The following is a 142,973-nucleotide window of genomic DNA, read 5'->3' on the forward strand; positions in this document are numbered from 1 at the left end:
CACACGTGTGCACTACACCCATGCACAGGCAGTCAGTGTTACAGTGTGGCACTAATCACACTCTGCGCACACACACACACACACACACACAGCAGTGGCACTCAGCAGGCTAAGGCTGCAGTGCTGCAGAGATGACCCAAACTCAAGTCCAGGCTGGCATGGTGCCCCCGTGTTTTGGCCTTCTTCTTTTTGTCTTCTCCTTGTGCTCATGCCACAAAACAATTTTAGCTGTTGACCGAGTGTGAAAGGATGCCAACCTGATTGTTGCCACAGGTCATTCAAGTCAAGGTGGCACAGAAGCAGAAGGGCTTTTGAGGGTATCTCTGGCAGCAGATGGGCTCCATAGAGGGTGATGGCAGTGCCCAGTCATGTTACAGACAGCACCATGGGCACAAGCCGTCTAGCTTTGGGTGTCAGGGCAGGTCCAGCCTTGAAGACAGGGAGGAGGAAGTCACGTGACTGCCCCACGGGTGGCATTTCAAGGGTTGGAAGTGACTGGACCTCATTAGGCAAGGTGCCAGCTGTGACTTTGGTGACACACACACTGTGACAGTCGTGCCATTCCTGCAGTGTCCAGTATGGTCAGGTGCCAGCTGTCCACTTTCTCAAGGCCCCGTGATTGGATCAACAGCAGTGGTCACCTCGCTCCCTCCACTTCACTGCCACTCAACTTCAAAACTGCCAGCCTTCCAGTGGGCAGCAGAGACCCCCAGCCCGCTGTGGTCACCCAGGCTGTGAAGTCCTTCCATTTTCTGAAGCCTCTTATTCCTCTGGAGTGTCACTGACACCTGCAGCTGTCCTGGCAGCACTGGGCACAACGAAGGAGGCAGCCCTCCCCAATGGGCCATCTTTTCACCTTTGGGAAGGAGGAGCCTTGTGCCCCACTCCTCCGTGCCCTTTGCCAAGGCTGAGACAGGAGGCACCACAGGGTGCTCCTCAGTGCCAGCTTAAAGACCACGTGCCATCCATTGTGACGTGCGGGGGGCTCTGCTTCTACTCGGCCGCCGTAACTCAAAGGCAAAGCGGCAAGTTGCTGACGCGTCCAGAAGCGCGTTTTCCGGTAAAAGGTTGAAGTCTTTAAGCGGCCTCCGCGGCTCACGGCCATCGCTCATCTTTAAATGGCACATCGATTGTGGCTCAGGACTTAAAAAGCTGTTTACTTTACTTCCCATCAGCGTATAAAGCGCCCCCCGAACCCCCCCCCAGGGCCCGTAATTGTCGGAGAAGACTTCCCATCAGCCTCGAGCGGGCGGAGGTCGCGCGTCCTGACGGCTCAAAGTGCTTTGCCATTAAATATTCATGGCGTCTTCATCGGCCGCGGCAGAGTGAGTAGCGATTAGTGACAGCGGGGACAGGCGACGAGCCCGGGGATGTATTGCAGAGACCCCCACCTCGGACCCCAACGCCTTCACCGGAGGTATTAAAATGGAACAGGAGGGGGCGCCAGAGCAACGGGGAAAAGTTCATCAAAGCCGCGGTAGGTAAGAGTGTGCAAGGCGCTATACTGGAAATGGAGAAAAGAAAGAAAGAAAGAAAGCCCCGCCGCCATAGTGAGGCCTCCATTAAGGGTCTTCAGCTCCTCCTGTCTTCTTCTTGTTGTCTGGCTCTTCCAGTAGGTGGCGCTGAAGTGGTCATTGAGCTGGCATGACTCGTACGCCAGCGGCCTCTCTGGGATGGCAGCTCTCTGAGCTGGCTCTTGAACCCTTGTCTTCCATTACCTCCTGCCCTTCGTGCTCTCTTGCCTTGCCAGTCAGATGCTTGTTCTTCCTCCCATCCTTCCCACTATCCCTCCTTCAGAGAGTCACTGGGATCAGACTGGTTTTCACCCCCCAAACTATTTCTTGGTGAAGTGGGGGCTCCCCTTTCTGCTCCTGCACCCTGGCCTGAGCCCTGATCTAAAGGCCTCTTTTGCAGCCTGGGTCACTTAACACAGCCACACGGTCCCACCATCCTATCAGGTGGCAGTGGCAGTGCCAGGCCCGCCCCCACATCCTCAGAGCTGATCCCACTCCTGGTGGCTTGAGATCAGGTGCTGCTCCCTGTTGGTCAGGAGTCGCTCGAACCTGCTGCCCACCTACTGTGGCTGGACGCCTGCCCCCTAGTGTCCTGACAAAGCCTTGCATGCCTCCATCTAGGGGGTCCCTCTGTCTTGTTTGTGTGAACGGTAAAACAAGCCGAGACCACCGGCTGCTTAGGACTTCACATATCGATTTGTAACCTGAGCCCACCGCTTCACTCCGTTGCTCAGACCTTCTTGAAGCTCCTTCTTGTTCGGTTCTGCCCAGATTGGAGGGCCACCTTTTTAAGAGTTGTGCCCATGTCTGCCACCGCTGAGCTCCAACATCAGTGGACTCCCAGAGTTTCCCTCCAACCCTCCAGGGTCACCTGACCAGAAGTTTTGATGGACCTCACTGGACGAGGTTAACCAAGGACGTGACCTCACTGGGTGACACCTCTCCCTGAGCTTCACGTCCTTCTCTGTGAGAAAGAAGAACAAGCGCCGTGGCATCTGACGTCCCCTTCTCGTGCCCCATACTCTGTGTTACGAGCCGTGACAGTGGGCACCTGTTGTAACCTCAGTGTCACTAACTTCATACTGCAGTGGCCCTCTGGTGACTTCTAGGGACACAGATGTAACAAACTATCTGGGAATGGGGGCTCAGTTCAAATCAAAGGAAGACAGGCAATGGAGCCCCCCAGTAGCTAATGCCCTGGTATATAAGATACAAGGCTGTCACTGAAGTCACTTCAACTGGCTGCTGTGACATTTTATGTGAAGACAAGTGTCATCGTAATGCCAGCAGGGCTCAGGTGCTTGGTCACCTGTCCACAGCTGTAACTAAGGGTGACTGTCACCAAATCAGACCAACACTAGTGACCACCGTCCTCCGAGGTCAGAGTCCTGGTGCCACTGAAGCAGCATGGCTCCATCTACTGGTCAAAAGTGGCACCGAGTGGGCAAACTCCACAGGAAGACACAGAGGGCCTAATGGGCATGAGTAGAAATGAAGAGTAATTAGTGGGGTCTTCATCCATGGTTGGAAGGATTGTCCAGATGGTGGTCATTCAAGTTCTCACTGGACGCCGGTAGACCACCCCTGAGATGTTGTGGTCAGTTTGTCCCGCACTTGACTGCCACTCAGCAGGCGGTAGCTCGGTGTACCAGCTTTGGCTCCTGGGATGGCTTGATATGAGGGTGGTGAGGCGGCTAAAGCCCACCCTCGCAATCAACATGTGATTGAGGTGCCAGTCACACACTCGATGACTTTCCTTATCGACTCGACTTCACCGGGGCTGTCGGGACCCCAGTTTACCTCAAATGTCGGAGGGGCTGATCTTTGGGACGTGTGAGAGACGGCCAATGCTGGAAGGAGAAGCCCCTCAAACTGACTCCGGCCCCCCAATTGCGTCTTCCTTTCCAGCTCATCTCGACTTTGTGTATGATTGCTCAGAGCCCCCCGAGTCGGCTCTGGAGACCACCAGGTAATGGCTGTTAATATTTTTCCTGCTAATTTCTCATCTCATTAATCGCCGGGCTTCACTCTCGGCTCACAGACAGAAATGAAGAAAACGCACGAAATTAAAATTTGCAACAACAACAACCAAAAAAAAAAAACCAGCAAAATCGCGTCAGCAGACCCTCATAAACGGAGGGGAGCGAGAAGGAGAAACGGGCTTCGGTTCAATTAGAATTAATTGGTGCTGAGCAGAATAAGCCACCCCGAGGCGCCGCGGAAATGCCAGTTGATCGCCTAATGAGGACTCGACGGCGGAACGCAAAGCAAAGCGGGATATTAAAACGTGTGTGAAAAGAAAGAAAGAAAGAAAGAAAGAAAGAAAGAAAGAAAGAAAATAATAAATAGGAATCATAAAAGTAAAGCGGCCGGAATCGCCGCCTGTGCACCGATGCCTGAGGTTAGAGAAACTCATTAAAACGAGCCGCCTGCATTAACGGGGCGAGTCGGTTTGTGTTAAACGTATAGAAATTAAAACGAAAAGCAATTAACGCGTAATCGCCGATTGTTCAACTCTTTAATTGAGCGCAATTAGTGGGACTGCATGGCCGGTGAGCCGTCGGTGACCAGCACCACATTAGCGCCATTCATCACCGCCGCTTAACTTTCAATTAGTGCGCCACGAGGACACGACACGTCCCGCAATACTCGGCCAAATCCGCTTGGAGTCCCCCCGACACCCCAGGCACTCATCCGTCACAGCCCCGCGCTGCCGTGACAGGCGACAAGAAAAAAAATGAAATTAAATCCACAGAGAAGGGCACTCGGGCGGGCACCTCCGTTAAGAAGAAACCAATAAAGGAGAAGAAAAACGGCGCACCGGGCGACACACCGGACAGGTCACCGCCTCAACCGGTCTGTCTGAGTGTCCTCATCGAGCGGGCACAAGTTAAACTGTGAGAGTGAGCAAGAAGTCGGGAGCAGGCAGGAAAGGCTCTGAGAGTGCAGTCTATAATGCGTTTCATAGCTTTAGATGTGCAGTATGTATCTATTATATAGCGCCTTTCACAGCAGCCGCTCTGTTATATAGCGCCTTTATATGTCGCTATCCATTATACATGTCTGTCTTTCCTATTATGTCTCTCTTGCCTATCTATCTGCTATATAGTGCCTTTCATACTGTAGCTATTCATTATATATAGTGTCTTTCTATCTCTTAATCTATCCACGCATGTGCTATGTAGCGCCCTTCTATCTGTGTCTTTCCTGACTGTGTACAGTATGTGCTATATAGTGCCTTTCACAACTCTCTATTTATTGCACTGCACGCCCCCATCTCTCACCTGACCGTTTCGTGTTTCACTCCAAGGGGTCGCGCACTACTCGACACAGCCCCGGCCTCTCCCGGGCGACACTTTGCTGTCGCGCAGTTCGGCTCACCGATGCGAGCGCTGGACTCGGAGTTTCTCGCGTTCTTTGTCGTCTGAGACGGGCGCAGGTGGCAGTAGACTGGCATATGGGGGCACTATCGACATACCAGGAGCACAGGCGGATTAGACCGACCTGTTCTGTCTCGGTTTGCCCTAAGATGCCTTCCAGAGCCCCTCGATTGCTTCGGAGCCCGAGCGCTGGCTCTTCAGCGAGGGGACATTCTGGAAGGCCGAGGCATTAAGGCGCTATAAAGGGCTTTGGCTTTGCTTGTGCCCTCCTTTCGTCCCCCAATACGGTATTCAGCGTATTGATAACAACGGTGAGGTAGAAGTGCAGCCGACCACCACCCTTCGCCTCATCGCAGGTCGCGTTTCGTCACACTTGACCAGTCTCACTGGTTCGCCGGAATCTGGCGGGTTTTTTTGGGGTGGTCCATTAGTGGCCCCCTGATTTATTTGTCTTTGCTGGTCCTCTGTGTGGATTCCCATGGGGTCTTCGCCGTCGAGGGACTCACTATATGACAAGATACCGCGTGACGTTGTGCTCTGCGCTCTCCGTCTTAACTGTCCGGGACACCGCAGATGAACAGACCCCTCGGGTGACCTGCTTAGGGGGGCACCCCGGGAAGGCCGCCGTGAGGCTGAAGTCGCTTTCTTCTGCTTTGTGGAGCCGCTCGGACGCCATGCGGCACGCGCACCTCTTACGGGGTATATGGAGAGATCAGGCGACCACCAGTCTTTATGTAATATGCTGCCGTTTACTGTCACAGATTGCAGTGTCCTTTACAAAACACCCGAGGACACACACACACACACACACACACACACACACCTTACAGAGTCCGGACCTGCCATGCCGAGACGTCAAGATGTCCTCCTCGAAGGGGGTCACTTAGCCTCTGCACTTCATGACTCCGGTGGTCCTGGGTCGTGCTGGGTCCTAATTCTGGGATTCCGCACCCTTTATTTATTTTGGGTGCCCCTTCCCACCCGGCCCAGACTGGCCCCGCGTACGTGTGTGAGTGTGCCCTCCGTTGACCTGGCGTCCCGTCCCGTCCCGACCGGTCTTGTTTTGGCCTCGCACACGACCCTGCACTGGACTAGTAAGTTAAGTACAGGAGCGAATGTGTGGACACTGAGGCCTGTCACTTCGTGTCACCTTCGCTCTTGTCGCGTTGAGCGCGGCAGGACTGCGCCATTCGCTCTGACGCTCGCCTGCCTTTGTAAAAGAAGCGCGTGATTGTGGCGCCATCTGCCGGTGAACGGCCGCACTGGCACAGCTGGCGCGAGCGACGAGGACCACTAAGAGGACATGGAGGTGGGGAGAAGCTCAGGGTGGGCCATTGGGACTCTGCCAGGGTATCTCGGTGCGACCTCCGGGGTTTAAGGGGCGGGGGGGGATAGTTCGATTCTAGGAAGCCTCATTCCTGCAGCTTCTTCACAGTTAGGGGGACACGACCCCTGACTCAGGGTCGCCATCATCATCTCCCCCTTCTGTATCTTCATCATAGTCTTCGTCGTCTTCTATCTGGAGGAGGCTGGAGATCCTGCTGCTGATGATGGTCTTCATCACTGGACGGGAAGGACCTGCGTGAGAGTAAGAAATCACTGAGTAAATAAAGAGAATGTCAAGCAGGAGGCGTTACTGCACTTGGCATCTGTGCCAACGAGTCCACATGGGTTTGTCGGGTGAAGGAAAGGCACTGGCTCTCCGTCTAAGGCAGGACAGCCAAGGTGAGGGCAGAGTGGGCAAAGCGGGCTCACAAATGAATCTGACAATGGGCATCCTGCGGCTGGCAGACTGCTTGAGGTCCTCACTTTGAAGTGTTCTTGAATTCAGAGTCGGTGCCCATAACTCCTCTGGAGGCCTTGAGTGAAGATCTACTGCGCCTTCACAAAGTCTTCAGCTGCCATCACTTTTGTCACATTTTGTTTTGCTGCCACCTTGAGGTAAAATTCTTTCAGTTTATTTTTTCCTTCCTCAAAGGACACTCGACGCCCCCCAAAGCAAATGCAGGAGTTAAGGAATTTTTACAAATGCATTCAAGATGGACACCTGAATCTCACACCGACACGGGTGGTCCGAGCCTTTGCATAGTGTCCCACTTTACTGATAATGTTGAGGTGTTGGGCATCTGCCTGTGGTCACTTCAGTCAAGAGAAGGTCCACAGGTGAGCAGAGACCAGGCCATGATGTCCAAGGAATTGCCTGCAGAACTGAGACCAGGGGAGGGCTGCCACTTTGACGAGGCCCAAGGGGACGGTGGTCTCCAGCCTTCTCACACAGAAACACTTTGGAACAACCACAGCCTTCCTAGAGGTGGTCAGACTAAGCAAAGGCCCTCAAACTCCAGAGAACCTGTGAGGAGATGACAGAAACTTCCAGAAGGACACCAGAGGCCCCCTCTCAGCACAAGACACACAGAAGCTTACATGGACGACCCTCAGCTCTGGTGTGATGAAGCTGAGATTGAGATGTCACTTGTGAGCGTCACTTTGGGAGCAGACCAGGTGCCCCCGATCACCTGCGCCAACCCAGTTAAACGGTGGTGGCACAGACAGACCAGAGCAAAGTCCAGAGACCACCTGAATGAGGAGCTGCTCAGAACACCCTGGACCTCAGACAAGACAGGAGTGGCTTGGGGACAGTGCTGTGACCATCCTGGGTGGCCCAAATCCACAGCTCTGGAGAGGCCTGGCAGCAGCCGTCCATCCCGACGGGGCTTGAGAGGGTCTGCAGGCGGGTGAAGCCGTCCAGTAACTCCCAGGCCGAGTGAAGCCTCAGGGTACTTGGCACGGTGGGAGTTGCCAGGCTGTCGTTTGGAATACTTTTGCCCAAATCCCTCGACTTGTGTTGCTTGGTGAGAGAAAAGACGAAGAGAAACGAAGTGTGTGACCCAGCGAAGGGGAGGAACATGGGTTGTGCTGGGGGTCTGGGACAAGCCCCCAAAAGTGAAACACGTGCTGGTGTTGTAGACCCCACTGCATCCATTGCTGGGTTCACAAGGCTGGCAGGGTGGAAAGGCAGTGGTCTCTAGGGGACTTGGGTGCCAATTAGGGGCCCACATCAGGGGACAAGCCTTTCAGAGGAGCCCCCCGAGGATGTGGTGTGAGTGTGGTCAGTAGTGACCGGTGATGGACAGTGGTGCCATCTGGAGGGCAGCGTAGCCAGTGCAGCCTGTGAGTTTCCGTATATGACTTTTAAACTGTGGAATTTCAAAGAGTATGCAAAATGCTGCCAGCTGATTAGGGGGTCCCACCACCGCCTGGCACTGGGCGAGCACTGAAATCTTACTCTGGTACTGTGGCATGGAGGAAGTTCTTACATAGGACAGCAGACAAATGGCATCAAACACGGATACACACACACAAGCATCAAGCAGAGGGTCCGATTTCTGTCACACACACACTCTGAGATGGTGAGATGGTCAAGCTGTAGACCTCCAGGCCCCCAGGACAGCCAATCAGATTGCACATTTATGTCATGTGGTTTGTAACGTGGGAAGTCACAGCAGCAGCCAGTAGAACTGTGGTGGTCCGTCACAAGTAGCATCGGCAGTAGCGTCCCAATCAACTGCACACATCCCAGGATGTTTAGTGTCTTTTTGGGTGACGCGTCCGTCACATGTGTGTGCTGTGCCCCCGCCCGATTGGCCACCTTACCTCTTCTGTGCGGCCACAGGGGGCGCCACCTGCAGACGGAGGGCCCATGCAGCGCCTGACCTCCTCGTTCTCATTTCTGACAAAGACGTCATTAAGTGGAACTTAAAACAATCAAAACGTTGGCGTTTCGTAGAACAAAATTCTTTGTGATTGGTGGGGTTTAGGGGCATAGGACCCCCACAAATGTGAAAATCCACAAATACGTCTTGGGCCCACATGCACATTCCAAGTTTATTACACTAAACCTAAAAGTAGCGAGAAACGCGAGATCAGCACTCCAGCGAATCACGTGTTGGGTGGGGGGGTGGCGTGGGCTGCACGTAGCTCAGAGGGTCTTCAGCCAAGTGTAACTCTTCACAATGGAATGTCTTGTAATAAACGTGTTATGGTGGTAAACGACAAAAATGGTTTCAGTTACAAAAGAAATGCAACAAGTCGCTAAGCACAAAACGATAAACCCACCAGCGTCACAGATGGCCCCCCTAAACGGCCCCCATATGTGAAGAGCTGTAGTTGTTGTGACACATATGTCATCCAGCTGAGACCAAATGACACGAACCCACGGGCTCAGGACAAGAACACAAATCCGGAGGAAACCGGAATCCGAAGGGTGGGATTGTAATCCGATTGTGCAGTGAAGCATTGACACAAAAGACACCAGCGATGGGCATCCTGCCACCTCCGGTGGGTCACTGTTACAGATGGCACCCCATGATGCCATACTCCCGGGGCTGCTGGGATTTGCAGTCCATTTTATTATTGAAGACAAACCCGCAAACAGGCACAGCTGCGAATCGTAAGCCCACCAATCGCACGGGCCCACCTGAACATTTAGGATTTCTGTGTTTATGCTGATATGGCCCCCCATAGAGGATGAAACGCCCCCAGTTTCGGAGACCACTGACCTCCTGACAGAACTGCTTTAGCCCCCAAATGGCCTTTTTGGCATTCCTGCCCTGCTCCATAACTGCTGGAGATGCAGCGCCACTCAGGGGCAGGGTGGCAGACTGCTTGGTGCCCTCCTGCTGAACTGACCAGTGAATGGGGGGGTCACCCTATATGATGCTGGTCAGAAGTACGAGGCCAACTGCTTTTTGATTGCGTATTCATTTGGGATGCCACCTGAGATAACTGACAGCATTTATTCCTCAGGACCAGGCTAAGAGACCACCAGAGGTGCCCCTGATTACCTTTGGGGATTTCGCAGGATGCCCATGTCTACTTTTTTCCTGGGACTGAGCTGATTTTTCTTAAGTGGTCCACTAAGGTTCTGCTACATTCTAAAGGGACTTGAGGCTCACACAGCAGGTGACCGTCACCCTTGTATCAAAGGCTGCTTTCATTCTGTTTCACCCACCCTGCCACTTTGGCCCCTCACCACCCTGTGTGCCCCAGGGAGCCACCAGCATGAAGTCCTCCATGAAGATGGCAACCACACAGTCGACCGTGAAAGTCTGGCACCCTGATGGACAACTGGAAGCTTAAAAAATTTACCAGCCAAAGTGGCTGCCATGCTGGCCGAGCAGTGCAGAGGGGCCTGTGGTGCCATGTGACTGCACTGTGACATGGGCCTCCAAACTAATGACAGCAATAAGGCTGGCACTGTTAACCTACAGAAGGAGCCGCTGGGGTGCAAAACTGCAAACTCCTAACACCAGCCACCCTGACCAGGTAAGAGTCACCTGAGCTGGAGTCGAGCCCATTGACTTCAGGTTAGTTTGTGGTCCTCCTTTAGCAGCCCCCAGAATGAATCCCACGCCATCGTCCTCACCTCCATCGATGACTTGCAGCTCTGCTGAAGCAAAGCTCTCACCGTAAGCATTTCGAGTGTAGCAGATGTAGACCCCTTCATCGGACTTCTTGACGGAGTGGATCTGCAGCCAGCTGGTAATCCCATGGCGCCGAGGACCGCCACGGACCTGCAGGGAGGGCACAGGAAGTCAATGGCTTAAGGCCGGACCCCCAAATGATGAAGGAATGGAGAAAGATCATTGATCTTCTACCTGCACGGACACGTTCACATCGTCTCCAGGGAGGAACGTCTCTTTCCCCTTCCTCTTCCAGTCCAGGTGGGCCACGGGGTAGGCTGTGACCTCGCAGCCGAACGTGACGTCACCTCCTGCCTGCATCTGGAGGTCTCTGGGTGGACGAGAGATCTGAGGAGCTGTGTGGAGGAAAATGGAGATGCGAGGACGCTACCAAGCTGACTTGCCATTGAAAGTGCCAGTGTGTCCCTTAAGTGCTGATTGTGGCCTTTGACCCATGGCCTGTGACGTCTCCCTGATAGCCAGCTGATCTGCCCGGCCTCAGACTAACCTACTGTATGGTCTGGGTGGTAGTGGGGGTGGCACCCCAAGTGTGCTTTGCATGTTAAAGTGTGCCATGAAATGGAATTTCACAAAAGGCAGAATGAGCCAAAAACGAGTTGGGGGGCAGGCGAGAATCCCACCTGCTCTGCCCAGACGTCCAGAGCACCTGTTGGCTTCCACTGGACCAGACTCCAAAAATGGCAGAAATGGCGTCAGTCTCAAGGTGTGAAAGGAGAGCCCACGAGGTCAGCCCTGGAATTGGATCTACCAGGAAAGCAAACAATTTCATCTCAGAAATGTCACAAGCAAAAAGTCCCCAAAAACAGCCCAGTCATCGGGGTCCCTGAAAGAAAACCACAACCAATCAACAAAGCAGAAAATCCAACTGAAAAAAACACCAAACGACCAGAACTAAGAGAGGGCGGGCACGGGGGAAGTGACATCAGCGTGGGCCCGCCTTCCCAGACTCCGCCCACAAACTACGATTAAAGTCACACATGAAGTGAACTGACAAAGGACAAAGGACGACTTGAACAAAGACACAAACACAACAATAAAACATGAAAACACTGCAGAGCCAAGTGGGGGGCTGATCGGCCGTTGGGGGTCCTCCTTACATTTAAACCGTCCTTTGATCGGCCAAACAGCGGCGACCAGCTTTGAGGATGTGGCTGCCATGCCAGACTCCCCTGAGCAAAGTCCACAGAGACATGGGCAGAACGGGCAGCCGCTTCACAGGCAACACCCAACCACGAGATTTAAACTCAGGGCACCCCAGTGCCCACCGTGCCACCGGGCTGCACTCTTGAGTCTATTTACTGCTGTGAACACCAGGAACACTGCGGGCACAAAGGTAGATGGGCAGCCCTGGCATGGGAACCGAAAGGTGGGGTGCACTCCTCATTGACTTCTCTGACCACTTTATTATTGGGGAGGCAAGTCTTAGGGGGCAGGATTGCACTGGGGGTCTGCACCACAACCCACCTCGGTGGGCAGGTTGTCTTCTGTGCGCCACTCTTTCGTGGACTTGGTGGTTCCATCCGTGTTTGCCCTGCTGGCCATATTGTTTCTTTTGTATGGTGAATTTGGGCTCCTCGTGTTTGTGCATGTTGGCATCTGGGGTGGGGGCACTGGCACCCGGGGTACCCCCAGTGTTGTCTTGTGCCCTTTGGCCTTTTCTCAGCCTACTGCTGTGTCATATTAAGGAATGTGCTGCTGTTTCATTTATCGCCCTTGTCTATGTCACCTCATTGTCCCGTCTGCTGAGCCCCCTAGGGGGGCGTGGCCAGGTGACTCTACAGCTGTGTTCATGCCCCCAGGCCTGCCCTGGCATTCCCTTCTGGATTTGCTCTTTGATTCTCACAGGGATGTTTGGATTCAGACCAGGAGAAACATTGAAAGGTCAGAGGTCAACCATCCCATCCCCAAAACCCAAACGAGACTCAAAATGACAGGCGTAAGTCACAACCAGGAAAGGCCTTGGGTTCTGGATCCGCAAACTCGGATAAGGAAGTGCTTTATGTCATGACCTCTGAGGACACGCCCCTAACAACGTGGGAGGCTGCCCTAGCAACCGCAAGACAAAATGGCAGCAGACTTATGGTGTTGTTTACGGTGCTATGCCGGTGCCCTGTGGTGTAGCTGGCGCGCCATCCCCGCTCCTCGCTCCTTCTTTACTTTAGTTCTTTTTATTACTGACAGTGTCTTTGCTCTTTTCTCACCTTTACCTTTCTCTCTGTCTATTAATTATGCTAATTTCTTCCAGTCTGTGCTGAGGGGCGGGGCCTAAGGGTGCTGCAGGTGCGCGGCAAACATGGTGGCCATTAGCATCCCCGTTTAAAAGCCCATTGGTGTCTCCCTAACGATACCCATCTGCCTAGCTGGCACTGCCCTCAGCCCATTTCACAGCACGGTGCGCCAACCCCAGACGATTGCACCTGTGTCAGCCTTACCAGTTGCACATGGCCCCTGGCGCTGGAGATGAAGAAGACCAGAGACGTCTCTGTGGATGGCCTCCCGCAGCTGGCATTCATTCTGGTAGGTTCGGTTGTTGGAGCCGCACACCACGTGGCTTGAGCTGCAGACACACTGGGGCTCAGCGGACTGCGTGGGGGTCTTCCTCCGACACTCCAAGCCCTCCCCGCAGCGCCCGTAGAACTTCTGAGAGCCGTCGGGGTCGCACATCTGCCCCTCCACATTTGCGCACTCTTCGCAGCAGCCGCAGTCATCGAGCACCGTGCCCGCTGGGCAGCTAGGGGGTGTCGGGGGACACCGATCGGGCCTGCAGGGTCCACAGAGGTTTCCCTCCTTCATGAGCCTCAGCCAGCCGCGATGGTAGAAACCTGGAGCACATCGAGAAGGTGCCAAGAAGAGGACGATGTGGCTGAGTGCCAGCAAGCTCCGAGGCCCAAGCAGTGATGCCATCCTCCTGTAGCCGACTGCTTTGGTGCCGCAGTCTGATTCCTGGTTGGGGGCTTGCAGTTCAGAAGACGAGCATTCAGCCCACGATAAAGAGCTTCTCGGTTTTGAAGCCCAGATATGCCGCTGATTTGGTGCCCCCTTTGTCTCCGCCCCTCAGTCCCACCTCCTGGTGCTGTCGGCTCAGTGCGGGTTTAGGGAGAAAGAGACATTGGAGTTGAGCATTGGCCAGTGTGACTGATGGCCCTTCCCTCCACTTCTGCCCACAGGCTCCGCCTGGCACACCTCTCTTGGCATCAGCTTTGCAAAGCTGGCACTCTGTGTGAAAAACAGTGGGCCTCTCCAGAAATGCCACTCGTTCTGAGGTCGCGTGACCTCTGCAAGGCACCAACAGGCTCTTCATCAGGGCATCTCCTCATCAGTGGCGCCTTTGACGGCGTATGAGGAAGACGAGACATTCCTCACCGTCCTGCCAGGAGGACTTTGTGTTTACTCAACGGCTCTGCAAAGCCCACTTGTTGATTGCGTCGGGGGGGAGCTTCAGACCTGGAAGGGAAGATGAGCCTCTGCTGGCCCAAATGGGGGTCTCTGAAGAAATTTACAAGAAGGCAGCCCATCCGCCCGACCGGGTCTCCTTTTAAAGAGACGATGGCGACGGGCTGCTTAGGTGCCAATGACCAGAGGCTTGAGGGGGGCCGTCCAATGTCACAGCAGTGCCAGATTCAGCCCACCCATGAAACGTCTCACCACGTGTGTGTGGATCCTCAGATGGGCAACTTGGGCTCGGAATGACCGGTTTGAGGTCCGCTCCTCCTTGTCGTCTCTTTTGGAATGTGAGCGAGGGTCTTTTGGAAGGTCATCTCGGGTTGGCACTGGGGTCCACTCTTATCTTTGTCCTTATCTGCTTGTCTGGTGGTCTCACAAGTGATGCTGTGTCTCCTTTTTAGGCGGGGCCTCCCTGCTGAGCCCGCCCCCTGGCTCCTTATACCGAGTGCGCCAGCTCAGGAGTTGAGATCCCTCAGCGACGGTTGGACTTGTTTGTGAGCTGCGCTTGTTGGGGGGATTTCCTGGTTTTTGATGATTTTAGGGTCCGTTTGCCCCCTTTGGGTTTGGGTTTTTTTGCTCTTTTGTGTTTTTCTCTTCCAGGACATTTTTGATTTATGGATATTCTTTGTTGTGCCTCCAGTGCATGATCCGGAGGTTAACAGAGGGGCCTTCGCTTATTTTAGACATTTATGGTGGTCTCCCTTTCTGGGCCTGCTCCAGCTGCCTTGATAGTTAAAATGGCTGAAGTTAAAATGGCATCTGCTGGACAGTCCAGGTGGGTCGATGGTCAGGGTCTCTTGTGGTGCCGTGACCTGTGACACTGCTGAAGGTGGCAGGGTGACAGCAACAGGCCTGTGACAAGACCAGAAGAGGAGGAGCAGCAGCTGCTCTTCATCAGGGCACCTTCTTCCTGGCCTGCTCGCCAGTTTGTACTTTGGCACCACAGAAGCCTGTAGGGTAAAGCAGAGACCCCCCTGGTGGCCGGTGGTCTCGCTCTCTGCTCAGCCTTTCGATGTTCCAGCTGTTCTGTGTTTTGGCTCTTTAGGCCATCTTTGTTTTCCGCTTTTGGTTTTATTTTACAGGGATTTGGGTTTTTCCCGCCTTGTAGTCCCACATCATTCTGCTTTGTCCCTGTCTTCATGTCACAGAACTCGGAGCACAACACAATAACAGCAAGCGATCCCTCAGCAGAGTGAGGCCGGGGACACATTTAAGGACAAAACTGTGGTGCCACATTAATGTCACAGTGTCAGGTATTGTCAGCTGTAAATGCTAAATAAATAAAGACAAAGAAAGAAGAGGCCACCAGCAGAGTCAGTCCGGGGCCCTCGTCTCGGCCCTTGCAGGAGGTGCTGTCCCCGTCATTGCTGTGCCCATCGTCTCTGTGCCCATCATCTGCGAGTTTCAGACCTCATGAGCTTCTCTGTCAGGGCACGAGGTTGGATTTGCGAGCCTTGCTGGGCTTTTGAAATTTTATGGTGTCCATGCCATCTGTCCCCCCCAACCCCTCCCTTTTTTGTGTCATGCTGCCCCCCACTGGTGCCCATCAGGGTGTTTGTGTTCTCTTTGATTCATATGACTGGTTGACTATAATGGAGTGCCATCTTCCACTTATTTATCAAGACTGCGCTACTGGGGCCAGCTCAAGAGGTGTGTGCCAAGTAGGCACTCACTTCCTGGAGAATAATGGGCCATCGTGGGCATGACACGGCCCCCAGCCCCTGACCACACATTCACTTCTCCTCCAAAACGATTTGCCTGGAAATCCTGGGACTGTAAACGGGTGTGAACGTCTACCATTGTGAAAATCAACTGGCGCCCACTAGTGGCCACTCTGGACCAAGACAAGCTAACCACTAAAAGAAAGGGAGGAAGAGCAAACAGTAAATGGGGCCTGAGAGACGCGGGTACAGTCTGTGCTTCATCACTCGCCCAGCGCCAGCCCCTCCTCTTCTCCAACCCTGTTAACCCTGCAGAAACCCAGTGCTGAAATTCCAGAGTGCCACCCAGTGGCCGCCAGTGAAACTACAAGCCCATGCCCTCCTTATGAATGAAGGGGAGACCCCCGATTAGATCTGCTGGAGCGGCGCTCTTAGGGGGCAGCATAGTGTGGCCTGCGGGTGCACTTTTTCAGCTCAAGAGCACCTCATGCTGGGCACGAAATACAATGGGGTGCTTATATAATTCATGTGCCACTGTGAAAAAGTAATCACCCCCCACCCCACCCCACAGTCAGTCTAGGGCCAGCTGTTTGTATGTTGATTTGGCAGTCACATGGCAGGAGGGTCTTTAATCATATTCTAGCATTGTGCCATTTCCAGTCTGCCCGCTTATTGTTATTGTCTCGTGTCTCGAAGGCAAGAGGAACTGTCCTGTAGGGGGCAGCATAACGCAGCTGTGGACGGCATAGTGGACTGTGCGGTGGTCTTGAACTGGCGAGAGCTGAGGACATAGAGGGGTAGGGTGTGCTGACCCGCTGCGCCATCTGCCAGCCGCCACTCCTCGCACTGCGCCAACACCGACATACAGGAAGGAGACGCCCACAAGTCTGGAGTTTTGTCAAAAGTTTACTAGCAAATCACTTTGTACAGAGGAAAAAGAAATCGAGATCCAGAGATCCGAATCGATGCCAAGAGGCGGCGATGAGTGTGGGACACGATGGTGGCACTCATCTGAATTCTCTGTGGGCTCAGTGTGGACGGTCATGGCTTGGACTCCTGGACGTTGCGCCCGACTCGCGCCACACCTCCGCTCTCCTGTCCTCGGGGTCACAGTGTTCGAGTCGTTTTTGTTTTTTTGTTTGTTCACAGAAGCTGAATGGCTCATTCCTGGGACAGAACACAAGACTTGCACAGAGACACAAGCGGGCGGACGGACATCGCCGGAGACGTTCGCGTTTGGGTGGTCCGAGCACACCGAACGGCTCGCGCCTCAGCTGGACGTCCATATTAAACAGCAACAAGAGACGGGACCCCACGAAACACGCAGAATGAATCAAGTGACACAAACCGACGACAGATCACACGGGAGCTGGGCAGTGGGCGGGGCCTGGCTTTTGAGGGCACTCCCCCTCGGGGGCATCTGAGCCAGGCGTCAACAAGGACGAAAATACGGTGGCAGCCGGCGGGGGATTAACCGAGCTTTATAGTGCCTTTCCCTGCATGCGTACTTGAGCCAAAATGCACCGAGGGACTCACACGAGGTGACACTGCGAGGGCCAGTGACTGGGTGACATCATATGTGAGCCTGTCATGCAGGGGCGGCTAGTCTCTTATATTTCTACAATGCCACCACCGGTAGGGGACGTGACTCACATGGTGGCCACTGAACTGGCAGCCGATGACTCGCCCAAGCTGCCTAAGAGTGTTGTGACCGAGGGGGACAGGGCTCCAAGGATGGTGACATCACAGGTGCCCTGCTAATGCAAATGGATTGGGTCGACACTTAGTGTTTGGAACAGACTGGCACCCTGAACCAGAGTCAAGATTGGCATCAGCACCCTGCAACCTTGAGCTGGGTAGGCCAGACTTAAAATGGAAAGGCTGGGCAGGCATTTTGGGTGGCATGTTTGCTGCCAAGGTATTCTGTCCTGTGGCCTGGCACCCATTCTGCCTACCTGGGCGTGGGTGGAGGTCTCAGTTGAAAGGCCTGGCACATCTTAAAAGAGAAGGGTGAGAGCCTTTGTGGCATCCCTCCAGCTCACCCCGACCGCTGCCCAACATCCGGCACAATAAAAACAACAGCATGCGTATAAGAACAAAGAAAGGGGGGCGGGGGTGCAGGGCACGCTCCCCGTTGGCACTCCCACCCCGTCTGGATCTCTTCCACCTCCGCACTCCTCCACTGAGCAGATTCCCTCCAACCCTCCAGCCGGCTCAAGTTCCCCCCGGGCTTTACAATGGGAACACTCAGGGTGACGGGGTGTAGACCCTAAACTTGGGGTCCTGGCCGGCGGGCTGCGTTGTGAAGCCCCCCTAAATGACATTCTCAAAGAGCTGAAGAGACTGCATGATGTTGTCATCCTGTCAAGAGAAAGAGAAGAAGACAGAGAGGTGACACGGTGGCCCTAACAGATGAGGGGGGCGTCTTAGGGTCCGCAGCGTTAGCCGCCCACTCACTTCCTGACAGGACACGATGAACTCATCTAACGTGACCACTCCATCTTTGTTCTTGTCCATTTTCTGTGAAAAGAAGAAGAAACAGGTGACAGTCAGACGCAGGTGCCCACCCAATGGCCACCTCGCTGCCCAGATGGACGTCTCCTGACCTGGAAGAAGGCGTCCACGTGCTGCCGGGGGGCTTCATCTTTCAGTACCGGGTAGGTGTATTTGCCCATCATGTCATAAATGGCCCTGACGATGTCGGTCATCTCCTGTTACAAAACAGCATGAATGTGTGAGCCTGAATGTGCCTGCCACCTCTTCAGGGGGCACCCCCAATGGCGACTTTACCTCTTTGTTGATGTAGCCATCTTTGTTGAGATCGTAGAGGTTGAATGTCCACCTCAGCTTCTCTCTGATGGAGCCCCTCAGCAGGATGGACAGCGCCATGACAAAATCCTGTGTGACAGGGAATGGCTACAGTGAATGTCTCTCTGCCCGCTGCCACCCACTTCTGTAGCACAGACACAAACGCATGGCCTGGGTCTCTGAAGTCCGCCCAGACCCCTCCCTCACTGACTGCCACACCCACACATCTCCAAACCACACCCTCTGTCTCCTCACATTTCAGAGCTATGCAAACCACACCCACTATACCCTAGCCCCGCCCTATTGGCATCTGTCTTTGCAGCAGTCAGCGCTCCATTAACTCTTTCCTGTCCACTTTGGAAGTCATGACAACACGTTTTGTGCTGAGGGCGTGTGAATGGCACTGTAAGGGCGGGGCAAATGTCAAATTAGACCTAAGAGGAGAGCCAATCAGAGAGCTGGGAGAAGAAAAGAAACTTTGGAAATGGAAACTGCACATCCGTCTGTCCAGTCCAAAATGCAGGGTCCTTTCGGGCTCAGGAACCCCCTCACTGACTCCGAGTACACATTTTAATATTAGAAATCGCCTTCGATGGGCTTTGTGGGCTGAAATTCCCACTCATCTTTAGGGGCGCTCCTTTTATTTCAGTTGCTTTACCCCCCGAGTTGCTGTGCCAGTGAGTGGCAAATCAGCCCACGACCCCCCCTGACAGTCAATCGCGGAGGACAGACACTTCTGAAACGAGGGACCCAAAGCCCTCACCGTGGACATTTTGGATTCAGTCAAACAACTGGAATAGCAAACCACGGAAACGTCCGGAATGCAGAAACTTGAACGCTAAGTCGACACGAGCGTCTGTGGTGGCAGAGAAGCACACGCGTGTCACCGCCATCTGGGGGTCCTGTGCGGCGGGGCTTTGGTTTGCTGATATTTAGGACATTCCCTTCCGCTGAGTAATTGTCTGAATAAGACTGGCACTGGGACCCTGATTATCACCAGGTGCTTCGCAGGCGGCAACCTGAGGCAGATGTTGGACCCTTTGTGCCCACCCTGATGGGTCTGGAGGAGCTGGCAGAAGGATCGTTAGTGGCACAGGGGTCAGTGCTGCATGAGCTTCAAATCTCACCATGTCCTGTGAGGAGCCAAAGAACAGCCCCTTTAAGGCAGGCTGAACTTGGCATGCGGGGGCCTGGCATTCCATCCATGCCTGCTGCCTGCCTGGTGCACCATTATCCTGCTTAGGGGGTCCCGAGAGCTCCCCTCAGCACCACTCATTTGACTTTTACAGCGCAGACTCACACACACATGCCCTCCATCCTGTTGCCCCCCCACACGTCACACACATGCCCTCCATCCTGTTGCCCCCCACCCCCACACACACATTCTGTTTTTTCGTTCCCCCGATGGCTCAAAGTAACCGCCTGGCCCCCTCAATGCCCCCGTCTTCGGACTCACAGACCAGTTGGGCAGAGAAGAGGTTAACGTTGGCAAGAAGGGGACACTGAAGACAAACGACGCTCCTTGAAATGAAGAGTAACGAGGACGGCGGCGTGCCGTAGCCAGGGGGGGCTCACCTCAAATTTGACGGAGCCGTTCTGGCCCGAGTCGAAGGCGTTGAAGAGGTAATGTGCGTACGTGCTGGCATCTGTAATGCAAAGAGCGACACCGTCAGGTGGTCCCAAACTGGGAACAAGTGAGCCCCACCAGTGCTGCACTCACCTCCATGTGGAAAGAACTGTGCATAGATCTGCTTGAAGGTCTCCTCGTTGACCAGTCCGCTGGGACACTCCTGCCAGGAGATCAAAGACAAGAAAGAGCCAGTGAGGTGCCAGCGAGCGAGGTGGGCACACATGGACAATGGAGGATGGCAGGGGCCACAGGGGGACACTGATGGCGATGAGGTGACGCTCAGACAGTGACACGTTTACGTTTTTGAATCCACGGTACAAGATCTGCAGCTCCCGCTTGGTGAAATTCGTCTGGGCCTCCAGCTGCTCCAAGCCCTCTGGCCGGTGACAGACCACCGTCATCTCCAGCTCATCCTCGGGTTTATCTGTAATGGCAGGAGGGAGACGGGAGGGGAGGTTAGTCAGTCGAGTCACTCGAGAAAGGGATAAAGGAAAGAGTGGCACAACACGACCCGAGTAAGAATAAAGGGGCAGCCAGTGGTGGCGCTTAACTGGACACATTCGGGGGTCCACGAGTCCATCTGTCCAGTTATGGGGGCCAATACCACAGCTCATTCTCACCAAATCAGGGCTGCCAGCTTGAGGGGTTTTGAGTGACAGGCCCGCTGCTCTGTTTTGTCATTTTTTATTCTTCTGCCAAAGTGTCAAGACTGTGGACATCTGAGGCCATGCCCCTGGCAACCGGGCTTCTAAAATGGAGACTGGCATAGAAACCAAGGGGCTTTTAGAAAGTACCCAACATCGGAAGTGAATTGTGTGAACCATCGAGATGAGCAAAACACTCGAAAACAACAACGAAAGGAGGACATCGAGGGCAGGGGACCTTGAGAGAGCCACAAAGCCGAGCCTGTGGGTCCAGAACCAGGACAGCTGTCCACTGGGAGTGACCAGCAATTTAAGGGACGTCACCCAAGGAGGGCACCGCACAGCCACTTACGCTTCAGATGAAGAGCAGTGGCCCCGGCCCTAACTCAGCAGGCGCTCGGTGCCTTTGGAGACACTCACAAGCAACTGAAGGTGCCATTTTGGACCACATTTCAGCAGATTCTAAGTGACACAAACGGCTGTGCGGCCCCCCAACTCAACCCTCTCATCATCTTCTTTGTTGACCTCAATGCCAACACACAATCGTCGGGTTCATAGTAAGATGGTAAAAACGAGTGCTCGAAGATGAGTTTGTTTTGTTATCCTTTATTACATAAGTCTTCATCACCAGCCTTCATCAATGGGACTGCCATGGCATCACCACCATTACGTGACTAGCTGTACATCTCTGACATGGAAATGCCCATGGACTGAACGGGCACAAGTGGCAACGCCAAGGTAATGTAAAATAATAAAGAAATAATACAGCAAAGGAACAAAGCAACATCTCTGGCATCCTGGCAGCCACTTACCTGGCATCTGACTAATAGGCATGCCATTTGAGGCATGCTGGGTAATATGCAAATGTGCTTCTTCCATCCATATAACAGCATTCATCAGTGGCAGTGATGGTTCCTGGGATTGGAAAGTGCATTTTGCAGTAGGTGGGCCCAGTGTGATGAGGCCACACCCAAACAACGCCCCACCCACCGGTACGGTGCCACCTCTGGCCACGCCCACAGTGTCAGGCTTCACCAGTATTCTTCAGTTGCAATGATGGCTCCTGTGATTGGCCCAATGAAGCACACTTCGAAGTGGGTGGGTCCAGAGTACAGGTGCCCCCCCTTGCGCCACGCCCACCCTCTTTCCTCCTTTGCACGTACTCTGCCTTGTTCAGCTCATTGGGACGTTGACCTCGGTGCCCCCATGTCTCACTTCACTTTCTCCATTTTCTTGATCTGTCTTCATCCCCTAATTCAGGTCTCATCCTCCTCCTCAGTTCTGCAGTCCCTCCTCAGCCTCACCCTGCTCTTCATCTGCCAGCCTCGCTCAGCTGCCTCTGTTTGCTCTTCTCTGTCTATGTGTATGAAAGGCTCTATATTTTTAAAAGTCAGATAGAGCAGCATGAAAGGCGCTATATCATATTAAGAAGGTGGGTGGCTGCCATTCAATAATGTTGAGAATGAAAGGCGCTATATAAACCGCCGATGACCCCAGTGACATTTGTGTCATACTGGTCATTATTTAAAGCTCCACACAAATCAACCAGTTAAAGGAAATCCGGTTTGAATACAGAAAGGCGCTATATACTGTGAAGATTCCAAGAAGAAGAAGAACGAAGGCGCCAGGCACTTGTAAAATCGAACCTCATTCCGAATGAGATGCACAATATAAACTGGCAATGAGCGTCACATGTCGGACTCTGCTAGTCGCTATATAAGGCTGCATAGAAATTAAATTGCTGTTTTTGACCACAGGCAAAATGAAATAATGCTGAATGTGAAAAGGCGCTATATAAAAAGAAAAGGAATCAACGGGCTGACATTTTAACACGAGGAACTGCTCAAGAGCCGAGGCTGTAAATCCAAAGTATGTCTGTAAGTAAAGTGACCTGAAGATGGCGCCATCCCCTGACCTGCTTGATGTTTGCACCGCTAGGAATGTGTGATGTTGTGAAAGGCGCTATACAACACAAAGGACACGTCGCTTGACGCTGTACCCCAGAGCTCAGAGCCAATCAGTGGCCTGTCACCAGCTTCCTCTGCTCCAGTTCATCCACTAGGTGGCAGCACACGCAGGCACTGGCCTACCACAGGAAGGTGAGATTTGAACCTCAGCAGCCGGGTGTCATGGCTGGCCATTCCTGTGCCTCTCCTGCCCTTCTCTCACAAGTGGCATGGTGGCTGGCGCCACGCCTTTGAGTTCTTTAATTGTGCAGGGTTGGGAATAATCAGACACTGGCAAAGGGTGGGCATCTGCAGGACACGACTGGACTAGAGGACACTGACTCTCCAAGTGTGCCATGGGTACCAGAGTGAAGGGCACATGTGATCAGGGTCAAATGTCCAAGGTGGAGCCCTAGTTCTGCAACACATCAAGGCGCTATATACTCTGGTAGCCAATAGACTTCAAGAGGCTGGACCACCCTGATTCGGTAAGCAAGAGAGGTGAGCCTCAAAGGGTCAGTGGCCTGGACACTGTGCAGCATCTACTGGTGGACATGGGATTGAAGTTTGGTCACTGACTAGATGGACAGAGGTGCCATCATTGACGGGCACAATGAAGTGAGGGCAATGACTGGATGGTCTAAAATAGGGTCATTGACTTGATGGACCGAGATGTGGCCACTGACTAAAAAGGACTTTGACTGGATGGAGTGTGTGATGGCCATTCCCTGGCTGGGCAGAGCTGTGGTCACTGACTGGGCACATTGAGCTGCAGTCACTGACTGGGCACACTAGGCTGCAGTCACTGACTGGCACACTGAGCTACGGTCACAGGCTGGGCACACTGAGCAATGGTCACTGACTGGGCACACAAATTTCTTTTGTCACCTGCATTTCCTCTCCATGATTTTCTTTTCCGTTTTTTGTCTCCCAGATGACCAGAATTCCCATTTTTCTCCATCTTTTCCTCGCCTGGGCTGATCGATGGCAGAAAATCCCAGTGAAAGCCGTTAAGGCCCCATTTGGCCAGGCAGTCCCAGGCGATGCGCTCCAGTTGTTTAATGCCATTGTGACAGCTGGGCAGAGCTGCCAACAGGGAGTCCATCCTCGCCAGCTGGGATTCACCTGAGCGGCACACGTCTGCCTCATTAGCAGCGCTTAACCTGCATGGCTGCCATGAACTCTGAACCACTGCCACCATGAATTCTGGGATGTAAAAAGTGAAGGGTACTATACATGACCCCTTGGGCAGTGCCCACTTAAGAAAGGTCCCCCCTGAACTGAAGCTTCCATAGGGATCACCTCAGCCAGGCGCCTGATCAGCCATCATGTCCTATGAGGCCTGTAATCAACATCTCACCTGTGGGACCCAACACACAAGTCTGCCCTCTGTACCTGAACTGTGGGCACATCACTGCCCACAGAAAACAGCATGTTCTCAAAATGCAAGAAGTGCACACATGACAGGTGTGATCATGAAAGATGAAGTGACACATCTGAAGGCTGATGGTCGCTCCTCCTAAAGAACACCTGGAGGACAGGTGCTCATCGTGTATCAAGAAAAACGAGAGACCTGTGGTGAGTGCCCACCTCAGGTACACTTCTCACCTGAACGAGCAGACATCCACTGGAGGTCTGCACAAGACTGTAGAAGATCTCACCTCCAGGACAGGTGTGCAGTCCTCCTGACCCACCTGCCCACCACCACTCAGACAACGCCACTCGTGTGGCACTGAGACAATGTCAGCAGATTAGGTACTCAGCCTCCAATCAGCTGACCCAAACAAGACGCTCATGTGACTTGTCACACACCTGCAAGGACAAAGAACACCTGTAGTGCAGGTTCGGGGGGCTCACCTGGGAAAACACAAAATGTCTGGGGGCACAGCTTTAGGGCAAACCCCAAACTCACCTTTGAGACAGCACACCTGCACACAGGTACACACCTGGAATGCACCCTAAGCCCGCCTACAATCTGGACATGTGTGGGGGTTATCAAACACACCTGAGGGTCAGGTGCCCCGTTATGTAGAACACACCTGGGGGACAGGTGCCCACTATCTAGAACACACCTCGGGGACATGTGCCCGTTATATACAACACACCTGGGGGACAAGTACCCGTTATGTAGAACACACCTGGGGGACAGGCGCCCATTATATACAACACACCTGGGGACAGGTGCCCATTATATACAACACACCTGGGGGACAGGTGCCCGTTATATAGAACACACCTGGGGGACAGGTGCCCATTATATACAATACACCCGGGGCACAGGTGCCCGTTATATACAACACACTTAGGGGACAGGTGGCCATTATATACAACACACCTGGGGGACAGGTGCCCGTTATATACAACACACCTGAGGGACAAGTACCCATTATGTAGAACACACCTGGGGACAGGTGCCCATTATATACAATACACCCGGGGCACAGGTGCCCACTACATACAACACACCTGGGGGGCAGGTGCCCATTATATACAACACACGTGGGGGACAGGTGCCCATTACATAGAACACACCAGCTGGACAGGTATCTCCTGTCTAAAGCACGCCTACAGGTGACGTCCTTTGTGTCCTTAAAGCGCCCCTGCACAGCTGCTTCTTACCTTCCTCACCCAGTGCCATGTACTCTACTGGCCTGACCTGAGGCATATGCCCTTTTCCTCACCCACTGGACATGCACACCCACCATGACAGGACAGTCCCTCGCGGTCGGTCACCTTGCACACACCCCACTGTCCCGCCGATGTGCACCCAGGAGGCCTGTTGGACGGGTACTCACTGTCTGCGAGGTCGAGGAGTCCAAGAAAGTGCAGCAGTTTGAGGGTAGAGCAGAGCACCACCACAATGCCAAGCGTCTGGAGCCCCTCAGACTCTCCTTCCTTCCACATGTTTCTTATCGTCGTCTCCCTGGCTGTTTCGTACTCCTCAAGTTCTCGTCCCCTTGGAGCTCCTCCTCCTCCTCTTCATCTCCGTCCCTCCTGCGGACCCTCTTGCTCGCTCACTCGCTTGCTCTCTCTCTCTCTCTCTCTCTGCCAGTTTTCCAAATCCCAGACGGCTTTAGCACTTCCAGCTGGATTCCCTTTTTTATTTTTTCCTTTTCTTTCCAGCCCCCCTGTGACTCATTTACGCCAGGTTGGCATTTCTGGAAGTGGCGATGACTTTTTGTAAAATCAGGCATATTGGCATTGAGAGGGCACTGTGTGTCAGCGTTTCTCTCGGGGGAAGGTGGGATGCTTCTCCAGTGCCCCTCCCCCACCACGGACACAGTGTCCAGCCTGGCTTGCTGTGCCACGTTTGTCCCAGTTATGAATGCCAAGCCGTGAAGAGATCTGCAGGTGACTGAGTGCAAGGCCTGAGGTGCTTTTATATAGTGCCTTTCATAGTAGGTGAGACCACCAGTCGAACCAGTGCAGACAAGCATATCGATCCTGGGTGCTCTTCATTCCATGCCAGCCATGTGGATTCCAGCAGATGGACACACCTGTATAGCGTCTTTCTCTAGTGACCCCGACACAAAGCTGTGTGATAAGCTCAGGTCACCAGACTCACTCAGGGGGAGCCAAGCATTTCTGATGTTATATAGCGCCTTACTCTAGTGACCTTGATGCCAAGGTAGGCACAATACCAGATGACCTGACTCACTCAGAGCCATGCCTATGGGGTCAGTGGTGGGCACTGAATGCGCAGTACCCTTCTGATTTTATGTAGCACCTTTCTGCGGTGACCCTGATACCAAGGGTCCGTCAGGCTACACAGATTGTTAGTGGTGGGCACACCTTGCACCACCAGGGGGCACTAACGGTGACTCGTTGATATTCTCCCCTGGCCCTGGCAGATTATGGAGACTGTCCTGAAGATGAGCAGACTGAAGTTCATGGGGATGCCAGCCACCCCTCAACCCCCTGGTGGGTTTTCTTCACGTTCACTTTGACCAACGGCCACTTTAGGGCTCCATTTTTCATTGCTGACTCAGCTAAACCACCAACCTTGCGTGATGTTGTGCCACCTGTGACCTCCCTGCTGGCAGCAGCGCTCATCTTCGCACACACGCACACGTCACCTGGCCTGCTTGCACACTAACTGGGTGGCTCACATGTCTGAGACCCGCCTTACAATTTGGAAGCCATCCAATGAGCATCGGGTGTGTTAGAAGGCACCGCCTACCAGCCAAGTCATCAGTGTCCAAGGGGTAGAGGCCCCTCCCACCACAACAGTGACCCGCTCAGGTTTATGTCATTTGGAGTGGCTCTGGGGGTGGAGCACCAAACAAAAGGAGGGACAGACAGTTGGCTGGATGACGGAGAAGTTGGCTTTGAGTCATTTGTGGCCGGCCACGCTACGGCGATTTTCGTGATTGAACACACGTTAAAGAGAAATCACCCGGACAAATCTGTGCACACATCGTCCCATTAACGTGGGCACAGTGCCAGCTGTCAAGGCAGCACAAGTTGGCACATTAAGACTTTGTGACGTGGGGACCTGGGGAGTTGCAGACAGCTGAGGCAGCAGCGTGACACGTACATGGCGGGCATTGGTTTGAGCCAGTGGCTAAATGTCCCCTCATAGTCCAGCCTGGCCTGTGGCACCACAAACAAGAGGGTTCTGACAGTCTGCCTATGCAAACACGTCATCGGCGTTGATGCCAGGGTTCAAAAGTGAGGGAGCTTGTGGGTGGGGTCAATCGTTGTCTCTGATTTGCCCTTTGAACCTTCAGTTTGACATCTACTGTTTACCGATGAGTGACAACTGCCCACCTCATTGGCTCGAAGTGATGGGCAGGTGGCATCGCCTTTGGCCCCATCACCACATTGACAGCCACTGTCACATGACACCATGATATCCACAGTGGAATCTGAAGGGCAGACCGACGAGAGGGCAGGGTGGGGTGGACAACGACAGAGTCAGGACCCGAATGATCAGGGACACTTATGTAGCGCCCTTCACAAAGTGACAAGTTCAGCGGAGTGCGCCCCCTAGTGGCTTAAAAGGCACTGAACTGCTAAATTCAACTCAAGGTGGTGCTGAGTTGAGACCGAGCGCTGATGGGTACCTAGCAAAGAGCCATCCTGGATGGGATGGGATGCCAGTCCAGCACAGGGCACAACCACACTGAGTCAGTTTCGAGTCACCAGTCAACCTAACACACATGTCAGTGGGACGTGACAGGAAATCCAAACTCCACAGAGACACACGGAGAACATGGGCTACAATCTGAACTGAGGACCCTGGAGCTGTGCCACTGTGCCACCATGCCTCCCCTTCTTCTACCTACCCATTCAATGATCTGCTAAATCCAATTCAGCGAAACTAAGTATCATCCCGGACAGCATCTGTCACAAGGCAGGAGCCAACCCGGGACTGGTGCCAGTCCACCAGAGGACAGACTACTGGCCTCTCTGCTGCCCCCAGCACTAATGAACCCCGCATATCAAAAGAGAAATTACGAGGGGGCCAGCCACAAAAAGGAAGTCCACTTCCAAACTAGACCAGCCCACGCCGGACCCCCAAAACACAACCCAAGTTTCCTATCTCACTTCCTGTGCCACCTTGACCTCAACTGGCCGTCGAGCCTCCCAAGCTCAGCCTCACTGGGGTTCTGGTGGCATCGGCCTGTAAACCTATCATCTGTGCAGTAGGGGGCGCCTGTTGTAGCACCATGGACACTAGCACACAGTGGCCTCTAGTGGACTCTGGTGGAACTGCAACTCTATATCTTAAGTGGGTGCACTGGGCAACTTCTTGGTCCAGGTTGTCTGGCGTGTTCTGCCAACTGCTGGCTCTTCTCACTGTTTGTGGTCATCGCCACAGCTGTAGTGGATTACCCGTAGGGCGTACTTTGGTGCCCGCCCTGAATAGGACGCTGGTGTACTGCATGACACACACCCACACTCACTCTTTACGTAGCCATGCATATCAAAGAGAGCCAAATCATATGCCAGTGGCATCGGGCACACAGCAGGAAGCCACTCATGACTGAGGACATTGACACACACACACACGCCGTGACGTGGGAGCGTTGAACGAAAAACACAAAAGCGGGTCAACATGCCAATTCCACACACCACTGGGGATCCACGTGCTGTGAAATCGTCACGCTACAAGATGTGCCAGCCTCTTTATGGGGGTCACTCTGAATAGCAGTGAAATGTGGCAGATAAAAGAGCAGACGACTAGGTCCAATATCAGTGTCACTTGTCATGTACGGTATGTTTACCACTGGGCACATGTGAGGACACAGTCGCATGCCAAGGGCACAGGATGGGCAGCGGCCATTCATTCTAACCAAGTGACTGTTCACTGAAATCGATGCGCTCAGCTGCTTGTCATTTAGGGATCAACTGCATCTCCCCCAGCACACGTGTCCCTGCAGTGTCACCTGAGTCACCACTTGGCCTGAGAATAGGCAGCATGGATGAAGAAGAATGTGGATTTTAGAATATGGAAGTGGGCAAAAAATGTGAACACCACATTTAGGTTGAGTGCCCACAGACTAAAGCCTCAGTGTATGCCATCAAAGTCCCAGGATGGTGGCACACAAGAGGATGAGATGCCTCATGGCCCCGGAGAGGGATGGGCACAAGGGGCAGTGATGATGATGAGCTCCTTGTCTGATGTGGGAAGCAGTGGGGCAGCATGCCAGGACCTCCCAGGTGCCATCCACTCACCCATGGAGCGCCACGCTCTCTGTAGACGTCGCAGTGCACCTGCCAGGAGAAACTCAGCGCAACGGCTGGAAAAAGTAGGACACTGGCAAAGACGCAGTGGGAAACGGAGTTGAGGCGGACCACCAGATCACAGGGGAATCAATTAAAAGAGACTAGGATGGGCAAGTTGGCACAGGGGTGAAAGAGGGGAAATGGACCACCGTGGCAAGGAGACCGTGGAGGGTGAATGAAAGTCATTTGTACCCAGGAGGTGAGGGTTCAAAGGGGCACAGGCCAGCAGCCTGGAGTCATGGAGGTGGCTAAGGGTGACATAAAGATGAGGGATAAGAGGGCACAAGGTGTGTACTTGAGAGGGCACCAAAGGTGTCACATGGCATGAAAGATGTGACTGACAGTGGAATGCACAGGTGACACTGAGCGACCGAGTATGTCATAGGAGACAAAGGCGCTATATGATTAGGGGGACGTCACGACAAGGCTAATGGCAGTCATTTAGCATCACAGTGCGAGTGGCACACATGGTGAAGTCTGAGGCGGCCGGGCCGAGACGCCATGGAGGGACAACAGAGACGTGAGAGACCACCAATCTCCAGTTCACAACGCCCTTCTGCTTTTTGAGGATTTTCTGGCATTGCGCCTCACGTCGGACATAAAAACTAAAAAGCAGCGGCGGTGGCAGCGGTGTCCTCAAAGGAGGCCTGGCAGAGCCACAGCCATGGCGCCCACTCATTAGTGCGGCGGCTCAGCATCCTGGCATGAAACAAAGAGGCAGGCAAATGTCAGCGGGGTGAGCGAGCCAATTACTGACGGACCCCTGTTTGTCACCACTAGTCCCCAAGAGAGAACAAACAGATTGGCAAACGAGCCGACCGGACGCCATTAAAGGGTCTCGCAGGGGCACCCCGGGCATCCTGGCCAGCTATGCCATGAGGAATACCTCAGGTGTGTGCATGAGAGTTACAACGTGACTTGGGGTCTGAACACCTCGCACACATCACGCCTCACCGGACCACCACCGTCACCTTAATGAGTCGGGCGACATCTCTGCCACTCTGATATGGACGCCGTGTCCTGTGGGGTGTGCAGTTGACTTTATGTTTATAACCCCCACCATCATGGTGGCACAGGGTAACCAGCACCCACCCCAGGGCGCCAGCGAGCGTCTTACTACCAGCCCGGAATGATGATGGCTCATCACCTGCAGGACAAGTAAGGTGAGGGTTGGCTAGGGTGCCAGTCTGCTGGCTGGCATAGGCAGGAAAGATCTACGGGGAGATGAACGCTGGCAACGGAGACAAGCGTTGGGAACTTGGAATGTTACCTGTGGTGGGGAAGGAGCCTGAACTGCTGGGGGAGGTGAAAGTGCCAGCTAGATACATTTGGTGCCACCTCCACACATGGCACATGCTCTGGCATCTCAATCAGGGTGGTCTCTCCACTACTCTGGAGTACCAATGGGGGGGGGTGTGGTGGTGGTCACAAGTGGATCCCTCTGAGTGTTGTGTGTGCCGTCGGGAGCATTCGGCCTTCTCAGAGAAGGTGGGTGGGCCGCCTGAACGGGACCCTGGGGGGCCGTGACTGGGAGGGACCTGAACCAGAAGGGCTCTTGGATTTCTGCACTCGTCACACCGGGGGGCTCAGGCTGTAGGTGGACCGACAGACATCCTGAGGGGCTGTCAACTAAGCCCCACTTGGTGGCGAGTGGGGGGACCTCACTGGGTGGCCAGGGTCTCCTGTTCATGAGGAGTTCAAGTCCCACCTCGGAGGGTAACGTTAGGGTTGTCCCAAGTGCAGCGAGTTTGGGCACATTGGGTCTGAATGGACGATGCTTTTAAGGCCGTGCGTCTTCATCTTCTGTTTTACCTACGGAGCGGGCAGAGGGGTCAAAGAAAGGGGTGACGTCATTAGGGTGTGTGACCAGGGGTCCAGGGGCTCAGCCATCATGTGTTCCGTTTTGTTTCTTTTAACTTTCTGAAGATTTAATGGCATGACAGTCCAACGTGAAGGCTGCCTGATATGGCGGTGAATGCGCTGGCACGCCGTTAAATGCCCAGGTGCCACTGTTACTGTGACTGGTGTCGATGCCACGGCCTTTCCTTAGGATGAGTGAATATTCCTGATAATCCTGGCAGTGGCCGCTGCTCTGCTGTGTGCCGACAATTTGGGATTCCTGGTGGCGTTCCCTGTGGCTGATGGCTCGTCGTCACCTCACGCGGGCCGCTGCACCTGTGTCCGCTTCTCTTCCTTAACTCATCCTGGTGGTCCGGAGAGGCGGCTCACAGATGCACCACCACGGACCCTGGCTGGGCTTGTGCGGCGTCTCCTCCATGATTGGCACTTTAAATCAGCTCTCTGAGGGTGAAGGTGGAGGTACAGAATTCTGCACTTTGATTTGTCCCTTAACCAGTTTTCCATTTAAGGGCCATTGTGAACGTTGGACCCCTTGGAAGAGGGCGAGGCGCACCCTAACCGAAGAAGAACATCAGTGGGTGTCCAGCAGTGGAAATCTGGGCACCTCAGCCCAGTCTCAGCGTCCTTTAGATCGGCCATCAAAGCCTTCAATGATCTGCGGTGGGTTGGCACCCTGCCCGGGATTGGTTCCTGCCTTATGCCCTGTGTTGGCTGGGTTTGGCTCCAGCAGACCCCCGTGACCCTGTGTTCAGATTCAGCAGGTTGGACAATGGATGGATGACGACCTTCCATCACTTTGGAGTGGCTGCTCCACCATTCCCAGTCGTGGCCTGAGCTCTTCCAGTGGTGGTCCGCTTATTATTCCCGTCATTTATTAATGACGTCTAAACTCAATTTCGCTTTCCGTAGCCACGTTTTAGTATGACCCTTTAGAAACTCGGATTCACGTCCCTGAGCTCCACTTTACTCCGACTTTCCAGGGTGGAGTTTTCAGCTCCTGATCCAAGTCCTGAGCAGTTGCCTGTGATATCTGAATGAACACGGACCCCCCAAACTGCCCATGACATTGGGACTCCTCTTTAGAGACTTTGACGTCCTGCCTGCCTACTAATGCGTCGCGGACTGACAGAGGGACAGACAGAGAGACGGATGGACAGACGGAGACAGACTGTTTCTTTGACATCTTTGAGCTCCGGCTGAGCTCCAGAAAGAGACCCCCGTCCTGCCTTGAACCCGGTGCCGCCCGGACGCTCCCCAACAGGACTTTACAACAAAGAGGGTGACTGAGAAAACAAGAAAGGGGGGCAGCTGGACACAGAAGAGGTGGTTCACCCCAGTGGTCCCGATGATGGCGTCCACCACATCTATGATGTGACTCAGTGCGATTGCAGTCTGGTGTGTGTGTGAAAGGCGCTATATAAGATGCCATGTGGCACTTTGAGTGCATGTACCCTCCAGCTGTCCACCTTCTTTAGTGACCACGATGGCAGCGGCTCATTCAGATGTCCTACTTTTGGTGGGGCCCAGGGGATTGGGGACGGGGCTGCAGCAGCCTGGCATGTCAGTTTCTCCTTGAAGGGTCTGCCATGAAATTCAGATTTAATAAGAAAAAGGCTGGCGGTGACAGGAGGGGCACAAAAAGAGGAGCCATGGACGAGGAATGACGTCGAGAAGCCCCGCTGTCATGGGGGTCAGAGGGCGTGAGGGGGAGTCTGAGGGACAGGCCACTGAGCCACAAAGTCGAAGCAGGGGGACCAGAGGCGTTGAGGGGTGGGGCCTGAGTACTAGGTGACAATGACAGCAGCTAGTGCTTTGGATTTTCTTAGCGGGGTCTTCTAAGCGCTTCATTCATCTTCGTCTTGCCTGCTGGCTCCATTTATAAATAAAACTTCATAACCTACCAAGTGTGACACGTGGGCCTCCTAGGGGCTCAAACTGCGCCGCTCATCCCACCTTGAGGCTCCACAAACAGCAGTGTGGCCGACTTACACAAACTCATCAGAGTCAAGGACCTTGTGGAACCTGTCAGAGCGGTGGTGGTCCAGCAGAGCAGGTCCTCTGACATCCTCACCCACAGACACAAGGACCAAGTGTGGATGTCCATCTAAGGGGCTTGCTGCTCCACTCCTTCACATCTGTGGAAACAGACACTGCCCATGGTGCCCGTTACACCTTCCCTGGTCTCCTGCCAACGTCCAAACACACAGTCCCGGGCATGAACCCACATACCACAGGGTACTCACATGAATGATGCCACTAAGAAAGCCTGGCATCTCATGTGCTACCTGAAAGATGCCCTTTGAGTCACAGGAGCTGCCTTGTGCTAAGGTATGAAAAAGTGAAAACCCGTGATGGCCACAGGGACATCCAGCGCCTGGCAGGACAACCTGGAAGGAACAGAAGGAACAAAAACTGGAGCACAACCGGAAGAAATGAAGGCCAAAGGAAAGAACCAAAACAGGCCGACCCCAACTTGAGGTGAACCCTTGGACAGCAGTCTGAAGGGGGCTCAGGAGTTCCCACTTTAGGTGCCACTTTACTGTACTAATCTAGTAATCTCTGTGTTAGGAGCGGGCAGTGCCAACTATAAGGTGCTATACTACAATGTAAACATCTAGTGGTGTGACCAGCAGTAGCAACGTAACATACGTAGACATAGCGTGGATTGATGAGGTTCCTAATCTGAGGGTTGACACTGAAAGTGCAGGACCTCACTGAGATGGTCATAGAGTCTGATCCAATAGACAGATAGATAGAGTGAAAGGCGCTATATAATAGATAGATAGATAGAGAGATAGGAAAGGCGCTATATAATAGATAGACAGATAGATAGAGTGAAAGGCGCTATATAATAGATAGATAGATAGATAGATAGATAGATAGATAGATAGATAGATAGATAGATAGAGTGAAAGGTGCTATATAATAGATAGATAGATAGATAGATAGATAGATAGATAGATAGATAGATAGATAGATAGATAGTGTGAAAGGCGCTATATAATAGATAGATAGATAGATAGATAGGAAAGGTGCTATATAATAGATAGACAGATAGATAGAGTGAAAGGCGCTATATAATAGATAGATAGATAGATAGATAGATAGATAGATAGATAGATAGATAGATAGATAGATAGATAGATAGATAGATAGATAGATAGATAGACAGATAGTGTGAAAGGCGCTATATAATAGATAGATAGATAGATAGATAGACAAACAACTGGGGGCCGCGCTGTGTGTTGGCCGAAGGTGTAAAATCTCAGAAGACCCTCGTCACCAGGCAGCAGGACCCTGGAGAGGACGGCCACTCGGTGCACAGCCCAGACTAACCATCTGTTCTCCAGGGCCTTTCAATTTGCTAAGCAGCAGTGGAGAGCTGGAGATGTGGGGTCTGCACAAGGCCTGGGTGGGACACCATTCTGTCGCAGGCCACACTCACAGACACCTGTCCAGTTTACGGTTACTCTAAAGCTGAAGTCAACTCAGACAATATGGAAGGAAAAGCAGCAGCCCTAGAGAAACTCCACATGGACACAGGGAGAACATGCAGACTTTATCCAAGCCGGCTAGCAGTCTTTGCAGCACTTAACACTGTCCCACCCTGTCACTGGGGACAGAAGTGGGCACTGCCCACTCAGGTGTACTCAGTTTTGGACTAAAGGATTTTTTTGAATATTTTCACTAAACGCAGTGGTGCTTTGTGACGGATCAGTGGACCCCCAGTTCACTCCAAAACTGCACGTGTAAGAGCTCAGTTTTTCCAGTTCATTCCAGCTCCGTCCATTTTTGGGCGTGTGCCCGAGGGTATTCTGGCATTCTGTCCAGTCAGTCATGACTTCAGAACAAAGGGCTCCGGTTCTCCACAACCTTGAAAACAGGGTCCGGTAAACGAAAGAACGAATGAATAAATGAATGGAGGACGAGTACCGCAGACGGAGCGCCGACAGAGCCGCATCCCTCCATTACATGAAGCGTTGAGAAGGACAATTCGCTCCGAGTCAGAGATTAATGAGGGGCTCTAAGCAGTCACGGGCGAAAGCCGCGCTTATCAGCGTCACTCCGTCATTCGGATATGTCACCTGAGCCGCAGTATCGAAGCGGTGAGCCCCACAGCCCCGCAAGTCTGCGACAGAGGCACACAAAGCAACGAATCACACGACCGGCAGATGGCAGTGCGACACTTCGCAGGAAACCCTTTCTTAGGAGGCGTGGCCTCGGACGGGCGGAAGGCGAAGACGAAGACGAAGGATGGAGAGCCAATGAAGGACGTCACAAGGCAGGAGCCACGGGAGCGCGCCCGAGTAGCAGGGCCCCTGTGCGCGAGCGCGCGCTTTGTTTTTTCCGGTGGTTTGAACGAAAGGACAGCGACCACCGGTCCGAGCCGAGAGAGCCGGCGTGTCTGTCTGTCTGTCTGTCTGTCTCACTGTGCGTCAGTCGGTGGCTCCGATTCCGCCTTCTCTGTCTTCTCGTAACCCCCGCTGCGCTCGTGTCTGTCCGTCTGTCTGTCTGTCGTTCAAGTGCAGTTCACTTCGACCATCTGAGAACAATAAAGACCACCATAACACTCAGTCGATGGGCCAGAAGAGCAGACGAGGAGCAGAAAGAAGGGTCGGGCAACGCACACGAAAGCCACCGCAAGGGGCAACGGACGAGCCTTGGGGGTGGCGGGGGTCCTCACCGCGAAACGCGTGTGAACGAGAAGTCCCTAAGAAGGGGCTCGGAAGGCGCGCATCTGTACCCTCCGGTGGCTCGGGTCCTGCCGCGGCCCCCAAAAAAAAAAAATGTTCTGCCATGGCCGCCGAGATTAAACGAATCCGAAATGAACACGCGGAACGTTTAGTTAAGGTAATCACTCGGCGGCTGACATGTGCCATCATCGTCATCCTCCTCATCATCGTCATCCTCCTCATCATCGTCACCGTCACCTGATCCAGCAGACGGACAGCAGCAGCCGTTAAACGGAACTCAAGTGCGACACGCCACGTGTTTTATAACCGAAGTGTTTTTTCCATGACGACACCATCTTTGAATTCGTTTTTATCCAACCGTCCGTCCATCTTCTTCACCCTTCAAAGTGAAACTGAATCCTGTCGGGCCCCCAAAAGATCAATAATGGGGGCTGCAGATGCTCATGAGTGGCCGACGGTGATTTGCGCAGTTCTGATGGGCCCCTGATGTTAACATGAGGACAACAGAGGATCAGGTCAGGTGGTCCTGAAGTGTCAAAGTCGTGCGCTGCACACTGAAGATGTCCCATCATCATCATCATCATCATTAGTATTCATCATGGCAGACGGACTTGCAACATCTGACAGGTCTAATTGGCTCCATTTCTCAACAACAGGAGGCCAGGTGGGTGAAGTGACCTGCTCAGGGTCTCGCTGCAGGGTCCGCAGTGGGATTTGAGCCCCCAATCAAATCCGAGGCCTTCACCACCTCGCCGGCCTTTTCAAAGCACAAAGGTCTGCCCGGAATGTGAGACAAGGGTTCAAGGCAGGAAAAAAGCCCTCACAGAAAGGTGGGCAGAGCCGCGGGGGGCAGCTGGAGCCAAACCCATCAACCGCCAGGTGGGGAGGAGGACGGGGGGGCCAGCCAGCCCACCACAGGACACACACACACACACATCAGGGGCCCGTCCACCTCCAACTCCACACCCCCAGATGGAGACAGTCGGAGAGGAAACAGTGTGCCCTGCTATGGATGGGCATACCCAGTGGGCTCTTTAATGAACCCCTGCAGGTTGTTTTGTTTTTTTACTTCTCGTTAGCCTTGGCTCTCTGCCAGGACTCGACTTTTGTGACACGTTGATTTACGTCACATCAGGGTGTCTTCTGTGTCATTCATTTTTATTCTTTATTATGATCTTGTATGCCGTTTGTTCTTCTTTATTCTCATCTCGTTTTAATTTGGTTTTCTTTACTTGTAACGTTTTCTTTGACTTTGAGCTCCATCCCGTGTTCTGCTTATGCAGCCCATGCCATTGTCATTGTCACCGTTGTCATCATTGGCACGTCATCTCTTTCTCCTGTCCCCAATGTTTCAAAGTCACCACAGTCACAGAAGAAACAAACAGACGGGGCTCAAATTCCACCACCTGCGTCGTCTTTTGTCCCCTTCTTGTCATGTGAGGTACCAAAGTGGCACTTTGCTGGGTTGTGGAGTCCGTGTTGGCACCTGAGAATCATTGCTTTCTGGTGAAGTTGGCCCTTCAGGGTTTGAATAGCCGAAGCAGAAACGTGTGAGGTATGGTGGGCTAGCTGGCAGGACATGGCAGGATGAGGACACTTGAAGTGACCGGTGGGACGTCCTTTTAAAATCAGGAGCCCACCGGGACTCCCCAAATCTGTCATCTTCTCTTCACATGCATTTATGGGGTCCTGAATGCCTTTAAAACGGTGGTCTCCAAGTGGCATCAATGTGAGGGGCCGAGTGGCACCTTGACGTTCAGGAGTGTGGTGACACCAGAGCTGCTATGGCTTTGTGTTTTATATTCTTTTGTTACCGGTGTGTCACCTTTTGTTGACGCTGGCATTCCCTTTGTGACGGACTGTGACTCCAGTGACCCCGGCTGCAGGAAGTGGGCTCTGGAGTGGCAGCGACGACCCAGGTGGGTGTCCTTCGGTTTGTCCAGATGTCAGTTAAAAGCCTGCCATGGCGCTTTACGAGGCTCATGAAGACAAATGAACTTCAAAGAGGTGTGGGACCCCCAGACCTCCCCCCGCTTGTCCCTGCGTGCCTGTTTCCACTCCTCACCGCCTTGGGTGGGGCGGGCGAGTATTGGTCCACCTGGGCACCTTTCGACTGAGCTGTGCCCTGACGTGGGGGTCTCTCTGAGGCTGCAGGTGTTTGGACTCCCCCAATAATGAAGAGGCCCTTACTTTCCAGTTCATGGAGGTCTGCCTGTCTAAGCTGGTGGTCTTCTTCAAAGCAATTTGAACACTCGGGTGGCTGCTGCCCCTCTGGAGCCTCTCCAGACACAAACCCGCTGCAGCGTTGATGCCAGTCCATCACAGGGCACACACACTCGACCATCCATCATGTTCTGACCTGTTCAGTGCTGGGCCGTGGGCACACTAACTCATGGCTGGCGCGTGTGCCCAGTTCTGTGTCCATAGTGTGGGGAGGGAGAAGAAGCCCATTTGGGCACTGGGAGAACATTCAAACTACTCGCATCCAAAGGTGGAGCTGTGAGGTGGCATCAGCACCAACTAGTGTGCCACATGTACTCTGTGTGTTCTGCAATTCTCTAAAATATCCACCCTGTCGTCATGACCCGCTTGTCCAGGGCAGGGGCACAGGAGCCGACCCGAGAGAGCACCGGGTGCAAGGCAGGAGCAGCACGCCTCAAGCAGGCAGATGACGTCATGGTGGAGGACTTTGGACCCTGAGACTGTGGGTTCAGATGCCACTATTGACACCGTGTGACCACGAGGACGTCACTTCACCTACCTGCGTTTCAGTGGAAGAACACAAAAGAAAAGAAATGGAAGCGAATGATAAAATGAGGATGAGGACGACAGCCAAATAAGACGTATGGCACAGCACCGGACAGGGCGGGCACCAGTCCATGGCAACCATCCATCTTAAGAATGTGGAGGGAAATCCACCTGGACACGGGGAGCACATGCAAAGACCACGCAGGGGGGAGCGGCGCTGCCAGTGTGCCACCTTTGCCCTTCAGTGTGCCAACTCAATGGAGAGCACAAAGCGACCTGAGCATGCGGGTTAAACGTTTAGTGTCGAGGGCCGAAAGCCGCACTGCGCAGATGGCGGAAATCAAAGCGCACGCCACTGGTGACCAGAAGACGACAAAAAAGTGAAAGTGAATGTCAAACGGGTTGGGGCGAAAAGCGGCAGCCACAGGGGGGCGCCCCAGGACCACACGTCGCCTCTATGAGGTCAGAGACGTGTCCAGTGTCACTGAGGGGCAGACGTGGTGGTGACAGACACGGGGACATTCAGAATGACAAAACGTCACGGTCATAATGAGGTCCTTGGAGGGTCCGGGATGGTCAAAGGCCAGTTAGAAAGGGGTGACCAACGGGAGAAGGGGGGGGGGTTTGCCGTCGGGGGAGATCGGGTCCCAGGATTATCAGGACAACGCGCTCCGTCCGACAGGACAGCGGAGCACACCGCGCACTGAATCCATGGCCACCCGAGTGGTCGCCCACCGACATGAAATCCCAGCGTCAGCAATCAGGAAATTGAAAAGAGAAGGGGGCTCGTCTGGAAGGGGGGATCGGGGGGCGCAGGACGGCTGCAGAGGGGAGACCGCGCTCGATCTCCGGTGACATTCGCTTCTCGCCAATCGTTTCTATTGAAGCGTGTTGTCATGGCAACGGAGAGCAGCGAGAGAAACGGAGAAGAAATGAAAAGAAAGAAAAAAGGGAGAAGGACAGAGAGCGCGAAGAAGAAGACGATGGGGACAGAGGGACAGAAGAAGAAAAGAAACAGCAAGCAAGAAAGAGAGAAAGACGACGGGAAAGAGCGAGAAAGAGGAAGAGAAGGGCGCGAGAGCCAAAGCGCTAAGCTCCTCCCTCTCGTCATCTCTTCCGCCCTCCGCTGGCGATGTGCGAGCGCGTGAGCGCAGGTGTGTGACACCCCCAACCCCCCTCCACGCCCCCACTCCGTGTCCCCGTCGCTTATGCCGCACGGTCACTTTATCCGGATGTGCTGCCAACGCACTGGAAATGGCCTGAAAGGCGCTATATGCAACCTTAACAGCTACGCGGCTGCGCCCCCTCGCTGACGTCAGAGGCTGACGTATTAGAGCGAGGCGGCTCCGGCTCTCTACCGCTGGAAGGCGCTATATCTCTCGTTTCGAGAGCTCGAATGACGGACTGGCCGTCCGGAATGGTGGGCTCTTCTCGTCTAAGTGTTTCTGCCACACAGCCCTGGCAGTTTAGAGTACATATCTGGGGACAGCAGGGTTTGGTGACACCTCCTGGGTTCAAACCTTTCTGTGTGCACTGCGCTTGTTCTCACTTTTCCGGAGATGCCCACTCTGCCCCGAGACGTGCTGGTCCATCACATGAAGGTGCCCAGGTCCTGTCCAGGAGAGGCTCCAGCCCCAAGGTGACCCTGTAACTGGCTGAAGTGGGACCAGAAGATGGGCAGCCAGGTGGATTTGCAGGTCTCCTTGGATTAGCCATTGCAAAGCCCTCAGGAGGTCGTCTCATTTTGCCCCCCTCAGCCAGTGCCTGTGTTTCTTGGCCTGGCACAGATACTCCTACGCTGGCCCAAAGTGAGGTGTGTAAAATGAGAGTGTCATGTGGAGGGCAGTCAGTGACAAAGGCTGGCTGCCACCAGGGGTAACTTCAGACTTACATGCTACTGGCAGTGCCCAATTTCAGCCGTGACCCCCATGACACTGAGGTGTGACCCCATAACAGTCCAAGATGGCATGAGGGTGGGCAGTGCGTGTGGCAGCAGGCCCATGAGGCCCAGTCCCCAGGACCAGAAGGGGACACCAGAAGCCTTCTGTGCTCCAGTTTGTCACATCCAATGGACTCAAACTGCTCATATTATGGGGACACATGTCTTCGGGAAGGGACAATGTGACATGTGGACAGGCTGCCAGCTTCACAAACTGAGGGAGACTCACGGCTGATAAAAACTGACATGAAGTGTGGCCCAGTGGCCAAGGCGCCGGACTGTACACCACAACCCCCGGCCCCTCTGGTGGCTTTCGCCTGTCATTGGTCACGAGTGGACTTGTTGTGACAGTGCCACAGTCCTGGCCTCGGCCACTTCACTTTCAAAGGTGTAGAACCAAGGCCACTAGGTCACAGTTTGACATTTCAAGTGACACTCTTTAAGATTTCTAAAACACATCAGGCAGTGGCATCTGTCACGAGCTTATAGGGTGACACCCAGACACATGTCACACGTACAGACAGGAAGAAAAACACAGCGTGTGATGATGAGGATGATGATGACACCACCAGCAAAGGGACGCTTCAAGGAAGGTGGTGGGCCGTGAAGAGGAGCTGAGGAAAGAGCAAGAGGAGGAAGAGGAAGAAAAAGAGAGGAGGTAGAGAGGTGTGAGGAGGAGGAGAAGAAGGTGAAGAAATTAAAGGGCAGCAGGAAGGGTAGGAAGTTAGAGGAGAGAAAGAAAGATGAGGAAGAGGAAGAAGAGAAATTAGATCAACAGGGGGAGGGAGGAAGAGGAAAAGCAAAACCAGCAGACAAAGATGGCAAAAGGTGGGAAAGGAAGAGCAGGGAGAGGAAGAAGGGGAACAAACCAAACAAGAAGGCGGAAAAGGAAAAGTGGTAGCAACAGGAAAAGGAGACGACGAGCAATTAGTGGGACGAACTGCAGGGGGAGCAGGATGGATGCTATGGCAGGAGGAAGAGGAGAAGAGGTGGAGCAGGCGGAGGAGTACAAAAATGGAGGAACAGAAAAACAAGAAGAACGAGGAGATACGAAAGAGATGAAGGGCAGAGGATTGCATTATGGGGAGGAAGAACAGGATCAGGAGACAAGAGGGGCAGAAACAGCGGCACGCACGACGGCAGGAGAAGTAGGAGAAGAAAGAGGAAGAAGAGGAGATGGCCAAATGAACAGTGAGCGTCACTGGCACGAGGACCAGGGTGGCACACCAGGGCTCAGCTACAGGTAAGGTGGACCCTCGCATGTCTCTCAGCCCCGTGACCCTGCCCGGGATGATGGGGGGATAGCTCGAGGACAATGGGGCCCTCTAGTGGCCCCTTAAGTCACTGCATCCCTACACAGGTCCCAAACCGGTAACGCCGTGGTGAGCACATGGGCACGTCCAGATATTCTCCTCGCTCTTCTCTCCCGTTCCCGCTCCTGGGTGGGGTCCACTCCTTTGTCTCCTCGCTATCCGCTGTCCCAGGACGTTGGCATTACAAACGCTCCTCCTTCGCCGCCAGCCTGGTCGATTAACATTTGGAGCCTGCCAAACGCACGGCCATCAATCGTCTCCGGCTGTCAGCGCAAACGGCCCGAGATTTCCTGCCATTTGTCCTCCTCCGAGCGGGACGGCCATAAAGCAAAGCCCGGCGCTTTAATAAGCTCATCAAATCGAAGGAGAACAACAATAAATCCCCGTTAATTACCTGCGCGCGCCATCAGCCGCCTTGTTAGTTGAATTCCTGCCCAATTTATTCCTCTTACGGCTCCCGGGAGACTGGCTTTGTGCACGTGCCAAGCACACGGCCTGTGCCCGGTAAGTGCCAACTGCGTGCCAGTCCACCAATGGCAGGTGCCCACGCTGCTGCCAGTGCTCCCCATAATCCACTAACAGGCACTCCGACATCCGGGTGGGACTCTGAGGAAGTCGCCAAAGGTACCCCAAGGCCATGTGTTAAACCGAGTGGCTCAGTACCCCCTGAGGTGCCCCCTCGAGGGAGGCAGGGGTTCGATAGCCAGTGGCCACCAGCAGTCACCGGATGAGGTGGACAGCAGAATTGACTTTTTGTCATTCGCAAGATAAAGATCAGCACCCCGGGGCCATTGGTGTGACCAGCTGGTTGGCCACAAGTCAGTTGGTCTTCACCAAGTGGGCATCAGAAACACGAAAGAGCAGCAAAACCCAGCGAGAAGAAAACTCCCACCAAAGTGGAATGAAGTTCATCATAAATAAGATGGCACCAACCGGCCTATCATAATATAGCGTCTTTTGTAGAGAATGCCACCCAAAGTGACTGCCCTGGGCAGGCTTATATCAATGCCAAAGCTGACCAGTCTGATGGGCACTGGACAAGAAAACTCAGCTCACCTCTAGGTGACAGGCTGGCAGATGAACGGGAGAATTTAGGGGGCAGTGAAGACACAAATGACCAAGTGCAGTGCCACGTTTGGTGTAGCAGTGGCAGTGCCAGTCTGCACTGGGGCGTGAAAGACAGGTGAGGACAGACGGGTGGACCAAACAGCTGGGACTTGAGAGAAAGGCCACCATCCAACATGACAATGAAGTCACATGGAGACGAGGAGGACTGGGCTGAGACCAGTCGAGATTGGGGTGGGCAGGACAGCGGGTGACCCCGCTCTGTGAGTGGACAAACACCAGTGACAAGTGGACTATGAAAAGTGAGTGCGCCCTGTGCTTGACTGCCAGCTTGACGTGCCAGTTCTCTTTCATTTGATGCCACTTCTGTCTAATGAGGCATCACAGCTGAGTCTCTGTGGCTGGTAAGGATGGCATCTACATGTACCTTGGTGGGTCAGAGGTATCGGGCAGCAGTGTCCAGCAAGCTCAATTCTACTGACCAGGGTTCTGGCCCAAGACGGCGCACCCCTCAGATCTTCTCAGCCTAAAGATGTGTGCCAGCCATCGACTGGCAGTGTTTGATCCAAGGACCAGTTATTGTAAACTTAAAGACCACCCAAGTCTGATCCCCCTACCTGCCCAGGATAAGGTTGGCACCACTCCCACTTCTGCTTGCACCCCCTTCCTGCACCCTGGGGTGGCACACACAGTGTGCTCAGGGATTGGGTACAAACACAGTGCCCGGGGCCTCAAGCGGATCACAATGTCTGCCAGCGCACTGCAGAAGACAACCTGCTGCCACGGCAACAAGAGGCAGCGCAGGATGGGAAGGATGGCAAGATGAAGATGGCAAAGAAACAAAGGGCGCCAGCCATCTTGGTGCCAAGTCAAGTTGTTGGCGTGGTGTGGGTCAGTAATGAGATGAGCACAGAGCTAAGTGAGGAACAGCCACAGGGGGAACCTGGGCACAAAAGGGCATTCATAAGGGCAGAAAGAGGACACGACAAAATGGGTGCATACAGGAAGGGTAAGAGGGCACAAAAGGAGAGAGGGCAGAAATAAATGTGTTCTAATGAGGGATGAGAGGGCACAGTGTGGGCATCAACAAGTAAGAAAGAAAATAATAACAAACACAAAAAATAGCGAGGCAGCAGTGAGAAATGAGGATGAAAGAGAAAAACAGGAAGGAGGGGCAAAGAAGAGGGCATGTGGGCATAGAGCAGGAATACAGCAGGCATTAATGAGTGGGGAAGAAGACAACAACATGCCATGGAGAGAAGGGTAAGTACAAGAGAGAGATGGTGAAGAGTAACAATGAGAGGTGATAATCATAAGGAACAAAACGGCCTGAAGAAGGGTAAGCGGGCACCGAAAGGACACTAACGAGTGAGCAGCTAACACAGAGGGTGGCAAGGAGGACACGAAAACAAGAGGATGTAAAGAGAAAGCTGTGCAAAGCAGCAAGAACGAGGCCTGCCAGTGCCATGCCAGTGCCATGTCACAGACGAGTCTTCACCAAGGAGGGCTGCCTGGCACCGCCGCCACTGTCGACTGTAAACACAAGAGCTGTGAACAGCGGGTTTAGCGCAGCCATAATGTTTATTTAACACTTTCTCACTTCAGCTGAGGAACATGCTGAGAGACGCCACCGCTTAGAGCCTCAGCGAAACGTGGGCAGCGCCAGTCAGAGTCGAGGGGGTTAGTAGGCTGCTAGGGCATCGTGGGGGGTGGGGAGACTGGTCACTTTGCTACCAAACTGCATAAGGAATGCCACCCTCAAGTCACAGAGAGCACAGCTGCTGTCGGAGCAGCTCAACATCAGACGCCCACGGGCCCCGGGGGCACACCGACCGATAGCATGCCAAGCAGATGTCACAACCAGCAGAAACATGAGCAGCGGGCGCATGAGAAAGTGAGAGGAGAAAGAGGACCAAAAACTCAAAGGCATCAATGACCCGAGGTTAGGAGTGCAACACGAATCGGCCACACGAGGCCCACGGCGCGAGACTGAGGACCCCGGGGTCACAGCCAGCCAGTTTGGAGACGAGACCGTGCAGCCTGACAGGGACAGTGACACATAAGAATGGCCATTCACCCGTACCTAAACCCACCGAGACCTGGGGGTGAAGTGGTGATTCACACTGCGGCCACAGGAGACATGGCAGAAGATGCCAGGGGTGCAAGTGTCTGTCCGCTTCCTCTGCCAGGCCGAAGTCACCAACCCAGGAAAAGACCTTTAAAAGGACCCCCTTCAGCTCCAGGAGGCACCTACACGAAGACCCTGAGCTCTGTGCCTTTGTCAAAATCTTAGAGGGTCTACTGCCGGGGTCTTCCCCTCACATTGAGCCTTCCTTGTGTTCATTTGATGCCAACCCCAGCAGGATGTGGGCTGTATCTGCACGTTAGCAGTTCTCCTACAGTCTACAGAGGACCTACTGGCTCAGTGTCCCTGCAGTGCCACAGTCTGGCATTTATGCCACTGGACACAAATAATGAAGATAAGTCTCACACACCCTCGGGCACTCGCATCAATGCTAAGAAATGTGGGCAGACCAGATGGCAGTGGAATGCCAACCTCTTAACCTCACAAAACATGTACAGCCCATTAGTGGCTCCTTTGCGTGGTCTGCAGGACAAACGAGGATGAAACGTCACCAATGTGTGGGAGGGGCTTCAAATGTAATGGGAGGGGCTTCAAAGAGAGCAGCATCAGCTGGAGTTGGCCGGGCTTAAGCAGCTGCTGGGAGGGACCTCAACAAGAGAGGGAGGGGCACCAAGCTAGTGGTGGGTGGGGCCTTACACCTAGAAGGCTTTGTCAGAACAGGTTGCCCACCTGAAGCTTAGCACATTCAGGCCCAGCCAGTACTTGGGTGGGAGACCAACTAGGAAAAGCTTGGGTTGATGCTGGAAGAGGTGGTGGTGAGACCAGCAGGGGGCGCTTACCCTGCAGTTTGTGAGGAACCCGGGGCTATAAAATGGCGCCATCCCTCGTATGGCCCTTACTCTCCATGGTCATTAAAGATCCCCTTGGCATCCTTTGAAAAGAGTTGGGTGCACACCACACATTGCCCACCACAGCCTGGTCATTTTGGTCTCTTGCTGGCTGTCTCCCTCACCACTTTACCAGCTAATAACTAAGGTGTGGTGCGCTTACTGACACAAAATGGCTGCCATTGCAACATCCAGGTGGGTGCTGTGGCTTGGTGGTGGCTCCTCCCTGGAGTGGGAGGAGCTTCATTACTGGGGAAGGGTCATCCTGAGTAGGATGGGCTTATTCAGGTGGTGGGAGGGGTTTTTGGTGAAGAGTGAGTAGGAGGAGCCTATTATATAGAAGGCTCTGTGATGTGGGCAGGATTTAACTTGAGTGGGAGGAGCTTAATCAGGCAGACTGAGTGGCTGTGGTGTCGTCGGTGAGAGGTTTCAGCTTGTTGAGGAAGGTAAGGCGCTATAATCACATCTGTGCTTCCAGTACCTGCGTGTAAAGTGTGGGGAAGACCACAGGAGAGACACCCCCCCCCAGCACTGCAATATCAAGTTTAAAGCCCACGTGTTACTGCCCGCCCGCCCGCTCTCTAGTGGTCAGTTTATCTGCTTCTCATCCACTGAAACTTGCCAAACACCTCAGTCGCGCCTAGCGTGGTCCATGCTTCACACTCAGCCCTTCGCCTGGCACCTGCTGCCGATTACACCTTTACACTCTTGGCCTGCAATCAAAATAAGCGTGGGCTTGTGTACAGCTGGACATCAGTGTAGGGGTCTCCACAGTGCCACCTACTGGTCGAGCCACGCATTCCAGGGTCTCCAAATAAAAAGAATAATTCCAAAGGGCACAGGAACTCTCATAGCCTGCCATTGGTGATGCCCACTTGGTGAGTCAGATGGTCTCTGGAATTGGTGAGACTCTAATGAGATGTGAATGACAAGCCAGAATGCCAAGGCAGACCCTCAAAATAGCTGCACCCACCATGTTCCTGGACTGCTGACCACCACTCCGCTTTTTGCAAATGGTTGCCCTCAGAGACACTCAGTGTGTGCCTACCGAAGGCCTTGGCTCACTTGGCACTGTTGTGCTTCTCCTGTCTGGCGCCAAGGCAAGCTTGTGATCCTGACTCACGTTTGTTAATTTGAGGTGCTGCCAGCTGCACTCTGAGCTGAGATAAGATGGGGGAGGGCAAGGGGTGGCACTGAAGGACGACCCCCTGCCATCACCCACTCGGATAATTCTGGCACTGACTCACTACACTAACGAGCAGCGCTGGAGGATTTTGATGGATGACTAACACCCACCAGAAAGGGCAGCCTCTAGGGGGTGGGTGAGGGGCATCTGGGAAAGGGCTGCCCACTGGGCACTTAGTGTTGGACACGGAAGATGGAGTGTCACTTGACCAGTGCAGGCCCAAAACAATCAGGAAGTCCGGACGGGTCGAGGCCTCGATGACTAAGGTGGAGGGGAGGGGGGGCACCTGTGACAAGGACATGGTAGTCCTCTTAAGTTCATCTCGTTAGAAGGTGGGTGACCCGATGATCTTTGGGCCACGGGGATGAGGTGACCAATGAGACAGCGCCCCCTAGTGGCCACTAAGAGCCACCACAGCCCCACCTGAGCTACAGGCAGGTGTCCTTACTGAGATGACTGACTGGACTCGACCGATGCTGGCAGGTGACTTGTGACGAGCAGACAGTAAGGTCAGTGACAGACGTACCAAGGTCCCCTCTGCAGATGAAAGTCCTGTAGTGTCCAAGCCAGGGTCTCAAAACACGCGTGTCCATCTGGTCTGTCAAACGTCTCCGGGACCGACCTGGCAGTCTCAGTGTCACCCAGTCAACACGTAGGCTTTGTGACAGGTGACTTGTGGTATTTAAAGGACTCCAAACTCTAATGGACTTTGTGGCCATTTTGTGAGGACCACATGGCTTTGGTTCTTGTAGACCGATATAGAGCCTTTAGCTGAATGATGTCCTGTGGACACTAATGGGGGCTCAGTTCAGCGCCACAATGCCAGTCCCACAGGGCAGAATGCTCAAGGCCCAGGGGAGCGACGTGCGAGAGGACAGTGGGACCTCAGCTCGCCGGACAAGCAGACGGCCACGTCGACAGGCGGCCCGCCCGGGGCTGAGCGATGAGGGCTGCCGAGCTCTTTGCAGGCTGAACACATCGCTAATAAAATGAGCGCGAAGGCGCCAAGCTGTAAGATGCTGTGAGCACAATTTACAGAAGCTGGAGGCGTCTCGAAATCAATTTGCTGACTCGGTGACGTTCTCCTTCGACTTGTTGACAGCCGCAGCCATGCGTCAGCAGTGAGCCCAGAGTTGGCACAATACCGACCCGGGCACTGCCGGGGGTGCACTGGAGGGGCACAATGTGGGCATATGAGCATGCTAATTTACAAAGGGGTTCAGTGCCAGTACCTAGCTGGCAGTATTCAGAAGGCTCCCAAACACCTGTTCACTTACACCACGTGAAGTCGAGTCACTGGCACAGTGTGCCACAGACTCATAGGTCACTCTGAGCTGTCTGAGGACTGTCCCCAGCCAGGGCCACTGAGAGAACTAGCCATGCATGGAGCAGAGCTGTGCACCTCCTACGAGTGCCACTTTGACAGAGAGGATCGATCCCGTGCCAGTCTTGAGCAGATCAAGTCAAGATGATCAAGCACAGCTCACAGGACTTATGCCAACCAGTCATTGATCTGCTGCCCAGATCTACAGCGAGCTGACACCACACACCATGGTTCGAGAAGAGCCAAAGTGCCAACACCCCACTGCACTTTCAAGCAAAATGCCAGACGGAGCGCAGCTGTGGTGGATCAGTCTGACAACCCACATTCAGCCCCAGTGATTCAATGCCACCCTCCATTCACCCAGTGAATACCAGTCTGACACAAGAAGCAGCAGGTGGCTCTGTGCCACACTCCCCATTGTCAGTCAGGCTCCCTCTGCTTCCCAAACGCTGCCCATGCACAATAAACGAGTACCAAGTTGTCCGAAACAACAGGTGGACCGTGCCAGGCAAACGCGCAGGTGGACTCCACATCGACATTCACGATGAAAAGCAACATGATGGCAGCAGCCACAGGTGGGAGCCATGCCGCGCTCTGCAGAGTGCCAAGGTGCCAACCCAGAGGTGCCCGGCGCAGCGCTAGAATCGGCGCGAAAACAACAGGTGGGCGCTCCTCTGTCCCCAAACCAAAGAGATCCCCAGCCGGCCGGCGCTTACCTTTGGACGGCCTCCTCTGCTTGGTCTGCATCGATAAGGAGGCCACCACCGCCCCCATGGCTGCACCTGCTCAGGTGTGCTCCGGCCCCGCCTCCCGCCTGCACCGCGCGGGCTCTGCTGCTCGGACGCGGGTGTCTGCCCCCGCTGCTCCGCGGCTCTCTCGTGCTGTCCGCCCTCTCGCGCTCCTTCCTCTATGGCAGCATGGCCGGGGCTGCGTGCACAAACAAAGCCGCCGCGTCCACCGCGCTCCGCGTCTCCCCCCGCCTCGCACCCAGACGGCGCAGCCTGCGCATACTAAAAACGCAACGGGCAACGTGCGCTCCGCGAGCCGCCGCCGGTGCTGCAGAGAGAGAGAGAGAGAGAGAGAGAGAGAGAGAGAGAGAGCGGGGCCGCGGGAGCGCGCGAGCAGGCGAGTGTGTGCTCTGAATGACTAAAGAGGCGAGTGTTGTGTGTGTGTGTGTGTGTGTGTGTTATATGTGTATGATATGTAAGATGTGCGTGCGTGCGTGTGTGTGTGCGCGCATCCGCCCGCCTGTGTGACAGATGTGTGTGTGTGCGCGCGCATCCGCCCGCCTGTGTGCGCGCACGTGTCTCATCCGTGTCAGAGGCGGCGGCGGCGTCGGCGCCCTGAGGTCTCGACTTCTTATCGCGTCACTTCACGTTGGCCGATTAACCGGCCTTACGCCACTCCTTCTCGACTTCAAGGGGCTGGAGCCCACCGGGACAGAATGCCAGACACACCTTACATGCCCCTGTAACTCTTCTAGGGGCTGTTGAAGCAGAGGAGCATGGTGGCCCAGCAGTTGGTGCGGCGGCCTCACATCTCCTGAGGAGTGTGCCCTTCACTGAACTGCCAGCCATTCAAGGTCCTCAAAGCTGCCAGGACAAGCCCTGGCACCTCATAACTCTGAGCTGGATGAGAGGACCATGGAAGGCAATGACTGGTGCAACTCCAGCTGGAAAAGGAACTCGGGTCCAAGGGCTCCTGGGGTGCCTTCTGCGAGGACTGTGCCACTCAGCCCCACTTTATGCTGCCAAGTTACAGCCACGCACCCGGAGCTTCAGACAATGAGAGACAAATACACAACGGCACAGAGCAGGCTGACACCCCGGCTTCCCTCCCAGTGGCTTTTAATACCCATTAAAAATGAAAGGCTGACCTGATGGACTTACTGGGGTGCAGGGGCACAGGATGCAGACCCCATGCATGGCACCTATTCACCTGTACTGATCTATCAGGGTTCAGCTGGCACGACCCCATCCAGGATGTGAACTCGGATCTCGTGCTCCCCACAGCAGCCCCTTTGTCATTTGAGCCAAAGGCGCGCTCCTGGGGACCAGCTGGCCATGACAGTCCCATCTCACATTATTCTCTGTCCAAGATGTGAACCCAGGACCCTGGACTCTGAACAGCTCGAGGTCCCCTGTTGTCACTCGGCCCGCCCCCCTCTGTTCTAGCAAGTCACCGTGGTAAACAGAGATGGGCCAACCCCTCGAGCAGACGGGGCGCAGTGGGCTCATGGAAGTCTGGGGAAAGACCCTCAAAGTGAACTCATAGAAGCCAACACAATGCTGGTCAAGGGGAGACCCTAAAATCAGGCATTTGATGGAGTGAACACTGGGCACTCGAGAAGACTGGAGACCCCTGGACTAAGACCATCGATCACAGAAATGAACGGTGTTGAGCTCTCCAGCTGAGCCACGCTCAGAATGAGGGACATCCAGAAACGCCAAGGCACCCAAACAACAGAGGACTGGTAAAGTTCAGCTGGACCCCAAAACAAGCCAATGGTGCCAATTAGGAGGCCTCATTGGGTGTCACCATGATGCACCCTCATGTGCTGCATGACATAGTGTGCCAGTCATATAAGGCAGCTCAGACCTCACACACCACCAGAGGCCAGCTGGGGTGCCTACTGCATCTGGACACTCCTGAGACATCAAGGGGTGAGGCCTACGGTGACTGGCATCCACCGAGGCTTTAGACCAAAGGAGGAGGACCTGATTTGGCTTGTAATTCAAATAATAAAATAAAAAACTACCCATAAAAGAAATGTGCTGGCACACCTTCCAGTCTCAGCACCTACCAGTGCCAATGCTGCCAGTGTGCCACAGACACAACAGCCTGCATTCATATCTTAGGGGTCTTCATTGAAGTGTCAAAAGTCGTGTGGTCACCAGAATCATGTGGGATCTGAGGAAAGAGGAACCCACCTTGCTGGTCCAAGAGGTGGGCAGCCACAGGCACCCAGCCTCAGGCAGTCTGAAGGTTCAGTCACATGGTGCCTCATTTAATGGGCACCTAAAGATGGGCAGTCGGTCGCTGCTGTCCGCACAACGAGCCCTGTGCCTTGTCAGAGCCACTCGTGGCCCGTTGCTCACCCAGACCACCTCGACTTTGTGGCCCTGCCTGGTCCGAGGTCACGCCTGCACATACGAAGGTCTTCTGCTGACCATGTGGACACACTGGACTCCCCTCCAAACTGCCGTGTCTCACCTCTGGTGAGGATGGTCCTCACTGCCTTGAACTCATGTGCCCACCAGAGTGAAGACCCCACTGGTGACTATAAATAAGCTCAGCCCTCCTCACCATGCCCAGAGGCTGCCCGGGTGGAGCACTCCCACAACACGCTGCCTCCTGGCCTATCTCCATCCTGTTTAACACAGGTGGCACCACAGGTGGCACCACAGTTGGCACCACCTGAATCTGCTAGTCCACCTGCCACATCCATAAAACGTGTAACCTTCAGCTCTCTCCATCTGCGATGCACTTCAGTCACCCACAAAACCAGGTGAGGTTGCCCACCATGAGGAATAAGACAACTGAGCATGTCCAGCTTGTCATGGCTAGGTGTTAGAATCTGAAATGTGGAGATGAAGCTGGCACTTGTGGCCACCTGGCACATCATATTATGAGCTGTCATGTGGCACAGAGCTCCTTGTGAAAGGCACTATATGACCTGGAGATTACACAGGTGACTCAGCTGTGACAGAGTGGCACTATATAACAATGACTACACACGATGCCCCCAAAGAGCTGCCCTCCTCTCCTCTACTCTAGACCTCACTCCGCGTGGGCAGCAGCGCCCCCTGTAGTCTCGTTGATGGCATGAGTGTAAAGTAACAGCTGGCGTCCACCTCGGCCAACGTGTCATCGTCGATAAATAAGTGAAAATACCCCCAACCCAATTAAATGCCCACCCGTGTCCACCTCAGGGACAGACTAGTGCCCATGTAGGCAGAAGGGACTGACCTCGTCCTGCTTGGAGTCATGTGGACCCCAACAGAATCCCCCTCATTGCTGCCTGCCCGCCCACCCGGCCTTACGTTTTAAATAAATCAAAAGTGAATCACAAGCAGTCAGCAGAAGGGGCACCTGGGATGGGGGGCAGAAGACCACAAGCTGATCTTGTGGGTTAGGGTGGGCAGCAGGCACTGCAGGGGGGCCTGCAAACTGTGAGAGATGACTCCTGTATATAGCGCCTTTCAGCATACCCAACACACTCCCCAGGCAGACTTGGTCAGTGGTGGGCAACCTGCTTCCCTGCACTTTGTAGGCCAGTAGCTTAGCCACGTGGCCACACTGGGTGGGTGGATGGACAGGGACTGTGACGGTCACTTTGTCTTTACTGTATTAAGAGGCATGTCACAAACACGGGGATCCTAAACCCCTGTATAAAGTGGCCATTTTCTCACTGTCCATATCTTGCCAAATCCCAATTCTCCCCCCAGTGTGAAGCCATCTGAGACTGGCACACCAGTAGGTGACAGTGGCCCCCATGCTCTTGGTGGCTTATCAGTGCTGTCACCTGCTGGCCTTGTGGAGGCTCTCGACTTTTTCCGTTTGTCACACATTCCCAGACTTTGCGTCTAAAGGAAGCACAAAAGCTGAGCGCCTCAATTGGGGGAGCCGCTGAACTGGCCACCTCGGGGGCTACAATCCTGTGCCATGACCCCCAGGACACAACGCTGATGTGACTGTTAAAGTGCTCAGTGGTCCTGGGCTGTTTTGATCCTGGGTTCCAGAGGTGAACAACACAAAACCAAAGGGGGTGTCACTGGGACTCGCCTCGCCATGCCATCCGGGTGACAGCAGGGGCAATGGCATCACCCACACCAGTCTAGTGATTGGACTGGTGCCCCCCTCAAGGGTGGCAACTGCCTTTACCACTGTCACTAGGACAATAGAAGGTGACAAACTGGGTGGATGCCCTGCTTGCAAATAAATCCCTCAGGCTTTGTGAGGATGAGGATGATGATGATGATGAGGAGGAGGAGGATGAGATTGGCTGTCTACAGACTGCAGGGTCTCTGCGTGTCGCTCCTTCCTTCTGTTATTTTTGGGCTGCTTGGCACCCGTCTGGCGGCCCACAGGGTTAACGTCCCGCTGATGGTGGTTGGCAGCGTCGCTCTGTGATGCCTGATTAAGACACAAATCACATGGCGCCTGATAAGCTTATTAGCGAGGCTCTCGATGCCGGATATCTGCCTGCGGCCCCTCGCTGTCTGCACACATCATTTCAAAATGACCTGATGGAGGACAAGCAGAGCAGGCGGGGTGGCGAACAGAAGAACCCTGTGACCACAGCGCCCCCTTCTGTGGTGGCCTAACCTGTCAGAGTCGGGGTAGGACAGCCATGTCCAGCTGGTGCCCATGCTCTCCAGCTGCTTCTCAATTAGGGTGTGCCCGCGGCTCCGCTTACTCCAGAGCCCAATCGGGACGAGGACGGGCAGTTCAGACCAACATGTCGTCTTCTCCTCATTTCTCCAGAATAACGGAAGGTCCCCCAAAGTCCAGAAGATCAGGGAAGCGCATTGAAGTGAATTTGAGCTTTTGAATTGAAGACAGGGCTCCTGACCAATGAGTGGCGGGAGGTTCAACACTCCAACGCATTTGAATGCGTGCCACACTGGTGCCCTGCTCTGAAGTTTTTATTTAACAAAATGTATTCAAAAACAGCAGGAGAAAGGGACGAAGTGACTGCCACCTGCGTTATGCCACAGAGACACCTGGCATTTCTTCCTGGACATTTCACTGAGGTTTGCTGTTCTTCAGCTTTGACCCCTGCTGACCCCACTGAAACCCTTTGTATGAAGATGTTGTTACCGCCGTCTTCCATGAGCGCAGGATGAGTGGCGTTGGGTGACGGACTCCATTAGGTCCTTCCTGTTTGGTGGCTCGTCTGTGGAGTTTCTGTAGGGCTGAATATGGAGACCCAAACTGCACCCAGGACTCCAGATGAGGCCTCACCAGTGTGTTATAAAGCTGGGCAGAACACCCGGTGACTTGTACCCCACACGTCAAGGCGCTATATAACCGGACATTCTGTAGGCCTACTTAATGCGACCTCCATTTGCTCTAAAGGGCCAACCTACTCAGTTGCTCTCCGTGGTCCTGAATCGGCCCAGCTGCCCTCCTCAGGACTTTCTCCTGTGCTGCTTTGTCCTTTTCGTAATATGGAGACCCGCAGGACTCCAGCCGAGGCCTCACCAGTGTGTTTTAAAGCTTCAGCAGAACCTCCTTGGACTTGCACCGCACACATCAAGGCGCTATATAACCTGACATCCTTCAATCGGCCCTCATAACCGAACCCCTGCCATCCTGAATCGGCCCAGTTGCTCTTCAGTGGACTTTCTCCTGTGCTGCTTTGTCTTTCTCGTAAGCCTCACCAGTGGCCATCGTGTCACACGCCGTAGGGAGGATGAGAGCTGCCCACGTCTTATGGGTGGCATCTGCCCATGTCACAATGTCATCCTTTTCGAGATCAGAGGACGTTTTGTCTTTTAAAATGATTTATTAACGTTTATTATGACATTGTGCTGCCACGTTCCTTTCATGGCTTTGTTTGATTTTCTACTGGCACTTGCTGCCACGCATTTGTCACATGTTGTTGTGATTAAGGGGCCGGTTTCTTTATCCAAGGCCACTTTGCACATTTGGCACACCACAGGTTTTGTTTTATTTCTTGGAGCCCAGGCAGGTGAAGCGAGTCGCTCAGGGTTTGAACCCACAAGTCCAGAGTCGTATCTGTGGTGCCACACGATGTCATTATCTGGTGACCGGTGCTGGTTGGGTTTTGTTCAGGGGGTCAGTGACACGGCTGAGACACTGAAAGGCGTCTGAGACCATCAGTCGGATCTTGTCTTTGGGTTTTGTGGCGGTGCCACCTTTCACCTGCCCATGGACCAAACTCCCATGCCCAGCCCTCCCACTCCTTGAGTTTGCCCTGAACCACTCAGTTTGTCACTGTCCAAATGGATGGTGACAGCTCCGCCATGACTCCCCGCTTGTAGTTTCAGTTTTCAGGTCCTCGCCTTTATTAACATCGCATTTCGTGTCTGCCCACTGCTGTGTGCTATCCATGCCCGTCTGTGATGGTTCAGCTTGTTCTGCCCTTCCTGCCAGTTCAGTGCCACCTCGCTGATGGTAATCTTGTCCGATCATTTTGGGACATTGTCCCTGCTGGACAGCACTTTCAATGCCACCTGTTTATTTTAAAGTTCCACTCCCCATAACCGTTTACCAGTGTTTGCCCCCCTGTGCCCACACTGTGCCCTGAGTTGCCATATCTCTTGGTTTGAGCACAAGCAGCGATGAGCACAGCAATTCACACAAAATCAATGGAAGAAATCTTAAAGAAAAGGAAGAAATTCACAAAATTCCACTGAAGTTCCTGGCGTTGACACAAGAAGAAGCCCCTCGGCTCCTGTCCTGAAGTGTCCCCCGTATTAATTCTGGGGGTCTGCCTGTCATTTACTGTTTAAATAAAGAGACTCCTGTCACGTGTTGGTTCTGGTGGTCCGATGCCCACTTTGCCACTTGGAGATCAGAGAGCTCCACAGCGCCACCTGCCCATATGCCCTCAACCTTCTCTGTAGGAATCAGAGAAAAGGAAAGGGTGGTTGCTAGGTAACGGGGGCAGGGGGGCAGGTTCCCATGTGGTGCGCGGTCACATGATAAAAATCTGGTGTCAGCGAGGGGCCGAAATAGAAGTGACATGGTCACCTGCCTGTGCCACACACTGGCAAACACCAAGTGAGAAGGAGGTGGTCTTTAAAACCCCAAGGACCCCCTTTCAGTGCGTTTCGAGTTTGCAAAGCTGTAAGCGCATTGAACCCTGGCTGATTCACTCACCACCAATCAGAGGCCTCCGATGTGAACGCATCACAATCCAGTTTTAGTTACATCCGATTGGCCCGTCTGAACCCACGCTCACCGTCCCTCCTGCCCATCTTTGCCCAAACCGCTTCATCCATGAATTTCCTCATCATGCCTGTTAAGCCAGCCTGGTCCCCCTTGATAGACGTCAAGGCTCTGCGATTGTCCTGAGTGCCCCCCTTAGCACTTGACAGACCACCCTGCATTCACTGTGTTAGAACTTAGCGGTGGATTCGACCAAACGTCAGGACGCTCCCACATTTTCTTCTGCTGCATAACGAAATGCCGAGTCCTAATGACCCACCGTCACTCCACCAGTTGACCATCCAAACTCTTGGAAAAGGAAAGTGTGGAAGTCACGTTCCCCCCTCAGATTCAGGTGGACGTGACCACAGGCTTGACCACTAGGGGGCTGCAGTGACCACCTGATCACATGATCACACAGACAAACACTGGGCTTGTCTTCACACCTCAGTCAGGTGAGCCCCTGAAGTACCAGCCTTGAGGGTTACGGTCAGGTGCCATCACCACTGGACAGGGCCGGAGACCCCGAGAGTGCCAAGTAAAGGAAGGGGAGCCTGGCGTGGCGGTGGCGCCATCGGACTTCAAGGCAGAAGCTCCCCAGTTTAGTCCTGAGGTTCACTCACTGAGTCACTTAATCTGGTGAGTGAAATTAAAGAGCAAACAAAAACCAAAGGGGTGCCAGCTTGGCATGCCATGGCACCCACTTCATGCCACCCATTCATCCAATGCCACCTCTTGTTGTTCCTCACCCTTTGCCCTTTTCTTTGCAGTGCACAACCACCTCTTACAGGCAATGGAGGCTGTATGTTATATAGCGCCTTTCATGCAGCACAACAATAAGGTTCTTGACAACAACACAACATTAAATGTCACAAAATCAAAACTGCTGGTGGCCGTCACTAACATGGTGAGGTCACCCAGTGAGCTCAGCATGTGATGGCTGAAGAGCCACCACTTTTATGTGACATTTTCATAAAAGACGCAGGAATTCGACTCACATTTGAGCACCTCATTGGTGGATTAAAGAAGCAACGTGGGCACTGGAGACACCACGTCCACACACCTGCCATTCCCAGTCCTCTGTGCCCAGTAAAGATCATGCTGAGCCTGTGCCAGGACACACACACACACAGAGAAAGCTGGGCACCTAAAGACCCATGGGTGGACTGGATGAGAAAATGCAAATGTCCCCCTGACCACAACCAAGCCTGAACCCTGGTGACAAATGGACCAACAACACTGCAAAGCCCCTCTGACTCCTCCTCGCCATCCAGGGTGCTGTCATCACAGCATGTCCCAGCGTGTCACCAGGCCACACTCCCAAACAGGAACTTAGAAAGACCCCGTCTTTCTCAGAGGTAAGAAATGGCAGCAGGGGGTGTGGCTTATGCAAATGAGGTGACCTCTCACACTTTAGACTGCTAGTGGACTGAGCAGTAGCCACGCCCCCTCGAGACAGAGAAGGCGCTATACAAGACGCACAGTGAGAGAGACACGAGAGGTGCTAAATACCAGATAGGCCGAGTGAAAGGCACTATATAAATACAGAAGACACTCCACTCCTCTTCACAGACTTTCTGGGTGCCATTGTCTCACCATGCTTGAGCCGTGAATCCCTTTGTGACTTGATTGATTGATTGACTGATTGATTGATTGATTGATTGATTGATTGACTGATTGATTGATTGATTGATTGATTGGATCTTTATTTGTCCTCAGGGGAGAATGGAGCTTTTTACAGAAGCCAGTCAATCAATCAATCAATCAATCAGCCAATCAATTAATAAAATTATGTCATAACAAACAACACACACACCAAGAAGGCTAAGGATAAGGGGGGCAGCCAGTCAGGCGCTATTAAGGCGTCTCCGAGACTCCCGGTGGGCCGAGTGCCCACTGTGTGCGTCCCAAGTCGGCTCCTGTCCAGAGCGTCCCCTCCGGTGGTCTGTGAAGCTCATGGATGGAGTTCCTAAGGATCGTCACTTTGTCGGTGGGCTCTGTGTGGATTCTGGCCCCTCGCTTTCTGCCCACTTCATGGTGTTGGTGATTTCATTTCAAGCTGATAAATCTGCCGTTCCTGCCCATCAATCTACACCCAGCAACCCACATGTGACCAGAAAGGTTTGTAAATTGTAAAAAGATTCCAAGCCTTAGTGGTGGCCCCCCAAATTGTGCTCTGGTGTCCCCGCCTTGAGATGTTTCTAAAAAATCGACTGGACGTCATTAAGAGGTCCACAATTCCCACAGCCGGGCAGAGCCACAGGCCAAGTCATGAAGTCCACGGGACTCTCTGCGGACCTCCACGATCAGACTGTGGAGCAGCCAACAGCAGGGCTGGGGGGTTCAAAAAAGTCTGATGCTTTGACTGTCCCAGGAGCTCAGTGGCCTCAAGAATTGTGGAACGAAAGAAGTTTGGAGCCACCAGGACACTTCCTAGAGGTGGCCATCCAGCCAAACCGAGTGAACTGGAAAGAAGGGCGGGAGGAGACAAGACCCCAATGGTCGCTCTAACAGAGCTCCATCAATCAGGCACTTCTAGTGGAGTGGCCAGACAGAAGCCCCTCTTGACCGCAGACTGAAGGACTCTGAGAGGGTCTGACGGGTTAGGGTTAGGGTTAGACTCCGAGAAGAACTCCTGAAGACAACACACCGCCTTGGCGAAGGACAGCATCAGGCTTGGGTACAGGGAGAAGAGGACAAGCGCAGCCAAACACTGACAGGTCCGTGAAGAAGAGTGGCTTCAGGACAAGGGGCCCAAGCAAAGCCCACCCTTGACTCACCTGTGGAGAGACCTGAAGATGGCAGCTCACAGGCGCTTCCCACCCAATCTAATGGGGCCTGAGAGGAAGAACGGGATGAGCTGTCCGAATACAGGGCTGCAAAGCTTGTAGAAACGCAGCCAAGAAGAGCCAAGAATATGGAACTGCAGTTAAGGGGGCTTCAGCAAAGTGCCAGATGAAGGGTCTCAGGACCTCATGATTCTGATTTGTCATAAATCTGCAAACCCATCTGGTGAAAGTTAAGTCTTCACTTTGTCATTACTGACTGTGGGTTGGTGAGCAGGGGTCTCCATTTCAGATCAGAAGTGTGAAGAAAGGGGGGACGTCCTGAGCCCACCACAGGCACAGTAGGGTGGGAGAAGCTGAGGTGTGAGCTGCAGCAGTCTGGTGTGGTGGGGTTCTGCTGGCACTTTTGGCACAGTGACACTGTAATTTTTTTTTTTCATGGTCAATTCCTTCAAGTGTCATTTTCTCCAACTTCTCAGTATGCCACAGTTCTTGACGTGAGGGTCTCTGTCACCAACACCGGTCTGAGAACATTAGAACAACGCGGACGAGAAGAGACCATTCGGCCCACCAAAGTTCACCTCTCCTGTCCACCTCATTCTTCTAAAATAACATCGAGTTGAGTCTCTTGCCCTACAGTCCTGCTGTCCAGCACACTACGTGGTCACTCAGTCTACATGTCTGTGTCCCCCCCTCTCGTGGTCTTGATGACCTCATTTAAAGTCACCGTCTCCATCCACTGGACTTATTCACTTCATCATCTTATACACTTCAGTCAAGTCTCCTCTTTATCTCCTGTGAAGGCTCAGCTCTTTGAATCTTCATAACTCATCCCCTGTAGCCCTCAATCAGTCGAGTCATCTTCTCTGGACCTTCTGTGGTGCTGCTGTGTCTTTATGGAGACCACAACTGCACCCAGGACCCCAGATGAGGTCTCACCAGAGTATTATAAAGCCTGAGCAGAACCTCCACACGTCAAGGCGCTATATAACCGGACAGTCTGTTAACCTTCTTAATGGCTTCTCAACACTGTCTGTCAGTTGATGGCGTCAATTCCTCTACGACTTCTAACTCCTTCTCACAGGGTGGACTTTCGATTTTCAGACGTCCCTCACATTTTGACTTCCTGTGTGTCATTCTTTACATTAACTGACATTAAATTTAATCGTCCACAAATCTGCCTGAGCCTGTCTGCTGTCCAAGTCCCTCTGTGACGATTTAACAGATTCCCTGTGATCTGCCAATCCACCTATCTTGGTATCATCTGCCGACTTCACCAGCTTGTTCCTTATATTCCTATCTAAATCATTTCTAGATATTAAAAAGAGCAGCGGCCCCCTCACTGCCCCCTGCTGGTCACCACTCTTAACGTCACCCAATTCTGATTGGTTCCTCACACCATCACCCTTCCTGTGTCTGAGCCAATCGACACTCCATACCCTGAACTCTCACTTCTTTAAGTTTGATGCCCACCCTCTCAGATGGCACCTCATCATATCCTTTCTGAAAGTCCACATCACTAATCTCATCTCCTTTTGTTTCCTCCTCATAGAATTCCAGCCTGTTAGTAAAACTCGACCTCCCTCGTCTGACCCCACGCTGACTGTCCTGTCCTGTCCTTGCCAGGTGTTCCTCCATCTTCTCCTTAATAATTCCTTCCATTAATTGTCCTGTGATGCCCGTTAAGCTTACTGGCGGGTAGTTGCTCTGATCTGCCCGCTCACCCTTTCTATATAACGTGATGATATTTGTCATTTTCCAGTCCTTCAGAGTCTCCCCAGTGCTCAGTGACGTCCTATAAATACGTGTCCAGGGTTTCTATCTGCACTGTATGATTATTATGGTCACCTGACCCTAGTGGTCCAATCACCTCGAGACCCTCAATTCTGTCCTGATTATTATAAAATAATAAAGCCAGATAGGCTTCACCCCGTGTTGGTGCTTTCACATACTGAGTTAACAAAGTGAAAAGAAGTGCCACCTGTGCCCACCTCTGAGGACAGAAACGCTGCCATTGCTTTTCTCTCACTTTGTCAAGCTTGAGAAATGGAAAGAGAACTTTGTATTCTTTCTTTCTTTCTTTCTTTCTTTCTTTCTTTCTTTCTTTCTCCGTGCACATTGAAGGTGCCAAACTGGTCCTTCAGTCCGATGCCAAGGGGGGAGCCTCATTTTTGTTTCCCAAAAGGCCCGTCACCCGAGGAGCGCTTGCTGCTCAGATCTGTGGTGGGCTCCATGACAGACCCCAGACAGCCGATGCCTGCAGCTTCGTGAAGTCCAAGTACCACCCCGACGTCAATGGGCACCCACAGCTCACAAACCGGCGGGCTCCTCTTGGTCTGCCACGTGGCCCACCAGACATGACAAGATTTCGCTTTTGTCCACGTCAGCCCCCTTTTCAAGACCCCCACTTCACAAGTGAAGATCTACTTTGTCGAGTACCAGAGTTCCAAGGAAGCCAAGTGCCATTGCATGGGACAGTGTGATGCCAGAGCTGTCAGTTAAGTTTGCCCGGGTGGCCCCCTAACTTTATGACTTGGTGACTTTGTGACTGGCTACTCTGGACCCCCCACTGGTGCTGTTGGAGTGCAGGCAGGTGAAGTGACTTGCTCAGGGTCACACAGTGTCACAAAGGGGGGATTCAAACCCAAAGCCTTAAGCACTACGCCACCCGGCTGCTTTTTGTCTTCTTCTTTATTGCTGTCTCATCACACTCAGCCCTTAAAGTGACAGCAGTGGCCATGAAGTGCACGGTGGCGCCTGTCCCCCTGTGCCCCTGTCCTTTTGTCCTCCTGTCCTCCCGCTCTTTGTCAGACCTTTCATGTCCTATCAGCAGGCGGGTGGGCAGGCGCTCCCTGATTCATCTCCATCAGCACGTGCCCAGCGGCCCCCGGGCTTCATTGTGCTGCTTCTCCTCTGCGCCTTGCGGGGGTCTCGTCATCGACTCGTCTGAAGAGCCGGCGAGCTGCGTGAGTCCCAACCTCGTGCCACCCTGAAGATCCCCGGCGGGGTGCCAGGGTGACGTCTGAGAAAATGGAAAGACTCGGGGCTACAAGCACAGAGTGACAATGGGGACAATGGAGAAGGAGTGAGGAACCTCAGGGAACAGAGACAAGGGGACAAAGAGCAAAGACAGAGAGCAGCAAGGGACAAAGAGCCAAGGTGACAGAGTGACCTCAGGGTGTGCCGCTGTCCCTGCATCTGCCCTTTACATGCGTGGCTTCCCCTCGGACCCTCCATATAAAAGGACAAACACAGGGGCACACCCAAAGATGCTTGGCCCAATTCAGGGAGCCCACTTTGCCACCCCCTGTCTGATTTAACAAGTCGACTCTGCACAGACCACAACAGGCCCATCGGACCAGTGAGGTGGCACCCCAGGGCACTGTGCCAGTGTGCCACTGTTCAAATGCATTATAAAAATCACAAAAAAACAGGTGCCTGCTGGGTAAGGGCACATCGGTAGCTGGCACACACACGGTCACACAGCTCCAGGGTTCACTACCCGACTGCAGTTGGCATGTCCTCCCTGAGGCTTTGTTTTTCCTCTCACATCCCAGAGGTGCCCTGCAGTGGACTGGCATCCCATCCTGAGAACTGACACCACCACATCATGAAGAGAGCAGTGAAAATGAAGTGCAGAGAATACCAGCTCAAAGGAGCGGGCACATAGGAGAAATGGGCACTGCCAGGCCAGGCTGGACAGAAGAGTGAGGGTCAGACACAAGAAACAGGAAAGTCAGGTGGGAGAGGGAAAGGGCAGAAGTGACACCAAACAAAGAGGGAAGGCGCTATAAAGAAACACAGAAGGCTGGCGAGTGGGCAGTCTCTGGAGCAACATGTCAATCAGAGCTCCTTGAAATACAGAGTGGAACACTGGGCCAACTCAGACCAACGGGCACAAGCCTGACATCTGCACCCAGTCCTTGGTTGCCCAAATTGCTCCTTTGCTGCCATCACACAACTGTAGGTTGGCACTGTGACTCAAGGGCCCACACAGGCCACTGTCCTGTGTTTTAATGCCATTATTAGACGACGCTGCCAGTCAATGAAGTGGCTCTGGTGCCAACAATGCTGAACACGTGACTCACTGCAGGAGGCCATCTTGGCCTGGGTAAGGCAGGGAGAGTTCAGTCAAAGAAGGAGCTGCCCATATGGCATCTCTCCACACCCAGAAAAATGCCCGGACAGCTAGACACATGAAAACGGATGGGCTTAGTATTTACACACAGGGAACCCAAAGTCACAGAAGAAGAAGAAGAGGAAGGCACAGACTTGAACTCCTGCCCGCCTGCTCAGGCACCTCGCCCACTCGCTGACCTTCTGCCCTGAGCCTTCACCCCAACTCTCCTCCTAGTGCCAGAGTTAGATGCCCACACCACTGAGGCTGGACTCATTCTGGGTGGCCAGGCGTCCCAGCTTAAAGCTGCCGGGGTCACTTAGAGCTGGCATGGCTAACCCCAGAGTGGCCACTCATTGAACTCTGAAGGTGTGGTGAGGGCACAGTTGGCAGAGACAGACAGAGGATTTGGTGAAGGTGGGCTTTGGGGGTGAGTGTTTGTGGTGAATCTACTCATGGCATGCGCCCTTTGATCATCCCTCTTTGTGGAAATCTACAAAAATAAAATGTTGGCATCTTTTCTGGCAGTGTGGCCCACATGGCCCCCCTCAATTTCTAAAGCTGTCTGCTGAATTTGAGGCATACGGAGCATCGGGTGGAAGGCGGCACTCCCCTTAGGTGTTCACTGCCATTTGCACCCGTGGCCAGGATCTGCCAGTTCTCATTTGATGGACAAGCATCTGGGGTGAGCGAAGAGTTAAAAAAAAAAGAAAATCAGGAAATGTCACAAAGAGACGCCATCTTAAGCACTGAGGTCTGCCACAGCGGAATCGAGGAAACTGGCAGGCATTGTGCCACCCCCCCCAAGAGTGACATCAGAAGGGGTCTGTCATCGCTTAGAGGTGGCCACTTGGATGGCAGGCTACTTAGGACACCAACACCAGTGCAGCTATGGTAACATTTGTCAAGTGAGCTGCCATGGCTGAACCTGTGCCCACAATACCCGAGAAAACAGAGAAAGTAGAAAGCAGACCACCAAGTGAGGGGACGAGGGGCAGTGACCTGAAAAAAAGATGACAGGCCTGAAAAATCTGAAAACACAACGTGGAGATGAGCAGCCATGGCAGAGGAAGAGGAGGAGAGAGAAAGGCAAAAGGACACGGGATCAAGCAGTCGAGACGTGTTTATATAGTGCCACCCACAGGGACACGGGGTCAACACGTCTTTATATAGTGGGGCACGGGGTCAACACTTCTTTATATAGTGCCACCCACAGGGACACAGGATCAACACTTCGTTATATAGTGCCACCCACAGGGACACGGGGTCGACACGTCTTTATATAGTGCCACCCACAGGGACACAGGATCAACACTTCTTTATATAGTGCCACCCACAGGGACACGGGGTCAACACGTCTTTATATAATGCCACCCACAGGGACACGGGGTCGACACGTCTTTATATAGTGGGGCACGGGGTCAACCCGTCGTTATATAGCGCCACCATAAGGACCATTATTAAGCACCCCAGCAGGGACACAGGATCAATCAGCCTGTACATAGCACCACCAACAGTGGCTCTGGGGACACAAGTGACAGTCACAGATTCTCATCTCCACTGAGCTGCAGACGCGAGGCGGACCGCCTGACCCGTTTTGGATGCCAGCGCATGCAGAGGACAGCCAAGTGGACAGCGCAGGAGGGAATGTGCAGGCAGAGCATCCGCACTCCACAAAGAAACATTCAAACCCGAGCTAATTTATATAGCGCCTTTCAAAGTTTTAACTTTTACAAAATCAAACAGAAAACCCAGAAGAGGGTCTCGAATGCCAAACTCTCCGCCATTCCACTCAGCACCTAAGAGCTGACGGATGGGGGTCAGCAGATGACCTGAGAGTGGACGCAGTGCAGCCCCTGAGCAGATCTGAGAGAGGAGCCCCCCGAGCTGCTGACCCTGAGCTCCAAATGATTTGACCACAACGCTCGTCCACTGGAGGGTCACTGACGTTGATCAAGCTGGACGGTTTGCCCACCCACATGGGCACAGGTAAAAGAGCAGAGCAGCACCCGATGCCCCCCACACAGACACACCAGCCACCAAAGAGCCCCAAGACGTGACTAAAATGACAGCTGGCTGGCATTCACGAACTGGGACCCGAGACCGACGGGGAACTGGAAACTGAGGGAGGCGAAAGGCGAGCAGACGGGCACTGGCACTGGGCACTGGGCACCACAAACAGATTCACGCCCCGACCAGGGAACAGATGTGCTTTCGTAACCGACGGCCCCCCGAGTCCAGGCAGACGACGCGAGGCCACGTCACACACACATACGCAGCCCCGCACACCGCGCCGCGGACCCCCCGAAAGACAAAAAGAAAAGAAAAATCCCTCCAAGTGAGACGCGCGTGGAGCGGCGCGGAGAGGGGGCGAGGGGGCGCGCGTGCAGGCTCGTGCGCGACGGGTCACAGGCCCCCACCCCACCCCGCCCCGCTTACCTTTGCGGAAGCCGCCCTGCTTGGGCTGCATGGAGAAGGTCCCCATCACGATCCCCATGGCGGCCGGGGGGCGCTGGCTCCGTCAGTCGTTGTTCTGGAGACGGCGGCGGCTCGACGTACGTCTGCACTGCGAAAAGGGTCTCGGCGAGACAGCGAGAGAGAGAGAGAGGGAGGCGGGGACTCGGTGCACTTCCAAACCGGTGCCGCTCACGCGGAGCTGACAGGCGGCCCCTACCGCGGCGGGTGGCCAGGGCGGTCAGCGGGCGACACCTGAGCAGGGCGCCCACCACTGGCGACTCGGCTGGGCGGAAGGAGCGACACGGGTCGGTGACGGAGCTCAGCGGAGCAGGACGCGGGGGATCAGGGGGCAAGAGGGGCACCACCCGACTGGGCTACAAGGGATCAGTCAACTGATGTGACAGGTGACCACAGTGCGAGATTGTGATCGTTGAAGCCACAACAGCGAGGGAGGGAGCGTCTGAATGACAGGAGGATCAACTGTGGGGTGAAGTGACAGACACTGAGCTCAGGGCACACGGGATGACATCGCCTCTCAGGTAGCGCTGGGGGCTCAAGATGCCCACCATCACGCAACAAGGCATGGCAAACAGCAGAGTGACAGAGCCCACCCGATCAGATCTGGACTGTCGCTGAGGATGATGGGAGACGAGGCTCATCTGTAACACTCAGGTCACCGGGACTGTCCCTGAGCTCAGCAGAGCAGGTCACGGGTGACCACAGTGCAAGTGATGGAGAACTCAAGTAGATGACATGAGGACCACGGGAGGAGGTCTACACAGGATCGGACAACAGATTGTGACACGTGACAGACACTGAGGTGACCACAGTGCAACAGGGAGGTTCACCGACAAAAGCGCGATAGACAAACGATCGCCGACAAAATGGCGAGAGAGGCCAAGAGAGTGGGACCCCCTTCTTCCTACACTTGCAGGGCGTGATCTTCAGGACCATCTGCGCGCCGTGTCTCACAATATTGACTTCTACATTAAATATTATTATATATGCTTTAAACTAGTAATTCAGATTTAAGGAAACTTTCGCCATTTTGTCAGCGCGCAAATGTCGGGTCACACAACAGGGAAGGTCACCTGATTAGGGAATCACAACAGGGAATGACAGGAGGGCCGATTGGTCTGAGACCTGCTCCCGTGACAGTCACTGAGCTCAGTGGAGCGGGACACCGGTGACATCAGTGAAAATGGGAACAGGTGGCATGAGGGAGAACTCAATTTAAGGACATGAGGATCACGGGAGGGCGTGACAGTGACAGACAGTGGACTCAGTGGGGCAAGAGCAGATGTCCCATAATATCAAGAGGGCATCAGAACAGAGCTGCCCACCCCCAGTCACCTGATCAGGACCACCTGAGATGAGGGCCACCAGGCCAGTTCTGACTCATCAGATGCATAGGTGCAGAGGTGGCCTTCTTGTGATTCCCTGCTACATGCCAACTATCTGGTGTCACACCGTGCGGTCACCTGGTGGTGTCTGTGCTGGCCGCCCACTCCGTTCCGGCTCAGTGGCCTCGTACTTTTCACTTCAGGAATCTCCCAGAAGGGCCACGTGGTTTAAAGGGTGCCTTCATTATTGCCCACTGCTGAAAAGTGGCACACTTGGACTGCCCTTCCAGTGCTGGGTGAGGTCCTAAATCTCGTGGCTGGACAGTCCAAGATGTCACACATGAAGCTCCGCTCTGTTTGAAAATGGAAGTCAAGTTCAGGTTCTCAGCTTTAATTGCCCATCCATCCACTTCCTAATCCCTGAGGGTCGTGGGCAGCCACAGTCAATCCCAGCATGCAGTGGGCACATGCCAGGATACCAATGCAGAGAGGGCAGCACATACACACTGACCCTCACAAGGTGCCAGCTTGGAGTCACCAATCAGATTATGAATGTAGGAGAATTGTGCGCACAGACCAAGGGCGCTCCCTGAAGATGCCAGCGGTGCCCGTGTCCACTAAGATCACACACATCCTGTTCTGTTGTTGATACCCCTGGTAGCTAAGCTAACCAGCCTGATGGACTCGGTGGTCTCCTCGCATTTGTTAAACTTCAGATGCCCCCCCCCATGGCTGCCACTGTTCTCGTTGGTTTACCAGTTGAACTCCAGCTTTTTCAATAAAGCAGATGTGCAGAGAGGAGCCATGAGGGCACATTCTACACCTCCAGGGTGAGACCACCAGATCCTGGCGTTATGCACTGCACCGCTAGGCCACCCCGACTCCTGTCACATCAGACTTCCAGGTGCCCGCTGCTTCAGGTGACACTCCGGCTCTGTGTCATTCAGCTCGCCTGCCTTGGACTTTGCTGGCTGTCCTCATTGGGCATTTGGGATTTTGTTGTCCCTCTGTCCTTTGCCCCCCAAATCCCCCCAGAGGTTCTCACACCTCGGCTTCACAGAAGGGCACGTGGGACACGAGTGTGGGTTTATTTTAGAAGTTTGCTTTGCGACGATCAACGCCATTGACTTTTGTTGTAGTGGAAGTGGAGCTCCTTGGGTGACATGCTGCCTGTCACCGGTAAGTCGGGGGTCTCCTGTCCTCTCACAGCCGTAGGTCTCGGTGACATTTTAAGTATGTCCCCATCGGGCAAGGAGCACACAGAAAAGGTCAAAGGGTGGACAAAGAGCACAAAAGCTTGAGTGGATGGAGGAGGACTGAAGTCCAGAGCACAGTGTGGTCGGGGGGCTCGTAAATCAATCGTTTGGTTATGTTTGGTATTTGGCACGTGGTATTGATTATCGAGGGGAAGTTCTGTTCTCGCATAAAATGTATTATTATTATTATTAATATATAGCGTCTTACCACCGCCGCAAATGACTGGCATTCAAAGGTGCGAGGTGAGCCCCTCGCGCGCGCGCGCGCCCGCGCCTCTCTGCACCAAAGCCCCTCGCCAGGGGGCGGTAGAGCTCGGCGTGTGTGCTCATTCGCCACCGGACAGCGAAACAAAGCGCCCACGCGCCATGTACAGACGCATTCACAAATGCCAGGAGGAGATGCGGGGGCAACGAGCCATTGTGTAAGAAAGCGGGCCGCGGAGGCGCCGTCACGTTTCCCTTCTTGTTCGGATTCAGCCGCTCCCGCGTTACCGTGCCGCGCGCCCCGCGATCGGGCGTTCTCTGTCGCTTAGCAACACCTGGCAGACACGTGACCTCACTTGCTAATCCCGTGGCACCGAGATGTGGCCGTGTCACCGTGTCACTTGTGATGGTCTCACGGTGCCAGCCCGTCGTTCCTTCTCCGTTTGTCTCAGCCACTAACGTCTATTGAAATTCACATTTAAAATTGTAAAGCGCACGGGCGGGCTTTAAAGGTGGGCATCGGAGGGCCCACAGCGACTCCGCGTCCGGTTGAATATCAAAACAGGACAACGAAGAGGTAAACGGGGATGAGCCAGAGAAGAGTAGAAACACCGCCACCTCGTGTTCAGCAGCACAACTGCAGCTTGATAGATCAAACGTGGCTAACCGATCAATGAATGCCCCACAACCTCTCCGCCTTCCACTCCATTTCCGTGCCCCTCACACGTCACAAGGTGCTCATTTCAACAAAGAACACTTAAGAGGTTCGCCATGGCACACAGCGCGTGTACCCCAGGTGGACCCCGAACGCGCTGCACCAAACCAAATGCTCTGAGACCCCCATCATTCAGTTATCTAGCGGTAACCCACCCAGGACGTGGCGCCAGTCCATCGCGCACAAGCCACACACACACACACCCACACACACACACACATCGGGCCGACGTTGGTTTGCCAGTTAATGTATGAGAGCTGCAGGCGGAGGTCAATCCACGGAGACACCGAGAGAACCTGCAGCCTCCACCAAGGCTCGAGAAGCGCGACCGTGCAGGTCACGTGCCCAAAGCCACGCCGCCCACCCCGTTGTTAGCAGCTCACCATGCGCCTCTCATGCCGGTGGCTGCTGGGATTTGCTCCGGCGGACCCCCGAACCGTGCCCGGCATACAAACTCGATGGATGGACGGACTTCACAGTATTGGAAGGGTTTGCGTTGACCGATCGGGCAGGCTGACTTGAACTGTGAAGTGCCAAAAGTGCGACAAGCGACCCCCAAGAAGCAGAGCCCACACTCTGCAAACGTGACGTTGAACGAGGGGCACCGCACCCGCTAAGCTTTATAACGGTGAAAGTTCGCGAAGCGTTTTACTTTAAAACACGGGGCCTCAGCGACCATCTTCCTGGGCTGCCTGGCTATGGCGTCACTTCAATCCACGTAACAAATTCACGCAGTTAAGTCGATCTGTGGCTGCGACGTCTTTGGTCTCCTGTGACAGTGGGTGGTGTCCTCCGAGGCGCTGGCGTCCCAATGCAGGGATTGCTGGCCACGACTGAACTATTATTATTCTTACTGCATTATTATTAAGATCCATGGCAACTTGCATCACGTCGTTTGTCTTCCACTCGGAGCACAGGCAGGTGAAGTGACGTCTTCAGGGTCACACAGTGACGGTCACAGCATTTGTACCCACAACCTCGGGGTCTGAAGTCTTATCCGGCATGCCACTCCGCTTAAACGGACGCCGGTTTATGAAGGAATGCCGCTCCCGAGTGCCACCTACAGGACGACACCCACAATTGACATCTGTTTGGGTATCAGGGAGGCGTCAAGATTAGGGGACCGAGTGACAGGTGAGGGTCACCCTGACTGCTGTAAGCACAAACAAGGATGGGGGGCACTCAGAAAGACAGAGAATACAAATCGAAGTCTCTCCGCAGGCTTTTACTTTTGTTTCTTATTTTGTTATCCCGACAGCTCGGGCTACCCCATTACTGGATCCCATCTTTAAAACTGTAAAGACCCCCGATAAAAGCCCCCGGCACTTTCTACTGGACTAATGGCACCACTCATTGCATTTCTGTCAACAGCGCCCCCCACTGGATGCCTCTCTGCTGCCATCACGCAGTTCCAGAAGAGACAGGCAGGACTAGCAGTGTTGAGCAGAGTGTGAAAGCTTGGGAGTGCCATCCGTGTGGTACCCACAGAGTGCCAGTCCATCACAGGGCACACTCACTGACACGGGGTGAGATTAGCGCCACCAGGTAACTTAACTTACATGTCAGCAGGTTGTCTACGAAGACGAGAACATGCCAGCTCCAATCAGACAGTGTGGGCACTGAAACTGTGCCACACTCAGTTCTCAGTCACATAGGCAGGCACTCCAGGGGTCAGGTGGACGCCGATTTTTAAGGCCACCTGCCTCTGCTGTCATCAGAAATGTTCATCTAAAAAGAGAGAAACGTGATGGGCAGCACGTGGACTGGCACCACCAGCTGGCCTGACAGACTGCCTGATTGAGGAGAGTAGCATCAATGAGCTGCCATGTTGAAGATGGCACGATGCCCTCAGTGGAACCTCATGGCTGCAAACCGATCAGGATAGAGGAGCCACCTTGGACTTGGCCACCCTGTGCTAGGAAGAGCAGATTCACAAAAGAACTGAACGTCAGAGACCAATGGGAAATTCCAAGAGACCCCCAGCTGCTATTAGGCACCCATTTGTGGGGGGCACCGGTCCATTCTGTTGCACACTCAGTGGGACTTCACGGTGGGTCCAAACTGCACGTCTTTGGGATGTTGAAAGATAAGCAGAGAACCCAATAAAGGTGAACACGCTGACACGGGCAGAACATGCAGACTCATGAACAGCAGTGCCAGTCAGTGTGCCACCATCACCCCAGAGAGTGGCCAGGTGCCCCTTTGAGGACGTGAGAGTCAAAAAACAAACAAAAAAAAAAACCACAAGGGCCTGAGGCATCAACACCAACCACTGGGCCAGCATGGTGCCCTGTGCCCTGCGCCACATGCACAAAATAATCTTTAATGGCATTTAGGACACAGCATGCCATATACACTGAGGGGCATTGTGACAAGGTGGTCTTTTTAAAATCATGCATGTGGAACAGCGTGAAAGGCGCCATATAAAACTAAAGCTGGTCCTATTTGAGTGGAGTGCAGTTTGGGTCTCCAGGGGAGTGCAGGGGGGCCGAGTCAAGACCACCGAGAGCAACTGAGGAGGAGGAGGACAGACATGAATGAAGATGAGGAGGCCGCAGGACTGAAGTGGTCAGAAGTGCTTTAGAGGACTGACGGGCTCTTAGGTCACATGGCGCCCCCTTATGGCTGCTACAAGTCAAAGGCGCTCGTGCTTAAGGTGGGCAACGCACTGGTGACGTCTCCATAGTTCAGGAAAGACACCGCAGCACCAGAGAAGGTCCAGAGAAGAGCAACGCGGCTGATTGAAGAACATGGAGGACAGGCGGGATGGAAAGACCAATGACAAGTGACCTGTGTAAGGGGGTCAGGGGGAGCCGAAATTTAGGAATGGAGCCGGAAGAACGCGGGGGGCACAGGTGGAGACTGGCTGCGGACACATGGGACATATGACCATGCAGAGCAGTGGACCCCCAAAACTCATTTTGAACAGATTGAATGAATGGGATTGGTGGGCTTGTTGGTGGGCTTGTTGGTGGGCTTGTTGGGCTGAATGGCCACCTCTTATCAGAATTCTTCCAATTTTGGGTTCATCTGAAGATGGGGGTCCTCTGTCCGCCTTTGGCCCCCATTTGTATGTGGACCATCAGAGCTCAGCTGGAGTGAATGTCCCCTCAGTCGTCACCGTACCCTCTACTTGGACGTTCATCTCATGGCTGGTGTGGCCTGGGCTGTAAACCGTGAGTCCCTCACGAAGACTGCAAGTTAGGTGGGCCACTCGTACCCCCCCAGGCTCAGTGGTGGACTAAACATGCTGACACTTGGCCTGTGAATTTATTTCAGAAGGGTCTCAGCACGTCCAGCGGTCAACTGCTCCAGTGCATATGGACGGCTGCTCCCCAGGTGGTGTCCACTCTAATAAGCCCCCCTGTCCGGGCCGGTCATCCTCCCTCTGGCCTCGATTCCTCTGCTCTGTGTTTCCAAGCAGCTGCCTGAAGTGCCCCTTGGGATTTTGACCCTTGGTGACTCAATGGCATGTTGAGATGGCACTGAGACCCACAGGCTGTGTGAGGCATCAGAGTAAAATGACGTCACCGTCATGACTGTGGGTCAGTTGGACAAGATGTCTGTGGCCACAAAGCAATACACCCAAGACCACCTTAGGCCCTCCAACTGCCCTCAGATGGGATTACAAGGCCTAAGGTGTGCCAAGAAAACACTGAGACCCCATCACATGACCAGCGCCAGCCCTCAGTCGTCCAGTTCTGGTCACTTTGTGCCCACCGCAGCCTCATTTTCCTGGCCTGAACCCACCATGGTCTTCTTCTCCTTCACAGGCCATCCTCTTGTGTGGTCGGAGATGTCCTTGTGGCCATCACTGTTAAGTTTGGGATTTGTGGCCTTTCTGTCACTTGACCGAGGTTGGCCACTGTCCACCAGGGGTCACTTAAAGCTTTTTGGTTTTTCACCTCATTTTTGAAAATCCCCCCCAGTCAGACCATCAGACGAGCTGCTGTGGTCACATCTGGAGCCTCACGATTGGCTGTTTGCATTAATGGGGGGTGGGCACACAGAGCGGACAGAAGGTGGAAACGAGGCCACATGGAGACACATGGCACGCTGAGGTGGTCTGATCTTCAGGGTCCACCGTCCCATTTAAAATGTCACCCGCGACTTCAAAGTGCTTCGGTCAGAATGAAGCCATCTGTAAGTGGCAGTGCAGTGCCCCTAGTGGCTCAATTCATTGGACTACAGCAGAGGGCACAACTTGGCAGGAAGGGGACCCTGATGTCCAGCAAAAAAACAAACTTGAGTAGTGGAAAGAATCACCAAGCCCAAAAGGACCCTGAAAATCAGTTGATGTCCCCAGTCCTTCAGAAGGTGGCCGTAAATTCTAACATGTCATTTATGGACCCCTACTGGCTATGAATGACATGTCACCTGCACTGCAAGTCAGAGTTGGGCACCAGAGGGCACTCAGGACGTATGGCTCCATGGCTTTCACACTCCCTCCATGGCCCTGGACGTTTGTCCTCAGGTCACCCAGAAGTGGCCCCTGCCTGGCAGTGTAAAGCCACCCCACTCCTGGAGCTGACAGTGAAGTCAAAGGCACAGGGTCGACTGGCAGGAGGGAGAGATGCCAGTTTGAGAAAGGAAAGGAAAGTAAGAAGGGAAAGTGGGCTGGATGCCCCACCGCATGGCAGGGGTGCAGGTCCTGTTTGGCACAGAGCTTAGTGCCCCCCTCCCCTTGTCTAGTCCCTCTCTGCTCTTTTTTGTTTTTATTTTACAACCCATTGCCCTTTTTTTGTGCCCTTTTGGCTGCCTTGGCATTGTCAGGATTTGGACACAACTCAAGAGTGCCCCCTACCGTTCTCACCACGGTCACTAAAGAGGTGGTGATGATTCGCAGGTCTGACACATCAGTCATTTCGAGACATTTTCAGGGACACTTGTCATTCCTTCTGTCATTTTATTGTCTCCTTCCTGGACACAGCTAGCGTGTCACCTGTTGTGTGGCATTGTTCATGTCACCAGCCCACCATGTGTGGCCAGACCCCAATTATAGCATGTAAAAGGAGCACTGAGGTCACAATGGACCTGGTGGAGTACGGCCAGCAGGGGGCGCACTGCGCCGATTGTCTTGGGTGGTCCTAGAACCTGCCCTAGATAATTATGTCTTACTTGGATGACCCCTTTGTCCAAGCCAACTTGCCACATACAATTGTCTCCATTTCTATTGTCATACTGACTGGAGCTCAGGCAGGTGACATGACTCGCTCCGAGTCACATGGTGTCAGTAGTGGGATCTGAGCCCACACCTCAGGGCTTGCAGTCCACCACAGTAGCCCAAGGAGGGAGACCACCTGGGAGGGAGTCCGATGGTAAATGCTGAGGTGGTAGATATCGTCTTGAGCCGTTTTGGGTGGGCCGTTGGTGGTCTCGAGTCGTACGTGCAGGTGCAGTCCGTCCTCAGCAGCAGTTTGTCACTCGCCCCTTAGCAGTCCACAGATGGGACCCCTCGACTGGCCTCTGGGGGCTTCACAACGAGCGCTCGGATGTTCAGCTGGTCACGCGCCTGGGAGGGTGGGTTCATTATTTATGTAACGGGACTCCGTGCGGGCACCGAAAGTGAAGAATCAGCGCAACGGCCGCTTTAACGATCGGGAGATCAGCAAAAAAAAAAAAAAAAAGAAAAGAAAGAAAGAATTAAAAGTGAATGAGTGTGTCGGGGGTGTAGTGAAGGGGAAGGGGGCTGGTCACATTGGACTACACGGGGATGCGACCTGCGGACACAACCGGAACACCAAAATGAAGAATGGGGGGCAACAGGAGAAGAGGAAGGTTCAGGGTGGACTGGTGGGACCCCGGAGGGGGCGGGCACGGACACAATGATGGTGAAAGGCGCTATACAAAAATAAACTGAGCGGAAAGAACGGCGAAACAGCAGAGTGAAGGACATCAGGCGACTGGCATCCGATGAGGGGCGACGGCGACTGCTATAAGGACACGTTAGAAAGCCAAAAAATCAAATCCGTAAAAACACAATCGACGGTTCAAATATCGAAATGAAGCGCGCGACGATTACACGACCAATTGGACATTTGCATAAAGTTGGCCAATTTGCATAAGGGAACGCCCCCCTCGCGGCTAAACTGTGAAGTTTTCCTTCCGACCGCCAAACCTCCGCGCTGTGAGAAAGAAAACGGGAACGCCGGGCGGCCAAATCATCAAATGGAGTCCGCAAGACGGGCATACTGTGACCATCGGAGTCAGTGCCAAAGGGCACCTTTGGGCTTAGTATAGGAAATGATGGCAGAAACTATCAGAAATGAAAAGGAAAAAATAAAAAAATGTGTATGCATCGAAATTCCTGCTTCGCTCAGTAAAAATAATCAATGCCGCTTGTGATTTCTGAGTTGAGGTGAAAGAAAGAAAGAAAGAAAGAAAGACTGCAGAGCATCGATGCGTGAGGCGCTATATCGAATAGGCAGAAATGAACGACACACACACAGCGCCTTTCTTAATTCACGACACACAATACACTTCAGTAATACAAACACAGTTTATAGCGCCTTTCACAGTCGCCATTAACGTGTGTATCTTGTGCTTTTTATGGTAAAATAAAACATGTGATAGCGCTGCCCATGTCAGAACAATGTCTTCAAATACTCCTCTTAGATACAAAGGAGCCGCTCAATGATCCAGTTAGAAGACGGGGGGCCACACAAAAGCGTGGGACTCCAGGACTGACCCTGAGATCCGCTGCCCAAGGGGCAAAGAAAGACATGACCCCTGTGCTGTCTGTTGGCACGCAACCCTCTCAGGCTTGTCAGGTGTCGTGCCCACCTCGCAGGAATGGCGCTGGACAGCAGGGGCACGGGGTGAACACCCATGTAACTACAGGCCTGTAAAGCAACCTTGAACGTAAAAGGCGCTGTATGAAGCCTGTTCGTGTGGTCAGCTTGCGGCCATTCTCCCAAATGGGCCTCGGTTATATAGCGCCTTTCATGGTGAGCTCAGCCCGAATGCAGTGAGCGCCCCTCTTCTCCCAGCATTCCCCACCACTCCTCATTCACGTGTTCCGGCTAAGTCGACGGTGCCCCCTGTGCCCACTCCGCTAATTGCGTTGCCCCCGCCGTCGACCGCCTCGCCTTATCGCGCGCAGCAGCCTCTCTGAGTCGCCTCTGTGGTCACGCTGGGGCCAGAACGAGAAGAGCAGACGAACGAGTGTGAGAGGGGCTGCCGTGACGGAAACGGATTCAATTAGCAGGCTTGAGCTCGTAGCTGGCCACAAAAGACGCAGGCACCCCGACTGGCACATATCAGTGGTGTGCCCAGTCCGAATGTTTCTATGCTGGCTACCTCCCGGTGCTGCCCGGTGCGAACTTTGGGCGCTCGCGGACGGGCACACTCAGTTCTCTATGCGGCGTGTAGTTCAACTCTCACGGGCCCCCAAAATGCCACCCCACGGCCAGCTGTCCCCACAGAAAAACTTTGCGATGCCCAAGGTCCCGCTGCAGCGCGCTGCCCAGTCGACCGCCTACTGGGCTTAAACTGGCACCGTGTGTTCGTGCAGGAGAAGCAGCGGGTCTTACCTTTGTTGAGGGTTCCGGTGACCAGTCGATGGATGGAGCGCGCGAACTTCACAATCCCCATCTTGCAGCGTCTCGTGCACCCGCTCATCCTGCCCGGGACAGGACCTGAAGCCCCGCGTCCGTCGACCTGCTCTGCCCGGCCAGGAGCGGACTTGGAAGGAGCTGAAGAAGTAGAAGAACAAACTCCAAGAGCGGGGTCTCCTCAATCAATGCGCGTGTCCGGCGGCAGACACCAAACTTCGGAGGTCCAGTCCATTGGTCCGCGTGCCCGGACTGGCCCAGGGCAGGACAGGAGCCGCCGTCCCGCTGACCGTCAGCTCCGCTCGCTCTCGTCCCGCCAGCCGCCAGCCTCCCCACCTGACGTGGCAGCAGCCCATGCTGACGCCCCCCCCCCCTCCAGCCCCGCCCCCCTGGCACACACGTGCCCGCTGAACGAGGAAACGAGCGAATCCCGCGCCGGCCCGGGTGAGAGGAGGGGGTGTAGGGGGGCTGCGGTGCTATCGGCTGTCGGCGCCTGCGTCCTCCTCGACACCCGGAGAGCGCCGCAAGCCACGCAGAGCCCGAAGGGGAGATCGCTATACGAGCAGCTGCAGTTCACCCGTGGAGCGGGTATGTCACCCCACGCGGGAAAGATCAATCGATCAATCAATAAACAAATCGATCAACCAATCAATCAATAAAGCTCGAATGCCCTTCGTGTCCCCTCCGCGTCGCGCTCCTGCGCGTGTCCGTGGGCTTCACAAGAATGGGGTGCACGTGTGTAAGGTGGGCATTTTAGGGTTAATCGGTGGAAATAAAATACAGGAAGGCTCGGAGGTGCCAACAGTAATGGCTGTGCAGATGCCCAGTATAGCGCCATACAAAGACAAAAGAGGAGTCCTGACAAGCCTGGCATTAGTTTAATGAGGGGGCAAGGAAACACATGAGGATCTGAAAATGTCCCCCACCCCAATGAAGGACCAAGGAAGATCTCAATTGAGGAGGACCCCAAGAGTCTCCTGGCCACTGGTGAACTCTTTGAGCTTGGCACGGAATTCACGGCAGTGACGGGTTAACGGAAAACTAACGCCCACCCTTTATGAGCCTTGTGAATATGTCATGATGGCGACCAACGGTGCCAGCGCAGAGCTGAAGGTGACACGCCAGCCCGCAGGCCCGGACAGCTAGATCAGTCACTGCCAGATTTCAAATACGGGCTCCTTCTACGTGGCCTGTCTGCCCACCACTCGTGCCAGGGGCTCGAGGTGTATCTGTGCCCAAACTGAAGTGACAATTCAGCCTGGAGAGGTCTTAACATGGCCAACCGAGGTGCCAGGTTCTTTTGGTGCCACCTTTTCTCCTATTGGGACCTCCTGGACGATGGTTGTGATGCTTCAGCCAGTCGTTACTCCTTCAGGTGGCCTGGGCCTGGGGGTTGGGGGTTAGGGTGGCACTATAAACTGCAGGCAGCATGGCACAGTGGGTAAGGATTAGGGCTGCACCACTGACCCCACTGTGTGACCCTGAGCAGGTCGCTTCACCTGCCTGAGCTCCAACTGGAGAAACAAAAGAAATGGCACATCCCGAGACCACCCTGTGTGCACCTCGCATGTTCTCCCTGTGCCCTAGACGTGGAGCTCAGGTGGACTGGTGACGCTAGAGTGGCCCTGTGACCCTGTGATGGATTGGCGCCCCATCCAGGGGGTGTTCCTGACTTGCGCCCAGTGTCTGCTGGGATCAGCTCCAGCCCCCCAGTGACACTGCAGGCTTGGACCGCAACAGTGTGGCGATACCAACCGTAATGAGATGGAGCGTCCAGAGGACGAGGACGAGGACGTGACAGGCGCCGTGCACTTTGACAAACACAACACAAAGAGCCACCCGGGGGGTTCAGTTGGAAAGCAAAGAAGAAAAGGAGCTGCGACCTCCAGGTAGGTGACGATGGCCGCCGTGGTCCCGCATCTGCAGCAGCATGTGGGCTAACAGCAATAAGGACCCCTGAGTGTGAGGCACACTGTCCCCTTAGTGTCACATGTACTTCCTTTACTTTCTGTCCCTCCATCCACTCCCATGAGCCCTGGGGGTCGAGGGTGAACTTCAGACCTCCATCGTCACTGTCCAGTTGGCCTCGTCTTTTGCCAGCTTAATGTTCTGCATGACGCCACGGCTGCCCGCCACCTCCTGGATGTCCTTCATCTTCCAAGTTCTTCTTCCTCCTTCCCTCTTCTTCTTCTGCTCTCTCCCACAATCGTGAGTGGCTGAGACTTCCCATGATGTGTCTGAAGAACTGGCACTTTGTCACCCAACAAAAGTCCTGTCACTTCCCTGACTCCGTGCAGCACCTCCTCATTTGTGACCACCTCCGTCAAGATCCATCGTGTAGCCACACAACTCAAAGCTCATGGGCATTGGGAGGGCACCTGTGGCGCTGCCATGCTGGAGAGCGGATCAGGCTTGAGTTTGTAGCTGGCCAATGGTGCCATATAAAGTAAAGCCCATAGGGCACAGCTGGACACAGCACTGGCACAGCAATCTCAGTGTGCCAGGACCACAATGGTAATAGAACTGAGCCGCTGAGCGGGTGCCATCCAGGATCGGGCACCATAGAGAAAAAGGAAAGAAAGAAGGAAGGGCAGTGTCAGCTGGCACTGGGGTGGTCAGTAGAAGTGGGTGAAAAGTCAGAGGGTTACAGTGTGGCACTTACTGGCTCCTCCCACCTACTGGCACCACCCACCACATGCATTGCAGTGCCAATCAGCTACTCGGTGCCCATCTGTGGCCTTGAACCCAGCAGACGAGCACAGAATGAATCCCGCAGTGGCATAGCAATCTTATTATCTAATATAGCGCCTTTAATGCCCGTCTAATATGTCAAATCTCACGTCTACCCGTCATGTGCCGCCCTGCTCTTTATCTGCTCCGCACATCTGTTATACAATCGAGCATATCGGTCATCTTGCTGCCGTATAGCGCCTTTCATGTCTATCAATGCCTGCCTCTATGACGTTCCTTTCAGCTCTTCTGTGTGCCACTCGTCCACTGGGTGAAGTGCATGGCACTACACGGACATCTGCAGAGGTGTGACATTTACTGTGACAAGAATGACAAGATGGCAGCTGTCCATCCTCCCTCTTTCCATTGAGTCCTCACCCTCAGCAGAGCTCTGCTCCAGGGGGGCTCAAATCAAAAGCCCCTGCATGCCCAGCACGCCCCCTGTTGGCTGCCACTCCCCTCCAGCTTTCTGTGCTTCTTGAGGACACACCTCAGGTGATGGCCAAGGACCCCGGGTGACCTTTGATGGAGGAAAGTGGGCAAGTGCCACCTCCGTGAGCTCACTGAGGCCTCCTGGCTGTGGTGTTGGGTGGTGAGCACAAAGAACTCTGTAGAAACAAGCAGAGTCTTGAGGGGAAAGGCGCTATATGAAGGTGACAGACGCAGTCCCTTCAGCTGAGTCACGTCACTTACTGACACTCACAGTGCTGACCTGAGGACACAGCAGGGCTTTACCACATGAATGGCGCCATATGGAATTTCGGGCACACACACGCATGGGCACTGGCTTATTGTACCCAATGTGGGGCCTGTAGTTGGCAGTGCAGATCCTATGACCCTCATGTGCCAAGAGAGCAGCTATGAGATGGGCACCACAGCACCTCAGTGTTAGACCTTCACCCGGTCACTCACACAGAGTGGGCAGGAGGTGGACATGGTAATTCAGCCATTGTGCCCCCTCAGATCATCCTTTCTACATGGCACATTGGCAGCTTGCACAAGAGGTTACCCACTGACCTGCTAACAGCTGGCACACTGCACACAGAATAATGAACTTCACAGAGGGCACAAAAAGGGCAATGGTCCTGGTCACTGGAATGGCGTGTGGTCAAGTCAGTTGGATTTCTCAAGTGCCAAGTGACATGGGGCAGGAGTTAAGAGGCTCGTCCAATGCCATCAGGTGACCGACTGACCATCACTGCTTGCTTTTGGCCCTGGCATTGCCAGCGTTCTCTTAGTTTTATATAATTAGGTTGGCAGTTGGCGACACCTGGCCAGATGCCACGGCTGTAAAGCTGAACATCTCCTCTGCCAGTTTTAGTCTCAGCGCCCAAATCGCTGGATCTCTGTAGGGGGCAGGCTAGAGCGACAAATTCATAATGAAGGGCATATTGTCAAACACAGGCTTGGCAGCGGTGTCTCCACAATGCAGTGCCAACATGGCTTTGCACCCTCTCTTACACTGAATAGCGTAGCAAAGAAAATGGATGACGGCCACAGAGCAAGCAGACTTGTGGGCACACGTCCTCAACTGCACTTGGTGCCCTCGACTCAGTGCCACACGACATGCCACCTGGATTGGGATCCAATGCAGCGGGTGTCACCTCAGCACAACACTGGAACATGGTAGGTTTTTTTCCTTTTCATGGTGGCTGGAGTGCCAATCCTGCCACCAACTCCTAAGTTTTCTGTGCAAGTTAGAGGACCCGCTTGCTGGATGGCAGTTTAACGTCACACCCCAGACGCAGCGATTGCAGGTTAACAGCCCAACACAGGGCAGTCACTTCTGCCATCTTACAAAATTTGAACTGGCAAACTTCTGACTGCTGGCACAGACCTCTAGCCTCAGAGTCACCACTCCACCCAGTGCCATGCATATCTGCTAAATCAGACACTTCAGAAAGGCTGCCTAGGGTGAATCCCTGGCACATGCCCATTGCTAAGCAGATCAGGTAATGCGCCCACTAAGCCTGGTCATGACACACAGGAGACGGTTTTGAGTTGAGAAGTTCAGCAGATACCGGGGGGTGCCATGCCAGTGAGGAGAAGCCATCATCACCTCCATGAGCCCACACACCACGGGCACAAAGGCTACACTCGGTGGTCACCAAAAGTCCAACACCTTAGCCACTGAGCTATGGCAGCAGCTTTGAGCGGCCACTGCTGGACCACCACAGACCACAATGGTCCATCCATCTGTCTGTCCTGCAGTCAGCGAGATGTCCTGACACACACACTTCACCAGGTCACCCCATGCCATCCTGTGGGACCCTGAAGGTCCAGTCTGCCTGCCCACATCTCCAGGTGAGGCTCACAGCTCTCGCCCCGTCACTGAAGCTCCTCCACAGATTTGAACCCAGGCAGACACAGACCTCGTCTCAAGGACAGAGTGGGTAAAGTCTACCGACCCATGTGTCCCCTGTCCCGTGCTGAAGCTCAAAGGGACCTGAATGGTGACAGACCCACAACTGGCATGCTATGACAGAATGCCCAGTGGGCACTTTGTATTCAAGTCACCTTTAGGCCACTGGCAGTTTAGAGCGGGCAGCTGCCCAAAACACATGGGCAGTCCACACAGGCACAGGAGGTATCCATGGCAACGCCGGCCACCCCAAATAGAACACACGACTGATGGACAGAGTGGCACACTGAGATGGTGACAAACTACAACACTGGTGCCGTCAAAGGAAAAACTGATCGATCCTGTGGGCATCCATGTAAGGGCAGACTGATATGGAGGGCGCTATATAATAGAAAGATAGGAGTGCCACCAGCTATATATTGGATAGACAGCAATGAAAGGCACTATACATAATAGAGAGCAAGGGCATGAAAGGCGCTATACAGGTCGACACAGAGGGCACATATGACAGCTAGATAGCTAGCTATGGATGGCACTCTGTTATTGAAATATAGCGGTGACATGTATACTGCATGTACTGTACATAAAAGGCACTATATACTGGAGTAGACCGACAGACATGAAACATGACGGCCACACTGGAGACACAGAGGACACTAATAGTATAAGAAGGGTAACGTATAAGAGAGAGATACACGTGAAAGGCGCTATAAACCGTAGCTGCTAGATATAATACCTTGACAGGTATGAAGGGAATGACTGTGCCAGGCGCTATATACTGGGCAGGACTATCACCATAGCTATTATTGGTCATGTGAAATGCACTATACAGTAGGCAGGTGTGAAGGCGCTAGATCAGACAGAGGCTGTGCCCTGCGCCAGTGTCCTCATCTTCAGATGTGTGCCACCCTGTCTGGTGTCTCTCACTCAGCTGACCACCCAATTGCTGCCCTAAGGTGAGACAGCTGAGGATGGCCTGTTGATAAACGGGGGTCTTCCATGGGGGCTGCACTCCTTAGTTGCTCCCCTCCATTTAACAGATCCATTTTTTGTTCATAGTGGCGCTGCCCGCCTGTCATTTGGCATTGGTGTACCCCCTCATAACCGCTGTGGCATCTCCTGATTTCAAACACCTTGCCCTGTTTGGTGGTCCAGTAATGGTGTGCCACCCCACAGAGAACATCAGAAATGTGACAGACGAGAGGAGACCACTCAGTCCATCAAGCCCGTTGGTTAAGCTAAGAGCTCAGCTGTCCCAAAGGTCAGAGGCTGGTGCCCAGTTGCCCATTCAGAAGGCATTTTCAGACCTCTGCCCAGCTGATGCTTTGTGAGTGCTCCTGGAGTGCCAACTACAAGTTGTGGCAACGGGTGAATGAAGGGAGCCACAAACTGTGCTGGGGTGCAGTGGCCGTGAAATGGTTTTGAGATGAAAGGCGCTATATTAGACGGATGCTGTCCTCAGTGGGTTAACTGGCCATCATGACTGGCCACTGTGACATTTGGTCACCTCTGACCCCAGGGTCGTGGTCACATATCCCAATTGGTGTGGATTTCTTACTTTGATCTCGCCAGCCCCTCAGGTCCAACATTTGGATCTAGTCCAGCTGTGGACCCCAGACTGGGCACAGAGTGGCATAGGGTGGACAGTGGGATTCAGCGCCTTCTCTTTATCCCTCTGCCCTCAGTCTTGTGCCAAACTGGACCTCTCGTTTGGTGCCTCTCACTCAATCCCAGTCCCCCAGTCACTTCTGGTCACTCCACTCTGTAGCCGCATTTAAAATTTTTAGGGCAGAAAATGTGATTTGGATTCGAGTGCCAAGGCGTGCAACGTCCCTGGGTAACCCGCTAATTGAATTCAATTACAGCCCCATGCCTCAGCGCCCACGCTAATTACGCTGTTGTGCAGAGCCACTCGATATGCCAACTCAGCACCTGAGCCCGCCAGCTGGGGGTGGGGGAGGGGGAGGGGGACCTGCATCAGGGGTCTTCAAAAAAAAGAAAAATGAAAGAAAAGACGCGATTTTAGCTGAGCGCCTCAGTCACCTGCTGCTGCCCCCTGTGGGCCCCTGGGTGCATTGCAGCCCAGCATACAGCAAAAGATGCCACCAGAGGGAGACAGAGAGGCTGCACAGTGCCAGGCTCGGTGAAACTGGAGGAGACCATCACTGTCCCCGATGTCACAGCACACATATGACGGTGAAAAGGCCTGTGCCCGTCACCACCTCACCGCATGCAGCAGGAAAAATACAAAGAAAAAAAAATGAATGAAATGGAAATAAAAAAGAGAAAAAAGTGACTGAGATTAAAATGACAAAAAGTACGCTTGGGGGTCCCTGGGTGCTGCACCACTTACTTCAGGCTACTGTCAATCAACCAGTCCTAACTTCATATAGCGCCTTTCACCATCACACTACAACAAACTCAACAGTAAACTCAAACCAGGCACTAGGGGGCGCCAGCACCAGCAGTGTCCATCACGGAGGGTCAGCAGCAGCAAACCCCCTGTCAATGGGGGTGGGCACTTCTGAACATGTGGGTTCACTGGGGTCCGGCAATAGGCTGGCGTCCTGCTTTGTGCCCAGTCTGTGGTCCTTCTTAGAAGCTCACGTGGCACTTGTGTAACTGACGGCAGGCAGTCATGGCTCTGGGGTCCTGGCATCCACCTAGACACCCACATCACTCTATGACAGTTAAAGATGGCCTCGGCCTGTTTTGAAGACACCCTGGACAGGTCAGTGCCCACCTAGAGACAACTGACAAATGTGCAGACACCCATGGAAGTGACAGGAGGGCTGCAGCCCTCAACCTGGCACCCTGTCTAAGCTGCCAGACCAGACGGGCTCGTAAAAGCCTCCCAGTGTGAGGTGGGCACAAACTGATCACCCCAGTGTGCATATGTGTGTCACTTTACTCGGCCCACTCGCTGCCATGAAAGCCTTGGGGACTCCTCAGTGTGAACCGCCAGTTATAGTTTTATTGTTTAAGGACCCCGGAGTTGGCACGTAACATGAGTGCCCACCCCTTCATGCCCGTGTCCTGCTTCTGGATGTGTCTTCATTGTCCCTCAGCCTGTCGCCTCTGATATCAGTGTCATCCACCCTTTGAGGTCTTTATGGGTGATGGTTGCCCCCCCCCGCCCACTTTGACTGACTTGTTGCCGTAACTACGGCGGTGCCAAAGGTCAGTCCAACATGGCCGATGCATTCACTTGGCATTCTTATTGAAACGACACTTGCCCACTGCTTTGGTGCCAGTTAAATGCCCGCTGTGGATACACTTTGTCTTTCACGTTGGCGCTGATTGTCCTTCTTTCTGCTGCCCTTTTTTGTCACTCAATGTGTTTTACAACAATTGCAGCAAAATCATTCGGGTGACAAAAAAGGAAGCAAGAAGCACAGAGAGTGTGACCAGAGGGGACACCAAAGCAACTTGTAGGGGTTCAAGTCACCAAGGACGTCAATAGATGAAGGAGATGACAGGCTTGTGTGGAGGTCTTCATTCTGCCCACAATCACAGGGGGGCTATAATGTGCTTTTGCCAGGCGGCAGTAGGCACAGAGTGCCAGCAATGAATACCAAAAAACACAGAAAAGTAGCAACTGGTGACCGGAGAACAACTGAATTTATGATGGGATGTGACGACCCCCACCAGACGAGAATGTCACACAGGGTGGGCATTTAGATGTCTCTTTGGCGTCTTCGGCCATGCCAGCCTGGTATTGTTCTGAGGTGCCATTTCATAAAAGCCATGCAATCCAATAATATTGTGGTGATGGCATCTAACGACTCCATGGAGACAAACACTTGAGCCCCTCCAAGCAGAGGGTGGCACGGGGAGGAGGTGGCACTTGAATTGGGTCTCAGTCTGCCCTCGCGTTTTCATGCCACTCATGAGGGTCCATCTGCACTAAAAGACTAAAATTGCAGAGGACGCTCTTTCCCTTACCGGGCACATCGGTGGCTCTCCCTGCCCGCGTATTTTACCACAAAGCTGCGACGATTTGAATTCTGTGCATGAATGCAGCCTTCAAACTACGAAAGTCAATGTGGACGCACAGGAAAACGAGTCCTCTGTGCCCGCCATGGGGGTGTTCTGTGTGCTGGGTAGCCAATCAGGGAATACGATGCTGTAATGAGCAGCAGCCAATCAGAGATGGGCAGCATAACAAACACGAACCAATCAGAGCACGGTTAGAGTCGGTGGATTCATCCGTTGACACTGCGGTATTGAGTCAGTGGCCCTGGAGTTCAAAAGTCTCCGCTGTCACAGATTAAGGATGGTGGGCAGTGCGGGCGAAAGGCGGAGACGGGCCAGGAGGTCCGTGTTTGTGAATGGAGACCCCCACAGCGCGGACACACTTGGAAGAGCAGAGACCACGCGGCTGCTTTTAGGCGTCCTGTCCTCGTTAGCACCGACAGGTGACCAGGCACTTTAAGATCACGCTACGATCGAGGGGACACCATTGTGACACGACACCGACACGTCACAGATGCCACTGCTTCACAGGACATCACCACACCACAGATGCTGCCATGTCACAGAGGCCAGCATGGCACAGACACCGCCACGCCACAGATGTTGTTACATCACAGACGCCACCACGTCACAGTCCCTGCCACGCCACAGAAGCTTCTTGAAACAGTAAGGTGCCAGTGGTCCTAAAGTTCCAAAATGGCCAAACTGAAGTGGCCGTCCCAAGAAGCCCATCAGTCCACTGGGTGTGGCACAGAGGGGTCCCTGACTGTCACACTGCATGTGACATATAAAGAGCCCAGAAGTGGTGGTCCTGCAGTCTCAAAGGGGTGACCCCCGGGTAATGGGGGTCAGTGGCACTAGTATGTCACTTCTGCACGTGCCCAGATACAGAGGACATGGAGGAACGGACCCCTGGACCCTCCACCGCACGGGTCTTCTGCAGCTCCACTCGCGCGTCACGGTGCTTCGTCCCTTCGCCCGCACGCCAGTGGCACCAGCGTCGCCCGTCCGCCCCACCCTCCACCAGTCCTCGCGGTTCACACTCGGGTGTGCTGAGGCTCAAGCTTTCCAGGTGGTCTCTCGTTGGGGGAGCCGAGTGACTTGTGAGGTGACAGTTGTGCCTCCAGATTGTCTTTGCAGCTTTTGACTGTGGAGCACTGAAGAGCAGGTGACGTCACTGTCACCAGTGCAGCTTTGGGCTTCAGGAGGACCACTCAGGACCCTCAAAGTCGGGCATGAAACACACACAGATGTTGAGGAGCAGGTGGCATGTGACAGTGTCCTTGTGCCACCATCTTTACCAGCACGATTCATTTCAGAGTCCGGGGAGATGTGAAGATGTGAACAGAGTCGTGGCGAGTAAAGGAGCACTCGGCGTGGGGACAGCAGAACACAACAAATGTGACAAACTTGTCACTCGCTCCTTCAAGGTTTCTGCTTCTGTTCTAGAAGTTTCTTCTGGGCTTTGGTCCTCAGTGCACTTCCCCATCATGTCCACCAGGTGTCCTCGATCTTCTTCTTTGAGGATTCCGTCCCCACGCTGTCCCCTCTGCCCAGACTGTCTGTGACAGGAGGACACGTCCTGTGCTGCTCTGGCTTTCTTGTGACACCCAGGACTCCAGATGAGGTGTCACCTGCGCCTCGAGGTGTTCAAGTGGACCCTCACAGTGACTCACTGCCAGACCGCATGTGGGGGGCTCAGCATGGGGGCAGACAGAAGAACTGCAGGTAAAGAAACACAAACGAGAAGAAGAACAAAAACGGTGATGAAGAATGACAGCCTAAGACCTGTGAAAGCCCCCCACGCCATCCTCCACGGCGGGCCACCCCACTTCCACAGAGAGCTGAGGACCCTCAGAAGCAGAAAACCAAACCAAAGCTCAGAGAAAGTGAAATCACAAAAAGAGGAGGAAGAGGAGGAGGAGGAGGAGGAAGAGGAGGCCGCACAGCCGCACCACATCTCTAATGGGCAGCATTTGGGGGGAGCAGAGAACCAAATGACCAGTAGTGGGCGACAGAGGGGCTCACGGCACAGTAACAGTTGCCAGGTGGGCTCCAGGAGGAGTGGCACTGGGGGTGCTGCCAGTATTTAACTTCAGAGAGGGCACATGAGTGACGGTGAGTGGGTGAGGGTTTGATGCTGAAACCCCCAGCTGCCCGTGTCCTCCTCGCCGCTCTACGACGCTGTCACCTTCGTCTGCTCTGCATGGCGCTATATGACAAAGCGCAGAGGATGTTGTGGTTGTCTAGGAGGCACCCGTAGAATGTGAGGAAGAGCGGGCCTAAAAATAAACATGAGCAGCGCTGGCATAGATAAACAACAGCGGGCACGGCGGGACCCTCTTCAATAGGCGCCTATTTTTGTCACATCTACCTGCCTTTGCCAGCACGAGTGCAATCACTGACAATGGCCCCCTTAATTACACCCCGTGTGACGCTGGCGCGCCGCTCCACGGGGACGTCCGTGTGCCTGTAAGTCACCCTGGCAGCGCAGGTCACCAGAGGACACGCGTGCGAGAACGGGCTGGGCACGTGTGGCACATGATGACCCTCAACAGGCACATCACACAACCAAAGAGGCCACTGGATGGACCAGGCTGAGTGGAGGGGCTCTGAGTGACCCCAGAAAGGTGGGGGGACGTCAGGGGGCAGTGTGGGCCCACCAGTCTCTTAAGATAAATAAATCAGCAGAATTGTCACTGGGACAGCAGGGACACAACAAGTGTCATTAGTCACGTTGTGGGGGCACAGCCAGGCTGCTATGAGCAAAACAGTTCAAATCGAGCCCACCAGGCTTAGCATGGCACCCCCTCGTTTGAGGGTCTCAGGTGACTCCAAAGGGCTGAGTTCTTCCTCCTCCTCCTCCTCCTCACCTTCTGCCAGCGCCTTTAAAGGGGGGAGTGGGGGCTCTCTTGGGTCATGTGACCAGAAGGGGTGGGGCTTCTAGGGCGTCTTCTCCGAGACGTTTGCTGGATCCTCGTACACCGCCGTCCGGTCGCCATCATCAGGGGCTCTCCAACGTGGAAGACGAGCGTCACAAAGAGGCCGTGAGCTGTGACAGTGGAAACCACAGGCAGACTCGTTACAGAGGGGGGGTCACTCAGTAAAAGACACAGTGGAGGTCTGACAAACGTGACGGTGCGCCTCACCTACAGAGGGGGACCAGGAAAGTCGTGGAAACTGAACAGCGAAGACAAAGCGGCGAGCGAACGAGCAAACGAGCCGCGCTTGGAATCCGCAATCTCGGACAGGGAGACCGCTGAACGCGTCACTTCACGAGGTCACAGACGTGACTTCGGAGGACACGCCCCTAACGGCCGCTGATGGGAAACGCGGCGCTCGAGATGGCGGCCCCAAATAATTCACTACACTTGGATATCGTTAGGGGAGACGCAGAATTCAAGATGGACGCCTGACAACAAGGCGGAGTCTCAATCGGCATCTGCTTCGCTCTCGTCACATGACCAAGACGTGTCTCCTCATCTAAGCGATGTGCGGACGCCATTAAAGAGGCAAAGAAAACGTGAGGGGACGTCACAAAATCTGCTCCAATGAAATCGAGGAACACCCCGGTGACACCTCAAATGGAGTCCTGCGTGAAGAAAGACGAGCAACCAGGAGCATCAGTGTGACAGAGCACTTGGTGTGACACGGCCTTGAGGACTTCATCCTGTCGATGAAGAAGAGCGGGCAGAAATCGATCAGCTTAGTGGCATTTGAGGACACCTAGTGGTCCGTAAGGGGAAGTGCATGCAGGGCTGAAGTCAAGACGAGTGGAGTTGGAGCAGAAACCTGGACAACCTTCAAGGAGGACGTGTGCAGGGAGGGGGTCTCCTCCCGTTTGTCACAACGTTGTCACAGTGGGCCACTCAGTGTCCACACACAGCCACGCCAGGCTATATAGCGCCTTGAAGAGGCCTCATCATGCATTCCCGGACCCATTTTACATAAAGGACAGAAGACCACCAGAGAAGGTCCAGAGGAGAGGAAATGAAGAGCGACTGAGGAGGAAAGGGTGACGGGGCCGAGAACACAAATGAGGGGGTGACCCAGTCAAAGCGTGGAGTGACAAATGGGGACAATTGATCCTGCATGGGACTTGCACACGTCCTCAAAGGGAGACCACCACCGCCAATGGAGAAAGCAGACCCCCGAGGGACATGGCCAGGAGAGGACCCCCTTCAAGAGACATTTTGTGTCACTTTGAGAAGTTCTGATTTGGCCAGAGTGTCCTTCGTGTGTCCCCACGCCCGCCTGTGTGGTGGAGTCGTTACGACTTTGAGACCGTGGGTTCAAATCCCACCCTAAGTTTGTCACCCTAAGTGTGTCACTCCACCTGCCCGTCTGCTCCAGGTCAGCATGTGAGACTTGTGTCAGAGGTGGCCTTGGAGGAAGGTGTCACTACAAGGTCACCCCTCCGGTCACTTACTGCAGGGACTGCGACTTCTCTTGACCCGACACGTTTGGAAACTGAACTTTCCTGACAAAGCCCCCCGAAGGACGCGTGTCACACGTATAAAAGAAGGCGGGCGGAGCTCTCTGACAGGGACAGACGGACATGGTGGTGACAGCAGGGGCGTCACTCCTGAATGTCACACCATGTCACCAGAGGCCACCCCGTCACGGGGCTCAAGATCGCCAAAGAGCAAAGCCCAAAAAGATGGCAAACCTGCCCTGCATCACTGGCAAGGCAGATTTGAGATGCCGTTAGATCAGTGGGCACGACTACTGGAGTGTGGGTATTTGGGACACAAGTAACCGATATGGTGGGATATGACAGTGTGCCACCCTGGACAGTCACCAACATCATCACAGCACACTACCCGTTGTGACCCCCTTGGCAGTGAAGGAGTTGGCATGACGTCTCAACAGACATAAACAGTCCACCAGTGAGAAACAAGAGCAGTGCCACATGCCAGTTAAATAAACTAAACCAGTGTGCTGCACTGGCATCCACCTTCTCCCATCATGGCACCCGGCATCTGGCATTCTGGACAGGCCATTCTGTTATGAGGCCTCAGTGCCACCTGAACTTGGGCTTTAGTGACATGAGATGGGCAGCATCCTGTGGGTGAAGTCCTTCTCATTTCTGTGGCAGCCAGGCCCAGTCATGGCACTTTGTGCATGTTGTCCAGTCAGAGGTTTCCTTGGTGCTGTGCCCATCGTCCCGCTGTCCCCACGGTTAACTGAGGCCGATCTCGAAATCAAGCCGCTCTCTAGGCCGTTACAGCTGGCGCCTCTGGTTATCTGGACTGCGGCCCCCCGCGCTCGGCATCCTCCTCTGCTATGTTTAGCTTGTGGCTTTTGTGTCATCCGCCTTGGCGCGGCCACTTCTGCAACTGTGTGTCATGACAATGGTGGCTCTGGCAAATCCGGTCACAAAGCAGTGGAAACATCGAAGACGTCCGCAAAGCGCCAGATCAAACGGCCGCAGGCCTCGTTTGCATCATGGAAGGAAGGTGGGTGACATTTCAGGCCGAGCGTTAGTGGCAGCTGACAGGCCGGGCAGCCTGAAAATGTCAAAGGTGACAATGAACTTGGAGTGATGTCAGAAAGCAAGGACATAGGGACATGGAATGATGGACATCTCAGCCTGCCATTCCTGGCCATCGTCCAGCACGCTTACCTGTCACCTCTGACTGGCACAGAGAGTCCCCTTATGTGCCACCCAGCATTAAGTCTCTGAATGGTTCACCATCCCTAAAGGGGACCATGCCACCTGCTGGTCCCCACATGGCAGCCCGATTCCTGTGAGGTGCCACTGCTGGCATCCCTTGTGCAGTTCACTAATAGGCTGGACGTGCATGACTGGTGACGTCAGACTGGCCACCACCCCAGTGAGGTGCCCCCTAACTGCTCACCCGCACATCTCGGAGTAAGTTTTTATAGTTTTGACTTCTTCCATTAATTTTTATTTCTACATTTTTTCTGACGTTACTTGGAGATTCAGTTTAGTTTTAGTTTCCTTATCGTAGATTTTGAGTTTTAATTTTAGTTTTTATTTCACAAAGACGTTTCTGTTTAATTCTTATATCTATTAGTTTCAGTTTTAGTTTTAGTAATTATCTATCATCCAACCCGCTGTATCCTAACTACAGGGTCACGGGGGTCTGCTGGAGCCAATCCCTGCCAGCACAGAGAGGGCACAAGGCAGGGTGCCAGCCCACTGCAGGGCACACACACACGGGACAATTTAAGATCGCCAATGCGCCTCACCTGCAAGTCTTTGGACTGTTTGAGGAAACCCACGCAGACACGGGGAGGACCCGGGAAGTGAACTCAATCGGGTCTCCTAACTGCGTGGCACTACCCACTACGTCACCGTGCCACCCTCCATCCATTATGCAACCCGCTATATCCTAACTACAGGGTCACGGGGGTCTGCTGGAGCCAATCTCTGCCAGCACAGAGAGGGCACAAGGCAGGAAACAGACCCTGGGCAGGGCGCCAGCCCACCGCAGGTTTTAGTAATTATGGTCTGGTTAAAGAGCTACGATGGAGTTTAGTTTTGTGTCACAGTCAGACAGAATTGTACCCTCAACACGTTAGGATGCGAGTTTAAAAGCTAACTACATCACATCGTTTACTATGGACTGTATAGGAACAATTTTATAGAATCGTTTTAAAAAAATATTTTCTCTGTCATTTGTGCTGAACAAACGTGCGCTGATTGTTGGCACTTTTTGATCTTTTTTTTGCCCAGAATGGGTCAATTTGTAATGAAATTTAGGTGAATTTGAAGGTCTGAGTGTTTTTTTTTACTCTAAATGTCATATCTCACTCCAAGACAATGTGCTTCTAATGAATGCCTTCAATATTCCATTCAAAAATCTCCCATCCTGGGTTTCGTTGTTCTCCTGTGCAAAGTGGCAGGGGAATTATTGTCAACAAAGCGCGGGCACCTGAGAAATAAACTGAAATGTTACTCACTTGTGATTCTTCTGTCCATACGGTGAAGATTTTGTGGAGCAGCACATTCCGACTTCACGAGTGTGAATTACATCTTGATATACGAGAAGCACAAAGAAAGGCGGCACAGTAAATTGCTTTCTATTTCACACGCTTCACGCGCCCGTAGTCTGCTCGCTGTGTGTCACCCGCCCTCCGTCACCCGCCGCCATTCACTGGATTCATAGACGCGGGCAGCTCGTGGTGGATGAGTTTCAGTTTTAGAGTTCAAAGTTTCAAGGGTTAAAGACTAACAGAAAGATTATTCATTCAAAAATAAAAACTACAAATATGTGGAGTGTGTTGTTATTTTATTTCAGTTGGTCTTTCCAGCTACTTTAATAGTTTTGTTAATTATTTTATTTCAGTTTATGAAAATGTTTCTTCAATAACAGTTTCAGTTTTGATTTTAGTTTTCGTTTGTCTCGGACTTTATACCACAGTGTGGTGGTCTCTTCTGGGGACCCGGAGAGTGCCACCTAGTGGCAAACAGCCAGTGTGTGACATACCCTGAGACAACAGGAGGTCCGACACAATCCGACTGTCACTCGGGGTCTGGGTGGGCACGCCGTCATTGCAAGTTAAACCTTCAGCAGATCTCAACGAGCCGGAAAAAAGAAAAGCAAACCGGTTTGAAAAAGGCAGAGACCCCCCCCTCCGACCCCACTCTGCCACGGCCCCCTAAACCTCTTCAGCTGTGTAGGCCAAGTAAAGACGTTTGGGGCCGCCATTTATACAAAAGAGAGCTGCCAAAGGTGCTTGTACCATCTCGACTGATTGGCGGGCATTTTGTGGGCACGGGCCAACTTCTCTCCAGTCCGTCACTCCGTGTCTCTCCTGAGGACCCCAGCCATGTGAACGAATACAAAGTAAAAAGGGGCGCGTGGGGTCCGCTTGTCTGTCTCGACCCCAACGTCCGGCTCATCTGACTGCCCTGCTGCTTCTACAGAGCTGGTGTTCACCGTGAAAGGCGCTATATAATACTGTAACAGACAGATTGCCACACTGGCCGCGGAGTGCCCATTAGAGCAGGCGCTCCGGGGTCTTCTTGTCGGCCACATTCAGATGCCATGACGAAGCAGCGAAGCCCGAGCTCAGCAAGTCAGACGCAGACCACCACAGTCACGTTCAGCGTTCTGGACCCCTTCTCTGTCTCTGAGTGGTGACACTTGAGATGGCTTCCGCCGCAGTGGCGATGCAGAGAAAGGAACTGAGAGCTTGTGGTGGCGGTCAGTGAAGCCCATCTTGGCGCACTTTCTAGAAGGAGCGTCTCGTCATGCCCGCACGTCTCAGAGGTGGGCACAGACCGACCGACGCCTGCGCTTTCACACTTTATGTTTGACTGCCGCTTCGTCTGAGCTCTTCACACCCAAACTCAGAAGTCATTGAGGGGGTCTGTTTGTGTGTCGGCCCCTCGGCCTGCTGTTTTGTGGTCAAAACAAAAAGTGAGGAAAAAGACGGCATCTCTGAAACAGCGGGCAGCACACGCATGAATGGCAATGGCCACCAACGGGACATCATGACCGAGCCACCCATTGGAAGCCCCACAATGAATGAATTAGCGCAGTACAGCACTTTGCATTGGCAGAGGGGTGCCACTTCCACCACCACCAATAGACAGCACCCACCTGGATCATGTGATCGCTGCCAATCTTGTGCCAGTCTAATGACCACAGAGAGAGAGAGAGTTAGCCATTAAAGGACAGCAAATAATTAAGGGGGCAGAATGGACAAGGTCATGGTGGGCAATTCAGTCAGGACACTTGCATGCCCAGGGGCCACTTTGTGACCTCAGCTTTACGTCTCATCTGAAGGACGGTGCCAGTCTTTACAGATGGTGTCGGACTGAAGGACTGGCCAGTTTTAAAGGCGAGTGACCCCACAATCCTGTGGATGACACCATCGTCACAGGCCTGGTCACCAACAGCGACCAGACAGAGACGAGCTCATCGGCTGCCCCAAAAGTGCAGGGTGCCCATCTGAACACCAAACCAGGGAGCTGGACAAACACCTGAAGAGGAGGAAGGTGGCTGTGCACACTGCAGGGTGAGCAGCTTTAAGGAGGAGGGACCACCGGTGACGATTTGAAGGTCCCTGCCACCTCAGATGTCTGCTTTGTAACATTAAGACCTCAGCGACACACAGAATTCACTCAAGGACAGCACCACCCGTGTCAAGGCGCCATCTGACCCAAGTGTCAGCCTGCATGGGCACAGTGACCAGTCCACTATGACATCTCCATCCTTGTCCTAAGGGGCGCTTTAAGTTTCATAGTCAGTTCAGCGGGACCACCTGTAATCATTCTGCTGAGCGGAGTTTGGGGTCCGCGTCATACTCGACCCGCTTGTTACTCCCGTTGATGTCATCGCCTTCATTTACACCTCCTACTGGGCATCAGGGGAGCCGGGGAGCGGGAAGAGGAGGACATCGGGGGGGCAGATGGCCATCTAGTGACAATCACAGTGATGGGCGTGGAGGTCACAGCACTGGAGAGCGAGATGTGTGGCGGATGGACGTGTAGAGAAGAATGTCACCGTCGTCTGTATCCATGACAACGACGAGATGGAGCGACATGGAAGTCACCATAGAATGACAGACAAATAAACATCGACAGAGTGACATGAAAGGCACTATATAACGGACAGCAGTAGTCCTGGCCTTGTCCCATGTACAGGTGACGGTCACATTGTTCATTTTATGTAGTGTCATATCTGTTATATAGCGCCTTTCACGTCACTCGGGTGTTTAGCACTTTTCTCCTCCTCGTAGATTCGCCGACTCCGCGGGTTCACAGCGGTCTGCACCTTCACTCGGCGAGGACCACCACCCAAAAACAAATTGTGCTGAACCGCATTAACGGAGCTAAGACCACCGATAATAAAAGGGGGGGCTCAGAGTCCATGTAGGATCAAAAGAGATCGATGTGAAAGGCGCTACATTCACTAGTGACAGGCACACGGACAACACACAGGGTAATTCTGCATTTTAAAACCTTTGTGTTTGTCATGCCAGTCATGGTGGCACAGTGGTAGAGCAGCCACTTCACAACAAGACCACCTGGGGTGCCCACTGCTTGCTGGGGTGGGCTCTGGCCAAAGGGTCTTAGGAAGTGGACGGGCAGACAGTTTCTCCTGGCACTGCAGAGTGTTGAGTGAATTTGGCTCTCCATGACTGTGGCGAGTGCTACACGTGAGGGCGGCACACACTGCCAAAGTTGCCACAAACCCCTAGAGGTGCCCACCCTCTGCATCAGATCGTGCTATGGCACAGGGCACCACAGAGGGCAGTGAGGGTGACACAGAACAGGCCTTGGTAAGCCGGTGGCCGACCTGACCAGTCCCTGTCCTCGGTCCTCCATACCGGACCACTGGCACTGGCACCAGACACTTTCTCTGCACAGATCGCCATTTCTCGTGTCACTCCTGTCACTGCTCTGAGGAGACCCTTGGGTTCAGAAGTTCATGTGACAGCAAACAAACAAAAAGGCCTCAAGATGACACGAAGGACAAGCAGATGGCAGCTTCTTGGGGACAACAGTGCCAGGCACTCAGAGCACCAAGCAAATGATGGTCTGAGGTGACGAAAAAGAAAAGCCCAGCAAGTCAAAGGGCAGAACTGGAAAGATAAAAAGAGAAACAGAAAAAGCAGAAGGAGCGAGCGGGAAACACGAAGGGGAAGAACCTTCTAGAGCGCCGTTACCTCTTATGGTGGGCCTCTGCTGTGTCATCAAAACAGGCGGTGTGTTAAAATGGGGACTTCAATGGGCCCACTGCTGCCACCGTGCATGGCGTGTGCCTCATGAGGCTCGGAGTCACGGCAGAGGACAAAGATGGGCTACAGAGAAGTGACAGCTTCGTCTGCATGTCCAGTGGTGGCACCGACTCAAAGCGGGTGTCACCGGCGGTGTCAGTGGCCAGTCGTCTGTTGTGAATTGGGCAGGAGAAGCTCGGGCAGCATGCCCACCACCCACCAGGTCAGGTTACCGACTGCTGAGCTGTCAAGATGAGACACTTGGGAAATGGCGGGCTGACCCCACGGACCCCCATGTGTGTTTTGCCAGGGACCCCAAGACACACGAGCAGGCAGGATGCCCTCCATGTCATCTTCTCAGCCTTTGTGTTATGAAAAGTGGCACCTGAGTGAGACTCACCAATGCTGGCGCTGGACAGTGGGGACATGTCACAGTGTCACTCAACTGTGCGTTCAGGACAATTAGGACCCTGTCCATTGCTGTCTGTCTACACAGCTACGCTGTAAGGCCCCTCCTAGCTGTTGATCATTAGACTGATATAGCGCCTTTCACATCTACCTAGCCACCTCCTACAGAGCGTCATTTCTCTCTTGTGCCCCCCTCTACCCACCATACTGTGTAGCGCCTTACCTACGTGCCAGTGTTTACTGTGACAGCAGGACATTTCACAGGATTCGGCTAATAATAATAATACGTGGCACTTTCCTAGCCTGGGCCATTATATAGCGCCTTTCCTCTCTTTGTTTAATCCGTCCTTGCCCATGGGGCCGTAACCCTCTCTATCAGTCTATTGTATAGCGCCTTTCCTATCTATTCATTAGTTAGTGCATCGAGACGGCCCCTCTGGTAGCCCGCCCCCCCCGTCTACCTGCTATATAGCGCCTTACCTACATTGAGCCCCTCAGCTCATGAAGTCAGAACTTTGCCGCACTCTGCCCGCTGACAGTAAGGGCCCCACGACTGTGCCAGGCAGCCGTGCAGGACCCCCGCCAGTCTGCACAGCGCCCCCAGCCTGCCTGACGCACTCTGCAGGCCCAGCCTGGCAGCGAGGCGTGACTTCCCTTCTTCTCGACCACAGAAGTGCACAGGAAGCGGTGGAGGAAGTGAAAGGCGCGTTTCTTCGAAGCCCACTTCTTTCTCTCCAGCCTTGGATCGAGGGTCCGTCTTCTGGATTTGAAGACTGCGGCGCTGACCCGCTCGACGCCTTCACGTGCAACAGGAAATCAAGTTTTGCTAAAAAAGGCCCGGTGCCCGTGGCATGGTGGCCGGCCTACACACTTCCTCCATGCATCTGTAAAGCAGCAGCAGCAGCAGCAGCAGCCGGGGTGGTGCTCGACGCCAGGGAGCCATTTTCTTTGGGCTCTCGCACCGAGCGGCATGAGCGAGTGACTTGGCGAGGCAGGACCGAGGACAAGGACGCACTCGCATCGTCACCATGAACTTCAGCCACGTCCCGAGCAGATCTGAGGTCACGCAGTGGGGGCCGAGCCAGCTGGCGGACTACCTGAAGTCGGTGAGTGGGGCATCACGCGGGGCGGGCAGCGGAGTGGCACTCGGCCTATGAGCCTTTCACGTCTCCACGGGAAAGCTGGGCATGCCGCTCTCATGGATGTGAACGTTTGAAAACTGAAAAGCGGGCTAGCGGGTCTGTGCTGAAAGCTGCCACCGTGGCGCGTTGTGGTGCGTTGGCGCTCTCGGCGGAGAGGGCGACTTTGTTGTTTCCGGTTGAAGGCAAAGTCAGACGACAAAGACACAGAGAGACATTAAAGATGGATGCCTGTCCACCCATCGAGGCACAAGCCATCCTTCGGTGGGCAGTGATGCGGGCGTAACTGGGGCACCAGGATGAAGGGCACCTGATACAGTGACTTTAAGAGGGCACACCATGGCAGTCAGGAGCTCTGAAATGGTGTGTGAGCACCAAATTAAACCAACTGGTTGTGTGTACCGGTAAGTCCCCTGGGCGAGTTGGCTGCCCACCATGACAGTCCTGGCCACCCCTTTGGTTTTCCCCGTGTTCATGTCAGACACGCAGCTGACGGGCACTCCGTGGTTCTCTGCAGGCACCAAGATGAGCCAACGGATTGAAACCTCAGCAGCACAAGGAATCTGAGGACGGAGACTTTGGTGCCCCCGGGCGATTTGGGCAGTGGTCTGTCCTGAAGTCTCGTGACTGATGGGTGACACCAAGTTAGACCGAGCTGATAAATCAGGGCGGAACTCTGAAATGGGACCCCCGTAGCAAACCCAAAAACAAACGCAGCGACTGACCTGGCACTGGGCAGCAGGTTCAAAGAGGCTTAGGAGATGCCATCGTCGAAGGCAGAAGCAGAAATCCTTGGGCCACACTGAGTTGTGTCACCGACCATCGGCCATACGTCGAGGTGGAAACACAAGATGGTCTGCAATCCCCCTGAATTGGGGGCGGGGAGGTCGGCAGCGCAGTCGGGTTCAAATGCCAGCTGTGCCCTCTAGAGTGGCTCACCGCCTCCCCCTATTGATGTCTTTATCTAAGATGACACCCAACATGTCACCGGGGTACCTCACGGCTGCAGCGACTCTGGGTGGGCTTTACTGTGAAATCTGGCTGGCTGCTCCTGGGTGTTTTTGGTTATGAAAGGCGCTATATAACGTGGCCAGGAGGGCACGTATCCCACAATCCTGCTGCACTGTTCAGCTCCGCAGCTCTTAAGCCTGACTTGTTCTGCCATCTGCATGACTTGCTGGGCCAGGGCAGGCGTAAGTTGTACCCTCAGTCCACCAGAAGGCCCACTGCTCAGATGGTCCCACAATTCTAATGGGCATCTTCTGATTCTCGACATGATGGCAGAAGACCCAGCAAGCAAAACGGCGGGCGCCCCCAGGTTCTGTTTATTTGCCTAACTCCCTTTAATCCTCCCTCCCTACACACCACTGTCTTGACAGCCTTTAGCTTTAGGATGCCCACCATGATGCCCTCCACGACAGTCGTGAGAGGATTTCACTGTTCATACGAAGTCTGTGACCACTCACGTGACACACGTCATAAAACAGATAAGTGTGCTCTGCCAAGTGGGTGTGACAGTGTGCCCACCTAGGAGCGGCAGCAGCGCCCACTGGGTGGCACTTCGAAGTGGGTTACAGCCCCTTGGAGCGTCATCAAGTACACTTTCCAGATGTCACTTTTTGTCACCGTACGACTCTCTACATCCCATTCAGGACCACCACTATGGAAATGAAAAGTGCGCAGAACGACACGGCCAGCTTTGGGGTGCCAGTTATTAAAATGGGGGCTCCCGTACACCCTGAACCCCACGCTTCCTCGCCCGGCCTGCTGATGGGGACAGACAGAGAAGCCAGTGGGCACGACTGGCAGTGCCCCCCCACCGTGTTGGCTGCCCGAGGAGAACCCGCGGCTCCTCATGTGCCCCTCCTGTCCTCACAGCAGCGAGTGTTCGACGCCGTGGGCTGCTTCTCCATTACCGACTTTCTCTTCACTTGGCTCCTCTCGTCTTGTGATCTGAGGGCCGAGCGAGATGCCCAGGGGTGTGTGCCCTCAGGTCCTCGTCCCCCACCAAACCCACCGGCTGTTCTTCCAGTAGTCTGTGACTAGCGCATTTGACTTTGGGTGACACCTTGGTGACTCGTGACGATGTCTTTATCACAATTTTACAGACATTCAGTCATCCTGCTCACGAGGAAGACTCCGGCCTGAGAACAAACATCTCGAGGTCTTCTTCACTAAATAAGAAGAGAGGGGCCCACGTCACCCAAAGTAATGGGGGATTAGGGCGAGTTCTGACCGGGGGCACCGATGCTGAGGTACAAACTGAACATGTGCCTCTTGTGGGGGGTCGGGGGTGGTCCGGGCACAAATTCATTCCTCATGTATTCCTCGGCGCCATTAGTAACATTAGCTGGCCGGTCACAGTGCCACTTCTAAAGACCACCAGACCCCTCTTGAATGGAGTGAAGCTGCAGAGCTTTTACCCCGATGGTTTACCCCGGTGGTCCGAGGACAGAGCGCTGTTTTAGTCAGTCAGTCCAGATTGCTTTCAAATGATTTCCACTCAGGGATGCGCCAAGAGAGCCTTGCAGTCAATTCAGCTCAGTCTACTTTTGGGCAGCGCGGGCACAGACTACCGTGACAAGTCCTCAGCTCAAACGTCACACGTCACTAAACACCCAGTCCACTGATCAGACTCACAGGAATACAAAGCCAGCGGCCGGATGGTGGGCATCACAAATGGCGCCCCCTCCATCACCAGATGGCTGCCCCCCGTGTGAGTGAAAGGAACCTTCCAGCGTCTGTCGGCCGACATGCATTTGGGTCGTTGTGTTTCAAAACGGGAGTTACGATGGACACGGGCACCGCTCTTCTCTGTTGATTCGTTGTTATATTTGTGACCACCGGGACATCTTCATCTGCCGGTCCTGCCAGGTGAAGATGATGAAGAAGCAGACAGCTGGAAAAATCCAAAAGAGAAGAAAATGAAGTGTGTGTAAAGTGGCACACTGGTGAAGGCCTGGGACAGAAGGGTCACATCTCAGGCTGGCAGCGTGTGACACCAAGCAAGTCACTTCAGCTGCCTGCGCTGTAACTAGAAAAAACAAACCAAAACGTCACCAACTGCATCTCAAATGTCACCTTGGATGAAGACGTCAGGCAAACAAGTCTAAGTGACAAATGTCCAGTCACTTATTCTTTACAGAAGAATGGCGTGTTTACCTTCCAACTGATCCTTTATTAGGGGCCAAGGGTCTTTGGGGGGGGGGTCCGCCGCCCGCTTTGTACAAAACGCCATATCAGGCGATGTCCCCGACACTGTAGCGTTTATGTCGCCTTTTCTACACCAACTGCACGCTGGCAAGGGCACCTCCGCCATCACCGTAAAGCTCCGCCGCATTTCCACGAAGACCTCCTCGCTCTGCAAACCAAGACGATCACCTCTGCTCTGCGCCCCCGCCCGCTCCCCCGCAAGCCTCCGCGGCGCACATGCGCCCTCCGCACATGCCGCCCATAATGCTGATTGGCTGATCGCCAGTCCGTCACGACTGTGAGCGGGTTGATCGAACGTGAAGAGCTGCGACAAGCGAGGACCGAGTCCTACCGCGCTGGGGTCCACTTGAGCTCCTCATCGTAGACAGCGTTTCGGTTTGGACACAAAGTGATGCCAAGCCGAGGGCAGGTGGGCGCCAGGCTGGCCGCAGGATCACGTGCGGCGACACAGAATGAGGGGCTCTTGGGCGGGGGTCCTGCCTTGCGCTCAGTGCTAGAGGGACAGGCGACCCTGACTTGAGGCGCTCATGTGACGTGGCGCTGGCTGCGCGCCCACCGCTTTCACGTACAAAAACCAAAAGCAGAGCCGCTGACAGTGGGCTCCGTTTTAAATCGCGCTTACAAGCTGCACTATTAAGACCCTCTAGCAGACCCCCCGACCAGAAAGTCACCTTAGCGCAGTGGAGTCGCACGGGGTGTCCACAAGTAACACGGCTGTGGTCGTAAGTGTACTCAGCGTTAGGGTATAAGACTCTTACGCAGTCGGGGTGGTCTCTGCCTTGCCCCCCAATGCTCGTTCCCTGCTCTGGATAAGCGGGTTGGATGGATGGATGTCAGAAAACCAGACGACGTGTAAAAAACGCCACACTCCTGGAATTGTCACTATCTCTGATATTCGTTATGGCGCAGAGTTTGGGGGGTCGACAATGGTGTATGGCAGTAGTGACCTCTAGGGGCGCCACTGTGCCCACTTAGCTCAGTGCTGAGAATGCTGCCAGTGGTGCTCTGTACTCGTTGGGGTTGGCACGGTGGTAGCACTGCTGCCCCATATCAGGGAGACACGCAGGTGCGGTCAGGTGGTGTGCGGTCAGGTGGTGTGCGTTCACCTGCCCAGGTGTTCTTTCTGCCTCGCGCCTGATGAAGTTTGCTATGCCAGGCGCCAGCTCCTCTGTGACCCTGTCCTGTATAAGTGGGTGGCGGGTGGCGGGCTGACAAGTACCTTCTGTGACTGTTCAACTGCTTGAGTTGTGACTTTGTCATCGCCGAGGCCGCAGACGAGATGTCCGCTCATTCATGTTGCTGCCCAGGGCTATACCAATCAAATGTACCCCCATGCACCTTGTCCAGGCTCACACAGTCCTGGCCATCTTATCCCTGATTTCCCCGACTTGTGTTTGGTGGCAGGGGTCGCATGTCACTCGTCTTTGGTGACACTTATCGTGTGACTGAGATTCTGAAAGTTGCCCGCAGCTTTTACTTCACGCATTATAAACTTGGGGTGCGGGCCTGGGTGCGTATCCAGAAAAGCATTGCAGGCATTAAGAGGGTTTTAAGATGGCAGAAGTGCCAGTGTGCTACCAATGTCGCCTCATCGCCTCTTTATTGCTTTGTGCAGATCAGTGAGAACGCCTGGAGGGACTTAATGGGACTTGATGCACGGGAGGGCACACATCAGCATTTAATAATGGAAGAAAATGACTAAGGGAGCGGGCAAGGAGAATGAAATCTCCTCCAGCAGATGGCAAATGGTGTGCCGCTAGAATAAGGCCATTACTGCCGAGTGAGACTGCACAGTGTGCCAGCGTGCCACCATCACCCTGGATATTTTAATTGAAGAAAGTCCTACAGGGAAAGGCAGAGGAGAAAGCAGGGTGGCATAGCAGTGGGCTGTGCAGAACATGGCTGGCACCAGACGAGTCATTTGCCCTGCCCGGCCAGCACCCAATGTGTAAAAACGTAAAGCGCCTCGAGGGGACGCCCAGCGTAGAGAGCTGGCTGCAGAAGACGCGAGGTGACGGGTCGCTCAGTCTGCCCTTTGGCATTTTAATTGTGTGGATGATTCCTTGTTGTTTTCTTGTGTTGTTATCCTCATTCAGACCCCTGTGGGACCCCCAGATTTCAGGCCCCCCGTTTTCTTTTTTCACTCTGAACGTCTGCTCTCTAAGGGAGGGCGGCCTCGTTGATTTCTACGGGGAAGTCCCACACACGTCTGGATCAGGGCCGGGCATCTTGACTCCAACTGGCAGGGCACAGCGGCACAGCTGTCACCCTCACAAGACGTTTGATTCTTGAGTGGCCCCACCTCAGTGCAGGTTTGTGCCCGAGTGGGCCCGTCCAGGGTGGGTTCCTGGCTCGGACTCTGCCCCTGTGGCCCTCCCTTCCATAAAGTACTGACAACTGTTAACACTCACCAGTATATAGCGCCTTTCAAAGAGTCAACTCGCTGGTGCCAGGCAATTCTGAGTCCAACAGGGTGACCTGCACTAACAAACGGGACCCTCCGGGCACAAACATCTGCCGACGGTGGACCTTCAACGACTTTGTGAGGTCGGCTGGGAATGTGGCTCCCAAAATGGGCTCCGGGGAAACTGGAAGGTCAGGCGAGAAGGTGTGGGCAGAGTGTGCGGAGAAGAGCCGACTGGGCAGCGTCGCTCAATCTGTTAACTGATTACTGGTGCCACCTTTGGGCAATGCCAGTAAAAAAACTGAGTAAGATGCCCACCCCAGGATGCCAGCTGAATGTGGGGGACTTCCTGTCTTTGCTCAGAGGGTCCTCTGCTTCCTCGCCTCGGTCACCTTCAGCTTTCTCTTGGAAGTTTGCCACACGATGTCCTCATTTGGCACCAAGTGACGCCCGCTGGGTCATCTGGGGATCGGTCGACTCCCGTCGTTAGCTGGGTGAACATGTGGCTCGCTCGTGCACTTGCTTTTGTTAGAGGGGTCTGGACGAGTGGGCCCAATGCAGGACAGTCTTCTGCCACTCCAGTCCTGCACCCGTTGCCCTTGCGCGTAAGAGGGGCTCCTCCAGCTACAGGGTCTCCAGAGCCCAGACGTCTTGACATTGGGGTCTTGGGTGCGTACAGGTCGACTACCATAAAGGCCGCCAATTGTTGAGTTTGGCTCTTTGTTTGAGCTTGGGTATTTAGATGGCACCTCTAGACTGTCACTTGGCTTGTGACCCATTGTCTTATCTGAGGTGACTGACAATGTTTGAGGTACAGTTGGTGGCATGACCCGCTCGCTGTCACGTAGTGGTGTCTGAGGTCCAAAGCCTTACCCAGTGTGCCACACTGCCAGCCCCGATTATCAGAACGGGCCCAGCGGCTCCACTCCAAAGGGAGGCCCCATCAAGAAGAAGCCGATTTTGAGCATTTTAAGCCAGGACTTGAATAATGCCAGTCTGTCGTACAAAGCCCCCCAGGTGATGCTGACACATTGACAAAAGCCCCCTGGGCGTGACTACCCTGCGGTCACTGGCTGAGTCTGTCACCACACAGTTGGCACCCACCAACCCCTTGCTGCTTGTCCTCCCACACATTAATGTCAGTGAAACAAGGGCACCCCCAAGCGAGCCAACGTCCCAAAGCCAGAGGGGTCCGGCTGCAGACCGCCGGAGCTCTGGGACGATCTTCATTGAAGAGCCAATCAGATTACACATTAGTATCACATGGTTTAAGCAAACCCACAGCGCTACATGACACGCCCATTCGCCAGTCATCAGATAGCTCCTCCCACAACCCTGAACTTCCCACAGTGTGAGGATGTTAGGGGAGATGTGCCCTCAAGATGGGCGAGATGACCGGACACATCGCGTAACATCACTGGCGTGCAGCACCAAAGGCCACCAGACATCTGATTGGCTCCTCAATGGAGCCGAGGACGCGCCCTCTGCAGTTGGACTCTACTGGTGCCCACAGGTAGCCAAACGAGGCCTGTGGTAGCCTAAAGTCGTTCAGAGCCCGTGGGCAGCACAGCCATGTTTGGCTGCAGGTAGGCCATGCCCCATGCCCCATGCCACACATCCACGTCACTGTTTTACTCCGGTCTCTCAGTTCCAACGCTGCTCCGGCGGGTCACCGTTCCTCTTTGTTGCGTGGGCTTTCTCAGGGCATCACTGGAGCCACTTGTTTAGACTGTTCAGGTGGGCATCCAAACAGAACATAACAGGAGCGGAGCATGCCATCCATTACTGCTGCCACTGGCATCCCAGCTCCTCCTGGTCTCCTTCCACGACTTGGTGTACTGCACAAGATGAGCTCCACGTGGCGGGCAGGCGGGCTCTTGCATGGGCAGCGTGGCGAGGGCGGGCATTTTGTCTCTTCAGGGGTATTTGAGTTTGGATGTGCGGCCCTGACGAGTCTCCACTTCTTCTTTTTGCAGATGAACCTGAAAGACTGTGACAAGGTCGTCAAGAAGCACAACATCAATGGGCACCGCTTCCTGGTAAGCAGTCTGCCAAAGGGCACTGTGCCGCAATCCTGCTATTAGACTCAGTCAGAGTACCCGGCGTCTGGCAGCCATCGCCCACAAACTGGGACGAAGTGGGCCTCAGACGGTGACAGGAGCACTCGGAGCTCCTTGCGTGTCATCCTGGGGACACCACTTGACATGCTATGCCAGCGCTCAGCGGAGGCCGAGGTGACGAGAGCCGTTATCTGCGTCTCCACATCCATCTGTCTTCCTGTTTACTTACAGTGTGTGCTACAAAGTGTCCTGGCAGTGCCACCTCCTGGCAGAGAGACGTCAGTTGTGCCACCCGTAATCGCAACATGGCACTGAGTGAGTCACTTTGGCCGCCAGGATTACAAAAGCAGGAAATGAAGTGCAGTACAGCATGCTGCTGTGGAGAGGCGCTATATATACAGTGACAACAGCACCCTCCGAGTGTGTGACAGTGTGTGACAGCGAGTGACTTCAGACTGTCCACATGAGGAAACAAAGGAGCATCACACTGTATAGCGTCACAAAGCCTAACGGCCAGGTCAGAATGTGACCCCGACAGAGTGACGTCACCCCCAGGGTTGGCAGCGTACACACGATGCACCCTCTCAAAAGGCGCTATATAGTGACACGACTGAGTCACGTCACCTCTCAGCATTCACATCTGTGTCTATAACGTGACACAACATGGAGGTCACTATGAAGAGGTGCTATATTATGACCTGTCTCTGTGTCCCTCCCTCTGAACTCAGTGTCACCACGACCGAGTCATGTCACCTCTTGGTGCTCACACTGTAAACGTATGGAGACGTCTCTCCCAGAACTATAAAATGACCTGGCATGTTTACTGTGCAAAGGCGCTATACACAGTCACATAGCAAATGCCAGGCGAGACGGGCACCTCGGTGACAAACCAGCACAGCAATAGTGGGATAGTGGCAGGGCTTGACAAGGCCACCACGGAGTCACCAAGTGGGACATCAAGGAGGCCACCACGGAGTGTCCAGTGACAGCAGCTGCTCTGAACTTCTGGATTGGACAGTCCGGCGGGGCTGCAGGCTGACCAACATTCAGGACCACCGATTAGGAAGGGGATAAAGCGAGTGCCACCTGCTCACTTTCTTGGGTGCCCAGCCTTGACTGGCGCCATACATGGAAGTCAGACGGGAAAGCATAAGGCCCCGGGTTCAAGGTGTGACCTTGACAAAGTCGAGACAGCACTTGGGACTTAAGTTTGGCTTTTGAAGATTCTCGTCGAGTCCCAAGTGACCAAAAAGCCATTGCTCACCGAGCGCGACACACTCAGTGACCTCCTCAACGCTGGACTTGGGGACGAGATGGCCTTAGCACATGTGCTCTGGTCACATGGGGTGTAATAAACCAAAGGAAAAGGCAGGGCTGGCACGAGGGGCACCGGGACCACAGCCAGGACGGCACATCAGTCCACAGCCCCGGCCAGCAGAGGGGTCACTGCCTTGACCCCCACGTGGTGTTGCTTTGTCCTTCATCACCTCACCATCGTCCTCTTCTTCTTTCATTCCAGGAGCTCTCCGAGAACGACCTGCAGAAGTTCCCCAAGACGCACGCCCCGTGAGTAGACAGCTGCTTCTGTGGGGCGGGTGGGACACCGAGGGGTCAACGCTCCCAATGACTCCTCAAAATTAGGGTCACAGTGGCCACCCCATTGCACGTCAGTCATTCACCTGCCTCTCCGGTGCCCCTCCAGCATGCCCCAGAAATCTCGCTGGCACTCAGGCGAGGGGGTAAGTGTCCCCCTTGCCCTAAGAAGCAGGTCCTCCAACACGTCCCACCGCTGACCTCTCATCTTTGACACAGTACGAGGGTGGTCACATGACTGCCAGGGTTGCCATGTGACATTAGGGCGCACGTCGCCCCCTGCTGGGCAGATATAAACCTGCATGGAGAGCCAGTCTGCCAACACCCAGAGCTCCACGCTGTTGAGGAGCCAACCACATTGTGCCCATTCTGTGACATTTAGTGTCTACATAAGTGACGCTGTGTGACACGCCCGCTCACTCGTGCCTTTGTCCACGTGCCCACCTCACTTGTTAAAGATTTAGATTCAGCAGACAGTTGCCATTTGTTGAGGTGTTCAGACTCCCCCAGTGTGTCTTACTGCCCAGTTCCTGCCCCATCAACTGAGACTGGACCCTCCAGGACCATCATGTGTGCCCCTCAATCGCCAACTGTGGTCAAAAAGCTGGGGCAGTCTATACATGCCCAGGACCCCTGGGTGGTGCAGGCCATCGTACATCAGGGGGTCAGATATACGGGCACCGCTAGCCCACTGGTCTCTAGTCTCATGGCTGTCATCTGTGTCCCCATGCAGCGACTCCCTGTGAGGGTCCAATACCTGTGCCTGGGCTTTACAGCTGCACCCTGGTAGTGCCACTTGCTGTGGACCATGTACCCCAATGCCATGCAGAGATGAGAGGGCAGCACTGCAATGCTTGAACACCAGGCTCAGCCCGGCTGTGTCAGAGTGTCGCCAAGATGCCCACCGCCTGGCCTGGTGGATGGCACTGTGGCTAATAAACACTCAAAGGGAGGCTGCAGAGCCCATCACCCACAGCAGCCTGGCACAAGTCCTTTTGGTTGTGGCTCACTTGACCTTCAGTGTTTGTCAAAAGTTTTTGGAACTGTGAGCTTTGCCCGACTGTCACGTGAGGCGCGTTGGCGTAGTCTAAGAGTTTTTATTTAGTCTGTGCCACAAACGGCCGGCGTTCACTTTTGATGTTCACCTCGATTGAAAGCTGCGTGCCCGTGGCATCTGCTGTTATGCAAGAAGGAAAACTTGAAATGGAAACTTGCGACACATCCGGTGTGCTTGTGGCAGGACGATGTGATGTCACAGGCAGGTCACATGAACCCTGTCAATGTCACAAATCCTTCTGGCTCTTTGTTTAAATCACACAGTGGACAAGGAGGGCAAAAGGGGGGCCAGCAGGTCTGAGTCAGTGCCTGGCAGTCAGGAGCTAAAAACCAAAGACACAAAATAAATAAATACAACAAAGACACCTGGGCAGCACCATAAGGTGCCCACGTCACTGGGCCATGTGCCCCATCATCAGCTGGCACAAACAGCACAATATACAACTCACTGGAAAAAAGAAAAAGGGGACACATACGGATGTGAGCCCCCTGAGCTTGAAAATGGATGGTCAGGGTGCCAGCTCCTCACTGGGCACAGAGGGTGAGTAGATGAGGGTGTGGCACAGGGAGAAGGTGTAGTGAGGCCTGCAGGGACCTACTTGGACCTTAAAAGGGATTGAGGATGGCAAGTGAAAGATAAAAGCTGCAGGGCAGACAACAGGTAGGTAGGTTGGCATGAAAGGCGCTATATCAGCGCAGACTGGCAGACAGAAATGACAGAGGGAGACAGGAAGTACAGAGCAGTAACCGACATCAGAAACTGAAATGAAAGGCGCTATATAAAGAGAGAGAGCGGTGAAGGGGATATTTACAGGAAAGAGGCCATACATACGATACACCTGAAAGGCGCTATATAAGATATGAGAGGCGCTATATGGGTCCTGCCCTTCACATGTAATTAAAAACTGAAAGGCGCTATATAAACGCACACAGGAAAGAGGCTACTGCCTGGGACAGATGGCCATGAAAGGCGCTATATAACAGGCGACTACTGCATAGAGGTGGGCGGAGTCAGAACATGTAGCTATGAAGGCACTAAATGAACACAAAGACTTGAAAGGCGCTATATAAACGTACACCGCCCAGCAGATACGACAGAACAGAGACCACACACGCACTGGTGCGGCTGTACAATCAGGTGGACCATTTCACCGTCCTGCCTTGACCAGCAGCGAGCCTGCACTGGACGTCACCCCCCCACATTAACTCAGGCTGCCCGCCGGTCTGCCCGTGTACCTTGGCATCGAGTCTCTTATCCCTCAATGCGTTGGCCAGTCATGTTCAGGGACAGTCCGTCCGGGGTCCCTGTGGACGGTGGGCTCAGATGGCCGCTGGCTGGAACTTTCCTTTTCTTTGTTCACAGCTTAGTTACTCGTCTTTGCATCGAAATCAAAAAAAAGGAGGACCGCCGAGGCTTTTTCTGCAAAAAGTAAGTGCTGTTCTTGTTGCTATGCCACCTCCTCGGTGCCCTCACGACACCCACTAACCAAGACCCCCTTCTTCACACAGGCCAGCAGCTCCGAAGTACCAAGAGCAAGGTAAGCAGGCTGATTTCTCTTCAAACTATCGGGCACAAGGCTGGTGCCAGTCCATGACACTCACACAGGGCCCATTTAGGACCACCAGCTGGTCTGTCACCAAGGTGACAAGCAACTTCCAGGGAGTGACGGTGGGGATACGTGTGTCCCCTCCAGGGTAGTCCTGCAGTCACAGGCTTACCTTAGGGCTTGTTTATGTGTTTAAAGTTCCTAACAGACGGTTTGGGGGTCTCCCAGCATATGAAGACTACCTAAACAAACAGTGAGGCCCAGCAGTGGCGATGATCACCCAACTCTCTGGTGCCACCCACCTCCGTGGGCTTTATGACCAGGGTGTCCCCAGAAAGGGCCTTTTGCTTTACTGCACCCCAGAGCTTTTACAGGGGACCCTCTGCCGGCTGGGTGTGACACCTCAGGGGAGGCCTTGTGGGGCTCCAATCTGCAGGTCACTCCCTCGCTCTCCTGGGGGTCCTGCCGACTGTAACTCCGACCCTTGTTGACCGGTCAGCACACTGCATTCTTAGCACTGCAGCCCCTTCCTCCAATGTGTGAGCCCAGCGGTCACCCGGAGCAACAGGAGCCGACCCTGGGTGGGAGGCCAGTCCATCACAGGAGCCGCTCACACTAAGCTGAGCCCCTTGGGGTCCACTTGGTCACCATGTTGGTCACTAACCACAGTCGTGTCTTTCATTGTCTCCTCTCTTACAGAATGCATGCAAGAAGATGCCGGCTGGGACTCGGAGGAATTTGTGAGTTGTGCTCCGTCCTCTTAGCGAAGGGGCCAGAGGCGGTAAAGACCACCGTGACTGGGGTGGGGGCAAATGAGCCAGGGGGAAACGCCACAGCCCAAGTGAGTGGCAAACGTCACCAAAGACAAAAACTCTCATCAGGAACAAAACGGGCACTGCCATCTTACATGGGACTGGCACATGACCGGCAATGGGCATGGCAACTGCAAGCAACAAAACAGGGCAGTGTAACTGTGATTGCCTGGCCATGACAGTCACAACAGGGGCTGTGAGAAAGTATTTGCCCCCTTTCTGATTTTGTGTCTTTGTTGAAATAAAAAACCAGAACAGAGATAAACAGATACGAAGGCAGAGACATGAAAGGCGCTATATGATAGATAGATAGAGTGAAAGGCACTATATAATTGATAGATAGATAGATAGATAGATAGATAGAAGTGAAAGGCACTATATAATAGATAGATAGATATGAAAGGCACTATATGATAGAGTGAAAGGTGCTATATAATAGATAGATAGATAGATAGATAGATAGATAGATAGATAGATAGATAGATAGAAGTGAAAGGCACTATATAATAGATAGATAGATAGATATGAAAGGCACTATATAAGAGATAGATAGATAGATAGATAGATAGATAGATAGATAGATAGATAAATAGATAGATATGAAAGGCACTATATAAGAGATAGATAGATAGATAGATATGAAAGGCGCTATATAAGAGATAGATAGATAGATAGAAGTGAAAGGCACTATATAATAGATAGATAGATATGAAAGGCACTATATAATTTAGTTAGATAGATAGGCACTATATAGATGGGTAATCAATAGATTTGAAAGGCACTCTAAGATAGATAGAAAGGCACTATATAATAGAGTGAAAGGCGCTATATCATAGACAGACAGAGTGAAAGGCGCTACAGAGGTCACTTTATTCACCCCAAGGGGGAGCTCAAAACTAGAAATATTCTAACAAACGACAGCAGCCAACCAAACAAGAAGCCGACTCTGACTTCACTGTAACCTCAATTCTGAATTGCAGTTTAAAATTTTGAAGTCATAAAGTTGCCCAACCCCTGCCTTGCCCATGTGAAAAGGTAGCTGCCCCCTTATTTACTCCCTCAAACGGCTGATAATCTGAGTCAGCTGACTGAACACAGCCAGTCCTGTTACTTTAAAGCCCACCGTATTTTGACCGTCACCATGAGAGTGAAGTCATCACCAGAAGAACGCCACGGGTTCTCGATCAAAGGAAATTAAAGAAACAGGCTGTTGAAACGTGCCAGTCAGCAAAAGGTGACAAAACGTTTGTAAGGCGCCACTGCGGCAGCCATCATGGAGAACAAGTGGAGGATCTTCTGCTCCAAAATGACCCCAAAGACACCGCGAGCACCCCAGAAGACCACCCAAAACCCCGCCGGTCTCTCCAGCTCCGGACTACAGACAGTGGGAGAGGAGCACAGAAAGCCCCGGATGATCCTCAGGCCTTTGTGAAGAATGACAGACAAGTGAAAAGGTGAACTCTGTGGATGGCAAAGGGTCCGCAGGCAGAAGACCAGCGCCACGATAGAAGACGGCGGTGCTGCTGTGGCGAGGTGGGGCTTTTTGGAGGACCCGCCGCTGCTGAAGGTTCAGCTGTAAATTGTGCACTTGAGCAGATTATCCTCACAGAGAACATCTGCTCCTCTGTCTGTGAGCTGAAGCTGAAACACCACTGGCTTTGTGCCACCGGGTGACGAGCCAAAGCACAACGGCAGGTCAGTAACTGAGTGGGCCGATGACCCGAGGTGAGCAGTTGATGCCCACAAACCCACCAACCCAAGAGTCTGAATGAAGAGCGGCCATGTGAAAGAACAAGTGTGCTGCGGCCAAGGGTTGAGGCAATGGGGGCAAAGACTTTTTCACATGGATACCTCAAATGGAGAAAGTCGTCCACTCAGGTTCTGCTTCTCTAATGTTGCATTTTGTCTGAAGGTCTCAAGCCATTCACTGTGCCAACTATGGGGGGAAAAAAAAAAGATGTGATCAAGAAGAGGGCAAAGACTTTTTCCCATCGCTGTACAAAACACACAAAGTGGCATTGCCAGAGCTAGGAAGGGCTGCCTTAGGGGGTCCTAGAAACGAGACGTGATGCGGCCCACCGGGGTGCTGCCCAAGGCCACAGTGATATTGTGTTGTTTCCTTTTGAACCCGAGCAGGGAGGAAGCGCTAACCACTTTTCTGGTTGCTTCTAGGAAGACGACGATGACTACGAAAGCCCAGATGCAGAAGACGACGTTGGCAGCGATGGAGATTATGAAGAACCGACCGAAGACAGCGAGGGGGAAAGTGACAACGAGTACGAGCCACCGCCTGTCGAGCCCAACGAGGAGCAGCAGAGCAGGATTCACGCGGCCAAGCCCATCAGCAACAACGCCGACTACATTGGTGAGATGCCAAGCACGAGCCTTCACCCTTCATAACTCAAAATTCTTTAAAGAAAACCAGCAAACCAATCGTTGTTGACTGTGCCCTCAGATAACCCGAGCCGGGTGCCTTCCATGAAGATGGCACCAAGTCAGCCCCCCATTCCTCCTCAGCGGCCAGGATCCCTGCCAGGCGGCCGCACCAACGTGAGTATCGCCCGTGGCAGAGCCTGCTCTTGTGCCCACATGTCCTCATTCACCTCTCTTTGGTTCCCCAGATGGCAGTCCCTCCGCCGCCCAAGAGAGAGGAGTCTCCTCAGCGAGGCTTTAGGCCACCCAAAGGTACGGGGTACAGGGGGCACGGGGATGGGTGCTGGTGGGGTATTTCTTGGTTTCACGTGACTGGCGCATTAGCAGCGGTTACTGGTTGCACGTTAAGGGAACGGCTGGAATGAAAACCTCCAGGATTTGAGTGGGACCCCCAAGTGACCGCTGAGAATCGCATGATGGTGGTGGCCACCCTACTTCTCTTTGTGTGGCTCTGGAGGAGAAGATAAAAAAAAAAAACAGGCCTACAAAAATCCTAAAGGGACAACAGGACAACGTCTCGGATCAGACCCACAGACGGGACAGAAAAGGCGCAGTCGAGAAGTCAGGGTCTGCTCTCCTTGATGAGTTTCAAACAGAGAACTGAGACAGGCAAGATGCCCGCGTGGCATCCTGACTCCTTAGGGGGTCGGTTCTGTTAGGACGTGGTATTGGTGGGCTGGACACTTCACACTCATAAACTCCAACATGGCCGACTTCAGAGGAAATAGATTGGCTGACCAACAGGTAGAATGTGTGTGTGGAAGGGGGCACTCTAGGACCAGGTGATTTGGGGTCTGCCATGATCACACCGCTGACACCATTGTCTTCCTTGCAGCAGCTGCCTCTGCACCTCTGGGACCTTCGATAGACAGAAGTAAGAAGCCATCCACCTTGGAACGGGGCGCAGCGGGTCTCCCTGACAGGGACGCGCCAGTATTGGGTACGTTTAGTCGTCCTGCTTCATGGGGTTTGTGATCCTTCACTTTATTAGCGTTTAGACCACGAAACACGCGAATGGGAGGCTGGAGGTAAGAAGAGCACTCTGTGTGAACGCCGAAGCCCCTCTGGGCCCACCTGACTCGTTCAGGGTACTAACTGACCCCAGTAGCACTAACAATGCTAAGCCTTCCTCTTCCTCCTCAGAGTGGGGTGACTGACGACAGCTCCCTCAGAGCGTGTGTGAGCCCCCAAAAAGCACTCATCGTGGTCGGGCAAGGGCACCACTGGCAGGACGGGTACCTCTGTGCCCTTCCCCTTCTTCCTTTTACACGACTGGGCATCACCTGGGAAGGTGGATATCGAGACTACGCTGCGAGTGCTCAGCACATTTTCAAGTTTCCAGCGTATGGTCAGCTTGTCACGTGCCAACAGCCAGTTAATGTGCCAGGTATGACGAGTTCACCTTCAGTCTCGGGGAGAGGAGCCACGACACCTGCTGTCCTTCCAGCCGCCTCATTGGCTCATTGGAGCTCCACCCCCCACGACTAGAGACCTGTCTGATTCGCTCATTTTATGATTATGTAAATGAAGGCACTGACCGAAAAGTCACTTAGGGTGACGCCAGCCTTAAAGCCCATGTGAGGCGTCCTGCGAAAAGGCCATTTCTGGCTTTAGGCAGAGGGTTTGAGTGTCACCTGTCATAGTGACCAGGGTGCTGACAAGCCACAAGTGATGTTCTTGTGTTTCTCTTTGTAGGAAAGAAGCCCCCCTTTGCTGACAAGGTAGGTGTCTTTTACTTTCTCTTGGGAAGTCCACTTTACAACTCGGGGGAATGACGGCCATCGGCTCCTCGGCATTTACACCAACCCGATACGACGTCAACATGACTGAATGATCACTGGCACTGAGGCTGGCAGGCAGACAGAAAGGGAGAAACAGTGTTGGGGTCTCCCTTGAGAGTGCAGTGAAATTCAGGCAGTAGAGGTGACTGTGACACGAGGCACACGGACCTGCTGGCGTCACCCCAGGGACAGGACTTTACAAAGGGTCTCATGATCTGCCTCCACAAATGGAGAAGAAGGCCATGCGGTTAGTCGAGATGCGAGGGTCACTGCTGGTGGGCTGAGAACAGGAAAGGCTAAGAGGTGAGCCCATGCCATGGGGGGGGGGTTTGGGTCACCTTCCTTCAGGTCATTCCCAGCACACACACAGAGAGCATGTGAAGATGTCATAATGTGCATCACACCACTGGCAGGTCTAGTGGTGGTGTCAGCCTCACCCCTGACAGCTTGGCCCCAAACTCAAATGGCAGGCCCAATCAAAAACTGTCACGAAAAGGACGAGCGCTAAACAGCAATTCTAAAGGTCAACAAAAGAAAAGTATTTTTATTGTTTCTTACCAACCCAAAGCCAAGACAGACCACCACTGAGTGTAAAAGGCAGTGTCCGTCATAACGAACAATACAAACAAATGGCCTGACACCAACATTCTGTGTGTGACATTCTTGGTGATGTGACATGGAAGGGCGGCCCCTCATGGGTGTAGAAGGGGGTACAAGTGTTGCTTTCTACTAAAATGACACCTCTCTATTGCTTTCTAGGGCAACGTGCCACTGCCCAGGTAGGTCCAGTACTGTTGATTCAGTCACTCTTATTGTCATTTATATGTCATGTCTCATTGTGTGTTAAGAAGTAAGCGAGCATGTGACAAGTGACGCCACGTGGATGCTCAAGTCTCGCTGTTAACATTTGAACTGAAGGCCCTCACCCTGCGATGAGAGAAGCTGATGGCCACTTACTCTGACTAAAGGGCGATCTGTCGCAGGGGGGTCCTCAGGGTGGGCTGCAGGTTTTTCTTCTTCATTAGAAGCCAATCCTTGCTGATGAGAGTCTCGTGGCTTTTATTCTGGCCGTGCAGCACAGGGGGAACTTGGCACATCCATGAGTTTGTGTTTTGAGAAGAAGCCACCAAGAGGTGACACGATAAGGAGACAAGCAGGTGGCTCGTTCTCTGAGGACACAGCAGCGGGTTTACAAACACCTTTACACAAGCGATTTGTTGAAAAGCGAACCATAAATTGGTGCAACATGGCAGGGTGCCAACGGTCACCGACGGCACAGAAGCATCAAATGATGAGTCTTGGTGGGCTGAACGGCCTCTTCTTATATTGTAGACGATTCTGTTCCCTGAACTGGGGGTCACAGACGGGCCAGGGTGGCACTGGTCGACTCAGACAGGCAGCTGGCCACCCTGAAGTTTATGTGTGAACTCTCGTCAGGCTGCTCGTTACTCTCCGCGTTCTTTCAATCACTTCAGCACCGGACCCCCAAACATTCACGCCCTGGTGGCGTAGAAGCCTTGCCACATGCGGCTTTTCCGTGATCGTGTCCGGTCTCGATTTACTTTCTTCTTATCCACCACCACGTCTGAACAAATGTCCGCTCTTTATGGTCTCGTTTCCTCTACCCAAACGAATGCCAAAATGAGCGAGTGCACATCGAAGTGAGACACGTACGCCGCCGCTCCCACTGGAGGTCTAGGACCACCTGTACCAAACGGTAAAGGTCCCCCAGCACACTGCCATCTGCTTCTTCTCCCTTGTCGTGTATCCTACTAATTCCCTCTTTGTGGAGGTCAGCGACTGGATTAGGAAGAAGCCGCGGTCGAGTCTCCTGGCCACTTCCTCTCCTATTGTGAATTCCGTTACCTCCACACCCTTCACATTCTTCTTCTTCTTCCTCCTCCTCTTCCTCCGGCTGGCTGGCTGCTCTGAGGCACATCCCGGCCAACTTGCCCAGTGTGACATATCCAGAGGAAGGCGACTCCAATTCAAAGGGATTTCTCCACATTCCACGATGCAGGGCTGGAGTTTTCTCCTGTCCGTATTCTCAGGGCTCCATTCTGACACACTGGCCTGAAGTCCGTACTAAAGGGAGCGTCATGTGACGACGCCGAACTGGGGACTTCATGACGTCCCTCTGCTCTGAAACCTTTCAAATGTTCAGACATTCTGTCTACCCTCTTAGAGAAGCTTTAGTGAAGAAGGGGGAAAGGGTCTGAGCGCCCGATGGTCGGTCTTGGCAAACGTCCTCGGCCGAGTCTCAAGCCCAAATGCACAAGACACTCTCCCTACACGCCGCCACCACACACACACACACACACTCACTCTTCAGTAGAACAGTGTGACAAACACAAATGCACCGCTGGTGTCTGTGATGTGACAACTGGCCCAATGCGCCCGTCACATAAAGTCCAAATCAAGCATATAAAATGGCGGACTGTGACGATGCGGGTTCGCTCCATGCCCCCCTCTGCACTGTCGGTAATGTCACCGATGAGCTTGGCAGGGAGGCACAGCAATGAAGCAAGGGGATGGTGCAAAGAGTGCTTTTATTTAAAAATCAACAAAACAAATAAACAAGTGCAGTGTAACAAAAGATCTTTAAATAAATAACCCATAAAAACAAGAGAAAAGGGTGGAGGTTAGAAAAAAAATCCTTTTTGAAACGCCGAAGTTAAAACAATGGCTGGAAACGATCTCTTCAAACACACAAAGCTTCTTTTACCGGCGCCTCCCCTGCTTCTCCCATCCAGGCTGCTGCTCGACTGGTCTGGTGGCATCCCGATCCCTGGCATCGTTTAGCGCCTACCGGACCGACACTTGGCTTCCCCCCAACGGCCAGGGCGCTCACGCTGGCGATTCTATGCCAACCTTCTCCTGGTCACTCCTGCTCCCAACAAGCGCTCAGCAGGAGCCACCACTACCATCGGCCCTCGGGCGCTGGCCAAACACCCCGTTTGGGCTCGCCTCTGCCAGCTGCTTGCTATTGGTGCTCGCTCCTTCTCCTTCTCTCCTGCACCAGCTTTCTCCCTCCTGCTTCCTGCCATCTTCTCCTCCTCCTTAAGCTCCATCCGTCTTTTCTTTTCTTTCTTTCTTTCTTTCTTTCTTTTCTTTCTCTCTGTCCCCCTAGCTGCCTCGTACTTCTATTTATCAGATGTGGCAGTTGGCAGTTCCAGTGAACAGTTACAGATGTGGACGACTCCTCAACTGGGCGTTTAAGCGAGAATCGCCCGCATCACAAATTCCCCGGGAACCGATCCGCCACACTGCCACGCCCCCTTTCTAAGCCGCGAAGGCGGCGATTATTTATTTAAAAGAAGAAGTGGCCTTCTTGACATGAGCTGTGGACCCGCTTCACCACACGGACTTCGCAGAACACGACATCGGCAAATCATTTTAATTGAGGATTCAAAACCAGGGGTTCTGTTTTGTGCGGACGTTTCTCCCCGACGCTGCGTTTCGTGTTGTGGCGAGCGGCGCGCTTGTTCCACGCTCTACGGTTTTCTTGCTCGATCTTGTAGGGGTCTTCACTGAGCGCTAACTGCTCTCCAGATGGTGCTGTAATGCGACGCTCGAAGGTTTCCACTCTGATCCCAGAGTGCCGCTGTGGCCGCAGGTCATCGTTCAGCCCCTCTCTTAATCGGGGCGAGGCCTTCATCGGAGGTGCACAGTGAGCTGACCAATGACCGGCTGACTCGGACTCCCTCTGGGCCGCCATTTTGTTAACTGCCAGCCATTTCTGATCTTATGGCTCTTGTTCTGCACCTCCAATGGGGCGGCTTCTCCTTTATTGGAAAAAAAGCACTTTTACCTTGTCAAGTATTTGATCACATGACAGACCCCAAGCTGCACCTTGGATGAAGGTCACCTGTCACCCGTTTGCTTGCTTTGCATCCCATTGCTGTTTGGGATGGCAGGTTCTGAACATTAAAGGTCAACAACACAGCTGGAGGGCTGCAGGACCCCTGGACTGACACACATTTTATTACAACAGCTGATGGGTGTGAAACGGACAAGGCTGGACGGTGAGCCGCCTGCACCCACTGGATAAGGGAATGCCACGCCGCGGCGCGCTGATGAAGGGCTGGGGGTCTCGACAAGTGAGGGAACTACAATGAGGCTCGCCGATGTCCCTCAAGCAATAATGGCTTCTGATTAGGAAACAAATTGCAATAAAAGCCTGCAGCCACTGCAGCTCTCTGGGACCCCTGCCCTAAGGTGGTCCGGATTTCAACTTTCTTCTTGCCGGTTGAGTAAAGATGCTCTTTTTGCTGCTCTTCATTCAAGGCCTTCATCTGTCGAAAAGCTACCAAACGTCAACAAAGTAAGCAAACCTGCACTCTCCACTGAACGGGCCGATGCCGGCATGGCTCGCAGACCACCTGCACAAAGGTAGGCTCATTTTAAGGCTCCACCGTCTCTTGAATATTTTCCAGTTAGAAGGGTGTCAAAAGGGAGGGTCCCAGGACCCTCGGTGGTATTCGCTGTGACGTCTTGAGTTACCGCCACGCTTTGTGAAAGGCGCTACATAAAGTAAAGAGCCTCTGAAGGGCAGGCTGCAGTCCACAGCAGTCCTAGGACTCCATCAGATATGCGGGACGTTTCCTCACAAACACCACACCACCCGCTCCTCATGTTCCCTAAAGAGGTCCGGGCCTGTTGTGATCCTCACGTGTTGTTTATTTAGTGCTTTTAATGAATGCTGTGCTTCTTATTAGTTGTCAGACACCATTTTGTTGCACTTTTTATCTTTGCCGTCACGTGACACCCCAAAGCTGCGCCCTGTGACTTTGCTACCAGGACAGGATTCGAGGCTGCAATGTGCACCTTCTGCTCTCCAAATCCCTTGACTGTTTGCTCAATTTGGAGTCCATGTTTGTCTTGGCTGCCAGTTCAAGTTCAAAGTTAATGGTCACGTGCACAGTAAGGAAACACCTTTTTCTGTACAATGAAATTCTTTCTTTGCTGTCCACACCAACTGACAAAAGCAACATATAACGATAAACATAAACCATAAGTAGCAGAGGCAGCACGAAGTGTAAAAACAGAAGTGTAAAGTGCGATTGTCAAATACAGCTCAGTGCCCGTGTGTAGTCTGTTACGCGCTTTGTGTCTTGTGGGTCCCCACAGCTCGTTTGATTGACTTTCTTGTGTCTCTGCTTAGGCGCTTTGTGATATCGCTTGATATTTTGACCTTCTGCATTACTGGATTGGGACTTTGTGTCCATTAAATGTCCTTATTGTTTTGGGGGACTCATTTTGCCTTCGCTGCTATTGAAGAATAAATCTCGTATGTTATGAAGATTCTACGCGGCCCTTTGTGTTACTTACTGGGGATTCCGACAGGATTTCCCCCTCTAGTGGGCGCTTTTCGAACTATCCGGGATTTGTATGTTTTCAAGCGCCGTGTTTGTTTGTTCGCTTAAAGGTTTTTCTGGGCTACGAGACCTCATCTTGGTTCACTTGGACTTCTTTTCTTTTGATGACGTTTCTGGCCTGTCCGTCGTTTTGGTTTCATTTTGACTTCCTGGCTTTCCTGACCTTCACGTCGTTCCATCTTCACTCTCTCTGCCCTTCTCCATCTCAGGTGTTGTGAATTTCAGACTTTATCAACTTTTCATGGCTCTATCTATTTTCTGGACCATTTTCCATGTTTTTGAATATGCAAATTTCAAATATTTCATTATTTCCATTTTGAATGCATGGTATGTTGTGATAAAAACGAACTGTTGTTTGCTTTTGAGGTGGGGGTTTGCCAAGACCACGAGCGAGTCAGAAGTGCCACAAACCAGACTGACTCGGAGGTGACACCAGTTGTTCATGGAGGTGACAGACCTCCAACCCCCCATTCCAACTCTGGCTGTTCTAAATATGCTGGAGTTTCAGGCTATTTATGTTTTGGCTACAAACTCCCACCTTTGTTATGTGCTGGGTGTCTGCCCATCACGGGGTCCTCCACATTGATTGTGGTCCCATTTTAAATTTCGATGTCTGTGTGGTTAGAGTTTCCTGGTTTTGACTGTGCTCACTCATTTCATGACTTTCCTGTCACCTCATTGTGCCATGTTTGCACCTCTTGGCTCAGAGACGTCCTGTGTGTGTCACCAAAAACACGCTGCTGGCCACATTTCATTTTTTTTTTACTTTGCAGGCCTTGGGCTCAGGACAGAAGAGATGAGGTAATAGTGAGTGTCACCCAAGTTGAACGATGGCGTCCAGCACCCGCTCTTTTAATAACGCCTCTCTATTCTTGTCTCCTTTTTCTTTTTTTTCCCAGCCACATGACGATGGTGAGTAGCCTGCCCTGCCCCGCGCCTCACTGTGTGTCCGTCTACCTTTGGTGCTCCCTCCTCATTTTCTGTATTTCATCGCAGGTTTGTTGCCACGACCTCCGGTTCCTCAGCCTGGCAATTCTCCGTTCAATTCTAACACCTACCCTTCCAAAGCGCTGCCACCCAAGCCGGGCTCGTTTGGTGCCGACAGGTAGGTGACCATTATATGTGCTGAATGAAGAGGGCCAGGCCAGTCAGTAAGTGGCACGGGCTTCTGCCACCAAGAGCTGCCATTTTTAGCCACCCTGCTACATCTGCTTGCTCCTTTTTCACTTCTTTGAATCCTTGCTCTGGTATCCTATGACGTTTGCCTCGACTCTCGTTTTGGTGGCCCGCCTGCTAACCTGACTTTCTGCCCTTTCTTCTCTTCTTCGGACACTTGGGCAGGACGCCCCCAGCTCCCTCTAAAAGCCTCTGCTCACATGACAAGTGTTTGTCCGATTTCTAAATGTGTCTTCTCTCTCGTCAGCCAAGGGGCCTCCAGGACTTTGCCGTCTCGACTCCAGCCAGGTATGTGACCGACGGAATGGGTGGGCTCATGCAGCCGTACCTTTAGATATGTTCCATGTCAAGTTTCCCACGGGCGCAAGCAGTCAGCCATGTCGTGACGCAGACAGCTGGTGCGTGTTTATGTGGATGGGTGACTCTTTACCAGTGGCACAGACGCTGGCATGGCGGTGCAGTAAGCGTTTAGACTTAATTACATACGGGGACGCGGCTCTGTCATTTTACAAAAAAGGCGGTCATGAGCATCGGTCATTTTAAACAGGGCACTGCTTCTCTCCTGCGGTGAGGTGAGCAAGCGTGGTAATGTAAGGGTCTTCAAAGAAAACGTGACATGCAGCCCCCATGAACGTTAGCCAAGGTCCACAGGTGAACAGGCAGCCCAGACCCCACAATCCTACACATACAGCAGATTCAAAGTCTGAGTGGTGCAGAAATAAGCACTGAACTGGAGAAGGCCAAGGGTGTGCGCCAGGGCAGAAGTGGAGCAGTGAAATGTAGAAAAAAGGAACGGCACATTGGTGGTGCGGACGCATCTCTGGCCTGGAGACGTTTCCAGCCGTACTCTTAATATGTCATCTCAGTAAAGGACTGGACTGTCAGCCGCTACCTCATGTGGTGCCCAGGTGGCCATGAGCCTTCTGTACAGCTGCTCTTTTAAACATAAATGTGCTGTCCCAGGAAAACGCCAGGCGGGAAATCCAACAAAATCACGTCTTTGTTAACTGGAGGACATAAATGTGAGATGAAGTGACCGGGCGGATCCCCCATGCAGGGCTCGAGTCCGATGCTGTTAGGATGGGCAGTGGCTCTCTGAGACCCCAACACTTCTGGAGAATGAAAGAACAACAGACAATTTAGTGCCATGTCTCCTAAACTGGTGACAATTTGGGAGGCATTAGCTCTCCGGAAATGTGTTCTTTTGAAATTGCGGCATGTTTAGTAACCAAAAAATAAAGAAATATGACAGAAAAGGCGCTATCCCTCCCATCGTGATTACGGCGGTACAGACATCACATGACAGACAAAGATATACTTTAGCTTACTTTACTGACGGTTTTACGCGGTTACAGACGGGAAGCTTATGACAGACTTTATCAAGGTGTGGGAGTCTTGATCTGCGCAGTCTGCCATCTTTCGTCACCACGCTGAGAGGGTTTGCCGGACGGATGACATAATCTTTCACCCGACAGCTTCAAAGGGTTTGACTGCTCATTCCATGTATTTCTACTGTCTTCTCCTCGTGCAGGGTCCTCTCTGGGCTCCAGACAAGGACAGTAAACTCAAACCCCACCTCCAACAAGAGCAGCACGATGCCAACACTGCAGTTTGTCCCGGTCTCTAAACTGCCAGGCTAATGGTTTCTAAACCCACACTTGGTCTGCCTGTATGAATGGACCATACCAGTGTGTGTGCAGAGAGGCGGTGACAATAAACTGAATATTATATTATAACAAACTGAGTATAACACTCTGGTATAATATGAAAATCCTGGGACGAGACGTGACCTTTTCAGAAAGACACTTTCATGCCCCGCGAGACGAGACTTTGTGCCAAGAGATTTAACCAGGCCCAGGGTGGCAATAAAAGGCAAAGAGTAGCTGACAAAGTAGAACATCGTAAAGAATTCAAAAACATTGGCGTGGTACACAAGAGAGCAGGTTAGAGATAGTGAAAGTCTCAAAATAATGATAGTAAAGATCGCATTAGCGCAAACAAACGGAAATGATTACTCGGTGAAATAACGGAACAGCAAGAAGAGATGGAATATATTGGTCGGCCTTAAAGTTTAAGTCGGAGACTCGTAGATCGTCTAACCCGTGTTGCCATCAGGGTGTTTCTTCCCAATGAGGAGGCGTATCCGCGAGAATTAAAAGATTGTTGTTTGGTGAAAGTGAAATCCACACACGCGAGTGGCGGAGACGTAAAGTGGCGGGCGTGTAGCGCAGGCCTGGTTTGCAGGGTAAAGCCCCCCGGTATGATCATAAATAACACCCGTTAATCACGAGACTGAGAGATAAACAGAGCAGATACCCAGCAGTGTTAAGCCAAGAGACCCCATAAAAAGGACAGAGCTGTGGTGGGGGTCAAAGAGAATGTAGACCATCTTACAGTAACAATCAACTTCAATACGCGTCTCACAACACCCAAGCTGCACGCCGGAGACGGGACGAGGACTTCAGCTTAATACACCAGTCACGTCCCTCGATGGGAACAAACTGGGAGTCGTCTGCCATGAAGCCACCCGACTGAACCAGCAGTGCCTAAACGTTTCAGATGGTGATGTCGTTTTGTCTTTGTTTTCAGGTGTAAATGTCAACCGGTCACACTCGAGGGGACCCAGTGACATGAAGTCACCTGCACCCCCACAGCAGCCTCATCGGCCCAACCCAGCGCCGTCATCTTACGCTGCAGACAACCAGGTAGCGCCCTCAGGTCCAACACCGTTGCACAAACGGCCGTATTCAAAGGACCTTTTCTATCTCTTTATTTATTGTAAACCTGAAGATATTCATAGTACTGTGAAAAAGTATGGGCACCCTGCCTAATCTCATCTGGCTATGGATGTTTGACGCAATGAATGACCGGAGATCATTAGACACAATACAAGGTTGGAGAAATTCAACATTTCACAAGGAGAAGGAGACACACCCAACACCCTTACCAGCTTTGTGTGAAAGTAATTGCCCCCATCGTTTCAAAGCTTAGCTGTAACACCTCTGGAAAGTAAATGCTTCCCGCCATTGTATCATCGGTCTGCCACATCGCCCAACTCCTCTGTGCTTCAATTCAGACACACTGGCTCACCTTGGGGTAACGTCAGGACTTTGACTTCCAAACTCCCAAGCCATTCAGTCGTGGACTTGCTTTTGTACTTTGACTCTTTGTCCTGCCACCCAACCCCAGGACGCTTTAGCTTCAGCTCAGGGACAGCCGACTGGATGTTCTCCTTAAGAATGTTCTGATCAAGTGCACGGCCCGTGGCTCCTTCAATAACCGCCTCATCCCTCCAGCACCAGCACATTTTATTCATGTTCACTCCACGTCATGTGTTGCTTGGCCCTTCACTCGTCTCTCTTTATTCCAAAAGGCTTGGAGATCATTCTGGTGCTTCTTCGCACTGATGTTCTTCACGGAGGGCAGAGGTTTCCACTTTGCTCCTCTCATTTTCTCTCCGTCTCTTTCTTATTCTGGTGTCCTGAACACTGGCCTTAGGGGAAGCTGGAGTGGCCTTCTGTTTCTTGGATGTTCTTCTTGAAAAGGTTGTTAGTGGAGCTTTCCAAACGTCCTCCACTTTTAGTTAACGGCTCTCAGTGGGGTCCCTCAGTTACGGCTTTGTCAACTTTTTACATTTTCTCTTCTCAGTGGTCTTCTAGGAGCTTTGTGGTGACGACTTCACTGTCATGGCGAGGGCCAGTATATGGTATGGAGTTTTAGATTAACGGGGCAGGCTGTGTTCAGTCAGCCGAGTCAAATGATCAGTGAAATTGAGAAATGAGGGGCCAGTTATCTTTTCACACGTTTGATTGATGTGCGCACCATTTCTTTTTTGGTGTGCTATTCTTTATTATCCTTAGTTAGTTGAAGCTTGTATTTCTTTTCTTGCAACCGTTTCTCTGCCATCCTGTAAAGCACTTTGAGCTCCACCTTGTGTATGAAAATGTGCTCTACAAGGAAATGGGGGTTTGGTCAACCAGGAAAAGAAAATCTGAGCACATCACACCCGTCTTAGCGCCGTTACGCTGGTCACCCGTATCCTTTAGGAAAGTAATGATGGCCTAGAAGGCCTTAAGGAATCTGCTCCTTCCTACAGGATGTGTTGACGTGCCTGCCCACCTACACTTCCAGATCTTCTAACGGTGGTCAGCTTGTTACTCCAAGAGCCAAGCATTCTGGGACATTTCACTGACAGTCCACCAGCGTGGATCAAACTCTGCCATAGCCTCACGTTTCTAATTCGAGTTGTGCTCCTAACAAACAAGATATGCACAGAATGAACCAAACGCAGTCGCTGCACTGCCTTTCAGACGTGAAACACACAAAGCAGCGTTTCCTAATATTCCATTCTGTGTGACGAGCTGAAGCCATTCGTTGTGACAAACATCCAACAACAGAGAAGATCAGGAAGGGTCCAAATCTTTTTCACAGCACCCTGGTGTACGAAGCACTGAGAAGTGCTGACCTCTGGCCATGTGGTCAGTTGGCGAGACCAGGACCCGCCCACTTCCTCCCAGCGCTGCCTGCCACCTGTGGAATGAACCACATGGAGAAGGGCGAGCTTTGCTGGGGCACACTGCTGATGATGATGATGATGCTAACTGTGGTCTCTCACACAGGATCTGAACCCCGAGTGGTACGCTGCGGGGTTAAGTCGCAAGGAAGCAGAGGACTACGTCTATTCAAAGAATCAGGTACTGTGACATAACAATGGTGTCCAGGTGACTGGGGGTGCAGTGAAGACAGTGGCTACCCAAACAATGTCTAAAATACGTCGCGTTCGCCGAGTCTGAGTGGTCCACCAGCCCCTCATCATCACAGGCACAGCTGCTTGAACCTGCTAGGCAACAACCAACAGACTGTGTGTGTGTGTGTGTGTGTGTGCCAAGCAAAAAGGGCATCCGTGTGGGGGGACAGTTTAAATGGGCCACTACGGTCCTAAGGTGACACACATGCTGGGGACCAACAGAGAAAGACGCAGGTGGGCTACAGGCAGTAATTCACATTAGAACAGAAAATCCACCACACCTTGAGATGGGTGGGCAACGGCCGACTAAGAAAGGTGAATACTGGAGGAGCTGTGCCAGCGGCTGGGGGAAATTACAAAAACAGCAGTGACTCCTAAGGTTGGAAGGACCAGAATTAGCAAAAGCTCCTTCAGGCCACGTTGGTTAGTGGTGGCAGTGTGATGGCACATGGCCATCGTGTCCCATCGTGTAAGCAGGTGCCTCCCTGTGTGCGGACCTCCATTCATGTCAGGATGATGCTCAGTGGCACCAGGCCCAGTTGAAGGGGCTGACATGGTGGACTACAAAGGCCCAAACCTCTTAGGGGTCAGCCTTGGTGTCAAATTGAATTTTCACGTTTCTTAGTGACTCCCAGAGAATCCCGTTCTTCTAGTTGTTTTCATGTCTCGCTTTGTCTTAAGGAGTTCAAATGCCATCTTTGATTCCCTGGGTGGCACCATGTTGTGGTTATTTTTTTAGCAGCTGCCATTAGTGAAGCGGTTCTGCTTTTCGGTTCTTCCCTTTCTCTCGTAATAATGTTGGTTTTGTTTTTCGATAAACGTCTTTCTCCCGTCCCTTTTTAATCTGCCAGCTCTCCATCCTCTGGCAGAACTGGGAATGCAGTGAATCCCAGAGTCCTAGAGACAATTCTAATGTGTGGAGTCGGGGGTTCATGAAGATCTGCTTGGCGTGGGCACTCATTATTGGTGTCAGGAGTTTTTTGATTTAAGTATCATTTGTGCCACTTTCTTGACCCATTGCCACAACGCTTTGTGTGGGTGAAGGAATTACATCAGGTGACGTCACTGCCACTACTACTTAGAAGCTGGTGACATGTAGTTACCTGAATTCTTACTAACGTTAAGTGTTTTAGATTTTGATTCAAGGTGGATGTGTTTTCTGAAGACGTCTAGTTATCGTGGTTATAATGAAAGGCAGGGTTGACTTAGTGGTTTTGACCTTAGCACAAATCATTTCCCACTAAATCTTCCGAGCCGTCTTTTCTTTCTCCGTGGCCTGCCATTTTCCTACCTACCTCTTGTCAGTACGTGACAATGAAGCCGACATGGCTGGGCTGAACTTTGGACACCTCATTGAGTCCATGTGCTGACGAATTGAGACTCTTGTGAGAACCCAACCACCATGACAAGGTAGGGGGGGGGCTCACGGAGCAGACGTCAATCCTGGGTGGTCTCACCATTGGCTCAGCACCTACGTCTCTTTGTAACTGAACTCCCACCTTGATGAAGTAAGCTGGCATTCTGGTGCCAATCCAACACAATACAACTAAAACGTCTACTGATTTCTAATGGAATTTAGAAATTCATGTGACTTACGTGAGCCGGTCTGCCAAAAGGAGAAGGGAGGACCAGGAGAGAAATGTCAGGAAACAAAAGCATGAAATTCTTAAACCTGAGCGACCAAAACAGCGCAAACAGAAAGTAGAAAGCAAAGCAGATAATCAGAAGCAAAGGACCAAAAGCGGAGATTTCTATGAAAACAGCAAAGTGCCAAGGACTGCGATGTACAGGGAGGCAGATACTAACACGCCGGCTTTTAGACCACCGCACCCCAGCGGTGCCTCACGACGACCGTACAAAGACGGGGCGGCTACCTGATCAAACATGAATACGTTTTCAATCCGCTAAAAATCCATCCAATCAGCACTGGAACCTGCACAGTTAGACGTGGGCCTAAAATGTATTTAAAGAGAAAAACAATAAGACAGCAAAGCAAATCGTGCCAAGGAGAGAGTGTGGCACGTTTTCACTCCTCATGATTTTGACCCCAACTACTGCAGGTCCTTCGATTATTTAAGCTGCGACTTCCTAACAGCCGCATCAGTGGGTTTGTCACTCGTGTCACTGCAGTCGTCGATTATTTTGTGTCATCCGCCCCGAGTCAATATCAGGATATGCTTAGGGAGCAAACAAGAGTGGAGAAACAATAGCGAAAGCGGTTTAAAAAAAAAACCCAACAACAACAACAACATTGCTACTTTTCTAACAAATGTAAACCTCACACTACTGAGCGTTACTGAATGCAGAATAAGAGAAGAGAAAACCCACAAGCACTAATTACACAACTGATGGCTCACCGGTTCCCAAACTGCGGACACCAAGGCCTCCATATTGCTGCACTGTAGGTGGCTGCTGTCACGTGGCGACACAACACGTGACGCCAGCTTGGCGCTGCACTTCCTGACTCACGGAGATTACATTAAAAGACAAAGCCCTGCGTGTGTTCGCTTTGATTTCATGTTCTAAACACCGACTCTCTGCTCTGAGCTTTTGACTTGGTCTTACGATTCTGCTTGAGATGTGCTTCTTCCAGTCCCTTTCATTATGGTGGCCTTTACTCCAGAATTCCCCGAGCGTGCACTAAAACTGTGTGACTTAACATAAATCGCTGTGCCCATCACCATATCACGTATCACTTCTCCACCCACTGAGGAGGGCTGAGCACACGTCTCCAGGCCCCCTGCGTAATTCCCAGGCTGGACGAGAGACACGAGGACTTCAGCATGTCCTTCATCTGCCACGACAACTCTGCTTAATGAGCCTTTGGGGTTTTCACTCTGGTCACTACCTGACCACAGCAGAGGATATGGATGTACGCTGGCAGGTAAATGCATTGTTGAGGTCAACCACACGAACCTTGTAAAACTCTGTGGAGCGTCCGTGTTCAGAATTTGGGAGATGTGAAAGATCCCACACAGGACTCGCATTTGGCCAAGGCCCACTGGATTTTACGTTGGTTGCAGGCGTAACATGGGCCTTTGTCCTTGATCCAGATGTGACATTCTCTATTCAAAGAGATGATGGCCTGCCAAATAACGAACTGCAGACACTGCAGGTTTAGGAAGTCTTTAATGGTTTCTATGGACTCCGAGTCTTTGTATTAATACTTTCAATGAGGGCATCAAACAAAGTCGACATCAAGGGTAGAAGGCTAAACACTGAGAATTCACCGAGACTGCACCATTTAGCCTTACCCAGTAAACAGAAGGAAAGAACCAAAGATTAATTCAGTTGTCTTTCATTTTCCTCAAATCCTAGCTATCACTAGAAATCAAAAGAAAATCTGTTTTGGGTATCGCTGATCTCTCGTATTTGACTGTCTGATGAGGAGTGCGTCGGCCGTGTAGGACACATTACAAAGAAACAACGTGGCAGGCCCCCAAATGATCACACACAGGGCTCACATATTTGTTAGTCGTACATCGACAAGTCAAGTGATAAAAATAGATGTTGGCTCCGACAAAAAAAAAAAAACGGAGTTCTCTTAAAAACCTTCCGCCTGTTACCACGACAAAGACACAAAGCCCCTCAAGAGTGTTCAGGGTTAGGTGACTTCTATCTACACAGTAAGTATGAGTGGGTAACAATAAAATATTTTACAGCTCCCTAGAACCCCAAACTTACACCAGAAGCCTCGTACATCACATCCTTAACATTTTGGTCAAATTAAGAAAGTGATGTCACCCGTATAATTAACGACCTCCAGATTTCACTTTTCCTGAACTTCACGTACACAGTGTTGTTGTTTTCACAAATCAACACCACCTGCCATTCAAATCACGTGATCGTAATCCAACATTTTCATTGGTCAGTGGAGTTGCTAGGTTTTTGTCTTGCAGTATGTGTCTGTACGAGACGAGCGTCTCCTATTGTGCTATGACCGGTCTGAAGACATATTTGGCCATCACCCCTAGCTTCGGACATCAGGAAAGACGTAGTAACTCCAAAAACTTAAAGAACTGAATCTGGAAAACAATGGCAGTCGTTAGGCGTTTCCATTGCATGTGAGAAGCGAGTTCAGTAAGAGGCCGTCTGGCCGGCGAGATGCACTGCTATCAGCACACAACAATATGCCGAAGCGGGGAGGGACACGAGCAGCAGTGCAGCAACAGTTACGTGTTGTCCAACATCCACAACCTCTGTCTTCAGGGTGAATTATGTGATTTTTCAGTCCATTACTGTTGATTATTCTAACTTCATGTTTCAGGACGGAGCCTTCCTCGTCAGAGACAGCTCTAAGCGCTCCACCACTCAGCCCTACGTTCTAATGGTTCTCTACCAGAATAAGGTGTTTAATATTCAGATTCGCTATCAAGAGGAGCAGGGAGTGTACCTTTTAGGAACCGGAATCAAAGGAAAGGAGGTAAGGATCCCAGCTTCTTTACAAGTCCCCGTTATTCTGCACAAACACCCTAATGGCATTTAAGCACGGTGTGCCAGGGGGAAACAGCCCCAAGGGCATTATGGTAGATCATTTAGCAGGCTGTGTGTAACAAGCGACTTTCACTGCTGGTGGTTTTATATCCAGCTACACTGCCATTAAATTAAGTGTAAAAGTGAGACTAGCTCTTAACTGCAGTGACAGCAGGGTGTAAAAGTGTGACTTGTACTTTAATGTTACACGGTTTCGGGAGGTCTGTCTTCAGACAAGCTACCTGAAATTAGTAGCAAGATTTTTAAAGCATCTGCCACAAGAAGGAGCCAACAACTACCGTAGTACGGTCACAATTTATATCATGAGGCTGAAAAACACTACATTTATGGTAACAGTACTGCACCTCTAGCTTCTGATTCCTCATGGCTACTTCCTTGAACTTTCACCAATTGACTATGCAACCTTTCCATAGCGTCGTAAGACAGAACGTCTATGAAATCACAAATGTAAGACCACAGCATCAGGTGTGAGCACATTCTAATGATCTCTTTGACCTGTGTGTTTTACAGAATTTCTCTTCAGTAACAGAAATCATTGAATACCACAAGCAAGCCCCCCTTCTTCTCATCGATGGCAAGGACCGTGGATCAGGGTACAAGAGGCAGTGCTGCCTGACATACCCGGCGCACTTCTGAGGGGGGTGCTTGGCACTCCTGCACACCTGAAAGCAGTAGAAGACACACGGCATTTCTTAACAAACTGCAGATTTAGACTTTACAAACTTTACAGCAAGTAACAGAATGATTCAATAAACCGTAATTTATTCACAGTAGCCCAGCACGTGCCCTTTTCCTTCTCCCGTGTAGGCAGTCTGAGCAGCAGGCTACTCCCCAAGATTTCTCGGAGCTCTAATGCATGTGTGTAGTTTGCCCTAAATCATGCCTTTTAATACATGCGTATGGACTATTCTTATTTTTCTCTTGTTTATTGGTTATTTTAGCAGAGGTTGGTGTCGTGTCTTGGATTACGGTTAGATTAGAATTGCCCGTTTGATTCTTTTGCCACCTAAACCTTGCCATCCACATTACTGGTACTGAAGCGGCCTTGCCATCACTTCAGGCTGGTGGTAAACCTGGAGCTGCGTGGTCCTCGGTGAGCTGCAGAGAAGGCGCCGCTCCTGGAGAGACTTCCCAGAAGTGAGACCCTCTCTCCTCGGCCACATTCAGCATTTTCACTTTCTCTGGGTGGCTGAAGCACACAGTCAGACTGCACTGAAGGAGCTGAGTCTTAACTGAAAGAAAGCCAAACGACAAAAGACTTTTTACTTTTGTTTACATTTTTGTTTGTCTGAATATGAATAGACATTTCATGATGAATCTTCAGGATTTAGATTTCAAATGAAGCAAAGCTAACATAAAAGCTACCAACGTGAGATTGGGGCGGCCGACTGACTTTTGAAAATGTGCTCTTCGTGTGAAGCTGATGTTTACTGTTGTTATGTTGTATCCATTTTTAACAAATAAACTTGGAATGTGTTTGCTGCACTTCATAAGTGGACATCATAGTGTTGTCACATGCCAAATGTATGCCCCCAAGGTGACTCTGGGATACAGAGAGAGTCCCATCCAGGACTGGACCAAACTTCCAGCCAGAACTGAACTGGCATGGAAAATAATGGGACAGAGAGGAGGTCAGGAAGGCAACTCGGGGTCAATGGTGGTCTAGCCACAAGTCAAGTGAACTATACTGTCATGTCACCTCAGTACAGTGACATTCTTACTCGTTCATCTGCTCAGAACAGCTGACAATAAAGCAAGATGCACACACAAACACAGCATGCAACATAAATACATACAGTACACACACAATTATATAAAGGTTGTATTCACAAATATTATACACACAGTACTAGGCAGCAGAGTTGAGGCACTTGGATAGTTTTGTATTAGACGGCGGCCATTTTGTGTCATTCTGATTGGTCTGTCAGCAGAAAGGAGCCGCCTTTAGAGCTCCCAATACTCCTTTTGTAAATAAGTTAAGTAATACAAGAAGATGTGTGAATGTCTCAAAGCACTGACATCATGCAGTGGACTCTGACACTCATCTGGGCCAGAGAAGTCCCACTGAGGAAGTCTTCCTGGAAGAGAAGCAATCAAAAGGCAATTCCTCGGAGGTGGAAATAAAGCCAAACAACTCATGAAAACACAAGGACTGGGGTGCAGAAAAACAGCTGAATGCACTCTGGACTACACGAGTCCACGTTTGACGTTTTTCCACAGTCGTGATACAATGTCTGGGTGTCACATGGTGGCAATGGGGCAACAACATGGTTACCAATCTGAAAATTTAACCAAAATGGTGGTGGCTTAAAATTAAATACAAACGATGATACAATTCTGTTACACCTCGGAAATGAAGCTATGATCACAAAACACATACAAACATACAATCTGGACGGCCCAAACCCCCAGATTCAGCACTTATTGTCAGAGTGACAAAGCAGCAGGCTGACCTGCCAGGTCTTCTAGGTCTTCACACACAGACTCCAAATCCTTCAGAATTTTCTCCAGACTCATCTTTTCAGTTTCTGTGTGCATCGATCCTGAAACAAATTAAAAAACAATGACTGCTCTGCACTCTCTGTATGCCCTTGACGTTGGGTTACAACTGTTTAGCGTTTTGTTCTGCAGTTTGTCTTTATGGCCGGCGTGAGTGAACAGGGTGAAGGAAACACAAAGATAACCTGCACACGGGTCTTAATAGAGAAGGCAACACCCTAAAGCTGGGACACCCAGACAATACACGATTTCTGGGATTTAACAGATGCTTACGTACATCACAGAGTTTTCAAAACACCAGGCTGGACAACCAGGGAGAAAAGAAAGAAACTGACTAAATCAACCAGATCAACGACTGTATCGGCCATAACAGGCTACCTGACGGGGTGAAGCACGACGATCTCCCCCTCAAGGCCAATACACACTCATGTCAGCTTTGAGAGGCTCGTCTACTGCACCCCGGGGTAGCACGCCGAGGGTTTAGATCTACTGACTGCTAAGCAGAGTCGAAGAACATCACTTTTAAAAAGTTACTTAGTTACACTCCTCATTATCTACAACAAAAACTAAGTAATGTGTTATAATTACCTATTCTAAAATGAAATGTGTTAACAACAGTGCGGTACTTTTGAAATATGGTGTCTTCTTTTGTATAAAAAGCAGCACACTTCACTGGCTAGTCAGTATTTATTATTAAATCCTAAAGCCACATATGAACTTTCATAGAACGGAGCAGAAACAGAAGCAAAACTTGGTCATTTAATAAACCCATTTAGTCTTTCATGTGCTGTGACCCAAGGCGAGCCCCTGAAAATAGGCGGCTGAAGGCACAATATTCTTTTCCCTTTACAGGATGGTTGTACTTTGGCTTTGTGATGGACAGACCACCTATAAACTCAAGTGTGTACCCGCTAACTCATGCCAGCTCTTTTTTTTAGAACACAGTTCATCACAGTAACCTTTTATCCTGACATTCAAAAATTTTAAAAATGAAATACTGTTGTAAGAGCCAGTCTTAGAAAGTTAATGTTAAATACGCACAAGTGTCTGTTATCAGTATCACCGAGTTACTTAGATGATGTTATTAATTATTATGAGATAATCTTTTACCCCCTGTAAGTTAACATGAAACAGCACATTCTTAACCTCCGACCACCTCCTTACCTTTCTACAAATGTCAATGAACACATGAAGTGGACTCTGTGACCATACTTAGAAAGAAATGAAACAAAATAAGAAAGCCTTAAATCAGGAGTCCCCAACTTCGGTCCTGGAGGGCCGCAGAGGCTATAGGTTTTCATTCTAACCCTTTTCTTAGTGACCAGTTTTGCTAATTAACTTCTTTTGAATTAATTTTAATTGACTTGCCTTTTTACGGTTTGTTCCCCTGAATTTCTTCATCATTCCTCCGAGTTGCTTCACTCCTTTCCTTAAATGATTAGATCAGCTAATATCAGATTATAATGTGACCTTGAGAGATGCTCTGGACACAGTGGCTTCCCTTAAAACAAAAGTGATCAAAGCACATAGAAACTCTCCCTGGTTTAATGAAAATACTCGAGCTCTTAAATTAGAGTGTCGAAAACTGGAGCGCAGATGGAGAACAACAAAGCTACATGTCTTTCAAATTGCATGGACAGAGAGTGTTAATAAATATAAAAAAGCTCTCTTTAAAGCTCGCTCAGAATACTATTCTACAATAATAGATAGCAATAATAAAAATCCTCGGGTACTGTTTAGAACAATCGCTAAATTAACAAATGGCAATTCAGATCAACAGTGCAAAATACCAACAGATATTAGCAGTACAGACTTTATGAACTTCTTCAATGAGAAAATTAAAAATATAAGATCTCAGCATCACAGTACAAACCAAATACTAGCTTAGCAGACCCTGTCGCACATTGCATTCAGCACTTTAGTAATTTTAATCCTGTAACTCACCAGGAAGTCTTAACTTTAATTACTAAAATGAAGCCCACTACTTGTTCCCTAGATCCAGTGCCAACAAAACTAGTAAAAAGTGCAATGGATGTTCTTGCAGCACCTATTCTAACCATTATCAATAGTTCATTACTGCATGGCACCGTACCTGATGCACTAAAAGTGTCAGTCATTAAACCTTTACTTAAAAAGTCAGACCTAGACCCACACATACTAAATAACTATAGGCCTATTTCAAATTTACCATTTCTCTCTAAAATACTAGAAAAAGTAGTCACCAGTCAGCTTCAGTCACACCTTATGCATTACAATTTATTTGAGAAATTCCAGTCTGGCTTTTGCACTGGTCATAGTACAGAAACGGCACTAACACGGGTTGTAAATGACATTCTGATATCCTCTGATGAAGGAAACTCCACTGTAATTATGTTGTTGGACTTAAGTGCAGCATTTGACACCATTGACCATTCTATTTTACTGCACAGGCTAGAAAACGATGTTGGGCTTACAGGCCCCGTGCTCGCTTGGTTCAGTTCTTATTTATCAAATCGATTCCAGTATGTACAGAAATGTGCTGACAGTACTCCATCATTATACACAGAAGTTCAATATGGTGTCCGCAGGGCTCAGTACTGGGACCTTTACTGTTTTCACTTTACATGCTTCCACTGGGATCTCTCATTAGGAAACATAATGTTAATTTTCACTGTATGCAGATGACACCCAGTTATACCTTTCATTTAAATCAAATGAAGTTTCTCCGATGTTGTCTTTAATTAGTTGTGTTAGTGAATTAAAGGAATGGATGAATGAGAACTACTTGTCTTTAAATACAGATAAAACAGAGATGTTAATTGTTGAGGGAATGACGCTGATCACAGCAATATTTTGTCGTCATTTAACTCAGTTGGAATCCCAATTAATTTTACTGAATCAGCCCGCAATCTAGGAGTTATCTTTGACTCTAGCATGTCATTTAAAGCACATATTACAAAGTCGTCCAAAACATGTTTTTCCATCTTAAAAATGTTAGGAAATTAAGGCGCTTTCTAAATAAACAGGATTGTGAGAAATTAATTCATGCATTTATCTCTAGTAGGATTGACTACTGCAATGCGGTGTTCACTGGCTGTTCAAACTGTTCTCTATACAGCCTCCAGTTAATCCAAAATGCGGCTGCAAGAATTATTACAAGAACAAGAAAATATGAACACATAACCCAGTTCTTAAATCTTACACTGGCTCCCAGTTAAGTTTAGGGCAGATTTCAAAATCCTCCTTTTAACATATAAAGCATTAAATGGCCAAGGTCCGCTTACTTGTCTGAACTTATCATGACTTACAAACCTGAGCACATTAAGATCTCAAGATGCCGGTCTGCTTAGGATTCCAAGGATTAATAAAATAACAGTGGGAGGTCGAGCTTTTAGTTACAGGGCCCCTAAACTGTGGAATGGTCTTCCTGCTTCCATAAGAGATGTCCCCTCGGTCTCAGGCTGAAGACTCACTACTTCAGTTTAGCACACCCTGACTAGAGCTGCTGATTAACTGTACAGACTGCATCTCTGTTGTTAGTCATTAGCACTATAACATAAGTAACATGATAATTAATTTGAATACTAACCCTCACCTATTCTGTTTCTTTCTCGGTACCCAAATGTGGCAATTGGTGCCACGCCCACCTGCCAAGTTGTTTGCCTGCCTATGGTAAAGTCATCCCTGATGGAGGATCACAGGAATCATGGGAAAGAGGGGTCCTTTCATTGGAGCAACGTTTCAGCCGTGGCATGGCCAAATGGGGAGGCAGCTGATGGATGAGGTCTCCAGGACTCTAAAAATATCCAAACCTAATTATGTCATATCATCTACTGTTAAACCGTACTTCTAAAATTTTTATTATTATGCTGTATTAAGGAATTGTTCTGTTCTGTGTATTGTATTGACCCCCTACCTTTGACACCCACCCTACCTGGAAAGGGGTCTCTCTTTGAACTGCCTTTCCTGAGGTTTCTTCCATTTTTCCCTACAAGGTTTTTATTGGGAGTTTTTCCTTGTCTTCTCAGAGAGTCAAGGCTGGGGGGCTGTCAAAAGGCAGGGCCTGTTAAAGCCCATTGCGGCACTTCCTGTGTGATTTGGGGCTATACAAAAATAAAGTGGATTGTATTGTATTGTAAATGGCACCCAAAGAGAAATGAAATGTGAAGTGAGTGAAGAAGACCAGCTAAGTCAGGGTCTCAAACTGCAACTAATTTCACTCCAGCCAGCTGCTTCATCAGATGCTAGTCTTGTTAATTAAACTCAGTTTTTAATTACGTGGCGTGTTAGCAGACATTTCTGAAATTGTGGATTTTCTCTTTTCTAAGAGCTCTGTTAAGATGTTCTGGGGACCTGTGCAGACCCTCATTCCTAAGATCTTCATCTTTCTTTATTTTCAGATATTGTATGATGGTCACCAGTTGTTTTGGCTCATTTTGTATCTCCTTATTGTTTAGCTGCTAATTAAGGAAAAAAGAAACAATGAAGGGATCTGAGTCTTCAACAGCAAGTCAATAAAAATGAATTCAAAAGAAGTTAATTAGGAGAAAAAACAGGACACTAATTAAGAAAAGGGTGAGAATGAAAACCTGCAGCCACTGGGGCCCTCCAGTGCTGGAGTTGGGGCTTTAAACAGAACTTTCTTTTTTCTTTATAATATCAGGTTTTTTTCGGTTTTGCTTTGAATTTTACTAAAACTTAAAACAAATTATTTCAACATGCGTTATACTATTAATGCCCGAATTGTTCTATGAAGTACAGTAAGCTAAAGCTGCAGAGCCTTGGCCATTTTAGACAAGCCCAACTACAACTGTATATTCCTTTTTTCTAAATGACGTCCTACATTAGTAACACAGATCTGTTGTTTTTTTACCTGAATGACAGAAGTACCACATTAGGCGACTCGTAATCTGACAACACAACACACGTTTCTTTTAACGTGCTACCCCAACACTGCCATTAAGACAATTTACATTCAAACCTCAAATCCAGCTGTTAACAAGTGGACTACGGTGGGAGCCTCAGGAGCGGATGAAGTGTGTAGCTCGTGCCGGATCCGACGATTTGTGCTGTGGTGTTTGGTTTGTGTCGTCATTATGTAAGAAAGTCACCACTGTGGTGGTCTTGGTTTCTGTTCGAGTCACAGATGTGTGCTGCGACTCTCGGATGGTTACATTTCAGTTCAATGATGGTGGGGTGCTTTGTGGGGGCGATACTGGCCTTTGCTTATTACGCTTTCATTGTTCACTCTCAGTTTTTTACATAGTGACAGGACTGAAGACATCACACCACTACACCGCCATATCTGCACTGCCCCTCAGCTACTGCCCAAGTCCAATGGCATTCAAGTTCTCAGACATTGTTTCCACATAAAGAAAGCAGCAGTTTCACAGTCAAACATGGTACCAGAGAATGGAGCTGTTAACAGACACTAAGGACAAGAAAATAAAGACCCCAGAAACCTGTTCTACAGCGCCCTTCATATCCATCTACATATGTAGGCTAGTTCTACTCACTAACCCTGGAGCCAGAGAGGGGTGATGAGTAGCATGTTGATCAGCACATACAAGTACGAGTGTCACTGGACACCACACATGTGACAATGAGACCCGTATGAACGTGTAAACCCAATACTTTAGAACTGTCACCGTTGCAAGCTCATAGACGCTCGTCTCACAGGGCTGATGGAAATGAGGAAATCAGAAGAGGGCAGCCAAAGAACTGTCAATATGCAAGAAGAATTATGAATCAAGAAATCAAAAGATTGACCATCAACACTCAAGAACATGAACTAAAAATTTGGTGAGCAAAAAAAAAAAAAATGTGTACCTGGAGATCCTCCTCTCCCTGATGAACTACACGCTAAAAGATGGTTTTATTTTAGCAAATATCCACGAGCTTGGGCTCTAGTAAAACCCTGGTGCCACCTTAAACAATATGGTGAATTGTGAGGAGCCGGCCCATGTCGAAGAGCTCAAGTACGCCTGGTGGAGGTAAGCTTTGTCCTTCAATCTAGGAGTCTGTTGAGCTCGAAGTGCTGACTGTTGTTGCAGCAAGGAGCCACTTGTGGTGGCCTGGGCACCCTCCTTGACGCCTTCCTAAGAAGATGTTAAGGGTACCGCCCGGGAACTGGGGGAAGATGCAGGTCAGGCCCAGGAACAATGATATTTCTCAGGTGACCTGGGAGCATTTGACAATTGTCCAAGAAAAGTCACTGGGTGTGTTGATATCACAGCGCTCATCAGAAGAAGTGTGGTGAAAAATGAGGGTGATGATGGTATCTTTTTTATGAGCAGACTTAACAAATGGTGGGTTTGGAGTTAAATTAACTGCAGTTTAATGAAACTCAAATAAAAGACAATATTCACAGTCTATACACAAAGAACACAACAAGGCGTCAACCTGGTATTTACTCAGAAATGCTTTGTCATGAACACGCAGTACTCCTCTTACTCGCTTACTGGTAACTGTAAGCACTTTTCATAAACGTCAGTAGCAACTGCTTAAATCTGCCAGAGACAGTAAAAGTGACACTGTAAAGTTTACAGCTGGCTGAAGAAGAGCATAACTGACACATTTCAATGGGAACTGAAGAGTCCAATACAGAAGGACTATAAATAATCCAGTAATAAAGCAGATCTACGGATTCAGGACTACTCTTTAAAGGCCCATTTCTAATCCATTGCCTGATTTATATTGCAAGCAGACATGCTTGCTTTGCACTCCACATTTTTCTGCTGTGTGTCCTTTATACTCGACTTGCATCTCAAATATCCGTCTTCCAGCTTCTTCATTGACCTCATGACTTCAGGGTTTGTGCGAAGAATAACCACGTCAGTCACCATGCAGGTCAACTGCACTAAAAGAAATCATATGCATTAAGCAGATACCTACATGGTGTGGATCAAGAAAATCAGCAGGAATATTAGTTTTAAAAAGGGATGAGCCCCCCCGTCAACAAATTGGCCAATCCCTTCAAGGCCTGCATTAATCTCCTAAACCATTTCCATATATAAATTACATCCCTGCTATAAACAGACACATGCTAATAATTGCAACTAATCGGACATCCATACCTAATACCTACCTGTCTTATAAATAAAATGGTGGGCCACAAGAAAGAAAAAAAAAAAAAAACACCCTTATTAGGAGTGGGAGATAAACTGGTTGATCCAGTGTGCCAGATGGAGTCCTTGTTCTGGAATGGATAATTCTCCTGTACCGGTATGCTGAAAATTAGTGGAAAACTTGAAAAAACAAACGATTAAACATGACACACACACACACACACACACACGTGTACAATGCAACTTATTGTCAGTGTGTTAGCTTCATCATGTACAGCCACGAATGTTAATGGTGTACAACAGGTGAGCTCAGCCCTTCAAGTACATTACCCATAGTGCTGTGCAGTGAGACTCAATTGGCAAGCTGATGTAAAGATGGAGGCAGGACAGGAAGAAGCCACGTCTTGTACCGAGTTTCCTTGGCACAGGTACTGGTATCAGTTTGAGAGAGCTGAACACCCATCCCAACACCCCAATCCACTTCAGTAGCAGAGCACTAATAAGAGTGGTTGACAGATAAATGGGGTACCAGTGTGCACAAGTCATTAGCAGTATATGATCTACTTGTATAAAAAATATATATATATATATATATGTTTAGATCAAAAAACTACAAACAAATGCAAAATAGTGGTATATAACAATGGTGGCAATTTATGCAAAAACATCTGAATCGTTTCACATTGCCACTGTTGTGATTCCTGCCTAATGAAAACGGCAAAATGGGGAATAAATTCCTCAAAAGATAATAAAAACTCACGCTGCAGGTCTGGATTAACTTAGCAGCCCTCACCCTCTGGTTCTGGATAAACAAAGACAATGTCCTTTAGAATTATATGTGAATTAAAGAATCACAAGAAAATGAAACAAATGAATAACCACAAAGAGAACCTAAAAAGAGGGGCCAAAACCAGCCAATGCTGGTGAGCACAAAACAAATTCCAGAGCACACCAAGAATGCAATGCTGAGGTTGCTACTCCATTTGCAGCTTTGTCTCAAGTACTGGTGGGGGCAGAGCCCACCTGTTACATCAGAGCCCCCCTTAAGGCTCTACATAAAGAAGACAGGGCAATAAACAAAGAAAACCAATGCAGAGAATCCTAATACAATACAAAACTGAACAAAGATTGAAAATAAATGTTAAAATTAAACAAAGAAAGAACAAAATCAAAATGAACACAATAAACAAAACTACATTTAAATAACAGAAAAAAAACTAAATAAACTTAAGCCAAGCTAAACACAACTGTGAAAGAGTACAATTCCCTATTAAAAGGTAGAAAAACATGGCTGTTCCCCTTTCATTTCATCTGGGACTCTTCCATTTCTGATCATTTATATATTTGTTTGTTATTTTCTTTGTAATTGTGCTTTTCCTTTAGATTTTCAAGCTCTCCAAGTTGCATTTTTTGCACAGAAAAAGTGAAATCTGCCTCCTCCAGACCGAGTGGGGGCGTCCGTCCTGGTTAGACAGGGGGCCTCGGGTACAGGGCTTGGAAGCCCAGCCCTGTAGGGACCCGTGGCCACCGCCAGGCGGCGCCCCAGTGCCTGTTTATTCCGGGAGCCCGGCACTTCCGCCACACAGGGGTGTGGTCACCGTTAAGTGCCGGGGAGCAGCTGGAGCCCATCTGGCTCCCCATAAAAGGGGCCGCCTCCCTCCAGTCAGCGGTGGAAGTCGGGAGGCAGAAAGACTGAACTGGAGAGAGAGGACGGGAGGCGGCCAGGAAGGCAAAAAGACTGTGGGCCCTGGACTTTGGGGGAATCAGTGCAAGAGGCACTGGGGTGTGTGAGTGCACGAGACTTTTATATTATTGTACATAGTGTAAATAAAAGTGTGTTGGGTGCGAAAATGTTGTCCGTCTGTCTGTGCCGGGGCCAGCGTTCACAATATATATATATATATATATATATATATATATATATTATAGTGAAGGATGGCCGGCCATTTATCCCGGCCAATACCCCCAAGCCGCCAGGTGGTACCCTCCTTGCAGCATGGAGGTCCCCAGAAGACCAGCAAGGCATCATGGACAATGGAGTTTTTATGCAAAGCCCTGCTGGATGCCATGGGGGCCACAGGAGGGAGCTGCAGGGAGGACCGAGTGCTTCTTCGTGCCCTGTGACTTCATAGGAAGAGTGACGGACTTCCGGGTTGAAGAAAAGAACTTTTACCTGACCCGGAAGTGATTGAGGATCACATGGACTGGGGATTGAGAACACTTCCAGGTCAGGGATTATAAAAGGACTGTGGGAGCTCCCAGACGGCGAGCTGAGCTGGGTGGAAGGGTGGCAACGCGTGTGGGAGCTGGAGGATTGTATTATTGTGATTTATTGGTTATTTAATGAGTACTGTGGAGGAGAGTGTGCTTTGTGCACTGTGGCGACAAAATAAAGTCAACTTGAGTACTTTTACCTGGTGTCTGGAGTCGTGGACAGGGGTTTAAGGGAGCGAGAGCAACGAGAACAACGGAACGGTGACTTTCTAAAAGGAGTGGCGTCAACAGGGTCGTCCTCATAACAACAGACTCCTCCTTCTGAGAATCTGGGGTTCTTAAGGATGGCAAACCAGAAAGGGCAGAGTTTGGTTTGGCTGCTGTCCTTAAAAGTCTGACCCCGACATCTTATTAAAAACCAAGAAGAGAACTGGTGTCATCTGATACATGTCTTGAGCACTGTTGTCTTAATTTTTGGTCTTTGGATTAAGCAGATATTACAGAAACCTGGAATACACAAATTCCCTATACATC

The 142,973-nt window shown here is 52.1% G+C and overlaps 4 protein-coding genes across 6 annotated transcripts in view; 1 reads left to right on the forward strand and 3 right to left on the reverse strand.

Annotated features, from left to right (window-relative positions):
* Positions 1-6,269: 6,269 nt before the first annotated feature.
* On the reverse strand, positions 6,270-13,281 carry LOC120542653 (kazal-type serine protease inhibitor domain-containing protein 1-like). The gene is made up of 4 exons (XM_039775254.1): positions 12,810-13,281; positions 10,552-10,712; positions 10,320-10,467; positions 6,270-6,472 (listed from the first exon to the last, which is right to left on the reverse strand). The coding sequence occupies exons 1-4, from the start codon at positions 13,279-13,281 to the stop codon at positions 6,330-6,332; spliced, it is 924 nt and encodes a 307-aa protein (XP_039631188.1). The 3' UTR covers positions 6,270-6,329.
* A 4,349-nt stretch (positions 13,282-17,630) lies between these two features.
* LOC120542118 (Kv channel-interacting protein 1-like) lies at positions 17,631-76,976 on the reverse strand. Of its 2 annotated transcripts, none has more exons than XM_039774282.1 (8): positions 76,654-76,976; positions 20,220-20,344; positions 20,011-20,080; positions 19,866-19,936; positions 18,273-18,380; positions 18,089-18,193; positions 17,940-18,002; positions 17,631-17,843 (listed from the first exon to the last, which is right to left on the reverse strand). In XM_039774282.1, exons 1-8 carry the CDS (start codon positions 76,739-76,741, stop codon positions 17,796-17,798), a joined length of 678 nt encoding a protein of 225 aa, XP_039630216.1. In that variant the 5' UTR covers positions 76,742-76,976; the 3' UTR covers positions 17,631-17,795. The 2 variants fall into 2 exon arrangements, with proteins under 2 accessions (XP_039630216.1, XP_039630215.1); XM_039774281.1 differs by lacking the exon at positions 76,654-76,976 and adding an exon at positions 25,306-27,667.
* Positions 76,977-97,542: 20,566 nt separating this feature from the next.
* Positions 97,543-132,170, forward strand: lcp2a (lymphocyte cytosolic protein 2a). Of its 2 annotated transcripts, none has more exons than XM_039775911.1 (21): positions 97,543-97,953; positions 105,580-105,642; positions 107,183-107,229; positions 109,676-109,741; positions 109,822-109,850; positions 110,559-110,599; positions 112,844-113,036; positions 113,127-113,221; positions 113,293-113,356; positions 113,940-114,044; positions 114,800-114,825; positions 115,645-115,664; positions 119,173-119,277; positions 121,037-121,064; positions 121,163-121,175; positions 121,260-121,368; positions 121,687-121,727; positions 124,029-124,144; positions 126,059-126,133; positions 130,454-130,609; positions 131,191-132,170. In XM_039775911.1, exons 1-21 carry the CDS (start codon positions 97,876-97,878, stop codon positions 131,314-131,316), a joined length of 1,596 nt encoding a protein of 531 aa, XP_039631845.1. In that variant the 5' UTR covers positions 97,543-97,875; the 3' UTR covers positions 131,317-132,170. The 2 variants fall into 2 exon arrangements, with proteins under 2 accessions (XP_039631845.1, XP_039631847.1); XM_039775913.1 differs by having other exon boundaries at positions 113,943-114,044.
* Positions 132,171-139,446: 7,276 nt separating this feature from the next.
* The window catches only part of syce3 (synaptonemal complex central element protein 3), a 9,548-nt gene continuing 6,021 nt past the window's right edge, over positions 139,447-142,973 (reverse strand). Inside the window, exon 3 of the mRNA XM_039775260.1 lies at positions 139,447-140,017. Within this exon, the coding sequence (XP_039631194.1) occupies positions 139,833-140,017 (185 nt within the window). The 3' untranslated portion in view covers positions 139,447-139,832. The remainder of the gene's footprint in view (positions 140,018-142,973) is intronic.

The sequence above is a fragment of the Polypterus senegalus genome, chromosome 13 (genome assembly GCF_016835505.1).
Source record: "Polypterus senegalus isolate Bchr_013 chromosome 13, ASM1683550v1, whole genome shotgun sequence".
Taxonomy (NCBI): domain Eukaryota; kingdom Metazoa; phylum Chordata; class Cladistia; order Polypteriformes; family Polypteridae; genus Polypterus; species Polypterus senegalus.

Excerpts from the sequence above, each read along its gene's own strand:
- lcp2a (XM_039775911.1), top strand. The coding sequence starts at position 97,876 with ATGAACTTCAGCCACGTCCCGAGCAGATCTGAGGTCACGCAGTGGGGG. Across the intron at positions 110,600-112,843 it reads GCTGGGACTCGGAGGAATTT|GAAGACGACGATGACTACGA; the intron begins GTGAGTTGTGCT and ends GGTTGCTTCTAG. Across the intron at positions 121,728-124,028 it reads GCCGTCTCGACTCCAGCCAG|GTGTAAATGTCAACCGGTCA; the intron begins GTATGTGACCGA and ends CTTTGTTTTCAG.
- LOC120542653 (XM_039775254.1), bottom strand. The coding sequence starts at position 13,281 with ATGGCATCACTGCTTGGGCCTCGGAGCTTGCTGGCACTCAGCCACATC. Across the intron at positions 10,468-10,551 it reads ATGTGAACGTGTCCGTGCAG|GTCCGTGGCGGTCCTCGGCG; the intron begins GTAGAAGATCAA and ends CCCTCCCTGCAG. Across the intron at positions 6,473-10,319 it reads GCTGCAAGTCATCGATGGAG|GTCCTTCCCGTCCAGTGATG; the intron begins GTGAGGACGATG and ends ACTCTCACGCAG.
- LOC120542118 (XM_039774281.1), bottom strand. The coding sequence starts at position 25,414 with ATGTGGAAGGAAGGAGAGTCTGAGGGGCTCCAGACGCTTGGCATTGTG. Across the intron at positions 18,381-19,865 it reads ACGGCTCCGTCAAATTTGAG|GATTTTGTCATGGCGCTGTC; the intron begins GTGAGCCCCCCC and ends CCTGTCACACAG. Across the intron at positions 18,194-18,272 it reads ATGGCTACATCAACAAAGAG|GAGATGACCGACATCGTCAG; the intron begins GTAAAGTCGCCA and ends GTTTTGTAACAG.